This window comes from Syzygium oleosum, unplaced genomic scaffold (genome assembly GCF_021117445.2).
Source record: "Syzygium oleosum isolate NSW1041296 unplaced genomic scaffold, Sole_v2.1 Sole_v2.09, whole genome shotgun sequence".
Classification (NCBI taxonomy): domain Eukaryota; kingdom Viridiplantae; phylum Streptophyta; class Magnoliopsida; order Myrtales; family Myrtaceae; genus Syzygium; species Syzygium oleosum.
Window position 1 is genome coordinate 11,971,277 of NW_026607493.1, and position 141,585 is coordinate 12,112,861.

General features: G+C 41.0%; 11 protein-coding genes and 4 pseudogenes across 13 annotated transcripts; 6 read left to right on the forward strand and 9 right to left on the reverse strand.

The window, feature by feature from the left end:
* The first annotated feature begins 4,513 nt into the window (after window positions 1–4,513).
* Window positions 4,514–13,545, forward strand: LOC115693766 (splicing factor Cactin). The gene is made up of 13 exons (XM_030620826.2): window positions 4,514–4,894; window positions 4,993–5,084; window positions 7,198–7,297; window positions 8,959–9,030; window positions 9,147–9,209; window positions 9,332–9,472; window positions 11,362–11,457; window positions 11,759–12,043; window positions 12,119–12,248; window positions 12,349–12,491; window positions 12,579–12,755; window positions 12,853–13,119; window positions 13,207–13,545. Exons 1-13 carry the CDS (start codon window positions 4,574–4,576, stop codon window positions 13,324–13,326), a joined length of 2,007 nt encoding a protein of 668 aa, XP_030476686.1. The 5' UTR covers window positions 4,514–4,573; the 3' UTR covers window positions 13,327–13,545.
* A 2,393-nt stretch (window positions 13,546–15,938) lies between these two features.
* Window positions 15,939–18,387, reverse strand: LOC115690798 (wall-associated receptor kinase-like 20). Its single transcript, XM_030617269.2, has one exon. It carries the CDS (start codon window positions 18,361–18,363, stop codon window positions 16,414–16,416), a length of 1,950 nt encoding a protein of 649 aa, XP_030473129.1. The 5' UTR covers window positions 18,364–18,387; the 3' UTR covers window positions 15,939–16,413.
* A 4,014-nt stretch (window positions 18,388–22,401) lies between these two features.
* On the reverse strand, window positions 22,402–28,027 carry LOC115693433 (peptidyl-prolyl cis-trans isomerase FKBP16-4, chloroplastic). Of its 3 annotated transcripts, XM_030620427.2 has the most exons (10): window positions 27,820–28,023; window positions 27,578–27,724; window positions 26,930–26,985; window positions 26,792–26,847; window positions 26,293–26,350; window positions 25,463–25,537; window positions 24,351–24,440; window positions 23,831–23,908; window positions 22,783–22,823; window positions 22,402–22,691 (listed from the first exon to the last, which is right to left on the reverse strand). In XM_030620427.2, the coding sequence occupies exons 1-10, from the start codon at window positions 27,902–27,904 to the stop codon at window positions 22,664–22,666; spliced, it is 714 nt and encodes a 237-aa protein (XP_030476287.1). In that variant the 5' UTR covers window positions 27,905–28,023; the 3' UTR covers window positions 22,402–22,663. The 3 variants fall into 3 exon arrangements, with proteins under 3 accessions (XP_030476287.1, XP_056170901.1, XP_056170900.1); XM_056314926.1 differs by lacking the exon at window positions 22,783–22,823 and having other exon boundaries at window positions 27,820–28,026; XM_056314925.1 differs by lacking the exons at window positions 22,402–22,691; window positions 22,783–22,823 and adding an exon at window positions 22,947–23,094 and having other exon boundaries at window positions 27,820–28,027.
* A 3,347-nt stretch (window positions 28,028–31,374) lies between these two features.
* On the reverse strand, window positions 31,375–33,507 carry LOC115693424 (protein CHUP1, chloroplastic). Its single transcript, XM_030620415.2, has 2 exons — window positions 32,358–33,507; window positions 31,375–32,096 (listed from the first exon to the last, which is right to left on the reverse strand). The coding sequence occupies exons 1-2, from the start codon at window positions 33,231–33,233 to the stop codon at window positions 31,608–31,610; spliced, it is 1,365 nt and encodes a 454-aa protein (XP_030476275.2). The 5' UTR covers window positions 33,234–33,507; the 3' UTR covers window positions 31,375–31,607.
* An 11,134-nt stretch (window positions 33,508–44,641) lies between these two features.
* LOC115666094 (cytochrome P450 CYP736A12-like) lies at window positions 44,642–46,697 on the reverse strand (annotated as a pseudogene).
* Window positions 46,698–48,393: 1,696 nt separating this feature from the next.
* Window positions 48,394–51,595, reverse strand: LOC115693405 (cytochrome P450 CYP736A12-like). The gene is made up of 2 exons (XM_030620398.2): window positions 50,853–51,595; window positions 48,394–49,296 (listed from the first exon to the last, which is right to left on the reverse strand). The coding sequence occupies exons 1-2, from the start codon at window positions 51,531–51,533 to the stop codon at window positions 48,472–48,474; spliced, it is 1,506 nt and encodes a 501-aa protein (XP_030476258.1). The 5' UTR covers window positions 51,534–51,595; the 3' UTR covers window positions 48,394–48,471.
* A 4,829-nt stretch (window positions 51,596–56,424) lies between these two features.
* Window positions 56,425–58,363, forward strand: LOC115693442 (cell number regulator 10-like). The gene is made up of 5 exons (XM_030620436.2): window positions 56,425–56,553; window positions 56,605–56,647; window positions 56,821–56,892; window positions 56,997–57,209; window positions 58,281–58,363. Exons 1-5 carry the CDS (start codon window positions 56,425–56,427, stop codon window positions 58,361–58,363), a joined length of 540 nt encoding a protein of 179 aa, XP_030476296.1.
* A 908-nt stretch (window positions 58,364–59,271) lies between these two features.
* LOC115691807 (cytochrome P450 CYP736A12-like) lies at window positions 59,272–62,360 on the reverse strand (annotated as a pseudogene).
* Window positions 62,361–63,569: 1,209 nt separating this feature from the next.
* LOC115693413 (cytochrome P450 CYP736A12-like) lies at window positions 63,570–66,537 on the reverse strand. Its single transcript, XM_030620408.2, has 2 exons — window positions 65,745–66,537; window positions 63,570–64,587 (listed from the first exon to the last, which is right to left on the reverse strand). The coding sequence occupies exons 1-2, from the start codon at window positions 66,426–66,428 to the stop codon at window positions 63,832–63,834; spliced, it is 1,440 nt and encodes a 479-aa protein (XP_030476268.1). The 5' UTR covers window positions 66,429–66,537; the 3' UTR covers window positions 63,570–63,831.
* Window positions 66,538–69,383: 2,846 nt separating this feature from the next.
* On the forward strand, window positions 69,384–71,227 carry LOC115691797 (protein PLANT CADMIUM RESISTANCE 2-like). Its single transcript, XM_030618537.1, has 4 exons — window positions 69,384–69,606; window positions 69,774–69,845; window positions 69,947–70,159; window positions 71,145–71,227. Exons 1-4 carry the CDS (start codon window positions 69,384–69,386, stop codon window positions 71,225–71,227), a joined length of 591 nt encoding a protein of 196 aa, XP_030474397.1.
* Window positions 71,228–72,070: 843 nt separating this feature from the next.
* LOC115691789 (protein PLANT CADMIUM RESISTANCE 3-like) lies at window positions 72,071–74,138 on the forward strand (annotated as a pseudogene).
* An 18,183-nt stretch (window positions 74,139–92,321) lies between these two features.
* Window positions 92,322–94,817, forward strand: LOC115691779 (protein PLANT CADMIUM RESISTANCE 3-like; annotated as a pseudogene).
* Window positions 94,818–99,262: 4,445 nt separating this feature from the next.
* Window positions 99,263–120,636, forward strand: LOC115691772 (protein PLANT CADMIUM RESISTANCE 2-like). The gene is made up of 5 exons (XM_056314249.1): window positions 99,263–99,361; window positions 99,437–99,485; window positions 120,002–120,073; window positions 120,173–120,385; window positions 120,554–120,636. Exons 1-5 carry the CDS (start codon window positions 99,263–99,265, stop codon window positions 120,634–120,636), a joined length of 516 nt encoding a protein of 171 aa, XP_056170224.1.
* LOC115666656 (cytochrome P450 CYP736A12-like) lies at window positions 116,026–118,093 on the reverse strand. Its single transcript, XM_056314247.1, has 2 exons — window positions 117,342–118,093; window positions 116,026–117,044 (listed from the first exon to the last, which is right to left on the reverse strand). The coding sequence occupies exons 1-2, from the start codon at window positions 118,020–118,022 to the stop codon at window positions 116,220–116,222; spliced, it is 1,506 nt and encodes a 501-aa protein (XP_056170222.1). The 5' UTR covers window positions 118,023–118,093; the 3' UTR covers window positions 116,026–116,219.
* A 7,170-nt stretch (window positions 120,637–127,806) lies between the features above and the next one.
* On the reverse strand, window positions 127,807–129,925 carry LOC115661551 (protein ASPARTIC PROTEASE IN GUARD CELL 1-like). The gene is made up of 2 exons (XM_030583803.2): window positions 129,041–129,925; window positions 127,807–128,899 (listed from the first exon to the last, which is right to left on the reverse strand). Exons 1-2 carry the CDS (start codon window positions 129,740–129,742, stop codon window positions 128,114–128,116), a joined length of 1,488 nt encoding a protein of 495 aa, XP_030439663.2. The 5' UTR covers window positions 129,743–129,925; the 3' UTR covers window positions 127,807–128,113.
* Between the last annotated feature and the right edge of the window lie 11,660 nt (window positions 129,926–141,585).

Consider the following 141,585-nt stretch of genomic DNA (forward strand, 5'->3'; position numbering starts at 1 on the left):
TCGAAAAACCCTAAACTGGTACACTTGTGACACATTTATCCCAAACTATTTTTTGACCATAAAAACCCTAAGCTAGTACATCTGTGACAATTTTACCCAAACATACCACAAAAAACCTAAACTAGTACACATGTGATAATTTACCTACAGAACTAATTTTTAATATTATTTTTTTATTTTTTTGAATTTTTTTTTCCTTTCTTTTCTTTTCTTTTTTTTTCCTTCACCTTCAACCTCTGGCCGGTCGCCGGACCGGCGACAGGCCAGAGGCGGAAGCCGGTGAAAAGATGAAAAGAAAAGAAAAGAAAAGAATAAAAAATAAATAAAAATTCAAAAAAATTAAAAATAATATTAAAATTTTAATTCATGGCAAAATTATCACATATGTACCAGTTTTGGGTTTTTTGTGGTAAGTTCAGGGTAAAATTATCACAGGTGTACCAGTTTGGGGTTTTTGGTGGTCAAAAAAATAGTTCAGGGTAAAATTGTCACAGGTGTACCAGTTTTGGGTTTTTTATGGTCAAAAAAATAGTTTGGGGTAAATGTATCACAAGTGTACCAGTTTAGGGTTTTTCGTGGTATTAACCCTAAAATTAACACATGAACTATTTTCTTTTCAATATGGAAAAATTAAATTCGAACATATTCACCGACCTATAGTTCCCTCTCAAAATGAAGACAACCTTTTAGAGCTTTCTTCGTTCTAAAACAGAAGGGTTAATACCACAAAAAATCCAAAACTTGTACACTTATGAAAAATTTACTCCAAACTAATTTTTTTACCACGAAAAATGCCAAACTGGTACACATGTGACAAATTTACCCAAACTAATTTTTCGACTATAAAAAATTCCAAATCGGTACACCTGTGATAAATTTATCCAAAATTAATTTTCTGACCATCAAAAGCTCCAATTTGGTGCATCTATGACAAATTTATCATGCGTTAGCTTTCTTCAATTTTTACCGTTAAATTTGCAGACGTCGATAACACATGGTGGCGTGGCAAGTCCACATGAAAATCCATAGGGTAAATACCACGAAAAACCCAAATTGGTCCACTAACAGAGAGTAAATTTCTCATAGAATTACCAGTTTTTGGTTTTTTATGATAAAAAAATTAGTTTTCGTAAATTTGTGACATGTGTATCAATTTGGAATTTTTTATGGTCAAAAAATTAGTTTAGGATAAATTTGTCACAAGTGTACCATTTTTGGGTTTTTTGTGGCTAAAAAATTAGTTTTAGGTAAATTTATCACAGGTGTACCATTTTGGATTTTTTGTGGCTAAAAAATTAGTTTTAGGTAAATTTGTCACAGGTGTACTAGTTTGGGATTTTTTGTTATCAAAAAATTAGTTTTGGATAAATTTGTTATGAGTGTACTAATTTGGGGTTTTTTCGTGATATTAACCCAAAACAAAATTGTCAAACTCCTTGCCTTACACTCTTCCTTTTCTCATATCTCGATCTTTTCTTAACATGAAGTCAAAGTTGATCCATATTAAAGAAATGGTAATCGAAGGATAATGACGCGAACTCTCCAATGAGTTTAGTAGTTTTTACCAAAGAAAATAAATTTCTTAATCAATAAGTCCATTCCATTGATCACTTATTATTAGCTTTTTATGAATATGTGTCTTTTTGGAAGAAAATGGAAAAATCTTTCGGCAATTTATTTTATATATAATTGACTTGGATGCATGATGAATAACATTTTGCTCTCATTCGGATGGGAGTTACATGGCTTATATCCTTTACTTCACGATCTTTCATAGATTCACAAGCTCTATTAATTTTATTTATATAAAATGATTAATATCATCAAAAACGCCAAACTGGTACACATATGATAAATTTATCCCAAACTAATTTTTTACCACAAAAACCCTAAACTAGTACACCTTTGACAATTTTATCTTTCGTTAGTTTCTGTTAAATTTTACTGTCAAATTGTTTAGTTAAATGACACGTGTTAGTTGACGGATGTACCCGTTTGAGGTCTTATCCTCCGTTTGTTATATGTGTACTAGTTTGGATTTTTTTTTATTAATCTATTTTAACGGACGGTAAATTTGTTACAAATGTACTAGTTTATGATTTTTTATAGTAAAAAAATTAGTGTGTGGTAAATTTATCACATGTGTACTAATTTGAGGTTTTTAGTAGTTAAAAAATTAATTTTGGTGCGCATGGCCGAGCTGGTGGACGCTTTCCTTCCCTCCTTAGAGGTTATGGGTTCGAATCACCGCTCGGTTCCGTAATTTAAGTGAGGGGCCCTGGCGGTGGGTTGCTGGGCTAGTCTCCCCCGAGGTATAAGTGCCCCGATTACCTGTGCGGGCTCGTCCCCGGGGAATGGTGGCGGATCCTTGTTTACCAAAAAAAAAAAATTTGGGTAAATTTGTCACAAGTGTACCATTTTGGGGTTTTCCATGATATTAACTCTATATAAAATAATTTCAACATGTGTAAGTTAAGATAAATTATATTGGTGTTATTTCTATATCAAAGGAATTATGACAAATTATATTGGTTTTCCATGATGAACAACATTTTGCTCTCATTCGGATAGGAGTTAAATGGCTTATATCCTTTACTTCACGATCTTTCATAGATCCACAAGCTCTATTAATTTTATTTATATAAAATGGTTAATATCATAAAAAATCTCAAACTGATACACATGTGATAAATTTATCCCAAACTAATTTTTTGACCACAAAAAATCCTAAACTGGTACACTTTTGACAAATTTATCTTTCGTTAGTTTCTGTTAAAATTTTACCGTCAAATTGCTTAATTAAATAATACGTGTTAGTTAACGGATATACCCGTTTGAGGTCTTATCCTTCGTTTTGTCACATGTGTACTAGTTTGGATTTTTTTTATTAATATGTTTTAACGAATGGTAAATTTGTTACAAATTGACCAGTTTATGATTTTTGGTAGTAAAAAAATTAGTGTGTGGTAAATTTATTACATGTGTATTAATTTGGGGTTTTCAGTTGTTAAAAAATTAATTTGGGGTAAATTTGTTACAGGCGTACCATTTTGGGGTTTTCCATAATATTAACTCTATATAAAATAATTTTCTTACCAAAAAAAAAACTCTATATAAAATAATTTCAACTTGTGTAAGTTAAGATAAATTATATTGGTGTTATTTCTATATCAAAGTAATTATGATATTTTTTTTCTGCAATTCCCCGGTCCTTTCCACTTTTAGTGTAATAATTGAATTGATTTTATTTTTCACAAAACCATATAAAAATAATAATATACGGACGACAAAAGTGACAAGGCAACGAAAATGAAAAATTTGTTGACGCTTGTGACACTAATGAATCCTTTTCCCTTTTGCATTTTATAATTCAGGGTCAATCCCACAAAATATCCTAACTTATGTCACAAATACCATAAATTTCCTAAACGTGTACATAGTGACATAAATACCCAAAAAAAAAATTATATCATAAAAAATCCTGAATTTATATTAGTGTGACAAATGCTCTAGATGGAACTGTAATAGAATGTATATATGTCATACATGTATTAATTTGAATTTCTTCGCGACACCAAAAAATGTTAAGGGTATTTGCATCATAATCAACAACTTTAGGGTTTTTGATGACATAAAAAAAGGTTAGGATATTTGTGTCTCCTTGGATATAATTTAAAGTTTTTTGGTGATATTTGGGGACAATTCTAAATAAGAGCATGAAGTGTCCTCATTTTCTCAAATAAGTGTATGAAGTGGACCTTGTTTTCAAATAAAGGTCTAAAATGCTATTGTTTTCTTAAATAAGGGCTTGAAGTGAACTTTGAGTCTCAAAAAAGGGCTAATCTCACCGGGGTCAAGGGCATTTTTGTCATTTATTTTTAAATATTTTTTCTTTGTTTTTTCCTTTTATGTTTTTTTCTTTTCATAAAAAAAAACTCAAAAAAGATAAAAAGGCTATAGTTAAAAAAACGAAACACTCAAACTCGGCTTGTGGTCGCCGCCCTATCACCGATGGGGTCGCCGGCACCTTAGAGAGGGCTAACGACCACCGAGCTAACGATCCTCGCCCACTAGAGGCGAGAGCATTGTTAGAATTAGGAGAGGGCGACGACCCTTGCTCGCTGAGGCGGGCGACCCTACCTCACCATTGCCACCGCCACATTGGCAATGGGGTAGCGACCACAGTGAAGGCTGGAGGGCTGCTTGAATTTTCTATTTTTTTTTAAAATTTTTAATTTAATTTAACTAAAATTTATGTTAAAATTATTATTGGACGAAAATATCTTGACCGGCTGCAATATTTGGCCGACCAATGAGGCTAGGTCCTTATTTGAAATTATTATAGCTACTTCATATCTTTATTCGAAAAAAATGAGGGCACTTCAGATTTTTTATTTAAGAAAATGATGGCAATTCATACGTTATTCGGAATTTCCCCTAAAATGAAAGTAGCTAGAGATCCAAAATTACGTTTCTGTCGCCTTCCCATCTCCAACTTCCAATCTTATTCGCCTCTCTGCCGTACGCCTGAACCCCTAAAACTCTACTGCGGGTCTGTTCGCGGGAAGTAGCGATGGGGTCGGATAGAAGCAAGAAAGATGCATCTTCTTCTTCTGCGGAGAGGAACCGGAATCGAAATAGAAGAAGGGCAAGATCCGACGATTCGGAGCCCTCGGAGCCCGAAAGCGGTCACTCGTCGCCGTCGCGGAGCTCCGGCAAGCGCCGAGAGAGGAGCAGCAGCAGCAGGAGCAGTCGCCGGAGCCGCCGCAGGAGCTCTAGTCGTCGTGACGACTCAGATGGCAGCGGTGGCAGCGGAAGCGAGGGGAAGCGCAGCTCGAGGGTTATTACAGAGGAAGAAATTGAGGCGTACAAAGCGAAGAGGGCTCAGAACAAGGTACGTGCTTTGCGAGCAGTATTTGTCTTTGGTCGATTCGATTTTCGTTGTTTTGCTCTGTAATTGATCATCAGCCTTTTCTTGGTGTAATTATTCAGGCGATGCGTGTTGCGAAGAAGTTGAAGTCACAGTCAGTCGCTGGTTATTCCAATGCTTCAAATCCTTTCGGTGATTCAAACCTCAACGAGAAGTGAGTTTTCGATTCTGATTTGAAGATCGTTATTGTCGGTTCGAGCTTAGTAGCTCTGAGATAATGCTTTATTATAATCAAGATATAGGATTTTCTAGCGTACCTAAATTGTGTCCGAGAGAAAATCATGTCCCAATTCCATTTTCTTGATTTCAATCTTTATATCACACTGGAAAGGGCTGGGCAGGAATAATGTGGCTGCTGCTTCTGAAGGTGAATGCTGATTTGCCCTTTTCATGAACGGCATGATCCTTTATTTCTCGGCCATCTTAGATGGGGAAAAACATAATTTTGATCTTATTTAGTTTGAGGAATTACTTTCGCTCTGTGGACAAGAGGAATAGGTTGAGGCATGGTCAAGTTAATATGTCCCGAAAGCCCAGGCTGAGAATAGTGTCACGAAAAAGACTGCGATGCCTGACATGCTTAACTATGTCAACAGATGTGAGCTATCTACTGGTACATTGCGAGGTGGAGAAAAAAGTTCAAAGAGTTTTTTCGGATGTCAACTCGAAAGTACTGTCTTCCCTGGAAACAGAGTATTATGTGTATTCCTTGGTTGCTTGTGTTTTCTATGTTATTGCTCCTATGAGATAATGTGGAAAGAGGTCTTCTCAATTACTTCCAAATTGTGATTTTCCATTTGTATGTGAGTTTGAAACTAACCACAGTCTATACTGTTGATTGGTACTCTTCTGTGAGGATAGATTCAATTTTTTTAATGTGCCCCTGGTCACTTAATGAAGAGACTATCAGATATAAGCAATTGATGACATCACCAAGTGAACAAAAGGGTTCTTTTTCATTGATTTGGTTAATATTTGGAAGGAGGATTTTCAATCAAATGGGTGCTTTCTTCTTGTGGATGGACTGAAAACTAGCCTTCTGTATCTTTTCTTTCTTCAACTGTAACCTGAAATTGTGAAAACTTTAATTTTACCCTGACAGTTAGTACTGTCAGTACGCATCCTATTGGGGTGACATGATGACTTGGTGATGATGTGATGCTAACTATGCACATCTAATATAGTTCAACGTAGAATTAATCAAAGCACATTTAATTTTATTTTAGATCTAATGCTGCTGCTAGATCTGCTAGGATTGTTGGAAAATGGACAGTGGCAACTTAAACCTTATATGGTTGTTAAGCGGTGGATCCCACCTGACACTTTCATATCAATGGTAAATAGTCACAGAATTGAATTCTGTAAGATCTAGTTCCAGCTATCAAATCCGATGGATCCTGTTAGTCACTAGTTATGGTAGCAGTTAAGGACGCAGATCTTACCTTTCTCTCTCTCTCTTCTTCTAGCTTGTGTTTCAAGAGTCAGCTCCACAATAGTGCCATGTTAGTGCCCATCCAGCTGTCATATCGGTGCTTAATGGTCATGGTAATTAAGTACTAGAGGCAGGGTAGAACTCATACGTACCTAAGATGAAACTTTAAGTTTATGAAGTTCGTGGTAGAGTTGAAAAATTATTGAGGTATTTTTTTTCTTAGTCTTCTGCACTTTTTCTGTTATAAGCTTATCTCAAAGATCCTTCATCATGTGTAGTTTGGAGCTTGCAAGCTTTCACTTAAAGAAGCAAAACAAGCTGGAGTGCAAATCACATAGCAAGTACCAGGCCTACTACTGAATTAGAAAAAGGAAAAATCAGCTAGCCTACTGCTTGCTAAACTAGATTTTTATTTCTCCTTTTTCCACCGTCTAGCTGCCAGTTACCTAAAATATCTAGCTTACATACGTTTCCTTTGAGATTTATAACATGCATTTGACCCTTACTGGTATCACTTTTTGCATGCTGACATGTTGGCTAATGGTATCAAGACGAAATTGTCCTTTGCCAATGTCATTACTTTTCTATTTACCATTTATAATAATAAGCTGTTTGCTGGTATTTCTTGCCTTCCATATTTGGAGATGCAGGTTAAACAAGAGCATTTCAGAATTGTTGTGTCCATGCTCTATGTGGCAAGAAGATTATCTGCAATGTGGAACCTTTTTTTCTTTTGAAAATTGTTTGTGGATAATGCACTCTTGTGAAGAAGATGAACATTTAATTTTTTGTTCTTGATCATTATGATATCTGATATAGGGTAAGGAAATTGCAGGTTTGTATGGAAAAAGAAGATTGAGCGTGATGTCTCCCTGGGTGCAGATCTTGACACGTTCTCTATCAAAGCAGAGAAAAAGAGGCAGAAAGAAAGAATGGTATTAAAAAAATTTAAATTTTTTCACGTAATGGGGTTTCTTTTTTTCTTGTTGATACTTTCTTTTCTGCACAATCCGTGTGCTTGATGTTTGGCTTATAGATTTTTTATGTGGTGATTCTGGTGAATTTATTTAGCTAAGATGCTGAATCATTTGGGTGCAGAAACAGATGATCTTTCTGTTATTCAACTTTAGTATCATAATTTGACAAAGCATATAAAAATAGATGGTGGATTGTATATGGACTTGATGCTGGTGGTTAATGTAATGAATTAGTATTTGCAATGGAACTCAGAAATGCATTTGTAACTGGATAATAAATTGAGACGGAATCAAAATAGAGTGCATAAATATGCAAGGCAAAAAGTTCAGGGTGGACTATTTGAAGCATTTTTGGCTCCATCAAGTTCTTGAAAAAAGGTATTGTTCCTCATATGATGCTATGTATCACATAATTTTCTTGCCTACTCCTTTTTTCCATCTTTTGGGATCCTTTAGATCTTTCATAATGGCCATCTGCTACTTTTGTTTGTGCGCTACAGGTTCATCAGGGTTTTGTTATGGTTTCTTTGTTGAGCTAGTCTTCTTGTTTAGGAATCTGCTACTTCCTGTACCATGCGTCAAATGCATTGCCATTGCAGAGTTCAGTTGTTATTTTCTTAAAAAATTGGTGTTCAAATGCCTTTAGGAGATAGTTGGCTAACAGTCCTCTCAAAGTTTTTTGACCTTTTAGATGGAGCCCCTTTAACTTCTCTGCTTATGCTATTAAATTTACTACTCGGTGTAGCGATTTTTTTGTATGTCTTAGTTGCTATGAAGTAGAAACCCACTTTAGTGAGACTTATGGCTCTTAGTTATACCTTAGTTGGCATTTTCTTTCTTTTCATAGTTATGTTACTAAACCCATGTAATCCAATTTAATCATTTAGGTTTAACAGCATTCCTCTAAAATCTGATTTAGGGATGATTGCATCCCGATTTTTATCCATTCAATGTCTCCACAAAAAAAAAAAAAAAATGCACCGTGAAATTCCTTTTGCATTTACCTAGTTGGTTTATCCATAAACAAGTGGTACTAGGTTAGGGCTGAGGCTCTTGGATTTGTTATGTAAAGCACTTTTGACCAAAGACACAAATGACTGAACCATCATGTATGTCTTTTGGGCAACATTAATTTTGGAAATATCTTGGGTCCTTTCCTACATCGAGCATCCCCTTTTCTCTGAGGCAATCGAATTACATTTGGATCTTTAGGTCACGCATCTTTCATTATGTTGTTTGAGCCTTTAGCAATAGTGCATGGATAATTTATTCTTTCATACCTGCACTCGACATTCCTATGCATTCAGTGGTAGGTGGTTGTATTCAAGTTTACTTCTTCATACTTTCCCTTTAGTGAGATCAACTTATTTAGGCTGTTTGTTTCCACTTTCTATAAGCAAAAAATTACTTATTAACTTTCCTGCGAATAGGAAAAAATTAGATTAGATTTGATAAATTTGACAAAAACTTGCATGATTGCAAGTGACTTTATATATTGATTTATAAATAGGTTTTCAAGGATAGGTAGTGCTGTATTAAATAAATGTGAAATCTCAGATGCTAGAAAGCAATAAGTCTTTAAGTAAATGTGTCTAATTACACCCTTGCTTGTTATTCAGGCAGAGATTGAGAAAGTGAAGAAGAGAAGGGAAGAAAGAGCACTTGAAAAGGCTCAGCATGAGGAGGAAATGGTATGTTTGGTGAAGTCACCAAAGCAAGATTTCTCTTGTTGAATTGGTGATGGGCGTGAAACTCTAGAAGTTTTACTGGCACAGAGAAATGATTTCTGTATTTCTGCTGTCTGCAGGCAATGCTAGCCAGAGAGCGTGCTCGAGCAGAGTTTCAAGATTGGGAGAAGAAAGAAGAGGAGGTATGGCTACTGGTTATTCTGTATTTCAAGTTCTCCATCTCTCACTATCTAGTCTTCAGAGGCATCATTTTGACAATCGTTTTTCTCAAGATTGTGAGTCTTTCACACATTTTCTCTTGCAGTTTCATTTTGATCAAAGCAAAGTCAGGTCAGAGATCAGATTGCGTGAAGGGCGTGCAAAAGCAATTGATGTTCTATCAAAGCACCTCAATGGTTCAGATGATCTGGATATTGAATTGAATGAACCTTACATGGTCTTCAAGGTGAAAATTTAATTTATTCTAATATTAAACTGCGTATTCTGACAGACGTGCGCTTCTTTGCCTTTCCTACTTGTATTTTATTTTCTTTGAAAAGCTAAATGATTTGTTACATATATAAGGTATTGAAGAGGTACTCTTCTATGTAAATTTATGAAAGGAGAGTGTGCTAATAATCAAACGAAAAGTCTCTGTTTTGTTAATACAAACTCAACTTCTGTAAAGCTTTTAACCTATTCACCATACATCTAGTTGCTTGTCTCTTAAAGGATGGAACACTCCCCACCCTCGAAACCAGTCTAGAAATTCGAGGAGGTATAGGACATAAGAGGTTCCTCTCATTTTTGTCATTGATAAAGCAAATGCCTTTCAAAGCTCTGAGTTACTTGCTGACTTAAAAAGCTCATGCCTCCTGCATTCGAAAAAATTGCAGCCGCGGATTTAGTTGTCATCTCAACAAAGAGCAATAAATTGATCCATTGTTTACTAATTCACATGCTCTTTCATATAGAGTCATCTATATGCCAGCCTGTAACCTCTATTCTGCATACTGTCCCTGTTAAGATGCCCTCTTAAAGAGCCTCCAAACGGTGAAAGTCACTCAGATTATCTATTTGAGATAAAGTGTTTCAGATAAAAAATCTTTTAAAGAGGGAGTTCAGTAAGGGTTGGCTGAAAAATTTCATTCAGCATTAAACACCTCCTATGCTTCTTTTGTACCTTGCCCCACACAAGTAGCTTATACATCTAATTAAAAAGTTGTTTTATTGCCACTTTTGAACCATCCATGTACATGAATAGCTCCACTGAATTATGTTTGTACATGTTTTTGGAAAACAACAATATACTTTCATCTGTGGCTGACCTGAAAATGTCGGGATGGATTCTCCTTTAAGGATAATCCAGCATACTCTTTTTTATCCATGATGTTTTAACCTGTAGTGCCTGCAGTCCATGTTTTTCTGACAATTGACAGATGTACCTGTTCCTCTGATAGTAACTGAATATCTTTTACCATAATTTTTTTTCCTTTCATTGTCTAGAGTTTCTTCATTAGCATCTAATGGCCAGCGTCTCTTTTATATAGAAGATTGGATTGATAGATTCTTTCACTTTTCTTGAAGATCATGTTAGTTGTTACTTGGATTTGAGTAGAGAAGAGCTTGTTTGAGCTGCCTTTGACTGGGCTGCTGCTACTTTCTAAATTGAATTTTGGCCTTAAGTCCTCCTTCCTGTCCTCCTCTTTTCCCTCATTTTGACTTTTATTCGATTGAGTATTTAGGAGTTGAAACTTTTGAAATTGTTGCATTTCCAAAGACACAAGAAAAAGGAAGAAATAATAAAAAAGACGATCTTGCAATTTATGGGGTAATTTTACATTCACTTGGAAGTCAAATCTCTCATCTAAAGCTGGGGAATAGGGGACTGCTTCTGGGCCTAGCTTCTCTTTTTTTGGCTTTGGTGCCAGACAACTTGTTGGATTGAAAGTCCTAAGCCACGAAAAAGTGTGGATAAAAGCTCCTCAAACAAGCTCTAAATATTTTATTTTATTTCGATCAGACAATTAAGCTGCTAGGGAAGTGCAAGTGCATCTTTTTCACTTTGGGATTTGATTTAGCAGTTTGATACTCGGCTTCAGTGGTCAATAGGAGGTCGATCATAAATTGTTGACCATACAGACTGTGCTTTAATTGACCATGAAGTGAATTTATTGTTAAAACTATGGTGTATAAATATTCCTGTAGGTATCTCCCAAGAAATGTATAAAATGAGAACTCATCTGGTTGTTTGTTATCCTGATAAAGTATTCAAAATAAATTTTTGATAAGTTGAATTTGGAGAGGCTTATTATTATGGTAGCTTAGCTGTCCTTGCCACTGCATTTGAATCAGGGCTTAACAGCGAAAGAAATGGAAGAGCTTCGTGGTGACATCAAAATGCATCTCGATTTGGATACAGAGACACCGACACATGTTGAGTACTGGAAGGTAATATGCTTTTTCATTTTTTTTTATTTTCATGCGAATGGTTTAGAGATCTTTCATTTAGTGTCTAATAGTCATCATGTGACTCACTTCTCAGCATCCTTGATTTTGGTATCTATCCTAGGCATGGAAGTGCTATATGAGCTCTATGAGATCATTGACACTTAACATGGTTGTTTGACCTTTGAGCAGTGCAATGATGTTATCTGAAAGTAGTGTCTGAAAGGGTGGATTATTCATTATAGCATATGAAAAGTTGACCTTCTGGGTCTACAGATTCTTATTTCTTTATGTTACTGAGCAGGCACTTCTAGTGGTTTGCGATTGGGAGCTGGCAGAAGCTAGGAAAAAGGATGCACTTGATCGAGCTAGAGTGCGTGGGGAGGAGCCTCCTGCTGAGTTGCTTGCAGAAGAAAGGGGTATGCATTCTAGCATCGAAGCAGATGTGAGGGATTATCTGCATAAGAAGACCTACCGAGAATTGGAGGATATACATGCTGGTGTTGAGACTCAGTTGCGTTCTGGCACAGCTAAGGTCGTGGAGTTTTGGGAGGTTATCCTCAAACGTATCCACATATACAAGGCAAAGGTATTTTTATTTTGATATTCTTTCACCGCTGATAATGTATATTTGGTGCATCGATTTTGACTGAATGAAACATAGGCTTTTTTGAAAGAATTTCATGCGAAAATGTTGCGCAAGCATCTTCAACGTCTGGAGCAGCCTGTGGATGTCGATGATAATCCAGAAACTGCTAATGTCCTCAGTCCTATACAAGAAGATGTGCCTGATGGTATGTTTCTGTCTACTAGTAACTTTTCTATAGAATTCTTGTTTCACCTTTCAGTTCAGACTGGGTACTAAGTTACCATTACCATGGTTTTGATGTTTAGATGAAGGATCAATGTCCCCAGAACCCTTACCTCAAGAAGAGATGATGGAGTCAGAAGAGGAGGCTGGATCATTTTCTCCGCAACTGCTGCATGGTGAAGAAACTGAAGGGGCCATTGACCCTGAAGAGGACAGGGCTGCATTGGTAACTTCCTTTGCTCCCTGCAGAATACTTAGTGCAAAGTGAGTAAGGGTGTGTATCTAACCAGAGGTTTCCGGTATATATTCTTAGGAACGGAAAAGAATGGAGGTGCTAGAAGAACAACAAAGACGGATGCAAGAAGCAATGGCGTCAAAGCCAGCTCCATCAGAAGATAATTTTGAAATGAAGGCCATCAAAGCCATGGGAGCCATGGAGGAAGGTGATGCAGTTTTTGGCACTGGTGCGGAGGTGAATCTGGACTCACAGGTGCTTCATGTCTCCAATTTTCTTGACTGTTTTTGACTTATTCGTGTCATATTTTTCTCAGATAACCTGATCCTTGAATTTATCCATGTGGATGCAGGTTTATTGGTGGCATGATAAGTATCGACCGAGAAAACCAAAATACTTCAACCGTGTTCACACTGGATATGAGTGGAATAAGTACAATCAAACACATTACGATCACGATAATCCACCTCCGAAGATCGTTCAAGGGTATAAATTCAATATCTTCTACCCTGACCTTGTCGACAAAATTAAGGCCCCAACATACACGATTGAAAAGGATGGGAATAGCTCAGAGACGTGTATCATCCGGTTCCACGCCGGGCCCCCATATGAGGACATTGTGAGTCTACTTGATCAGAAAATCACCTTTATGCATTTGTAAACCTTTTGGCTGTCATATGATTCACATGCTGCTGGTGTGCTGCAGGCTTTTAGGATTGTGAATAAAGAGTGGGAATATTCTCACAAGAAGGGCTTCAAATGCACTTTTGAAAGAGGGATTTTGCATGTTTATTTCAACTTCAAACGTTACCGCTACCGTCGATAAACAGTTTTTTCTTTTTCTATGGAAACCATAGGCGAACAGCTACTACTTGTTTTGAATCTTCTTTGACACTGGGAATTGCCAGTCGGATGTGGATTGTAACTTCAATGCTCAAACTAATTGTATGATGACCATTTTGGAAGCAAGGAGACCAAATTTTGTATAATGGCATATTCACTTAGCAGTCTGGTAATACTCGCTGAACAGTTATTTTACTTGCTAGCTTGGAGTAGTTGTATTTTTTATTTGTTTTCTTGACCAAGGTATTTTATAATTACAGGTTGGAAATTGATGCAGGTTGTGTTTACTTGCATCAAATGGACAATGTTATTGATACTTGCTTCCTAGGGATATGCGAGGCAGCTGCCCGTTAGTTGTCCTTTATCTAACCGGCTATTTACGCGAAGCAACTACATGTTGACCTTGAAATCCTTCTTTCATCAAGAGCCTGTCCCAAGATCTTCTAATTACTCTTTCAAGATGATTAAAGTGAGAGCTTATTCTGGGTGATTTGCCTTTGCTGTGGCTTTGGCCGTGGCTCTAAAGTCTGGCCTTTTATGCTTTGGGTGTATTATGAATCTATCTTTATAGTCAAGGATATGAAATTATTACCAGAAGCTTAAAGTGAATAATAAAAAAAAAGAGAGCAACTCTTAAGCAAGGCTTGGACACTGGTTCACTCACGTTGGTCAGCTCTGGGTTCGACTAGATTGATTTTTAATCGAGGACACAGAAGCATGAGTTAGCTTGCCGAAGATAAAAGAACACGTTAATAGTTCATATTTGCTCCATGGTTAACACATTGTCACCGATGGATATTGAATTGATTGGTTTAGTATGAAGTCCAAAAAAAGTCAACATCACATAAAGCATTATGTGAAATCTCAAAATTCAAGGAACAATACTGAAAAACAATTCCAAGTCTGGTTTCGTATAAGCATTTAAATGGATGCTAGGATATAGCAACTTGTTTGCACACGCACGCACAATACTGTTCTTGAACTCTAAGCCAATACCAAGAAATTCATTTTATTCCAAGGCAACTATATTTCCGCAACCACAAATTCTTCTCACACAACTCTCTCGAACACTATATTTGTATTAGGATTGCCCCTAACAATCGACTTGTAATTGACATATATGTTCTTGAAAAGTAAAAAGATTAATATAACCTCTTTTCTCGACATGTATCGTGAAAATACTAGATTTTTCCCATAGGAGAGAAGATAAATTAATTAAGCCCACCCCCTAAATCATAAGAGCATGTTGATCTTGACCTAAGCTATCGATCTAGTAGTGGTCATGCTTGCCGTGGGATATTTTTGACTCAAACCAAAGTGATTTTATTGCAAGGGCACCCGATTCCATTGGACTAAATGCATCGTAGCCGTCCATTTTATGGGTCCTCTATATTAGGCCCACATGAGATTCACTGGGTTTATGATGGACCCGAATAGTGGACCCGAGATCAAGGAAGAAGTTTTCCACGACCAAAGAAATAGAATTTTTAGGCATTAGACTAAAGGGGTCAGATGTTGGACCCCCAAACCTAAAAAGGAAAAATCACTAGAGCCTGTTTAGCTTGCTAATTGGAGAATCCAATCAGTCTACAATTACATAAGTTTTTTGTGCCCCCTCATTTTTCAAGTGTTTGGTGGGCTACGTTTTCTTTTAATGATATTGTCACAAGAGGTTCTCACTGATTTGATGTGGTTGTCTTTATTGCAGTACTTGGAAAAGCTTCCCTCATAACTTGAACTTGTGGGGTGCGCATGATTGCTCATCTCCACCCGGGAAAGCTGTGGAGACAATGATTAGTCTTCCTAAAAGAATTCGTGGATCAATCTCCTTTGCTTTTGACTAATCCCATTTTGATATCTTTGTTTAGTTTACACATTGAGATTTGTTAAACTTTTCTTCCTTCCAACCAGTAGGAAGAAAGAAACATTTCGGCATGTGTCTGGTTCTAAGTGAAGCAACAATATCTGACAATCTGCTTTTTTCGCCAGTGTTGGATATGGCCCCCTTTGTGCTCCTGCAATAACCCAAAAGGAGCTTAGAAAAATGTTTGTTTCGATGTTGGAGCACCCCAAAATTGGGAGAGGAATGGCATGCGCGAGTACAATTGTGCGAATCATATTACTGTTTAACTTATTGTGCTGGTTCGAGTCACATTGCACTAACATCACATAAATGACTATTTTCGAAATGGTTATGACTGCGTGGCAGCGATGATGTGGTAATAAATGATCAATCATCACTATTCATGTACTTTGACTCTCGTCTTGTTTAGCATTACATGTGCAATGCACCCCACTTTTAATTGGCCGTTATGCCACTTGTTACTGTTAAGGGATATAGCCTTCACTTAAAATGCATCTGCCCAAACGAGGAATTTTATGTTTCCATGGATATTTTTCCCTTCAGGGCTTCTTCAATTGAGTTATATTAATTCCTTGACCACCATAGTGTATCTGCATTTAGCCATATTTACTTTCATTATTAAAAGTGCGTTTCCACATTCATTTTTCAGTTTATTCGTACCGCTGATCCGCGATCCTGCTTTGTTGCCTCTCCCTAGCACCTTTCCAGAACCATATCGCAAGAATCATGATATATTAAACACAACAAAGCATGCCTAGTTCTTGGCCTCCTTGTATTAGCTGGATCCAAAACAAATAACAGAACCAAGAAAGCTTTGGATCGTATGAACAGACAAGAAAATAAGAACAAAAAAAGAAAAGAACATAAAAGAAAGCAGAGTAAATACTTGAAAGTCCATCTCTCGCCTCATCTTTTATAATGCCAAAGTTACAAGACCCTCAAAAGATTCCACCAATCTCAAACAAGATCCACAGGTCCACATTTCATGGATCACACTTTCTGCTCAAAGCTTAGCATCTGATCCCTTAACTTTCCCTCTTTCCTCTCCTGACCCACCGAATCTATATTCCTCATACCGCTTTCTTATCGAAACCGCTTGGCATTGTCGTTTCCGCGACATCAGCAACGCTCCATCTCTTTTTCTGATGTGATTTTTCAAAGGTAACGTCATTCAATTGACATGGCAGACAAAAAAAGATCATGAAACTAAGTTCCATCCGATGATTGCGGTCCCATCGACTCCGGAACACTCTGCCAGTCGGCTTGACATACGGGTTGAATGATGCACTCGAGTTCTTTGACAACATCCTTCATGCTTGGTCTGTCCTCCTTTCTCTCCCCGAGACAGGCGAATGCCAGCTCCGAGAAGAGCTTCACACTGTTCAATATATCAGTAGAAGGTTCCGTCATAAGCAGCTTCCTGTCTACAACTCCCATCAGATCCCCGTTTTTAGCTCGTTGTCTGACAAAGATGGCCAAGTTGACATCGTCCTCATTTCGAGTGAAGTCAATTGCCTTCTGCGAGGTCAGAAGCTCGAGCAGCACGACACCGAAGCTGTACACATCGCTCTTGTCAGTCAGCTGGTAGTTGCGGTAGTATTCCGGGTCCAAATAGCCTAATGTTCCTTGAGCACATGTTGAAACGTGGCTAAGACCTGGCTGGGCAAGCCTCGAGAGCCCAAAATCTGCAACTTTCACATTGAAGTCGTCGTCCAATAAGATATTTGTGGATTTGACGTCTCTGTGGTAAATGGGCGTGTACGCTGCGGAATGGAGATAAGCTAGTGCCTCTGCAGTCTGCAGAGCAATTTTAAGCCTCGTCATCCAGTCTAAATATGTCGACCTCTTTTTGTGCAAATGGTCATGGAGCGTCCCATTTGCGATGTACTCATAAACCATCAACGGCACGTCGGCTTCCATACAACAACCGAGGGGCTTAACTAGGTTCTTGTGATTGACTTGAGATAGTATCCCAACTTCATTCAGTACCTGTTGTGTGCTCTTGATATTCCCCACTTTAGCTGACTTGATGGCCACGATAGTCCCATCCGGAAGCTCGCCTCTGTAGACCTCTCCAAATCCGCCACTTCCCAAGAGCCGGTCTTTGGAGAAATTGCTAGTTGCTTTCTTCACCTCCTTCAAGCTGAACATCCTAGCAGATTTCCCACAAGTGCTCGACTTCAACATATCTTCTCTCGCCTTGGCCAGTTTCGCCCTATTAGATAGCCTGTAGGACTTTCTTAGGGTGATAGTAGCTGCTACTGTGGTTAGGCAAAGAAAAGAAATTACACTGGTTGATATCTTTATACTGAGGGTCGAATAAGCATGTTTCTTCGTCCTCGAGCAAGTCCCTAGAGTGCGGTCACGAAAGTAACCTTTATTGCAGAGGCAGCGTAGGGGACCATCTGGTGCAACTCTTGAGCACTTGGAGTTTCGAGAGCAATCTAGCTGCGATCTACAGAGAGGTTCAGGTGGAGGGGCCCACTGTACTTCGAGACCCTCTTCCCATTGATTGGGCGGTTTATGCGGGTCCAAATAAAGGATGCTCCTGAACGCTTGACAACCCGAACTGTGGAGCCGGATCTTGTAAGCAGAAGGCATGCCGCCAGCAACGAAGGTGCAACATGGGTCCAGACTGCCGGCACACTGAGCCGCTCGAGCTTTGTCAATATGTCCCGAGCTCTCCAGGTAACGGTGGCAGAGGCTCGAGGAAGTGCAGTTGAGAGGAGAGACAAGGAGCCGAGGTGAGCAGTCGAACAAAAAGATCGTATTCGACGAAGTTATGTTGAAGGGGAGAGATTGATTCAACCAGAGGCCTTCGCTAACTAGCGCGTCACGAGTAACGCACGAGTTGCCAATCCAGGGCGATGGTTGCACGACCATCCGCTGAGAGGAAGCTATGATCCGGTTCACCAGATAGGAGCTGCCGTTGAGTGCGTTGAAGTACAGTTTTTGAGACCCAGGATCGCAACGGAGCGAGTAATCCGGATCACCACAGGTGGGATCGGTACTGAGAGGGTAGGGGATACTCATGGAGCCGCAGTCTGGGCATGTCTTTTGTGTGGAACACTGATGGATGCAGCAAAGATGAACAGTCAAAAATCCACAAAGGAGGCTTAGTTTATGACCAGGCCTTCTTGGCTTTGGCATGGTCATTGTTGCATGCAAAGGAGAAGTTACGAAAATTGCAATACTATGACATGACAAAGGAAGAGGCTTGGGTAGATAAAGAGTTTAGAATGTGAATAAAGTGGGGGTAAAAATTTAAAAATTCTAAAGTGGGTACAGGAATCTAGGGTCACTGAAAGTTTTATCTTTCTAGGGGAAATCTGATTCCTGTCACAATCTGGGGAAGTGATGTTCAAGAAGTGTACTCCTCTGGAAGGAAAAGATTTTCCCAGAAATGGTTTTGTTCCTGCTTAATGGGGATTCATGCTTTTTCTTCACTCGTTCTATCGAGGGACTAATTTATATTCACGGGGGATAAGTCAATGGCTTGGGCGTGAATGACAATCATTCTTTTCCCCGGTCCTATTTTTTTGGTTAGAATTAGATATTCCCTAAACGAGTTTTCGAACAAAAAATAGCGTTTGATTACAACACAAATTTCCTGTTACTATAATAAAAATTCGTTTAATAGGTTATTATTAAATTTCTATTCCTGGCGGGCGGCGGCAGACGGCTGACGGGAGGTAGCCGGCGGTTGGCACGGTGGGGGGTGGTGACGGGCGATGAGGGCGAGCAATAAGAGAGTTGTTAGGCTGCGCATGACAACGATTTTGTGCCCGGAAACAGATTCTGCTCAGAAATGATTCTTTTTGATTCTGTGCCCGGAATTGATTCTGAGCATTTTAAGGCGTTTGTTAACAGCCCAAAATTCCATCCCTGGAATAGAAAAAGAACAGAAATGCGTTTGGTAATGTCACAAAATTTCTTTTTATTAATAATATTTTTAAATATTTTAATATTTCTTTCTTTTTTTTCTTTTCCTCCTTCTTGGTCATAGCCTGCTCGCCGGCCATGACCGGTAAAATATTTTTTTTATTAATAATATTTTTATTAAAAGTATTTTTTCTTTTTTTTGGCCATGGCCTGGTCGCCGACCATGACCGGTAAAATATTTTTTTTATTAATAATATTTTTTATTAAAATATTTTTATTAAAAATATATATTTTTATTTTTTTGGCCATGGCCTGGTTGCCGACCATGGCCGGTAAAATATTTTTTTTATTAATAATATTTTTTATTAATAATATTTTTATTAAAAATATATATTTTAATTTTTTTTTGCCATGGCCGGCCGGCTGGTAAAATATTTTTATTAAAAATATATTTTTTTCTTTTTTTTTGGCCATGACCTGATCGCCGGCCATGGCCTGTAAAATATTTTTTTTATTAATAATTTTTTTTATTAAAAATATACATTATTATTTTTTTTGGGCATGGCCGGTAAAATATTTTTTTTTATTAATAATATTTTGTATTAAAATATTTTTATTAAAAATATATATATTTTTCTTTTTTTGCCATGGCCTGGTCACCGGCCATGGCAGGTAAAATATTTTTTTTATTAATAATATTTTTTATTAAAATATTTTTATTAAAAATATATATATTTTTTTATGGCCATGACCTGGTCACCGGCCATGGCCGGTAAAATATTTTTTTATTAATAATATATTTTTTAAAAATATTTTATTCTCGTCAGATCCGGCGAGGGCGGTCGGGCCGGACATTAGAAGCTAAATTAAAAACCAAAAAAAAGGAAGAAGAAAAAAAAATTGATTCTCAAAATTGTTCCCAAAATCAAGAAGCTACTTTTTTTTTTATTCTTGATTCTGCTCCAAAACTGATTCTGGGAACAATTTTTGACAAAATTGTGCCCAGAATCAAAAAATTAAACAAACGCATTTCTGTTCCCAAACTGATTCTGGGAACAAAAGAACAGAATCAAACACTGTTTGGCAAGTTGTCATGCGCAACCTTATTTCTGTTTCTATTCCAAAAATAGACAAGTAAAAAATTTCTACTTTTCATTTAAGTTCCAACCTATTTCTGCACTGAAAATATGTCCCGAAAGTAAAAAATGAAATTGCGTTGTCAAATGAATTTCCATACCAAACCTTTTCCCGAAAACAGAAAAATAGAACAACAAGCAAACAAAATGGTTATCATTCACGTTTTAAGTGGCACTACACTATCTATAATTGTGATGTTATGAACATTTTCTTCTCTATAGACATGCACAGAGAAATGTTTCTCAAACTTCATGGAGAGAATTGCCAGACCAGACCAGCCTACTCAGCAAACAATTAAGGTGACAAAAAAGTGCAGTAGACAAAACCTTGGGTTGATAAGACAATTTGTATATCTGTGTTGCTACTAATGTGATGAGAGAATTCAGTCTGTAATCACTTGAAAAAAAAGGGCTGAAGACCATCTTCTTCCATTCATTCTGCTACTTAACTCTATAATATCTGTGAAAAGACGGTGCCTCTATGTATATGCTTCCTACATCTAGGATCTGGAAGAAAAGTTATAGGAAAGGTGATTCCACATGCATAATGAAACACTAAAGCCTTCCTCACAAGTCCATCTTTCCCCCCTTGAGATGCTTATTGGATTTTGCCAAAAGTAATGTGCCGCCTTTTTTTTGCAGTCGCATCCCAAAAGAACCCACGAACTTGGGGGCAAAAATATCCTGACTTTTTAAACTATCCCAAAAAACTCGTGAACGTTTACTTGATAGACAAAAACACCCAACGTTAAGTTTTCCAGGCAAATGACGTAGCTAAAGGTGCTAATTTGTACAGCAAAACACGTCCGCTTGAGCCAAAAGATGCCGCAGATACGTCAACAAAAGCCAAATAACACTGTTCTCCGATGGGATAATGACACAAACAGTTCTTGAACTTTGATCCAATATGCAATTTGATCCTTAAACTTTTAATTTGTTCAATTTAATTCTTAAACCTTAGTATAATGTTCAATGTGGTCCCTGAATTTTTAATTTGTTCAACGTGATTTCTAAACTTTTGGTACATGTTCAATTTAGTCCCTAAACTATGTAAAAAATGTTCAATGTAGTCCATGAACTTGAATTAATGGAAGGACTACATTGAACATTTTCATATAGTTGAGGAACTAAATTGAACATGTATTAAAAGTTTAGGGACCACATTGAACAAATTAAAAGTTTAGGGATCAAATTGAATATTATGTTAAAGTTCAGGGACTACATTGAACAAATTAAAAGTTCAGAGACCAAATTGCACATTTGACCAAAGTTCAGGGATTGTTTGTGTCATTTTCCCTTCTCCGAAACACAGTCATTTTTTATTCCTCTTGGTTAGGCCTAATATGTTCCATGCATGTCTTAGGATATCACTGCAAATCTTTTCCCTGCTAATCTATTTCCCTAAAACATCACTGTTGATCACGTCATATGCCATATCAGTTTACTTAAATGGAAAATTTAATAGTAGGCATTTTTGCCTCTTGACAAAATATTTAAGGCTTTTTTCGGGCATTTAAAAAATCAGATATCTAACAAGCCAAAATTCAGGTTTTTTTTTTGGGGGTGGAGGGATTTGGCTATTTTTTAGGGTAAATGATACAAATAGTCTCTGAACTTTGATCAAATATACAACGTCATCATTGGACTTTTAATTTATTCAATGTGTTTCCTGAACTATTAGTAAATGTTCAATGCCGTCCTTATATTTGCTCAAATGACAAACCAGCCATTATTTTGATGACGTGATTATCATATGCCGAGTTTGATTTTTAAAAAAGATGAGTCAAACATGTCCATTTACTTTAGACAAGGGAAAAAAAATTAGGCCGTTAACTCGTCCATCATTATTTGATAACATGATTATTATATCCTGAATTGAAATGAATCTCCTAGGTAATCCAAGTGTAACTTTTTTTTTTGTCCTCAATTCAAACTTAACAAATCGGAAGCCATATTAGCATATAATCTGTGGATTAGATTGACCATTTACCGATAGTTCAAAGATTATATTAAACAAATTAATAATTTAAGAATCACATTGCATATTGAACCAAAATTCGAGGACCATTTGCGTCATTTTCCCCTTTTTTTTTACCAGCCCTTCGAAGCTTTTGGACAGAAATTGGCATCATTGTTCGTTGTCTTCAACATACCGTATGGGAGAGAATCATACAAATATCAGGTAAATAACAACAATAATTGATTAATGCACTCAGCAGACATCTACAAAAGACACTTTCTTACGCAATAAGTGTAGGGCTAATCAAAATAAATTGAGCAACTTGCAGGATAGCAGACTCGTGCATCTCTAGTCATACACACAATATCGTCTGCGGCACTCGGGCTCCATATAATTCAGTTTTTGCAAAAGCTTCGAGCTTCTTGTATTCATCTCGCTCAGAAACGCCGCATGATAAGCAATTGGGAAGATACAGGATCTAACCTTCGACGATTTTGACAGGAGATCTGCAGAACAAACAATCATTTTCACCCACTGTTTGAAAACATATGAAAGTCAATACGCTACTTTTATTTCTCCTCAATGTGTACGTCTTACCCGAAGGGACTTTGCTTGATGGCTAGGAGTTCAACATCCAACTGCCAATTCCACAACAGGGGATGCGAAAGTCAAGAAGACACCGAAGGAGGCAGTAGAGTAAATAAATATGTGAGGTTGGCTACAAAAAATCATGCGAAGGTAGCCATATGCGAAGGATGTCATAAGTTTGTTACGCACAAAAAGATGCTATTTTTGTTTGAGAATTGAGGCAGCAGAGTCAAAACACTTCACGTTTAGGAGGACTGACGATGCTCCTTCTTTAATTATGGAGTACTCATGTGGAGCATCAAGGCTGTGCCACCTAATGAACTTCAGGGATAAAATTGTCAACAGCAGTGAAGTTCATCAGATGGCCAATGTTCATGGTATATCAGCACTCCAAAGACCAGTGTTGAGACATTTTTTTTTTGTTTTTGTTAATGTGACAGACCCAACCTTAGATCTCTCCTAAAGCTTCTTCCAGTGAGAAATGTAACCTTCCAAGGATCCAACTTGTTCTATCTGCAGACAATAACTAGAAACAATAGCTAGAGCATGGGAACTTTTACAGCTTTCCATGTGAGCTACATCTCATGCGAATCAAGCGGGGAGAGCGCTATGCAAAGGGCTACAGAAGAGTCATAGTCATATAGATGACGAGATTGTTTTGTTGTCCTTCTTCCAGTGGTATGACTTCAGCAGGATAACAAGAATAGGAGAAGTCTCATATACAACGAACCCTTGGGAATTCTTCTAGTAATAAAGAAAATAGTGGTGGAACTGCAGGACGCCAATTTCTTCTTTCTAGCTATAGATTGGTTCTGTTAGATTGCATCAGATGGGTTAATATTTTGTGGTCCTCCCATCTAAAAATATTTTGAACAAATGCGCACATTACTTATCATTTTACTAGTTTACCAGAAGTTACTGTAACCTCCTTCTGAGTGTGGAAAGAACTTGTCAATAAGTACAATATGCTGCTTACGAACATAGAAGAACTTCACTGGATGAGACAATGACCATCATAAATCAAAGTGCAGAGAAGGCCAGAAAGGAAGTGCGTTACCTCTATTGTTGCATTTGGCGGGATCTCCTGAACCCCTTTGCTTCCATAGGCTAACTCAGGCGGAACTATTAGTAATCTCTGATTTCAAGAAGAACAGCCAGGATTCAAATTGGATGCACACAAAAGTAAAAGAGAATATATTAACAAGAGAGGCAAGTGGAGGAAAGTCTTGTTGACACTCCGTGGATCATCCACTTATGCACTACTGAAACCTATCTACCGCCATTTACTCCATAGGATCTGCATATCATATCATGTACTCTAATCCTCGCTATTGCACTTCACTAATATACTTATGCAGAAGTGATATAGCAGCTCTTCTGTCAGTTAATACATGAACCGCTTGCTTAGGCAATACCTCCTTAGTTGGTTCCTTATAGGAATTGTAGACAGAGCAGCTCAAGAATCGTTTCCCAAAGCAGACAAAAGAATATATGCATTTTGAAATAATAAAAAGGTAATGTTCTGAGTTGGTCAAAGTTGACGAAGTTATATCATGCTACAATATAAAATATAGTACCTGGCCGCCCACTCGCATGCCTTGAACCCCCAAGTCCAAACCCTTAAGGACTGTGCCCCTCTCTGATTGGCCAACATCAAATCCATATGGCTGCAGCAATTAAGAAATGTTAGTATCAACCAAGCTAAGGTCATAGGATGAAATGCCATAAGAACTATACAAACTGGAAACACAAAATTCACGTCACAAAGATGGAACTAAACATTCAGATCTAATTCAACAAATCAAGTCGTTGTGTATGAATCCTTAGAATAGAGGTTCATGGCAGCATCTTAAAACACAATGTTACTTGCTACGTTGATGTGAACTTGTTAACAGGAGCTTAGGATGAACTACCTTCTTGGTGATTCATTCTGATGCTATTTTCAATCAGTTAAATGAGCTTGTTCACCATGCTTTTGGAATAACTTGTAGCAAGCCACTTTGTCAACTCTCCAATTGCAAAGTAATGAATTGTCGATGTTGCATGATTTGTGGTATGCGGATAATGAACCCTTCCACATCAGTCCCCATCATGTGTTGAGTCAACTTCCTATAACTTATTCTACAGATATCCGTTGGACTAAACCAGATTGAAACCAATTTGAGAGTATAGTAAACTGATCAAAGGTTTTGAAAGTGTAGAAAAGAGTACCATTATATTGCACTTGCACCCCAATTAAAGGAAGACAAAGTTAAGTATTAAAGAGTATGCCTCCAATGTCGATAATTCTCAAACTTGAACTCTTAAAACGTGAAGCCATAAACTCTAAATGTATTAACGGAGTTGTACTAGTTGTGAAATGACCAGAGGATTGGCTATCACATGCTAAACTTGTTTACCAAAAAAGAAAAGGAGATAGTTCAATTTTTGCAGTTCCAAGAAGTAAAGATGATCCTCCCAATTTTTTTCTGCTGACAAACAATAAAATCAGATCTGGACGCCACATATTGGTTTGATCATAACATGGTAATGACTAAACAATCGTGATGAAGTAAGCTTAAAACACAGTGAATTAGCTCAATTAGGATCCAATCATGCATTAACCACAGATTCCTATATGATTTAGTCGAACGCAAATGAGCTGAACTTAGTAAATAGCTTCAAATTAGGAATGACTAAACACTCTTACCGTGCCTCCACCCACACCGAGCCCCTGTCTGCTAGTCATAAAAGTAATGCCCTTCCATTTAGCAACATAGTGGACCTGATGAAGGTTAAAAGTCATAAGTACTACAAAGTAATTCATTATTTGATTAATCAGAAACGTAATTGAAGAAAGCATATTTTTCTACATCAACATAAATGGATTAATGCAGCATCACACATTGCCTTCTTCATAGTTATTACAGACCACGAATAGGTTGATAGCTTTAATTATCAGAATGTCTAACTGTTTCATATACATAATGGGACCCCTGTACTTTTTTTTCCAGCTTAACAATTTTGCTATAACCTTCATACTGCACTATCATTCCCGGCAAAATGCCAAGTTTTTTGTGCAGAGAGTGAATATTTAAAGGCTTTCAAGAAGTTACTTCGATATTGTTTATCTGGTAACATTGTAAGCCATAATACACTGGAGCACATTACAGACTGCATCAGTTGTATCATTATGCATTAATGAGACATCACCACTCCATCCTAAGGGGAGTGAATGCTGAACTATCTCAGGATGGATTTCATGTCACTGGTCATTTATAAGTTTAAAAAATTCCAGATAACCACTTTCTCATATAATAAGAGCCTTTCTCCTCACCATACTTCCACATACATGACCTTTCATAAATTAATGACTGCACAATGTAAGTCTCGTAGAGCAAGATACAAAAAGATTATCTGATGCATAAATAGCACATAAGGTGCAATCAGATGCATGATATTGTGCTATCATTTAAGTAGAAGTAAAGAGGGCTGAAGTCTATCAGAAAACATGAAATTCAACATGAATTACAACCGTACTGCAACCCTTGATCCCTTCACAGCCTCAGTTCCACCTCCTACTTTTATATCATAATACCTGGAGCAGAACATTTTCAAAGTTACCATTCATGAGTCCTCTCGCATTAAAATTACACCTCCAAATAACTTTTTCAGACATAAAAGCCTAAATTGCGCTCAAAAATAGAATATCGTGACAATTTGAGAGCAATGATACTCTGTGACATTTGATGCTCTGAAGTTTCTGCAAATTTATTCCAAAATATTCTCTTTTAAATTCTGCATAAGTCTGGATCATTCACTTTCCTTACTAAGCCATCGTTTGAATGAACTATGCAATCTAGCGTCAATTGATTGACATCGGCCCTCAAATAGTTGAAAATAGATTGAATATAAACAGGAGAATGAGCTCTCAAAGTGTAGAAAACAAAGCACCACTAAAGAGTCTTGACTAGAAACTTGCTCCATGGAAAATATAAACGAAAAAAAATGTAGAAGAAAAGAGATTCAGGTGACTAACTTCAGACCATTGGGGAGGGATTTGAAATCACTCTCTGGTACTTTGGCTCCTCGGAGCTGCAGCACCACCAAAAGTGCATCATTGCTCATGTAAACAACAACTCTAAACAAGGCATGAAGTAAGGGCGATAAAACTTACTGCTCTTCTACTCGTGCTAACAGCATGAGCTGCATCAGATATGCACGCGCCAGCAGCTGATATACACAACTCATTAGGACAAAGACAAATCTTGAGAGAGCTGTCAGGGATGACAGGACCCTGATGAATAGATTTAGGTAGGTTCTAATAGAAAAAACTTGTCAGATAGATGAATCCACGAATTCCCACTCTTATATAGTTTACAGCGTGTAAAACTCGACCCTTAGGGGGAGTAAAAAGAATGGAAAAACAATGTTTACGACTCCAAATTACTCATCAGAGGACTTCAACTTAAAAACACAGAAGGAACAGTTTTGTGCTCTGGTCAAGTTTCTCTTTTTCTTCTTTTGAAGACATTACATACGGCAGTTAAACATCCTATTTCATTCATACGAGCAGTTTACTCCATGATAGCACAGCAAACATCGATCCTTTCCACAATCAGCAAAAGAAGTCCGCATTTTATGGGCATGCCACATAGATGTTTGCATTACGTTTCCAATCTCCGATGATTGAAACTGGCATTTAATGAACCCATTTGAAGAAAAAATCTAAAAAGAAAATCCTCAAATCAATGTCAATCCACATGAAGCTGAGCTGCATAAGAGCTTGAAATGCCACCCGTCTCTGATGACGACATAAACTAACCTGACACTAGGAGACAAGCCAGGAGTGCTCTTCTTCCGTCCGAGCGCAACGGCAACGGCGTGAGCTCTGCTTTCGCAGAATCACTGGAGGAAGATGATGAGCATCGGCAAAGAGTGACGGTCGATGCCTTCCTGATTTGTTTGCTGCCTGAGGATTTACAAGATCAAAGAAACAATCAGCTGAATTCATAGAGAGAGAGAGAGAGAGAGAGAGAGAGAGAGAGAGAGAGAGAGAGAGGGTACTTAGGGAGAATGCTGGGGAGAAGAGGCTGTGAAGGTGGATTTGGAAGGCGTGTGGTTGAGGGGGAGGGAGAACAGAGAGTCCCATGGAAGAGTTCGTGTTGCAGTGACAGTTAAAGCAGGAAACCAAAGGAGCAGCGGCTTTGATCTCCCTCCGACATTATGGATTTTAGAGAGAGAAGGCAAGAGAGAGAGGATAGTAAATGAATTTGGTCCACATTTTGGCAAAGCCCGAAATCGGAGAACGCCTTGGATAAGTTTCTCTTCCTGGGGCCCCCCCTCGTTCCTCAACTTGAAAGGGAGAAAAAAAAAAGTCTCATGTGTTTTGTTCCTAGGTAATGGTGAAAAACTCAAAATCATATTTGGTTTTCCACCGAGGATTTTGTTATTAAATATCTTGGAGGCACTCGTTATAAACCTAAATAAAAAAAATTTATCGTTTCAATGCATTGTCTCTATGATTTTATGTATACTGTGTGCGTTGGAAATGAAAATGGTACTTTATTCTGAATAAATTAGGACACTTGTCAAGAAGTTTTGGAAGGGCGCCCATGCTTTGTCATAAACTCCAATCATTATACAACACCAACTGAACTTTCTTTATAGTATGGTTGTTAATCCTCCATCGTTCTTTTTCATTAATTTCTGAAAAGATAAACTAACTTCATCGCACGGAGATATCTCCTCTAATTAAGAAGTCAGATCAATTTATTCACTCAAGAACTAAAATCAATGAATAATAGGACAACTAGGATATAATAATTGCCACATACCACATTCTCCAATGTGAGACTCTTTCACTTGGTATTCTCCTGGTGCACCTCAATAATAAACACGTGTAATGCACATGACTCTTTAGATTGAAAATGTGATTTTTATCACATTATAAGTAGGGAAGTAAGAAACTGCATAAATCCCTTCAATTTGCGAAATAGTACACGTTGGGCCCAAATTTTACAAACCTTTTTTGAACTTTAGATAATGAAGAAATGTTCTTCAAATTCTCATGGCTCTTGTTAAGGAGTGTCGTGGAGTATTCACTATTCACTGAGCATACCCGTATATTGATTCTTAATGTATTGCTTACAGTTAAACATAACACACAACAATATTGAAAAAAACAAACTTTCACATCTTATTGCTTTAAAGAACACGTTTATATTAAAGAAAAATCTAATGTAGCAATATGCAAGTAATTATTCAAGCCAATAGGCCCATTAAATCATCCAACAAACATCTGTGGCATCACTTACAAGCAAATTTGGTAGATGAGTCTTAGTTTGTCTAGCATTATTCAATTATTTTAATTTACCCACTCAATATAGGACGTTACATTGATTATATATTTTTAAGGGTGGAAAATTGTTTTAAAAATTTTAAAATTTTTGCCCAAAATACAATCAAATCTTAAACGTTCTTTTTTACGACCATCTAAACAATTTTGCAGATGTGATATACCAAACACCCGGCATAATATTTTTTAATATTTTCTAGCATGAGAGATGCTGACGTGATGTTGAGAGAGCGGGCCGGGGGTTTGTTTCTTCCCATTTTTTTTTTAATTTTTCTGTATTTTAATTTTAATTTTTTATATTAGCTATATTATTTCATGGAGCGCCCCATTCGTATCGCATTTGCTAAAAGATATAAACATCACATCAGATCTTCGGTATGTCATGTCAGAGCAGTCGTCAAAAGGCCTTAAATGCAAAATGATAAAAACTTGACTGCATTTTGGGATAGTTGTTCAGGATTTTTTTTGTGTAATTTTCCCTTTTCAGGATATTACACATATATTAGCTAATAAGACCAGATATATCAAAATTATTACTACGGTTCGAGATTAAAGAAAAACTGTATTTTAACCCATCTTGACCCAACCCGATTTCGGGTCAAGTTGACCTGGTTCTTTTGCTGGGTTGGAGAAGAACCCAACCATGTGCTATGGCCAATTTTTCATTCCGGGTTAATCTTTTCCTATGAGAGAGAGAGAGAGAAAGAGGCGCAACAAAGTAATGGTTGCGCAATGAGGATAGGGGCTAAGGAGTGGAGGAGTAATGACGGGTAGCGAGACTATTTTGAATAAGTAATTTATTTTAGAGTCATGTCTGCTCGAAATTCCTTAACCATCTTAGGATGGGTTTTTTTCGTGTAAAATGAATAATTTAGAAAATGCTTTCCTAAATTCGATAGTTAAAAAATGTATTCATCAGTCATGGAAATTTTTAGATATAAATTGTTGTTGATAATGAAAATAAATGATTATTTTTAGAAAATATCCTCCTAATCATTCATTTTCTATGAAACAAACTGAGCTTTAATAGAGATCATTTTTGCTTTCCAATGCAGTAATTACACGTAACACGAAGGAATCGATGAATTGAAAATCACAAAGTTCCTTTAAAAAGATCTATTTATAAATGAATAATATACATTTTATCTGGATAATTTGGTACATTGTGGATGAAATTATTTAGTAGTATAATTGATCCAGAATTTTAGAATATCAAATCACTCTCGTGACAAGAAACCTAAAATTCTCTAACATGGCAAGTTAGGAACCTGGTTAACCTCGACCAGGTGCAATCCCTATGCAGGAGATGGCGATGGATTCTCTCCCTCTCTCTGATTGGATTTCTTAATATATTTTTTCATTCAAATAATGGAAGAAAACATATTTTCCGAAAGTTCAAGAGGGTGCATATTATTTCAAAGATCATAAGGCAAACTTGTGCTTTTGAATATTACAAGGTTTCTATTGTATTTTTTCTTTCGTAATTAAATTTTTAAACAAGTTATTTTTTCGCTTGAAAAATTTACGCAAATTGGACTTGTTAACAAATAAGTGGATAAATAATTAACAGATATAACATCAAGAAAGTTCAAAAAAATATAGTGTAACTATTATGCGGTAATGGGAAAATGCGTACTATCTCTCTAGTGTAGTGACATGTGTAATTTTCCTTTTAATTTTCTGGGAAACCAAAAGGGTTTGGTCGTCCCATGACTAGAATACCGTCAGCAAAACTATAGGGCCTTTACGTAGTTTGCAAAAGTTTTAAAACTCGAATTAGCCAAAATTTACATTTAGTCAATTTGATTATATAATGACCAGGACCATCCATGAGTAGCCACCGTTATATATTTGTAGTAGATGGTAATATCATCACGTTCTTTCTATCAAAAGATTGTCTTAACACTTTTTTAGCACTTAACTAGTCTACATGGAGAGTGTTAGTTCCCATCTCATACTCATCGGATAATTACCAAAGACACACAAGATGTGCTCTTAGGAGTGGTCACAAGAAATTATGTAAGTGTGATGATTCAAACCTTTGAACTTCAATAAGGAGGACAAGCAGACCTAATCTAGAGCAACCCCATGGAATTTTCTTGAAAAAGTGGGGAATCATTGTTCTCATCCTTGCCATCAACTTCACACAGATTTTTGAACCATAAAATGGAAATGACTTATCTTATATAGACACGTGGACTTTGTGCAGCAATGATGTGGGAGGGATTATCATTACGACTAAAAAGTGGGTTATTGTGCATTAATGATGCAATTAATCAATTTAATTAATTAAATACTTTTTCATGAACAACACATGGATCAGAGCAGGTGCTGCGAGATCAGCGAGATAATACCGGACCGTTATTAGCTATTAAGTTCCAGACGATTCAAGCGAAACACCGGTGAACGAGCTTATACAATCAGTATCATGGTTTGGTGTTAGCAAATTGGGTTACCGACTAATGATCGGCACTGCTCGCTTCGGTCGCAGCCATATTTATGTGCCGGAACACGATCTTCTTGCCCCGGCCATGTGCTCCTCCTCTACATCATCCGAAACTGAATGCCTCACAAAGCATCCGACCTCTTGCTTCGCTTTCTCGGCTTGTTTCGCATTCGTCTTGTCATTCCCCTCCACCCATTTCTTGAGCTTGTGCAGTATCTTTGCCTTTTTTGAGTGGACATGATTGCCAGTTCCTGCGTAAGAGGAGTACCCGCCGTTTGCGGAATTCGACCTTTTCAGTCCATTCTCGTAGTTGCAGTCTTCAATATCAGTCGAAACTGTGAGGGCCAATTCAGAAGAATGGCCCTTCACCATGTTCTGCTCATGGACATGGTCGTTCTTCGTCAATTCATGCCTCAGGCAAGCGTTGCTCCATCTCAGGTGAATCAGTTCCTTCTCTTCCGCCGCCCGGTCCGTCCGGAGGTGCTCTATTTCCTTCAACAGGCAACTGCAATCTTCCGTCGATGTTGCTTCCGCTTTGCTCTGTCCAAAAAAGCCAATCCTGTTAGGCAAATTGACTCGTAGAACAAGAGGACACGAAGATGAGCAAGGTCGCAACAGTTAGATGACTAAATAATTGTTCTCCAGATCGTCTAGTCTCGCCAACCTCTCAACAGTTAGATGACTCCGCTTCGTTTGACGGGTTTCTAATTGTCGTTATCATCTTCTTAATTATGCACGTGAATTCTCAATGACTAAGACTGTGTCGAGAAACCTCAGAAACGAAAAACCAGGAGTTCAAACCTTGGAGAGCGGCGGAACTGAAGTTTTTGCTGAACTCAGTTCAATCAGAAGCTCATTTTTGTCCCGCTCCGATCGAGCCAACATGGCCCTTAGGCCATCAATCTCATCCTCCATTCTCTTGACATCGTTCGTCTTCGATTCGAGAGCTCTCTGGATCTTCAAAATTTCCCCCTCTCTCTCTTCGATCCTCAGATCATTCTGTCGCAAGACCCTATACTGCTGTTTCACTTTCCTAAGGAGCTTCTTCACCTTCCTATGAAGCCTCCCATTCTGAGACTTCCAATAGTGAAGCTCCTCCATGACCTTGAAATACTCGGCGGCCATATTGGCCATCCGGTCGTTCTCTTCTTCCATGTGCAAAACCTCCCTGTCCAAAAGCTCGAGCCGAGACATCCCCAATTGCAACGCGTGTCCCATATCCATCAAGACTGATTCTCGCTCCTTCAAATTGGAGTACCGGAGAAACTGCATCTCCAGCTTCAGCTCTCTCTCCTGAAGGTCCCTAACCGTGCTTCTCAGGGCTAAGATCTCTTCTCCTTCGCAATTGCGAGTCAATTGATCCCAAACTCGGGAGGAGCTTCCTATCAAAGATCGTGGATTCGCCACGAATTGCTCTTCGTCTTCTATCGAGTCTGTACACGTGAAATTCAAGCTGCGAGAGCTCTCATGCTCATCATGTCCACCATCTTCACTGTCGGAGTCTTTAACATTCACCTGGTCTTGCGACGAAGAAGCTTTAGATTGCGCGCTGCTGCTTCTTCTCCACATGATCCTAGCACAAATGAAACCCGCCATGGATAGAACTAGGGGCACTCCGGCCTTCAGAAACACAGGCTTCATGATCATGACCTGCAGTTTTGGTGACGTACTATCCATCCCGAAGCAAAACGGCTTGTTTCGATTGAACCTTTTTGGCAACCAAATCGAACACAGACCATGTAAGGAGGTACGAAACAGCAAGTTCAATTATGAATTGTTTGGACAATCTTTGAGGTAATGGAATTCATGAATGGCGTTGCTTGCTAAAAAGCTGCCTAAAAGATTCTCTGCATTTTCATGTTGCGTTTGCTTTTCTTTTGTCTAGAGGAGCAGCGCGCGTGTCCCTTGCTTTTTGACTAAGCTTTGTGATTTCCTCGATGCTCAGCATCTCTTTCCTTTTCGTCAAATTAACCACTTTCTGAGGTGATGATCAAACACGTTCCCCAAATGCAAAAAAGAAAAATAAAATGAAATAAAATAAAAATCACGGGGAAACATGGTCGGTAATCCTATATAAAAGACCAAAAAAAAAAAAATTCTAAATACTAGGTACATTTAAAAGCCGAAATTGAGAAAATATTTACTTCTCTACTCGCGGTGTGACTTCACGTGACATGCTTTCGCCATGGTTCACATTCGACCAGTAAGTATTAGTTTAATTATTTGACATATTAAACTCTCATTTGCTATTGAGTTTTAAGTTTAAAATAATGACTAAAGAAAAAATACTTCAAATATATTCTTAATGAAATAATATATTTTGTTCATTATGTTTTATCTTGAATTGCAATGTACAGACTTCTATTCATCAGAAGTTTAAACTTCAGAATTGGATAAAGAGATCGTATCTTCAAACCTAGTATTCTCGAAATATAAATATATTTTATCAGAGAAAAAGATACGCGTAATACAAAACTCATGAGTGCTAGTAAATTTTATTTATAAAATAAATATTTCCTTGAACCAAAAAATTCTAATTTGAAGTGTAATTTATATTATTCAAGTAGTTGAATTAGGTGATAATACAAGGAAATTACAATGCACATAAATCATGCCACTTCAAGATTTCTATTATATTCATATTGATCTTAAACTTGCCGTATACAAACTTTTGCCTCTTATTAACTTAAATTTAAAAACATGGATAAAGAGAAAGTATCTTCAAATATGTTAATTTTCAAAATATAAAAAAGCTGCATTAAATAAAGAAATTCATTTAATTTAAAGACCAACAAAATGGAACATACTCATAATGTATTTTACGTATTTAGTAAAGTACTTCTAATTTAAAGTACAATTTATTTTATTCAATTTGTCGAGTTCAATGAATAACAAGTATAAGAAAATCAAACAAATTACGTAAATCTTGCTACTTCAAGATTACAGTAAACTAAATGCTTATCTAAACCTTACGATATGTCATTAAAATTTGAAAACTATTAAAAGCCACAACCTATTCACAACATACCGTATTTACATGTTATTCAGAATCTAAAATAATAACTAAGATAATTTTAGAAATTCACTTAATTTGATGTTAAAATATTCTAAAAAACCAACGTAAGGACAAAGTTCATGAGCTTCACTTGTTTGGTTTGCAACTTTTTGCCTTTAATCTGACAATTTAAAAGATTTTAAAAATTGATGGATGGTTAACTTAAGCAAAGATACAAGATGGAAGTTTTAATCGCTTGATTTAGCTTTTAGTTTTTTAAACAAAAAAATAAAAGACATTTGTCTTTCTCCTTCTTTCTTTGATATAGTTTTCACATAGATTAGCTTTGTATCTAATTTCTTGTTTGTTTAGTGATCTATGGGAGCAATAGTTTGGAAGACAGAGGATTGCAGCAAAATTGAGGGGGAAGAGTCCTAAAAAGGCTATTGCATTGGTACTAATTTAATCATAAAATTTTCAATTGAATCAATTTAATTTTAAACATTTTCACATCGGTATCAATTGAGTCTCATTCTTGATTTTGCCAATAAAGACACAATTTTTTACCTCCCAAGAAGGCCAAATGCCCACATACAGAAGAAGACTTTTTATACCCTTGAAAAAAAAACAGAGATATTCCTTCACGGCCCAACAGACAAAAGAACATACCCAAGTCAGCAAAATCTCAAGAAACCCCGAAATGCAACACCGAGAGCTTGAAGGCCTCATCCATGGAATCGATGAAATGCAAGATTCCGTGGTTTTGAAGGAGAGGGAGGTTTTCTGGTGGGAGCTGACAGTAAGGGTGCGCATGACAATCATTCTGTGCCCGAGAACTATTTCTACTCAAAAATGATTCTTTTTGATTCTGTGCCCGGAAATAATTTCTGAGCATTTAAAGGCATTTGGTAACTGTCCAAAATTTCTATTACTGGGATAGAAAAGAACAGAAATACGTTTGGTAACTACACAAAAATTTTTTTTATTAATAATATTTTAAATTGTTTAATATTTTTTTTTCTTTTTTTTTTCTTTCTACCCTTCCCTTCTTTGGCCATGGCCGATCGCCGGCCGGCGGCACCGGACATAGGCCGGGCGTCGTGGCCCTCGCCGTCGCCACGGCCACTGCCTCACCGCCCGGCCTCGCCCGGATCCCGGCGAGGCCGAGCCTCTTTGTCGGTCACGACGGGCGAGGTCGGCCGCCAGGTGGGTCGCGGCGGCGAGGCTCGGCCTCGCCCGATCTAGGTGAGGCCGACCTCGCCGTGGGTCGCGACGGCGAGGTCGACCTCGCCGCCCGAGGCGAGCCACCGCGGGCGAAGCCGACTCGCCTCGCCGTAGGTTGCGGTGGCCGGGGCTCGGCCTCGCCCGGATCGGGCGAGGCCGACCTCGCCATGATCGACGGCGAGCCGCCTCACCCGGGCGGCGAGGTCCGGCCCCAGCCCTCGTCGGCGAGGGGACCCCTCGCCGACCTCCTCAGCCGGCGGCCGGCGAGGGCCATGACGCCCTCGTCGGCCCTAGGCTATGGCCGGTCGCGTCACGGAGACCTACGGCCACTCTAGGGAAGAACAACAGAAAGAAGAAAAGAAAAAAAAAGAAAAAGAAGAAAAAGAACTCATTCTCAAAATTGTGCTTAGAAACAAGAAGCAACTTTTTTTTACTTCTTGCTTCTTCTTCCAAAAGCTTTAAGGCACAAATTTTTGCAAAAATGTGCCCGGGAACAAAAAGTTTACTAAACGCATTTCTGTTCCCAAACTATTTCTGGGAACAAAAGAACAGAAATTTTCACTGTTTGGCACCTTACCAAACGGGCCCTAAAAGTATCCATGGTTTTGAAGGAGTCACACCCAGCTTTGGAAGCCAAAACCCACAAGAAAAAGAGTCACAATGTGCCCGAGGCGAATCTGAGCCGAAATGCCGGAGGCGGATATGAGCTTCAAACCCAGCAATGATGGGGCTCTTGGCGGAATCGGAGCCGCCAATAGGTCTCGTGGTGGCGACAGCGGAGGCGAAGTGCTAGAGCCGAAGGGAGAGTGTGTCTTTGGACGAAGAGAGAGGGAGTGAAATTTGAGAGAGAGGAGGACCTCCTCGTCTGGAAAAGAGTTCTTTTACAAAAGGGAAGAGAGAGAAGGCAATAAGCGCGAATGATAATCATTTTGTTTCCCTATTTTTCTACTTTTTTTTCCCGGGAACAAGTTAGGAACAGAAATCCTTTTGGTAAAATAATTTCATTTTTTTTTATTTCTAGAACAAATTTTGGCCCAAAAATAGATTTGGAATAGAAATGAGAAGTTAAAATTTCTATTTTTCTAATTCTGAAATAGAAACAGAAATAACAACTCACTTTTATTGCTCGCTTTCTGCTCTACTCGCTCCCCGCCGGGCAGTCCCCACCGTTGCCATCGATTGCGCCATGCTCCGGGCCATTGAACATAAATTTTGTGTCGTTATCAAATACTACTTTTTGCTCAAAAACTCGTCTGGGAAAGAGAAATAGGGTCGGAGAAGAGAAATGTTGTCATTCACGCCCTAAATGTTGTGTGTGTCAGTCTTATTCAGATGAGAGAGAGAAAAGAAAGAAAGGTTATGGATCCAATTTTTTAATACCACATTGTTGACACCTAAATTTTTTGCCCAAAAATCATGTTCGAAAAATTGGAACTTGTTTTCCACAAAAATATTTTCGAATTATTCTACTAAAAAAAAATGGAAGAGCAAGGGCCAAGGATTCGAGTGTAGCTAGCCGAGACTGAAGGATCAAATTGCAAATGAACCGGCAAGTTGGGGCCACTGATGCAATTTCCAAAAGTTGGGGGACCAAATCGCAAAATTTGTAAAATTCGCCCCCAAGCCCTTAAATCATCATCTTTACCCCTAATCAAGCTTGAAATTGAAAACGGCCAAGGTAAAATTGATCAAATCAAGCCAAAAGGACTAAATTAGCTCAAATCGAGCATTCTCGGGCAAGAAAATGGCTAATTTTGAGGGACTTTCCTGCAAAATTGGGCATGGAAAATTACAAATTCTGATTATCATCTTAAACTAATATACTTCAAATTTCAAACTGATCAAAATTCCGACCAGATTAATGGATTAAAGCACTTAAATCAGCTTCCAAAAACCGGTCCACGATTTGGTCTCAATTCGAGGCTGCTGAGTAGCCAACTTCGTGGCCCCACCATATCCTACTCAGCCAGCCGATCAGCGTGAACTCTGGCCGAGGTGTGAGACCATCATTAGGAGTGCAAATGGACAAAAATTTTCCGGGGATAAGCTGCTGAAGGCACGTGATAATCTCGGTCAAACCTGCCCACTCAACAGCTGCAAATTATGATGATTTTGGAGTCAGAAAGTTGGTGAAGAGACTCAGTTTGCAGGCTTGGTAAGTGGGCAATCACGGGCTAAAAATCTGGTTGGATTTGATGGATAGGATCTATGAAGCACGTTATTTTGGGGGATAAAAAAGAAAGGGATGAGACAAGAGGAAGAGAGTTCACGGTCGTTCCAAAAACTCACCCTCAGACGCAACTCAAACAGAACATGAACCCAGAAAATTTCCAGACTGGCTTTTGGAGAGGAAAGTGAGATTTTCGTGAACTTCGAGCCAAAATTAGCCAAAACCTTCAACTAGAGAGTGGAACTTCATTCAAAGAGATTTCCAACCATAGGTCGCAATCCCCAAATGGACATTGATTCATGGCTAGTCACTATGAACAATGCGTGTATGCTTCTTGGAGGGTTGTTTCGACGCGTTCACTTGATCATTCTCCATGATGTTTGTTTCATTTAAAAGTAGATGTTACGTATATTCTTTTGGATAAAGTAATGTTCCCCATAGACCTTGCACGTGATGAGTGTCAGGGCTTAAACCTGGGCATGCAACAGGTTTGCTTGACCTGGGTTTAAACCCAGATTTGCAAAAGCAGTCCGAACCCACATATTGGAGGCCGATTCCAACTTGGTTCTTGTGCGTTTTAGGATGTGATTTCCAGCTAATATTGTTCTTTGCATGTGATAATATAACCTTGATACTTTGGTTCCACTTGATATCACACACGGAGTGAGATTGAAGGCCACGAATATGGCTCGAGGAAGCCACTTGGGGCAGTTTAATGCACACCAAATGCTCGACGAAATGCCCAAACCAAGCTTCGAGCTTGAAACGGTTGATTTGAGCCCGGTTCTCGCAATATTCATATTCTGAGTTGTTTCATGTTCGCGTAAACCGAGCATAGACCGATTTAGGGAATTATTACTTTTTAAAATTAAAAAAAAACGAAAAAAATGAAAAAAATCAGAAAATTTCAAAAAAAATGAAAAATGTTGGATAGTATCAAATTATGCAAAAAATGACATTTATGAGATTTTCCTAATTTTATAAAGTCATTTGCCTAATTTAATGCTATTTTGGTATTTTATTACCATTTTTACGGCCAAAAAAATCCATTTTGCATAGACTAAAATTACATAGAATAGTTTTGTGTAGCTAGAGTAATTTCATGCATATTTAAATTCTCATTTTGCTCATGGGGGCCCTGTCCGGGGCATGATAACGAGGCCATGTAATATTATTTGCCCGACTTGTATCGGGTTTTCTCTTTCCGCGTTTACTTTCAAGTCATTTCAATTTCTTGGATGTTTACTTACTTGCTCTGCTTTTTTCAATAATTTGAGTGTTAATTTCTTTCCTAAATTAGGTTAGTATTAATCTAGACATTGAAGAAAACAATCCCAAAAACATTTGCAAGGACACTTAGGTAGCGAATGATAACCATTCTGTTGGAATGAGTTCGAACAGAAATAGATTTTCTATTTACGGTTCCTGGATGAGTTCGAGAAAAAAACCCGTTTGATAATGACAAAAAATTTATATTTCTAGAAGCAGAAACCCGTTTGATAATAATGCACAAAATTTCTATTTCGCGAAATAAAAACCCGTTTGATAAACAACAGAAAATTCTATTTCCATGAATAAAAATCCATTTTTTTAGAAATGGAATAAAAATAATAATAAAAAATCCGAAAAATTCATAAAAATCTTTAAAAAAATTCAGAAAATCCCAAAAAATTGAAAAATTCCAGAAAAAATCATCAAAATGTCAGAGAAAAAAAAAAAATTTAGATTTCGGGAAAATAGGAAATTTGTTGAATTTTTCAAAAAAATCAAAGAAATCAAAAATTTCAAAACTTCACAAATTAGCTTAGAATACGCAAGTGCCACCCACTTTTAGTGAAATTTAAATTTTTTAGGTGCCCAAAAAAATCAAAAAATCAAAAATTTCAAAACTTCATGAATAGTTTAGAATACATGTGGCCACCACTTTGAGTAAAATTTAAATTTTTAAGGTGCCCAAAAAAATTCAAAAACTCAAAAAATTTCAAAACTTTATAGAATGAACTTAGAATACCTGTGACCACCCACTTTGAGTGAAATTTTAATTTTGGAGGTGAAAAAAGCAAAATATCAAAAATTTCAAAACTTCCACAGAATGACTTAGAATACACATGTGGCCATCCACTTTGAGTGAAATTTAAATTTTTTAGGTGAAAAAAACATAAAATCAAAAATTTCAAAACTTCACATAATGACTTACAATACCTTTAGCCACCCACTTTGAGTAAAATTTAATTTTTTAGATGCCCAAATGGAATTTTTTATTTTTATTATTTTTTGGTTCCTAAAGAAAATTAAATTTCACTCAAAGTGGAGGCCACATGTATTCTAAGCGCACTTTCTGTGAAGTTTTGAAAATTTTTTTTTGCTTATTTTTTTTTCGACAACTAAAAAAATTAAATTTCACTCAAAGTGGTATACAGTATTCTAAGCAATTATGTGAAGTTTTTATTTTTTATTTTTTATTTTTTCGGCACCTAAAACAATTTAAATTTCGTTTAAAGTGAATATTAGGTATTTTAAGCCATTTTATCAGTTTTGAAATTTTTTTTCTTTTCTTTTTTTTATTTTTTTCGGCACCTAAAAAATAAAATTTCGCTCAAAGTGTGTGTAAGCACATGGTATTTTAAGCCCATTATGTAAAGTTTTGAAATTTTACTTTTTGCTTATTTTTATTTTTTTGGCATTTAAAAAATTTAAATTTCATTTCAAAGGGTGGCGCGGGTATTTTAAGCTATTACAGTGAAGTTTGAAGTTTTTTATTTTTTTATTTTTCCGCACCTAAAAAATTTAAATTTCACTCAAAGTGGATGGCCACAAGTATTCTAAGCCATTACGTGAAGTTTTGAAATTTTTGATTTTTTGCTTTTTATATTTTTGGCACCTAAAAAATAAAATTTCGCTCAAATTGGGTGGCGCGAGGTATTCTAAGATATTACGTGAAGTTTTTAAATTTTAGAATTTTTTTTTTTTTTTTGAAACTAAAAAAATTAAATTTTGCTCAAAGTGGGTGGCCATAGGTTTTCTAAGCCATTTTGTGAAATTTTGAAATTTTTATTTTTATTTATTTTTTCGATGTACCTAAAAAATTTAAATTTCACGAAAGTGGGTAGCCACGATTCTAAACCATTCTGTTAAGTTTTGAAATTTTGATTTTTGCTTTTTTTCTCACCTCAAATATCGTGACTTCCATATGAATATGTGTGTTGAAGAAAATGAATTCCTCGAAATGGTTCTCACTTTTGTTCAGAAATGAAAAACCAACTTTTTTGGTTCTCATTTACTGGTTTGAAATCGAGTTTTGGAAGCAAACTTGTCGGAAATAGAAAAATGAAATTGCGTTACCAAACGGGTTTTGGTCCAAAGCGATTCAGGAACAAAAAACCAGTTGACAGACAGAATGGTTTTCATGCGGCACCTTAGCGACTTTGATATCTTAGGATTATAATTGTGATCAAGATGCGTGACCACTTAGATAATGCACTCTCAGTCTAATAGAAATGTTAGTGTAAACAAGTCCCGCCAGAATGAGAGAGAGAAAAGAAAGAAAGGTTATGGATCGCGTCAATCGTCGCCTTTTTTTAACCGTTCCTTTTTCCATGAGGAAAAAGAAGGGCGCGACACACATCACAGCACACGTGTCGAATATTGAGTGGTTCACGCATGCCGCGTAGGACGGTGATGTGGTGGTTGGCAGCCACTTAATATTTTTTCATCACAGAGAGCTTAAAGGAAAAAAGAAGAGCACGTCCTTCACCCTTCTCTTCGCGAGCCGCGAGCTCCTTCTTCCTCGTGAAATCTCCAGAGCCGCAAGCCCTCTCGTTCCTCGATGCTTCATCCGCATCAGCGACGTTCCAGACGCTTTCCTGTGTGTTCTCAGTCTGGATCGCGCCTTGCTCACTCCACTACTCCACCAGCAAGCTGCCGAAGCTTCCTTTGCCACGCCCAGCAGCTTTTGCACCATCATCTGCAACATCCGACGCTCCCAGTCGCTGTTCAACATAGCAGTCTTCCTCGGCAATCCTACATTGACACACTTGTTGATCCTCTAGCTGAGATCTATAACCAAAAGTATTCGCGAGTTGTTTTTGTTGCAGGTTTCCGGTGTGTCCAGCCAATCCCGAGACTACCGGTTCCGGTCCCTGATATTTGTGTGACACTTAGACCTGTCAAAATAGATCATAAACCTATTTCTTAACCCATATATAAGTATATGACCAAAAAAACAAAATCCTATATATTAGTAAATGGGTCATAAATTGATCAATTATATTCGGTAAATAGGTATAAACATAATATGTGTGTTAAATGGGTTGTGAATGGATTTACAACTTATTTAAACTCAACTCATCTCTCTTGCCCTACCTCAATTTAGCGCTCACTCACTCCGCACTCTTATCTCAGTTTGAGTATGAGTTTAATATACAAGTGTTTTAGTAATATGGGTCGAGTCGGGCATGGATCGAGTCGGGTATAGGTCATTTGATTTGCATCACATGGAAAATAGGTCAAATGGGGTTAAATGGGTCAATTTGGATCGGATTATTTTCGACTCAATTCAAATCCGACCTGACCTGTCCGTTTGACAGGTCTAGTGACACTCGTAGCCCTACTCGCGCGTGTGCTTCACTGAGTGCTCATCTTGACCGGCGAGCCTGTTATTCTGGTTCCACGTTGTCCTCACAGGTTGGAGAAGTCTTTCGAGCGTCAGCCGAGTCAGGCAATACCCACTGAGAATCCTTGCCGAGAAGCCCTCGCCAACGAGAGCTTCACCGCTGCTGAGACCCCATGGCGAAACATCCACCGCAATAACCGCCGACGAGCACCACCACCGCGGCCCACTAGCACATCGCCATACTTGGCTGAGGACCACTACCCGTCGCCAATCACTGTCACCCTCGTCCGTGGTACCGAGCCCATTCCATTGAGTTCAAATTTGGAAATCGTATCCTGAGATATTTTGAATTAGGTAAGAATTTTATCTAATTTGATTTTTTGAAATTTTTAGTTTCCTTATTGGAGATATTGCGATGTCAATTGGATTCATGAATAATATACCGCATCCACAAATTTCTCCCCAAGAACATGCTTGGATGGCAAAAGGAGGAGGCTATTCATGGGAATCCAGTGTACTTTGCGGTGGCTGTCGGGCAAGGTTTGTCTATGATTCACTTTTCAAAACTTTATAGTTCTGCACAATTTTCCATTTTTTTTCCCTTATTCACACCCAGCTAAAGACGACATAAATGTGTGTCGGGAGAAAAATATTAACTTTGCGCTATATTTCAATGTGAATAATATATAAAATATGAGGAAAACACTTGTACCTTTTTAACTAACCATGTTATCCGATAGCAACAAAAAATTATCATTTTGTCTGTCACTTAGGAATATAACAGTATTGTTAATCTTATGACATGATTAGGATTTAATTTTCTTTTTTTTTTTCTGCAAAAGTTTGGATTAAAAAATATTTTTGAGTTTGCTTTATACTATGAGGTACGTGTCACTTTATAATGTTGTATCATGACAATTGTAGATGTCACATTCCACTGGGGGCAGCAGGTGGACCTCTAAAGATCTTAGGCTTATCCTAAATAGGTTAGTCAAATGGATGAGTTGAGTCGGATTTTGATTGAATCGAAAATGGTCTTATCCAAATTGACTTATATAACTCACATTGATCAATTTTTATGTAATACAATTTTAGCGACGCGCCTAAACCGGACCCAATCCATAATAGTAAAACACATCCATATTTAACCAGCCTATGAAAACCCCACCCATTTAATCAACTTTAAATCCTTCATGTGAAAATATTACCTGGATGAAGGTTTATATTAAATAAAAAAAGGAAAATAACAAAATAAAATGATGTTACGAAATAAAATAAAAATGTAGAAAAACCAAAAAGTTGAAAGATTTATAAAGAACTTAAAAAAGTATGCACGTGTTGTGTGACACCTACTCCGATTGCATACTTTATTGATTGAACTCAATTTATCTTATCCCCATCTTTTCTACTCTATCTAAATAAGAGAAAACGCTGTTCATCTTCCTTTTCCTCATTCAAATGTGAAAATCTTACAAACGCGGTAATGAGGAACGAAAGCTCCAATGATCTTTGAGATTTTTTATAATTTTTTTGATAAACAACTTATCGTAAAAATCTCTATTTCCATTTTTCTTTTTAATTTATTTTTCAAAAATGATTACACAGGTCACGACGACCGGATAATTTCGTAAAAAAAGTTAATGTGATTTGTTCCGGAACCACCCCACTTAAATATTTTAGTGCGAAGCCACACTCTCGACATCCATATTTGAGGTTTAATATATAATACGTGTCGAGTAACATGCCATGACATTTTTATTATTTTTGACCCATCACCATTCCAACAATTCAAATTTTTAGAAAATCGACTTTATTTAACAAAGTAGCAAAGCATAGATCTAGAGCTCGAATTCTAACATTGCCTATCATCTTTCCCCTTCCTATTATTTCGGTTTTTTTTTTAAACTAGGGGCAAGATCGTGCAGAGGAACTAGCATAAAAACCCAACGCTATAATCTCCCACTTAAATATGGATTCCCCATTACAGGAATTAAGCCTACGACCATCGATTTCAGAGCCGAAAGCACGGGAAGGCCCGTACCACTTGGTCAATTCCAGGGTTGGTCTTCTTCATGTTATTCAAGTTGTGTCTTTCTTTATTTAATCTCTTATTGTTCGTTTGACACCAATGCTAGAAAACATAATTTGATCATGAGAAAGAAAAAGAAAACCATGCGAAACTTCAAACAAGCAGGCGATAACTCGGCCTCAGGATCAAGTGCTTCGCTCTGGGCATTGACAACCCAAAGTCCTCGCTCATGTCCAGCTCGCTCGGCGATGTCCCCTCCGGCAACTCCCAGTTGAAACAATGCACTAACTGGGCCAAAACAAGGCGAACATTAACGTGGCCCAAGTTCATCCCTGGGCAGCCTCTCCGACCCGACCCGAATGGTATGAGCTGAAAGTCTCGCCCTTTGACGTCCACGCCGCTGTTTGTGAACCTCTCCGGGAAGAACTCCTCTGCATTCTCAGCCCAAGTGTTGGTGTCTCTCCCAAGGGCCCACGCGTTCACGATGACCCGAGTCCTCTTCGCGATGTAATACCCGGCGATCTCGACGTCCTCCGTGGACTCGTGCGGGACCAGGAGCGGGCCCGGCGGATATAGCCTGAAGCTCTCTTTCACCACCATGTCCAAATAATTAAGCTCTGGCAGATCCGACTCCTCGACGGTCCGGCTCAACCCGACAGTGGCTTCTAGCACTTGTTGGAGGTGCTTCATCACGCGCGGGTTGCGGATCAGCTCAGACAAGGCCCACTCGATCGTGGTGGACGAGGTCTCGTACGACCCGGCGATCATGTCGAGGGCTATGGCCTTGATGTTGGTCCGACCCATTATGTAGCCATCTTGCGAGCTGTTTATGGGATGGCCCACTATGGACAACAACGTGTCTATAAAGTCGCCCTTGTATTTTCCAGTCGTGTCTTCCTCGTGTTCTCTGATGATGTCTTCCAACACTTTGTCCAGGGCCCGGTTAACTGCTTTTGCGCGCCGAGTCATTCCCTGCCAAGGCAAAACCATAATTGTTAAACATGCTTCTTCTTTGAATTTTTGAAAAGCAGCGTAATAGAAGTTGCCAATTCCCCAGCTAGCTAGATTCATGCTCTTTGTTTTTATGCCTCTCTAGATCTCTTCTTCCTGTTGCTCATAGAAAGTAGAAACTCCCGACCAATTGCAAACTTATAAGCACTGCGTACGTACGTGACAAAAGCAATGAGTTAAGCGTAATTCATATAATTCCAATTCACTGTTCTATACGCGGCAAGCAAAAATTTACCATACTATATAAATATTTCACAAGTCTTGAAGTTACCATAAGTAAAAAAATAATAATAATGAAAGAATAAGAGAAACCCATAATAATAGAAACGCAAAATACCTGAAGATCGAGAGCTCCAAGAAAAGGCACATAATCCGCCAAATTGTAAGCCCCGACCAAATTCAGAACCTCGTGAATCACAGGCTTCAAGTTGAACTTACCTTTTGTGCTGCATCCGAAGATCATTCTACACGCCATGTCCCCGATCAGCTGCCCCACCTCCTCGCTCACGTCCACCGCCTCACATGCCGCCACTGCCGCCCTCATCCTCTCGACCACCCTCCCGAGCTCCTCCCTCCTCATTAGCGTGAAAAACTCCACCTTCGCCGGGCTCAGCAGCTCCAGCACGCACAGCCTCCTTACGCCCTGCCAGTACGCACCGCTCTCCGCGAACACAATCGATCCCCTTGTTGCCGTACGACATGTGGTGCAGGGTATCCACCCTCGGGCGGCTCGAGAAGATGCTATCGTGGGTCCTGAGGACCAGCTCGGCTGCCTCCGGTGACGAGACCACCACTGTCGGCTTGTTGCCAAGGCGGAGGGACATGATGGGGCCGTAGGACTTGGCGAGGCTATGGAGGCGGCGGTGGGGGAGGTTGCCGAGCTGGTGGAGGTTCCCGATGACGGGCAGCGGCGGTGGACCCGGCGGCAGCTTGGGGGCATTCCGGCGGCGGAGGTGGTGGAAGAAGAAGTAGAGAGTGACTAGAAGAGTGGTCGAAAGAATGGCGAGTGAGGAAGTGTCCATTTGCAGGTTTGAAGGTTGCGTCTTGCTTTGGTGCAGAGGGTTTTTGTAGTGGTAGAGGATGAAGCGGAGATATACGGAGAGTGATGAACCAATCGCTTTTTGTTTAAGTAGGCGACGAGAGAGACTCCCTTTCCATTTAATGACAGGTGTGAGTTAGGGCTCATGTGGCTGAATGCGCCTAGGAAGCTTTAGGAGCTTGATTTGACATGGAAGATGGGTCAAAGATGACGGTTGGCTAGCGAAACGTGTTATCAACATTTATATAAATATAGTGCAAAGAATTAATTACGCAACCACGAATTCGGCAAATAGCTGGAAATAACTCGTTAACCACGAATTTTATTTTATTTTTAAAAAATCACTAAAATTTTAATTTATTCTCAAATTTATCCCGTGATTTAGTCTCAATTTGATATGATATTTTTACATTGATAATAAATTCACATCAATAAGATGAAAGGAAAATTATCTTCAAAAGGAAATCATTACCGGATATGAAAATTAGCGATGATTAATGACGAGTTTTGGACAAAGGGCTAATAGAGGAAGAATTTTAGGGAATTAGGCCAATGATTTCGAGAGAAGCTTTTGTAATGAGAAATGAACACCTGTCTATTCGCCTGCTGTCATGGGCTCGAGCGAAAGGCAAAGAGAGATGGAGATAGAGAGAAGAGGCGGGACTGTTCGAGTGGGGCCACAATCGCGAATTCAGTCACATAAAGTAGGAGAAAAAAGTAGGGGTGGTTCCGGGACAATTCACATCGACTTTTCTTTACGAAACTATCTGGTCGACATGTGTGCTAATTTTTTTGAAAATAACTGAAAAGAAATATGGAAATAGAGATATTTACGATAAGTTGTTTATAAAAAAAATAATAAAAAATCTCGAACATCGCTGGAGCTTTCGTTCCTCGTACCGTGTTTGTAAGATTTTTCACATTGGAATGAGGAAATGGAAGATGAACGGCGTTTTCTCTTACTTAGAAAGAGTAGAGAAGATGGAGACTAAAGTATTAGTGCGAAGCCACGCTCCTGACATTCACATTCAAGGTTCAATATATAATACGTGTTAAGTAATATGCCATGGCATTTTCATTATTTTTGACCCATTACCATTTCAGCAATTCAAATTTTTAGAAAATTGAATTTATTTAACAAAGTAACAAAGCACATATCGAGAGCTCGAATTCTAACATTGCCCATCATCTTTCTCCTTTTCCAATATTCTTTTTTCCCTTTAACTAGGAGCACGATCGTGCAGAGGAACTAGCATAAAAACACACCACTGTGACCTCCCACTTACATATGAATTCCCCGTGACAGGAATTGAGCCTGCGACCATCGGTTTCAGAGCCGAAAGCACGGGAAGGCCCGTACCACTTGGTCAATTCCAGGGTTGGTCTTTCTTTATTTAGGCTCCGTTCGTTTGGCGGAAAATATTCTCCTTTTGAAAAATATTTTCCTGGAAAATACTTTCCCGGAACATAATTTTCCGATGTTCGGTGACCAATATGAAAAAAGTTTCGGAAAATATTTTTCGCCGGCGACCGACGGCCAACGTCCGGCAGCGGCGACCGGCGGCGGCGGCGGCGGTGCCGGCAACCGACGGCCAACGTTTGGTGGCGGCGGCGACCGGCCGGCGGCCGGCGATCGGCGGCCGACGACTGCGGCGACGCGCCGCAAAGGCGGCCGGCGACCTTAGTGAAGAAAAAGAAGAAGCAGCTCCGGAAAATGATTTTCGCTTTTTAAGAAGCGAAAGTCATTTTCCATAGACTTTAATCTCTTATTGTTTGTTTGACATCAACGCTAGAAAACATAATTTGATCATAAAAAAAAAGGACCTTGCAAAACTTCAAACAAGCAGGCGATAACTCGGCCTCAGGATCAAGTGCTTCGCTCTTGGCATTAATAGCCCAAAGTCCTCGCTCATGTCCAGCTCGCTCGGCGACGTCCCGTCCGGCAACTCCCACTCGAAACAATGCACTAACTGGGCCAAAACAAGGCGAGCATTAGCGAGGCCCAAGTTCATCCCCGGGCAGCCTCTCCGGCCTGACCCGAACGGTATGAGCTGGAAGTGTCGCCCTTTGACATCCACGCCGCTGTTCGCGAACCTCTCCGGGAAGAACTCCTCTGCATTCTCGGCCCAAGCATTGGTGTCTCTCCCAAGGGCCCACGCGTTCACGATAACCCGAGTCCTCTTTGCAATGTAATACCCGGCAATCTCAACGTCCTCCGTGGACTCGTGCGGGATCATGAGCGGGCCCGGCGGATGCAGCCTCAAGCTCTCTTTCACCACCATGTCCAAATAATTCAGCTTCGGTAGATCCGACTCCTCGACAGTCCGGCCCAACCCGACGACGGCTTCGAGCTCTTGCCGGAGGTGTTTCATCACGCATGGGTTGCGGATCAGCTCGGACAACGCCCACTCGATTATGATGGACGATGTGTCGTACGATGCGACGATCAGGTCAAGGGCTATGGCCTTGATGTTGGTCCGACCCATTATGTGAGCCGGCTCATCTTGCGAGCTATTTATGGGATAGCCCATGATGGAGAGGAATGCGTCTATAAAGTCGCCCTTGTATTTTCCAGTCGTGTCTTCCTCGTGTTCTCTGATGATGTCTTCCAACACTTTGTCTATGGCTCGATTAACTGCTTTTGCACTCCGAGTTATTCTCTGCTAAGGCAAAAAATAACTATTAAATTAATTCCTCGATTTTCGAAGTAGTATTAGCTGCTCAAAAAAAGCAATATATTAGAGCTGCAATTTTTTTATTTTTAAAAAATCAAGCTAGCTAGATTATGCTCTTTATTTTTAGGCCTCTATAGATCTCCTTTTCCTGTTGCTCGTAGAAAGTAGAAACTCTCAAATAGTTGCAAAGTCCATGACAAAAGCAATGACTCAAGCATACTTGTTATGGTTGAGAAAATATTTCATTGATTTGGGTAATAAAACATTTCATTTGTTGATCGACACGTGTCCGGTGAGCCCACATTTCAGATTTTCCAACAGTCCCTTTCTCACTCACCTTCTCAATTCCACAAACACCGCTTGTCTCTTTGCTGCGGTCTCTCTATCCCAACCGACAATGCAAGAAGACGAAATAAAAGATCTAGAAAATCTGAAGATCCGAGAGGGACCCCGAGGGAGAGTGGCGATGCAGAAAATATTAAAGAGTTTCTGGGAACGAACATGAGCCCCATGAATAGAGTCCCAAACTGAGAAAGAAGATGAGGTAGAGCAATAAAGAGAGCTGCTTCCGTTTAGATAAATCTGGAAAATGGCTCCATCAACAGGGTCAAAATCGAGAAGAGATAGAGAGGGAGAGGGCTTGGCTTGATAGTCAGCAAATCTGGAAAAGCTTTAGCTAATGGAGAGGGAGTGATGGTGGCCGCAAACGAAGAAGAAAATGCAGGTGTGAACAACTCGAAAAATGGAGGAAGAGAAGGAGAGGATGATGCTCGGTAGGGGTGATCGGTTCCCGATTCCCAATTTTGAGAATCGGGGACCGGATCGGTTGGTCCTAGGACCGGAAACCGATCATTTTTTTTTTATTTTTTTTCCAATCACAACGAGAGAGAGTGACAAATCTCAACATATTGACGAAAGCGATGATGAATGAAGAGTCATTGTGATGCGACGATAAGAGGAAATCATTGTATGTGGGTTTAGTTTACATTTTACTAATTTTTTGAAGAAATAAAAAATAAGTATAAGTAGTTGGTCCGGTTTCTCCTTGAAATTAGGAACCGGACCGCTTGGACACCAGTTCCACTTTTAGGAACCGGGAACGGAACTGACACTCCCGGGAACCGAACCACACCGGCCGGTCTAGTCTGGTTCGGGAGATTCCCGATCTGGACAATCCGTTTTGTACACCCCTGATGCTCAGCTCCAATAAAAAAATTCTGAAAAGCTTAGCTTTGGTGCCGGAGAAAGAGGGAGAGCATGGGCTTCGGTCACAGCAAAATCAAGAAGAGGGAAAGAGGGAGAATGACAAAGGGGAGGGGAGAAAATATTGCCATGTAACGAAGTAGAGAGAAAAGGTAAAAAGAGAAGGTGAGTGAGAAAGGGATTTCTGAAAAATCTGAAATGTGACCCCGATTAGAGGGATTTATGCTATATCCAGCAAGCAAACAATTCACCGTACTAGATGGACGTTCCACAAGTCTAGAAAGTTTACCACATTTAGAAAATAATGATGAAAGAATAAGAGAAACCTAAATTAAAACCTGAAGATCCAGAGCTCCAAGAAGTGGCACGTAATCCGCCAAATTGAAAGCCCCCGCCAGGTTCGTAAACTCGTGAATCACAGGCTTCAAGTTGAACTCATCCTTTGGGCCACACCCCAATATCATCCCGCACGCCAAGTCCCCGATCAGCTCCCCCACCTCGGCGCTCACGTCCACCGCCTCACGTGCTGCCGCCGCCCGCCTCACCCTCCCCACCACCCTCCCCAGCTCCTCCCTCCTCATGGGCGCGGACGACTCCACCTTTGCCGGGCTCAGCAGGTGCAGCATACACAGCCTCCTCACGCCCCGCCAGTATGCGCCGTTCTCCACGAATGCTATCCCCTTGTCGCCGTACGACATGTGGCGCAGGGCCTCCCAGCTTGGGCGGCTCGAGAAGATGCCGTCGTGGGTCCTGAGGACGAGCTCGGCCGCCTCCGGCGATGAGACCACCACCATCGGCTTGTTGCCGAGGCGGAGGAACATGATGGGGCCGTAGGACTTCGAGAGGCTGTGGAGGCGGCGGTGGGGGAGTTTTCCCAGCTGGTGGAGGTTCCCGATGATGGGCAGCGGCGGTGGACCCGGCGGCAACTTTGGGGCTTTCCGGCGGTGGAGATGGTGGAAGAAGAAGTAGAGAGTGATTAGAAGAGTGGCTGAGAGAATGGCGAGTGGGGAAGTCTCCATTTGCGGGTTGAAGGTTGTTTCCTGTTTTGGTTCAGGGGGTTTTTGTAGAGGTAGAGGATGAAGCGGAGAGTACAAAACCAGTCGCTCTTTGTGTAGCTCCGAGTGGACCACTCGACCGACGAAGGAGGACTCACGTGAAACACGTCCAGCCGCTCTTTGTATAGCTGCGAGTGGACCACTCGACCGATGAAGGAGGACTCGCGTGAAACACGTTTAGTTTTAACGCTAAGAACGATCTAATATTGCCACAGAAGACGGGCTAAAGATCAAGGTTGGCTAGGAAAACGTATGATGTACAAAAGTGCTTGTTCACAAAAATGTCATTGTCAATCCCCATTTTGAGTATAACAATTTTTCACTATGTATATAAAATGATAACACTCCCAAATTAAATAATACTTGCTTTTCCATAGAGCTTTTGTTTATATTTACACGTTTAAAAATTGACTTATGAACACAGCGGAAGATGAGGATAAACACGAGTAAATCTTGTAAAACACGCACGCATGCGCAAACACGCTCAAATGCATAGGTCCAAAGAAAATCCTCTCGTAATTATGTCATTGATCAAAAGGATGAGCTGCGTTACACGAAAATAAGACTCATTTACACGAATATAAATATATATTCACATGTACAAAACCCTAACCTACATAATTTGGTTAGTAAGCCTAATAATTATTTAAGTTTATTACAAAATAATATCATCTAAGATAATAAATAATGTCTAAATCCTACACATAAGGAAATAAAACAAATAAAATTATATCCAAATTTAAGGCATCAATATATCAAAATTAATTCAAAATCAAAATTTGATATTATCTTCATTGGGAAAATTACCAAAAAATTTATAAACCTATTGTATGGATGCTAATTTATTTGTAAAAGGTTTATGACTAAATTGATCGAATTGAAAAGTTTAGGACTGAATTGGCTGCCATATAATGAATTTATGACTTTTTGGATAATTCATTAATTATTATAAGAGAGAAGCTAAAGTGTCTCAGCTCCGAGAATGAGGGGAGATGAATGAGTTTAAGGTGCATTACAGTTTGTACGATATGATTTTGGGGAAAAAAATTGGTGTATTTTCACGAGAAATGGTCTCCTTTCATGATGTTTGAAGTTTAAATGGCCGATTTGAGCAAGCTAAGCCTTCGAAAGTGAATCTCACGTAATGCATGCTCCATGTGTCAAACGACTACGATAGCTTACGGTCCACTATATATGGACCGATGGTAAATTATAATGTGAGTATAGAATATGTACTAGACTAAATCTGGACTGTTAAAACGAGTCTTCTGTGAGTCATATATGGGTCTATTGAATCTAACAATTCATGTTCATATTAGTAACGGATTCAAAGTGCCTAAAAGAAATTCACCTCGAGAGGAACTTCGAAAAGCCGGACCGCATGCATGCATGCGCTCAAAATTCATTGAATAATAATTGGATTCAAATATAAAAAAGAAAATTTAAAACAACCCTGATTTTAAATGAACAAATTCAAACTTGAAACGAAACTTTTTAATTCACTCTGTCTCCTTGTTCTCTGTATATCTATTTCATGTTGAAGCTTCACGATTCCTTCTCCGTAACTCTCTAGTTCGCATCAAAAGTTTGCAAAAGCAGCAAAAGAGCCGAAACTCCTTTTTTCATAGCTTTGTGGTTAATGTTGAAGTTTTATGAAAGTGATTCAAAAGTCTACAAAAGTCGGCAACCTCCGCCGGCCGTCGACGAGGTCCAACGATGGCTAAGGGAGGGAAAAAGGGAAAACGAAAATATAAAAAAGAAAAGAAGAGAAAAGAAAAAAAGAAAAGGAAAGGGTAAACAACACAATGATCTATGAATTTTGGCCCAATATATAATGTGGTCCTCAAATTTTAATTTATTTAATATGGTCCCTGGACTTTTCGTATGTTTTCAATTTAGTCCCTTAACTTTGGCCTAATATGCAATGTGGTTCTGGAACTTTTAATTTGTTCAATGTGATCTCTGGACTTTTGGTACATTTTCAATTTAGTCCCTGAATTTTGAACAAAAAAGAATCTTGTTCAATGCGACATTAAACATTTTCATATAGTCCAGAGACTAAATTGAAAATATGCCAAAAGTCTAAGGACCACATTAAACAAATTAAAAGTTCGGGGATAATATTACACATTGAGCTAAAGTTTAGGGATCACATTATTCAATGACCACATTGTACATTAGGCCAAAGTTCATGGACCATTTGTGTCATTATAAAAAAAAAGGAAAAAGGAAAAGAGAAGAAAAGAAAAAAAAGGAAAAAGAAAAGAAAAATAAAACAATATCATTTAAATGTTATTAAAAGTGATCTATATCAACGACAACCGTGCCATGTAGGACGGTCGGCCTCCACGTTAGCGATTTCCAGTCAAAATTGGCCGAATGAACTCAATTGACAAAACGTAAAAATATTTATGGCTCAATTAGCACAATTATAAGGTTTATAAATGAATTGCTAAAAGTACAATAGATTTATGACTTTTTGGACAATTTTCCCATGCCTCTTTCTTGTCAACTTAGCCAACCGGTGAAGGTACTTTATAGAGTTGTTGAACTATATACATCAAGTGTTGATATATGACTTTGCAGATTTGATTAATTCAAGAGGCGTTTTCACCCAAAAGGCCACTTCACCTTTTGACATAAAAAAATTGTTATGTAATTGGCACGATAAACATAATCAATCACAACACAAGAATCATTCGAAAAAACAATACAACATCAATTGAAATCTAATGACTTGCGAAATTAGCCTCTAATTTCGAACCACGTATTTACTACTAATCGAAGGGGGATTGCGAATATCATGACCGTGAGAATTGATCACGTCTTGGACATTGATTCTTGGATAATTGACTGGTGATAAGAAGGAAAACCATCTTTGGTACTACGGATGGAAACATAAACAACACAGAAATGTGTAGTTGATGATTATTCGACGAAATAAAATGAGCAAATGGCTATTCAAATGCAATTTGAGTTTTTTTTTAAACGGGCAATGATATGTAATATCATAATCATTCATCATATTAAGGGTCCGTTTGGTTCAACTTTGCAAATGAGCCTTGGAGGAATGCAAATACCTTTAAATTAAAGCCCCTTGGAGAAATGCAAATGGCAGTTGATAAAAAATTCTTTGTGAAGCTACTTTGGGCCAATTAGTGTTTTGTTTTTTTTTTTTTTTGCAAAGAGCTTTGGGATTTTCTTTTTTATTAAAAAAAAGGGTTACCCTTCGCCGGAGCTGGCGAGCCAGATCTGGCACCGGTGGCCATCGCCTGAGATCGGGCGACCGTTGACAAGCCAGATCTGGCACCGGTGGCCGTCGCCTGAGGTCGGGTGACCCCCAGCGAGGGTCGCACTACCCAAGCAGCCCTCGCCAGGGGTCGCCCGACCTCAGGCGACGAGGTCCGAGGTTGCGCGACCCAGGCACCATCGCCTAGGGTTGCTTGACCTAGGCCGTTGTCGCCTAGGTCGAGCGACCCAGGCCGACGGCGCCTGGGCGGTTGTGCGACCTCAGGCTGTCGTCGCTAAGGATGCGCGACGTCGAGGATGCACGACGTGAGGTCGCACGACCGTGGTCGGCCAGATCTGGGTCGCCTTCGCGTCGGCCATATCTGGGTTGCTCGACCCTCAATCTTGACCTCGACCCACAGCAGCTCCAGTGAAGACAGCACCTCTGGTGAAGACAGCGGCTCGACGGCACGTGCGACAGCGAGCTTGAGGGAGAAGATGAACAGTATCTTTTGAGGGCAAAAGTGGAACACATAATTATCAGTGAGGACAATATTGAAAAGATAAAAAAAGTCATTAAACCGCTATTGTAGCATTCCCAATGTTAGCATTTGGCGAATGGGGTCACAAAAATGTTTGCCAAATCTCATATTTTTCTCAAGGGGTTTTAGGGGCTCAAAGCCCATTGGTAAAGCTGAACCAAACGGGGCCTAATTGCCGGTAAATAAGTATAAATAATCCGCTTAATATACTGTACTAATTTTTTCGGTGATAACATTTATGGCATAAGAAATGCGGGTTGAAAACTTCTTTAGTTTTTTTTTTTTTTTTTGTGAAGTGTCGCGATGCGTAGAATCGAAAAAGACGGTTTCTCGCCTTTTCAATCAAAAGCGTCGTACCGTCCACAGAAATGTTAAGGACAGAGCCGGACGAACTAAAATTTTTCACTATGAAATTCACTTATTTAATGTTTCACATGACATTATCGCAAAAAGGATGTCGTGGGCGACCGTAGGTGTAGAAGCAACCAAGTTGATATCGCAAGCTTGTATTACGTTTATTTCTTTGTTTTTAACATGTGCGATAGGGGGAGAGAGAGAGAGGCGGAAAGTTGACTTAGACCATTATAACATTCAGTAAACAAATGCAATCCATAGGTTACACTTTGTTAGCGAACTGCAGACCCGACCTCTTCATCCCGTGGAAGACCAAGACCTCGTTTATTATATTTCTTTTTTGAATTGACTGAAGTGAATATAAACTCAGTTAGATGGAAATTTTCCACATTGACATGGTCAAAATGATAAAAAAATAAAGATAGAAAAAATCTTGCAAATAATACTTCCCCCAGTAATCAGACCTTCATTAGTCACCAAGAAGTTGCTTAGTAAATATTCTATTCATGGTCAACATGTATTGTTGAGCATCCTCAAATTTTAAGACTCCCACTTGATTCAAGTACAAAGAGGAAAAAGATTAAGAAAAGAAAAAAGAAAAGTTGTCTGAATGTTTGTATATATATATATATATATATATTGCTGCATCCGGGTGTTTGTGGCAATGCTTGGCGTAGCTCCATAGTTCTTGCCTTCTCTCATCCTTTTGCCGAGGCGAATTTTAGCTCCAAATGGCTCCGCGAAACCCCGGAGGAGGCTCGAAAGCCCCTCCACCTCCAGTCGCCGCGACACCTCTCGTGGCATTCCCTCTGGGAGCGAGCGCTCCTTCGGCATACGTCGGCCATCCCGTTCCTCCACAGGTCTACGTAGGAACACTCGTTCAAAACGTTCCCGATGCCAACGTGGGAGAGTGGACCACCAGTCTTTGTGGTTGCTTCGATGATCTATCGAATTGTGAGTCTTTTTTGCCAAAGAAAAATCCTCCATAGGACTCAATCTTGCTTTTCTCAATCGTGTGATGAGTTATATCATGTTGATAATGTTTTTTTTTTGTTAGAGATATATAATAGATTCTCTATATTTCTAACATATCACGTCAATAATGTTCTTTCTTGTTTCCAACGAAGGCGTGATCACCTGTTTCTGCCCGTGTGTCACGTTCGGCCAGAACGCCGAGATCATAGACAGAGGAAATACCTGTAAGCGAAAAACCTCAACAAAACCTCATCTTAGCAAACAACTATGATTTAAGGTTCGATTTTTTCTCCCGCTAACAATTTGACTTTGGCTAATGGACTGGCAGCATGTGCATCTGCCGGGGCTCTGTGCTGCCTGGCATTACACTTCTTTTATTGTTCGTACTGGTACACATGCACTTACCGGACCAAGCTCCGCGGCATCTACTCGATCCCCGGCGGCCAGTGTGGAGATTTTTGCGTACACCATTGGTGTGGACCATGCGCTCTTTGTCAAGAGTATCGGGAGCTCAAGAATCGCGGGTTCGATCCCTCAATCGGTAAGTTCATTACCCAATATGTTCTTTGGCCCAGTAATTCATCGTTCCTAACTTCCTATATGCACTCAGAAAGAACAAAAAAGAACATTGAAACTAGACTGAACTCATCTGATTGGTATTGCTTAGAAGTAAGATTGGTTCAAATCCAATAGTAGGTTAAACTTATTAAACTCCATCACTATTGTTCATATTTGAATGGAAAATAGAGATATTGCAATTTCTAATTTTAAAAAAATAAGGAACAAACTCTATAGTTTTTATCATGATAAGCTATCATTATCGATAAGTCATCAGAATAATGAGTCTTAGTAATTATAGTTATAAAATAAGGCGGAACACTTGTTTATGAACAATGATAATATTGTCTATTGAACTGCCAAATATTCCATTATTCTTATCAAATCTATTCTAAAACTTAGAAATCAATTAAAAAAAAGAAAATGTAAATAGACCTAGTCCGATGAATCTTGACTATATCCACGATTTTGAACATCCATCCCATTTGTATTCTGGATAATCGTATAAGAAGATCATTGAAAGGACAAATTCCTAGAATTTATGGGGAGTGGAGGATAAAGAAATTGTTGAAAGTACCATTTTTTTTTAATCTAGCATCAATCTATTTGATGTTAAAAAGATCCGTTGAAGGAAGGTCGGCTAGAAATTTCTCGAAAAATGAAAATGTCCCACGCACAAAACCTCTTATGACAAGGTTATTTAAGATTGCCAATTAAGAAATAAAGCCCTATTTTTTAGGGAGATTTGAGCGGTTCATTTTGACTTTTGGTGCCAATAGATTCTACTCAATTGCGATTAGAGACCAAGTAAGCACAAATGCTTCGAGATTCTAACATGCATTTTGGAAGCTCAAATTATATAGAATATCATATTATTACTGAGTGTTAAATATGAGACACTTGTTTAAATGTACTGTTAAAATCTATCGCCTCATTTATTTCATGAATTTTGTAGACAAATCTTCATACACCTATCATTACTCAAACATACTTATGTACGTATATGACATGAATGTGACCGGTTAAATATTTTCATACTCGACAAGATGTGCAGGATGGGTCGCTAACGATGAACGAAGGACTCGGCAGGTCGGAATAGTGGTCCCTCCGTCAGTTCCCGGCGGCATGATTCGTTGATGTCTCTCTCAGGCCAACCTTCGCCAACAGTTCATCCATCTTCATTTCAAATTCTAATCTTGCCCTCCCTTTCAAAAGCCTTAGCAAACCTAGTTGAGCCAGCCAAGCGATTGGGAGTATTTTGTGTGCCTTTTATTTTAAGTTTCGGGGCTTTGTTTTAATTTCCAGAACTGGAATTGGGACTTTCATACTCCGTTGTAATATATACTCGATGCTATCTTAAGTTACATCACAATAACCTTGGAATTGAAGAGAATTTTCTTTACAGCGGATTACAAAGACAGATTTGAGAATGCTAATTAATATATTCATGTCGTGGGTCGCGGATCACGATGATAAATGCGTGGTCAGGTGGCATCTCGTATTTATGCAGACCATAAAGGTCATAGATTGACTGCCAAAAAGAACCATTATTTTCTAGCTTTTATTTTTCCTCGATTATCCCATAATGCAAACGACCAACAAGAGCAAACCGTTGAATGTCACAAAAAAGAAAAAAAGATTTGATAAGAATAACCCATCTTGGAAAGACTCATTTTTCCTTCGTGAGCGATATCTAAAACATAATTATCATTGTGAATAAGAAGTTGAGCTCCCAAAACAGAAACCTTCGCTTGCACATTCGAAAGAGAGAACATTTGGGGGCAAAAACTCGCTCTAGCAAATCTCTGGTCAGCGCTGCTTACCAGAGGAGGCGGCGAGTCGATCAATCCCGACCCCGGTGCTGCCATGACGACCAAGTCCTGCAAGTCTTGATGGTTGACCTTTCTTCTGCATTTGACCACTAAACTAAGATAAGACGAGCAAACCGTTGATTAGCTGGTGTTTTCAGTTAAATCACGCAAGGAAATGAATTTAAACACCCATTTCCAATCTATCTGTAATAAGAATAAAAATGAGGAAATGCGCTATTCAGGGTTCACACACATTTCCAATCTATCTGAAAAAAATCCGGACCGACCCGACCCTGTGGGTATATGTTGAACAAGTGTCGAGTCGGGTCACTATAGGATTTGGGTCGGGTATCATGAAGACCAAACCCATTGACACCCCTAGCGGAGGGACATGGTCACTATACGCTTTCTTCGTTTCTTTTTATTTATTTATTTTCGGCTAATTACTTTTTCTTTTTTGGGGTGGGGGGTGAGTCGAAACGGGTATGTTTTAAAGGCTTTGATATTGTCGATCTTTCTTAACATATGTTTAAATTTTCAAACATACCATATTTTGCCAATCCCATCTGATTTCGATAGAAAAGGAACTTGAAGATGATCCGCATAATCAAAACATGAGCCATACAACCAGTTGGATTTAATTGGTCAAAATTGAATCCCTCGGATCCCAACACATGGCCCAAGTCCGAATAGGTTTTTGGAGTCTCGCCCTTCGATATACACGCTGCCGTTCGCGAACCTCTCCAGGAGAAACTCCTCCACATTCTCGTGCCCACGCCTTGGCGTCTCTCCCATAGGGCGCACGGGGTCACGATGACCCGAGTCCTCTTCGTGATGTAAAACCCGGCGATCTCGACGTCCTCTGTGGACTCGTGGGTAGTCATGGCCACGGGCCGGTTTTGGCCCGGAACTAGCCCGGTCAAACCCGGGCCCGCGGTTTGGAACCGGAACTGGCCCGTGGCCTATGGGGCCCGGTTCTAGTTCCAACAATTTTGGAACCGGCGGTTCCGGGCCCGGTTCCAAATTATTTTTAAAAAAATAATAATAATGAATTTTTTTTAAAAAAAATCATTATTTTTTTTTTATAAAACAATTTGAACTCTAATTGCCATGCATTGTAAGTGCATTGATCTCTAATTACAATGCTTGACTTGGGTGTATTGAACTCTAATTACAAGGTTTGGCTTGGGTTTTATACACAATGATTCTAATTCCTCTTCGTTCCCATTCGATGTGGGATTCTCGGCTTGCCTTGAACACCTTCATTGTGAGACTCTTGGCTTGTCTTCATGCAAATGCCAAGAGTCTCACATCAAATGAGAATGAAGAGACCATCAAAGGGGTTGTGTATAAAATCCAAGCCAAATCATGAACATGTGAAGTTGTTTGCCTTTTGTGGCTACAATCCTTTGCTAGTTAAGAGCAAAGGGTTCCATTGGCGATTCGTGGCCATGTGTGAACCGGAACCGGCCGGTTCCGAACTGTGGCCATGACTAATCGTGGGGGACCAGGAGCGGGCCCGGCAGATACAACTTGAAGCTCTCTTTCACCACCATGTCCAAATAATTCAGCTTCGGCAAATCTAACTCCTCGACGGTCTGGCCCAACCTGACAATGAGTTCGAGCTCTTGCTGGAGGTGTTCCATCACGCATGGGTTGCGGATCAGCTCGGACAAGGCCCGCTTGATCACGATGGACGATGACTCGTACGATGTGGCAATCAGGTCGAGGGCAAAGGCCTTGATATTGGTGCGACCCAATATGTGAACCGGCTCATCTTACGAGCTATTTATAGGATGGCCACAATGGAGAGGAATGTGTTTATAAAACCACCATTATATTTCCAGTGGTGTCTTTCTCGTGTTCTTTTATAATATCTTTTAACACCTTGTTCGTGGCTTGATTAACTATTTTTGCACGAGAGTCATTTCCCGCTAAGGCAAAAAACATAACTATTAAATTAACTCCTCGATTGTCAAAGTATTATTTACGCAAAAAAAGCAATATATTAGAACTGCAAAGTTATTTATTTATAAAAGATCAAGCTAGCTAGATTATGCTCTTTGTTTTTAGGCCTCTATAGATCTTTTCTTCCTGTTGCTCATGGAAACTCTCAAATAGTTGCAAACTTATAAGCACTGCGCACGTACACGACAAAAAGCAATGACTCAAGCGTACTTGTTACAGTCCAATTCACTGTACTATATACTGCAATCAAACAATTCACCATACTACATATAGATGTTCCACAAGTCTAGAAAGTTTACCATATTTAGAAAATAATGATGAAAGAATTAGAGAAACCTAAATTAAAACCTGAAGATCCAGGAGGCACGTAATCCGCCAAATTGAAAGCCCCCGCCAGGTTCATAAACTCATGAATCACAGGCTTCAAGTTGAACTTATCCTTTGGGCCACACCCCAATATCATCCCGCACGTCAAGTCACCGATCAGCTCCCCCACCTCCGCGCTCACGTCCACGCCTCATGTGCCGCCGCCGCCTTCCTCACCCACCTCATTGGCGTGAACGACTCCCACCTTTGCTGGGCTCAACAGGTGCAGCATGCACAGCTTCCTCCCGCTGCGCTATTACGCACTATTCTTTGCGAAAGCCATCCCCCTGTTGCCGTACGACATGTGGTGCGGGGCCTCCATGCTCGGGCGGCTCGAGAAGATGCTATTGTGGGTCCTGAGGATCAGCTTGGCCACCTCCGGCGACAAGACCACCACCATCAGCTTGTTGCCGAGGCGGAGGAACATGATGGACCCATAGGCCTTGGCGAGGCTTTGGAGGCGGTGGTGGGGGAGGTGGTGGAGGTTCCCAATGATGGGCAGTGGCGGCTGACCCGGCGGCAACTTTGGGGCTTTCCGGTGGCGTAGATGGTGTAAAAAGAAGGCTGCTTCATGTTTTGGTTCAAAAGCTCTAATTTTCTAATTAGCCGGCTGAAAAGATTCGATGAGTATCGCTTCGTTCATTTCACGGAAAATGTGACATCTCTGGAAAATATTTTCCATGAAGTCTTTTTCCACGAAAATGACAATATTTTCTGGTGTTCGGTTTAAACATAAAAATGAGATAGAAAATATTTTCCGCCGTTTGCCATGGAAAATTTGATTTGCATGATTCTCTTGAGAAAAATATCCAAAAATTCAAAATTTTAAATTTTTTGATTTTTCTTTTATTTTTCCCTTCTATCTCTATGCAAGGTGGAGCCTTGGGTGAGGTCGAGCTTACCAGCCTTGGGACGAGCTCGACCTCGCTAGATCGGGCAAGTTTGAGCCTCGTCGGCCTTAAGCAAGCCTGAGACTTGCCTGTGGCCATTGACTAGCCGAGGAAGAAGCAAAACGAAAAAGAAAGAAAATAAAAAGTAATAAAAAATTCGATTTTTTTTAAAATAAAATAATTAAAAATTAAAACTTTTTAAAAAATAATAAATAATTTAAATTTTCGAATTTAAAAAAATATATTCTCATAAGAACGAACGTTTCATTAATCAATGACCCGAGCCTGAGTGTCGAGGACTCACACACGGCCTTTATAGACCCGGGCCTAAGTGCTAGGGACTAGAGCTTGAGCGTTAGGACCTGAACCGAGCCCTTTATTGATGCGGGCTTGGGTGCTGGGGCATAGGGCATGGGCACTAGTGGTTCGGGCTCAACCTCGGTCTCGATGGACCGGGGCATGGGCCTCGAAGGCTCAGGCCTGGGCACTAGGGTCCCGAGCCCGGCCTCAATGGACCCAAGTTCGGTCTCAATGGACTCGTGCTCGAGCGTTAGAGACCTGGTCCTGGCCTCGATGGACTCGGGGCCCGACCTTGATGGACTTGGCCTGGGCGTTGGAGACTTGGGAACCAACATTGGGATTCTCATGTTCAAACGTAGTGTTTTGGGTCCAAGTGTCAATACCTAATCATATTTTGAAAAACGTTTTTCGACTTTTTCAAAGAGAAAATCATTTTCCTGAATTTAAGAATAGGTTTTCCGTTAACCAGAAAAATATTTTCCATTGACTCATTTTCCTAAGTAAACCGAACGCCGAAAAATATTTTCTGTGAAACGAATGGAGCCTGCATCTAAACTAATCACGCCGACTACACCGCTGCGAAAGTGGAAACACATTTGTGGGTAGACAAATAATAATATGAAAAAGCAACTTCGTTTGTTTCAATGGAAAATAAATAATTTGGAAAATGTATTCCTAAAAATGATGATAAATTTTTTTTATTAACTAATTATTTCAAGCGATATAAACGATATTTTTAAGAAAATATTTTTTAAATAATTTATTTTTCGCGAAATAAACGGAATATTCCTACTTGTCAATAATTATTAGTTTATGAATATTTTTGAGCTGTGGCGATGCAAGGCCTTCCTCGGTCAATAGTGTTGCTTTATCTTTATTTCCATGGTTTTGATTGGTCAAAATTCATCATCATTCGACAAGCTTATTTCCAGCATTTGTACATACATAAAAAAAGTACCAAATAAAAATTAAATTAAATTGCATAGACAGTAGAGGGAAAGAACTCGATAGTAAATCCCGTCTTTATATAGAATGGGCTAATGTTAAGATGCACATAAGTTGACTCTTAAGAGAGGCAGATGCAGCCTAGAACGTTCGATCAGTCTAAAGTACTTTGTTGTTCAAATTAGCACAAAAAACTTGTCAAAGGAAATCTCAGACATCAATTTGACCGGTAACGTATAACAAATCTTGCCAAATTTCAAACAAGCAGGCGATAACTCGGCCTCAGGATCAAGTGCTTCGCTCTGGGCATTGACAACCCAAAGTCCTAGCTCATGTCCAGCTCGCTCGGCGACGTCCCCTCCGGTAACTCCCAGTCGAAACAATGCACTAACTGGGCCAAAACAAGGCGAACATTAACGAGGCCCAAGTTCATCCCCGGGCAGCCTCTCCGACCCGACCCAAACGGTATGAGCTGGAAGTCTCGCCCTTTGACGTCCATGCCGCTGTTCGCGAACCTCTCCGGGAAGAACTCCTCCGCATTCTCGGCCCAAGCGTTGGTGTCTCTCCCAAGGGCCCACGCGTTCACGATGACCTGAGTCCTCTTCGCGATGTAATACCCGGCAATCTCGACATCCTCCATGGACTCGCGTGGGACCAGGAGCGGGCCCGGCGGATACAGCCTGAAGCTCTCTTTCACCACCATGTCCAAATAATTAAGCTCTGGCAGATCCGACTCCTCGACGGTCCGGTCCAACCCGACGACAGTTTCGAGCTCTTGCTGGAGGTGCTTCATCACGCGTGGGTTGCGGATCAGCTCGGACAAGGCCCACTCGATCGCGGTCGACGAGGACTCGTACGACGCGGCGATCATGTCGAGGGCTATGGCCTTGACGTTGGTCCCACCCATGATGTGAACCTGCTCGTCTTGCGAGCTATTTATGGGATGGCCCATGCCGGCGAGCAATGTGTACATAAAGTCACCCTTATATTTTCCGGTCGCATCTTCCTCGTGTTCTCTGATGATGTCCTCGAAAACCTTATCCATGGCTCGATTAACAGCTTTTGCACGCCGAGTCATTCCCTATTAAGGCAAAAAAGTGATTGTTAAACAAGCTTTATTTTTTGATTTTCAAAATATTATTTACACAACAAACTAGAAAAGATGTAATAGAAGCTGCAAATTTTTGTATCTATAAAGTTGTTTGCATTTTCTCAAAATCCGAACTAAATGCACCGTTCGTCCTGATGCTCATAGAGAGTAGAAACTTTGCAAACTCATAAGCATTGCCTACGGATATGGGGAAAAGTGTCAGAAAAGCCCCAAACATTTTGTATTGATGCCAATTTAGTCCTAAATCCGTTTTTTATGCCAATGTAGTCTTAAACCTTTTAATATAATGTCAATTCAGTCCTTTCGATTAATTTTAGCTAGATTTTGCTAACATGGACGCTAGCCAACCTACGTGGCATGGTCGGCACTGACGTGAACAACCTTCAAGATTATTTTAATATTTTTTTTTGAATTTTTACTTATTTTTTTATTTTCTTTTCCTTCCCTCCCTCCTTCCTCTAGCCGGTCGCGACTGGCTATTGGCAAGGCTCGCCCTCACTAGCGATGGTAAAGGTGAGCCTCTCCAGATATGGCGAGGTCATGCCTCGGCCAACCACCGGCGAGGCTCGACCTCGCCAGATCCGGTGAGGTCGGGCCTCGCCCAGCCGCTGGCGAGGCTTGAGCCCTCGCCAGAGGCTTTCGACCTCGTAGCCTCTGGCGAGGGTGAGCCTCACCAGTGGCCGGCGTGGCTCGCCAAAGGCCGGCGAGCTCAAGCCTCTGGCCGGTCGCTGGTCTAGCAACCAGCTGAGGAAGGAGGGAGGGGAGGAAAAAAAAGAAAAAAAGAAATAAAAATCCAAAAAATATTAAAATATTATTAAAAATTATCCACGTCATCAATATCATGCCAAAATTAGCCGGAAGAACTGAATTGAAACAAAAATAAAATATGTAGGACTTAATTGACATCAAAAAAAGGTTTATGACTCAATTAGCACAAATTCAATAGGTTTATGACTTTTCTGACACTTTTCCCGACAGATATGACATGTGACAAAAGCACTGAGTCAAGCGTTACTTTGCATAATTCCAAATGACTGTACTATATATACCGTAAGCTAAAAATTTACCGTACTACATTAATATTGCACAAGTCTAATTGAATCACAAAATAAACTAACAACTAATACCTGAAGATTGAGAGCACCAAGAAGAGGCACATAGTCCGCCAAATTGAAAGCCCCGGCCAAGTTCCGAGCCTCGTTAATCACAGGCTTCAAGTTGAACTTAACCCTCGTGCTGCACCCCAATATCATCCTGCACGCCAAGTCCCCCATCAGCTGCCCCACCTCCGCGCTCACGTCCACCGCCTCGCGCGCCGCTGCTGCTGCCGTCACCCTCCCGACCATCCCCCACAGCTCCTCCCTCCTCATCGGCGCGAACGACTCCACCTTCACCGGGCTCAGCAGCTGCAGCATGCACAGCCTCCTCAGGCCCCGCCAGTACGCACCGCTCTCCGCGAACGCCATCCCCTTGTTGCCGTATGACATGTGGTACAGGGCATCCACGCTTGGGCGACTCGAGAAGATGCTGTCGTGGGTCTTGAGGACAAGCTCGGCTGCCTCCGGCGACGAGACCACCACCGTCGGCTTGTTGCCGAGGCGGAGGAACATGATGGTGCCGTAGGACTTGGCGAGGCTGTGGAGGCTACGGTGGGGGAGGTTGCCGAGCTGGTGGAGGTTCCCGATGACGGGCAGTGGGGGCGGACCTGGCGGCAGCTTGGGGGCATTCCGGCAGCGGAGGAGGTGGTGGAAGAAGAAGTAGAGAGATATTAGAAGAAGGGTCGAGGGAAGGGCGAGTGGGGAAGTCTCCATTTGCAAGTTGAAGATGGTGGTGTCTTGCTTTGGTTGTGAGCCTGGTTGAGGATGGAGCGGAGATATGGAGAGTGATAATGCAATTGCTGTCTGGATAGCTACGAGTGGCAACTACAACGGATGAAGTGGACCGACGTGAGGTGGGCTCTTGTGGCCGTGGGCTACCCATTATTCACTTGGGTCAAGAAAGGTTGGCGCTTGATTTGACATTCCCCTAATAGTTGCAAATAATTCTTTTAATTAAAGTGAGGGAAGATGGGATTTTTTTTAAGCACGAATCCAAGTCGATAGCTGGCGAAATCAATGGATCCTACCATCTCAATTATTAATTATATGAATTACAATTAGGGACCTGCGCGATTAACAGTGCGGATGATTTTGATCCGCGTGTTCTATGCATGCAATTTTTTTTTGTCACGCACGATTGATGATATTTGCGGTGTGATTACATTCGTCGTTTTCGTAGATAATCCACATGGAATCGTAGCTCAAAATGAGATAGATGGGAAGTGCAAGGGCGCACGGATGTTAACATGTCATTGACGATGCACAAGTGGATATGTGTTAGTACAATGGGGACATCAATTTCCAGCTTCTAAAGTAGTAAAGGAGCATATATCCAACAAGCAGAAGACGAAAAGTTTTTTTCTCTCTCATCTCTCTCCATTGGCTTCTTCAAGCTTTAGTCATAGAGAGGGTTTGAGCTAGTCTCACCCTTCTCTCCCGTTGATTTTGTTCTAGTCTTTTTGTTCTTTTCTTATTTTTCTATACTCTCTTGATCTAAATTTAGGAGTTCTCTTTTCTTGGTTTAATTCTAGATCTAAAAGTTTAAACTCTCCTGATTTAGTTCTAGATCTATGAGCTTTTCTCTCCCGATTTAAATTTAGAAGTTCAATAATATTTTTAAGGATTCGATACCCCGTGCTATGTCTCTATACAGGTCCTCTGCCTCCAATTGAGATCTGTGTTATTTCAACTCGTTTTGATTATCTTCATCTGGCAATGATGTAGAGGAGCGGAACATAGGCGTGCACTGTCAAAAGGCAACGGCGTAGTTATTGGAGAAGGACTTTCCGGCATGTGCTCATCACTGATGGATGATACGAGATTTAGTGATCGGCCGCCAATTACTTTACTTGAAAAATCCGTTTTTATGAAATGAGTACGTGCTTAACCCTGTCGATGTTCTGTTGATCTTCCTTATTTTTGAATTTGGCTTTGTTTTGTTGTATTCTGAGATTTGCTTTGGTTCGATTTTCTTTGTCATGAAAGTTATTGTACTTCTCATATATCTTTTGAATAATAAATACAATTTTCTTTCAACAAAAAAAATATTGTAAAATATCTCATCCAAAAGAATTTTTTGACCAAAAAAAAATCTCATCCAAAAGAATTGGCAAAAGCACTTCATAACTCTGTTTTCTATACAGAACTAGATGAAAGAGAAGATCTTGTGGCACATGAAAGTGTAAGAGTCGGACCATTAATCGATTAACATTAGACCAATATTGTTGCGTTCTTTCTATATTTAGAAATTATAATCGGGTTTGTGCTCACTTTTAGCGCCTTTTTTTCCAAATTGACCCTACATTATATAATAAAAAGATCAAAGATCATACAATTAACAATTCTAATAACTTCCCACTTTCTGCCACTTCCCTATATAGCCATCAATTTTCTTTCATTGAAGTACAATTACAAAGCTTCAATCGTGCCCAAACAATATTGAACAATAGTGCAAAGATATAACCAACGCAGTAATATGCTCAGTTGAAGGGTCAAGCCATCATGTGAGAATCGGCAATACACAAGTATCAGTCGGGAACAGATAACTTGTAGTGAAGTTGAATCATCAAAGACAGGATCCTCTCGGTTTGCTCACTTTGTATATGAGATTGTCCATGTACGTGCCTCTTTCTTGTCGACTTATTCAAACGGCGAAGGTACTTTATGTAGTTGTTTAAGTATACATCGAGTGTCGATATATGAAGATGCATATCCAATTCATTCAAGAGGCGTTTTCTCCCCGAAGCCCACTTCACCTTCCGACGTAAAAAATTTGGTATGCGATTGACGTGATTGACAGAGTCAATTACAGCATAGGAATCGTACGAGAAAACAATACAACATCAATTGAAATCGAAGGGGCCTTGCGAAAATCATGACCGTGAGAATTGATCACGTCTTTGACATTGACTCTTGTATTATTAATTGGTGACAAGAAGGAAAACCATCTTTGGTACTATGGGTGGAAACATAAACAACACAGAAATGTGTAGTTGATGATTATTTGACGAAATAAAATGAGCAAATGGCTATTCAAATGTAATCTGATCTTCTTTTCTTTTTTTTTAAAAACGGCAATGATATCTAATATCATAATCATTCATCATACTAACTTTAGCTGTAGAAGAAACCAAGCTGCTACGCAAGCTTGTATTGCTTTTATTTCTTTGTTTTGAATATGTGCGATAGAGAGAGAGATAGAGAGAGAGTGAGAGTTAACTTACACCATTATAGCATTCATCCAGTGGAAGAAGAGAAGACCTCGATTATTATATTTCTTTTTCAAATTGATTGAGCTATATTTGAACTCAGTTCGATGGAAAATTTCCACATTGACATAGTCAAAATGATAAAAAATAATAATAATAAAAAGAATCTTGCAAATAATACTTCACCGAGTAATCAGACCTTCATTAGTCACGAAGAAGTTGATTAGTAAATATTCTATTCATGGTCAACATGTATTGTTGAGCATTCTCAAGTTTTAAAATTCCCACTTGATTCAAGTACATAGCGGAAAAAGATTAAAAAAAGAAAAAAAAAACAAAAGAAAGGTTGTGTGAATATTTGTATATATTGCAGCTTCCGGGTGTTTGTGGCAATACTTGACGGAGCTCCATAGTTTTTGCCTTCTCTCATTCTTTCGCCGAGGCGAATTTTAGCTCCAAAATGGCTCCGCGAAACCCTGGAGGAGACTCGAAAGTGCCTCCACCTCCAGTAGCCGCACCACTTTCCGTGGCGTTACCTCCGGAAGCGAGCGCTCCCCCGGCATACGTTGGCCATCCCATTCCTCCACAGGTCTACATAGGAACACCCGTGGACAACGTTCCCGGCACCAACTTGGGAGTGTGGACCACCGGTCTTTTCGGTTGCTTCGACGATCTATCGAATTGTAAGTTTTTTTTCTCCAAAGAAAAATTCCATAGGACTCGATCTTGCTTTTGTCAATCGCGTGATGGGTTATATCACATCGATGATGTTCTTTGTTAGAGATATATATAATAGATTCTCCTTATCTCTAACGTATCGATCATCTTCCTTTTTTCGTTTCCAACAAAGGCTTGATCACCATTTTCTGCCCGTGTGTCACGTTCGGCCAGAACGCCGAGATCATAGACAGAGGAAGCACCTGTAAGCAAAAAACCTCAACAAAACCTCGTCTTAGCAAAAAAGTAAGATTAAGGTTCGATTTTCTCCTGCTAAAAATTTGACTTTGGCTAATGAATTGGCAGCTTGTGCGTGTGCCGGGGCTGTGTGCTGCCTGATATTCCACTTCTTTTATTGTTCATTCTGGTACACATGCACTTACCGGACCAAGCTCCGTGGCCTCTACTCGATCCCCGGTGACCAGTGCGGAGATTGTTTCGTGCATCTTTTGTGCGTGCCATGCGCTCTTTGTCAAGAGTATCGGGAACTCAAGAACCGCGGGTTCGATCCCTCGATCGGTAAGTTCATTACCCAATATGTTCTTTGGCCCAGTAATTCATCGTTCCTAACTTCCTATCAGCACTCAGAAAGAACAAAAAAGAACAATGAAACTAGACTGAACTCATCTGATTGGTATTTAAGATTGATTGGTTCAAATCCAATAATAGGTTAAACTTATTAAACTCCATTGCTATTGTTCATATTTGAATGGAAAATAGGGATATTGCTATTTTTAATCTAAAAAAAAGGAATTTTTTTTTTATCATGATAAGCTATCGTTATCGATAAGTTTATCGGAATAATGAGTCTTAGTAACTATAGTTATAAAATAATGCGGAACACTTGTTTATGAACAATGATAATATTGTCTCTTGAATCGCCAAATGCGCCATTGTTCCTGTCAAATCTATTCTAAAACTTAGAAATCAACAAACAAAAGAAAAATTAAATAGACCTAGTCCGATGAATCATTATCATACCTACTATTTCGACCATCCATCCCATTTGCATTCTGGATATCCGTATAAAAAGATCGTTGAAATGACAAATTCCTAGAGCTTATACGGCGTGGAGGACAAAGAAACTATTGAAGCTACCATTTTTTAATCTAGTATCAATCCATTTGATGTTAAAAAAATCCGTTGGAGGAAGGTCCTCTAGAAATTTCTTGTGACAAGGTTATTTAAGATTGCCAATTAAGAAATAAAGCCCTATGTTTTTAGGGAGATTCTACTCAGTTGCGATTAGAGACCCAAGTAAACACAAATGCTTCGAGATTCTAACATGCATTTTGGAAGCTCAAATCACATAGAATACCATATTAGTGCCGAGTGTTGAATACGAGACACTTGTTTAAATGTTCGGTTAAAATCTACCACCTTATGTATTTCATGAATTTTGTAGACAAATCTTAATACACCTACCATTACTCGAACATACTTATGTACGTATATCATATGAATGTGACTGGTTACACATTTTCATATGCGACATGATGCGCAGGATGGGTCGCTAACGAGGAACGAAGGACTCGGCAGGTCGGAATTGTGGTCCCTCCGTTAGTTCCCAGAGGCATGACTCGTTGATGTCTCTCTCGGGCCAACCTTTGCCAACAGTTCATCCATCTTCTTCTCAAATTCTAAGCTTGCCCTCCCTTTCTAAAGCGTTAGCAGACCTAGCCGAGCCAGCCAAGCGATTGGGAGGATTTCGTGTGCCTTTTATTTTTGTTTCGGGGCTTGGTTTTAATTTCCAGAACTGGAAATGGGACTTTTAAACTCCATTGTCATATAGATACGCGATGCTATCTTAAGTTACATCACAACAACCTTGAAATTGAAGAGAATTTTCCTTACAGCTGATTACATAGATTCGAGAATGCTAATATATTCATATCGTGGTTCCCCGGATGATGATAATTGTATGGTCGGTTGGCATCTCATAATGTACAGACCATAGAGGTCAAAGATTGACGATCAAAAAGATCCATTATTCTCTGGCTTTTTTGTTGCTCGACTATCCCATAATACATACAACCAACAAGAGCAAACCGTTGAATGTGACGAAAAAAAAGATATTTTTTTTATAGATAACAAGGGTAAGGAGGAGCGATCAGCGCAACTACATTCTCTATACATTATCTAATGTTGTCACACCCGTTATGGAATATACGATTTAAATTATGACCAATTTGTCTATTCGGAAATGTAGAAACCTATCATAGAGCCCACCGACATGCCAGAAGCCAAAGCAATCAGCAGAATAGGAAAATGAGAAAGGAAAAAGATACTCCCTCGAAGCGCACGGATATGTATGACAAATAAGGCAGCAGTTTCGATTTGAAGCTATATATTGGCAATGCTTGTCGCTTGTTGACGAAGCTCCATCTTTTTTGTTCTTTGCCTTTTGGTGAGGAAAACTTTAGCTCCAACATGAGTTCTCCAAACCCCGCGGATGGCTCGAGATTGCCTCTGGCAACAGTCGTCGTCCCACCTCCCTTGGCATACGCCCCGAAACCAATAGCTCAGCCGCTGTCCGTCAGCCAACCCGGTCCACAGCCATACGTAGGAGTGCCGGCACATAATGTTCCCAGTAATGAAAGCGTGTGGACCACCGGTCTTTGTGATTGTTTCGATGATATGACGAATTGTAAGTTTTCTCCAAAGAAAAATTCCATAGGACTTGATCTTGCTTTTGCCAATCGTGTAATGAGTTATATCACGTCGATGACGTCCTTTGTTAGATATATATAGTAGAATCTCCATATCTCTAACATATCGATCATTCACCTTTTTTGTTTCCAACGAAGGCATGATCACTTGTTTCTGTCCATGCGTCACGTTTGGCTAGATCGCCGAGATCATAGACAGAGGAAACACCTATAAGCGTAAAACCTCCACAAAACCTCATCTTGGCGAAAAACTATGACTGAGGTTCGATTTTCTCCTGCTAACAATTTGACTTTGACTAATGAACTGGCAGCTTGTGCGTGTGCCGGGGCTATATGCTGCCTGATAGCCACTTCTTTTATTGTTCGTTCTGGTATACATGCACGTACCGGACCAAGCTTCACGGACTCCACTCGATCCCCGGCAACCAGTGCGGAGATAGTTGCTTGCACCATTATTGCGGGCCATGTGCTCTTTGTCAAGAGTATCGGGAGCTCAAGAACCGCAGGTTCGATCCCTCGATCGGTAAGTTCATTACCCAATATGTTCTTTGTCCAAGTAATTCATCGTTCCTAACTCAAATCAATGGATTGGTTGTATAATCCCTCTATGATATAATGCGAAAGAACAAAAAAGAATATTGAAACTAGACCGAATTCATCTGATTGGTATTGCTTAGAAGTAAGATTGGATTCATAAGTTACGATGGGATGCGGATGGATAAGTTCTTTGTGTTTCTCTTTGTGATGACAAATAATCAAACTTAACTTATTGGTTAGACTGTTGATTATATGTGGCGGGGTGTCAATGGTTCAAGTCCAATAGTCGGCAGAACTTTTTTAACTTCATCGCTGTTGTACATATTTGAATGGAAAATAGATACATTGCTATTTTTAATTACTAAAAGCAACTAATTCAATAGTTTTTATTATGATAACCTATCATTATCGACAAGTTATCTGAATAATGAGTTTTATTAATTATAGTCATAAAGTAAGGCGGAACACTTGTTTATGAATAAGAATAGTTCGTCTCTTGAATAGCCAAATATTGCTATCTTCCATTATTCCTATCAAATCATTCAACAAACAAAAGAAGACGCAAATGGACCTAGTCCGATGAAGCATGACCATATCCGTCACATTTGTATTCTGGATACCCGTATAGTCATGGACGATTGTTGAAGTGACGTATTCCTAGAATTTAAAGGCCGTGGGGAACAAAAATAAACTGTTGAAGTTACTCTTCTTCTTCTTTTTTTTTTTTTTTTTTATCTAGAATCAATCCATTTAATGTCAAAAAGATCCTATGCAGGAAGGTCGGCTACAAACTTCTTGAAAAAATGAAATAAAATGTCCCATGTACAAAATCTCTTGTGACAAGGTTATATAATATTGTCAATTAAGAAACAAAGCCGTGTGTTTCAGGAAGATTCGAGCGGGTCCATTTTGATTTTTGGTACCAATTGATTCTACTCAGTTGCAATTAGAGATTTAAGTAAACACAAATGCTACGAGATTTTAACAGGATATTAGAAGCTTAAATTACATAACGCCGTACTATTGCCGATTGTTGAATTCGAGACACTTGTTTAAATGGTCGGTCAAAATCTGTCATGTTGTTTATTATATGAATTTCGTATACCAATCTTAATACGCCTAGCATTACCGGGTCATACTTGTGCACGTATATGATATGAATGGGACTTGTTACCCGTTTTCATACTCGACATGATGTGTGATGTGTAGAATGGGTCGCTAACCAGGAACGAAGGACTCAGCAAGTTGGAATCATGGTCCCTCCGTCAGTTCCCGGCGGCATGATTCATTGATGTTGCTCATGATTAGTTTCGGGGCTTCGTTGACTTTCCAAAACTCGAATCGGACTTTTGTACTTCATGGTAAAATAAATACACTATACTATCTCAAGTTTTATTACAGGAAAAGTATAAAAAAAAAATCATAAACCTATTGCATTGATACTAATTCAATTCTAAACATTTTAACTGAATCAATTTAGTCATGAACTTTTTCACATTGTGTCGCGACCTACCCTCGCGGTGCACCACCTAGGGGTTCGGCTAATGGATTATTAAGTCTAAACCTAATTCGGGCCCTCCCAAGTCCTATCAATTCGCGACTTAGGGTTTAAGTTTTTAACATACAAATGTTTTCATGCTGGAGTCGCCACTAATCTATTTTGTTGTGGGTTGATTAGAAACCAAAAAAAACATAGAAAGATATGTTTTATTCCTACGAATAAGAGATTTTTAATTCGGGGACTTGGTTACGCTAAAGCTGGTACCTTTTCTTTTAAAAAAAAATGTTTGAGCAGACAGTCTGGATCCATTTTATCACTTAGTTGCTAACAGTGACCATACGGGTGCGCAATCTATCAATTTAACACCCAATAAAGAAAGTAGTAAATAAATTACTAGCTTAAGAGAACAACGTACCTTTTAGCAACATAAGCATGTGCAATGTTAGCTAGAAAATCATACAGACAATCCTAATATGATTTCTAATTAACAAACAATTCACTCGACATTTTTTTTCTTTATTAAAAGGGAAAAAATCACCAAAAACCCCAAACTTTACCATTTGTGACACATTTACCCCGAACTTTTTTTTGTGTCATGAAAAACCCCAAACTATGCAACTTGTGATACATTTACCCCAATATACTATAACCTAGGGCATTTTAGTCTTTTTCCCTTTTTCTATTTTTTTCTGCTTTTTTTTTCTTTTTTCCGGCAGGGGCTGCCCTCGCCAACGAGGTGTCCGGCGACCTCGCCGGCGAGGGCGAGGGACCCTCGCCCCGCCCAAGCGAGGGTTGCCCTCGCCGGCGTTGGGCGAGCGACCACCACTTCATCGCCGGCGTCGGACGAGGACCCTCGCCACCGCCCGAGCGAGGGCGAGGCGCCTCGCTTGGGCGGGCGGGCGTGCACTGCCGGCGTCGGGCGAGGCTTCCTCGCCCGGCCGGGGCGAGGGTCCCTCGCCCTCGCCGGCGCCGGGCGAGGGCTGCCCGCCGGAGTCGGGCGAGGCGACAGCCGGCGAGGGCTGCCCTGCCCACTGGGAGCGAGGGAAGCCCTCGCCGGCCGCCGGCGGGCAGGCCAGCTCCCCGCCCGGGCGAGGGCGGCCATCGCCTCGCACGGGCGGGGCGAGGGTCCCTCACCCGACGCCGGCGAGGCGAGGGCCGCCTCGCCCGCCCGGGTGAGGCGGGCCTTGGCCTTGCTGGGCGGGGCGAGGGTCCTCGCCCGACTCACCGGCGGGCTTGAGGTCGCCTTCGCCTAACGCCGGCGAGGGCAGCCCTCGCCCTCGCCGGCGAGGTCGCCGGAGACCTCGTCGGCGACCTCAGCCCCCGCCGGAAAAAAGAAAAAAAATAGAAAAGGGGAAAAAGACTAAAATGCCCTAGGTTACAGTATATTGGGGTGAATGTGTCACAAGTTGCATAGTTTGGGGTTTTTCATGACACAAAAAAAAGTTCGGGGTAAATGTGTCACAAATGGTAAAGTTTGGGGTTTTTGGTGGTTTTTTCCCTTATTAAAATGAAAACTAATGACGTGCAAAATATGACATGCGATTAATTAAACCTAGCATGCGAACTATATGTCATGCGACGATATGACCTACTTCTAATGACAGGTAAATGATGTATTTTTTGGTATTTTCACTAAAATTCGGAATAATAAAAAACGCCTAAAATAACATGCAATCTATTCTAGAAAGACACTCTAACTTATCCTAAAATGACTTCTTTTTGGGTATTTTTATGAAAATTCGAAATTCTAAAATGTCCTAAATAATCTATTAGGAATAGTATAACCCTTATTCAAACTAGGAAATAAACTACCCTAAATCCCAATTTAAATTAAGCAATTATCCTTTCTTCTAAATATATTCAGGATTCCCTAACATGCGAAATTTCTAATTTAAAACCTAACTAGGGTTTTTAGATTTTCTTTTTAAAGGGGAAATAAATTAAACAAATATAGTGTCGCGACCGAACTCCCGAGCCCTTTTTTAAACGACATGCAAAGAGAAGGGGGGCTCGCCTGGTACGTGCTAAGTCTAGGTTCGGGACTTAACTCGGGCTCTCCCAAGCCCATACCATATCGCGACTTAGGGTTTAAGTGTTTAACATGCAAGTGGTTTATATCAAGGAGTCGCCACTAATCGATTTGGGGTGGGTCGATTAGAAACCCAAATAGGGTGATGGGAGAATCACCCTATTCCTACGAACCAGAGATTAAATGAGTTCGGGGACTTGGTTACACTAGTTGGATAACTTATGCCCTTTCGGTACCTTTTTACCCTGTTCATTTATGAAAACATTTGTCAGGCAATTTGGATTGATTTTAGGACATTTCTCCTAATATGTGAGGTGATCAAGCGAGTGCATAATCAGGAACGATCAGCAGTCAGGAACACAGCAATTCATGCAGCCTAAGGTTCTAACCCTAACTAAGTCAGATGACATTCAAAAACACAACATTCATGCAATTGTATTAAAAACATGCATAACAATACAACGGTAATAAAAACTAACATGCAAATACTACCGCGCAACCTCAGGCTTGTCTAATTTAAATAAGACAAAAACTTACAAAATAATATCACATTAGATTAAAACAACAACAATATATCACATAAAATAAAATTTTTTTTAAAAAAAAAAAAATAAAAAAAATAAAATAAAATACGAAATATTTTTTAAATAAAAAAAACAAATAAAAAAGAAGAAAGAAAAAGAAAGAAAAGAAAAAAAAAATTTGAAATTTTTTGAAATTTTTTTTTTAAAAAAGCAGTAAAATAAAATAAAATAAAAATAAATAAAAAAAGGGATCCGGACCGGGTCGGAACCGACCCGGTCAACGGATCCGACCTCGTTGACCTGGTCGGATCGGCCGACCGGGTCGGCCGGATCTGACCAGGTCAACGGATCCGACGCCGTTGACCGGTCTGGATCAGCTGAACCGGTCTACTGACCGACCCGGTCAACGGATCCGGCCTGTTGACCCGGGTCGGATCGGCTGAACCGGGTCGGCTGGACCGACCCGGGTCAACGGATCCGACCCGGGGCGTTGACCGGGTCGGGTCAACTGAACCGGGTCAGGCCGAACCGGTGGGAGCAGCCCCCCGTCGAAGCCAAAACGGCCTCTCACCGGCCGACACAGACCGGCGCCGCCCCCAAATCGGCCTCCTGGGAGTAAAACCAAGCCTCTCCACCCACCGGGGTCACCGTCCGACCGCCGTTCGCCGGCCGGCGACCAAAACAAAAACCGGTTTCATTGAGGACTTTTGTCGAACGGATGGTGTGCGCTTCCAAAAACAACAAATCCGACTGTTCCGCGAACCGGGAGGATTCAAAGGCGAATCAACCTACCTTCGGTGAGGACACACGGACGGCGGGGGATGACGGTATGGGCGGATTCGCGCGAAACGGCCGGCGCGAGTCCCGGCCATACCGAGCAGAAAACAGAGCAAAACAGAGGCGGTTCGGGCCGGACTGAGAGCTCACCGTCGACGGCGCGTCTGGGGCTTTCCGGTTGATCGGGGGGCGACGGCGACGCGGCTGGGAACCTGCAAAAACCGACTTTCCCTTCTTTCTCTCTCAATTTTCTCTCTTTCTCTCTCAATTTTTCTCTCTCTGTTTCTCTCTCAATTTTGCCGACCGGGGCTCTCTCTCTCCCTTTGGCTATTTATAGCCGGACGACGGTGCCCCTCTGCTCCGTTACGTCTGTAATGACGACGGTGCGCACCGGCCTGCTGCGGCGCGCGACTTTCGCGGCCATTTAGGCCGGTGCGGGCGGGAGATGTTGAGTGAGGCGCGGAAGCATTTAACGAGGAGGAGGCGAGAGGGAGGAGGAGATAAGGGAAGCCGGGACAACGGGGAGGACGGGACTGGCAATTAATGCCAGTCCCGTTGGCGTGCTCTCTCGGCCTTCCTCTGGCCAGATAGCGACGGCGAGGAGGCGGCCGCGCCGCCGTGCGTCGGCGTGACGTCGCGAACGGGGAGAACAGGGGGGCGAGAGAGACCGGCGAAGGAAGAAGAAGAAAGTGGTTCGGCCAGGGCCCACCGTGTGGGGGAAGAAAAAAGAAAGAAAAAAGAATGGGCCGGGGCCCAGCGGGGGGAAGAAAAGGAAAAAGAAAAGGGCGGGTCGGCCCAGCCCCGACCCGGCCCGAATTTTTTTTTTTTTTTTTTTTTTTAAAAAATTTAAGAAAATATGCTCTAATAGGCCCTATTAATGCACATATGCCTAATGTCTATATGCAATGCATTTAAATAGAAATATTTTTTTGTTTTAGGAATTAAAGAAAATTAATTCCTAAATTTTGTGTAATTAATTTTGGGCAAATTAAAAATAGGTGTCAACAGCTGCCCCTCTTTGAAGGTGAGCTCGCAGAGATTGAGCTCGCAGAGGTTACGTTCAAAGATAAAATGGCACCTAAATTTGGCCCATGCATGTTCAATGAATGTTATTTTTGGCGAGACCGGAGTCCCATTTTTTATGATGCGATAAGATGATGCGTGCTAAAGCAAATAAAAACATACCTGGGGCTACTTACCTTGCCGAAGGGTAGAGTAATTCCAGATGGTTGATATTGTGTGTCGAGGACCCGAACCTATCTTCGGTCGCCTTGACGGAAAAATGGTTTGTCTAGGACCCGAACCTTTCTTCGGTCGCCTTGACGGGGATTGTTTTTGTCTAGGACCCGAACCTTTCTTCGGTCGCCTTGACTGGGGAAATCGTCTGTCTAGGACCCGAACCTTTCTTCGGTCGCCTTGACTGACTGGATTTTGTTTGGTCTGTCTAGGACCCGAACCTTTCTTCGGTCGCCTTGACTGACTGGATTTTGTTTGTCAAAGTACCTAGGGGTCGTCGCCCGAGGGTTTGACGGTTTGCCTGGTGGGTCCTCGCCAGCAGGTCTTGAAAAGGCTCAAACGATGAGCACCTGGGGGTCCTCGCCCGAGGATTTGTTGGTTTGCCTGGTGGGTCCTCGCCAGCAGGTCTTGAAAAGGCTCAAACGATGAGCACCTGGGGGTCCTCGCCCGAGGATTTGTTGTGAACATGGGGGTCAGTCCCATGCTCAGAGGGTGAACAACGGGGTCAATCCGATGTTCAGAGGGTGAACAACGGGGTCAATCCGATGTTCAATTGATGAACAACGGGGTCACTCCGATGTTCAGAGGGTGAACAACGGGGTCAATCCGATGTTCAGAGGGTGAACAACGGGGTCAATCCGATGTTCAGAGGGTGAACAACGGGGTCAATCCGATGTTCAGAGGGTGAACAACGGGGTCAATCCGATGTTCAATTGGTGAACAACGGGGTCACTCCGATGTTCAGAGGGTGAACAACGGGGTCAATCCGATGTTCAGAGGGTACCGTAACAATCGTAGGTACATAGATTTTTGGAATCGGGCATGGGTAGAATATACTTACCTGGGCACGTTCCTGCCTCTTAAGGGCGTGTCTCCTGTCAGACAAGTTTTTTTGTGCAAAGACATACGTATTCATCGGAGAAATAGACAACTGAGGCTATTCTTGAATATCGTATGAAATATCTTGACCAGCTAGTCAAGATGCTTTTCTTTTTCAAAGGAGCACCCAATTTACCTCCTGGGTAGTTTGAAAAGAAATCTGATGAAATACCTGGGATTTCTTACCCGGAGGTTTGATGTATCATCTGCTGAATACCCGACCTTTTTCAGGGCATCTCTCTTGGGATGATAATGAGGGCTTCTCCAGCGCCAGAATTTTCGTGTTCTATCACTAGGGATTAGAACTCTGAGCTGCAAAAGCATGCTATGTCAATTCCGCTTGGGGAACAGAAGGAATTTTCTGTGACATCTTTGGAGACGCTCCAAAGGTCATATGTTCTTTGAGTCTTTGAGGATATTTTACCTGTCAAAGAGGGTTAGCGCAAACATGCATGCATTCATCGAGGATAGACAAGCTAGGCTATCCCAGAATGTGTATTTGAAAGTTCATACATGATGATTTTGCCATGTTTGCATCACCAAACATCCACTGAGGGTCAATCAAGACAATATTTACTCGGGAGGTGGACTTCTCAAGATACTGAACGAGGGATTCTCAGTCAGAAAGGACTTTCCACTCGCTCTCGTTGAAAAGGGCTATTTGTCCCGTCCATTAATGCGGGAACATCGAAAACTCTCAATCTGACCGTTATCACATCCGCAAGGGTCTGAGTTTTCTCGCAAGCAGTACGACGCTGCCAATCTGAGAGGTCTTCTTCAGGGTCGTAATGTAGGCTTGGTCAATGGCTTAATGAAGGTGACTGTTCAAGTCAAGGCCATGAAAGAAAATATCCTGCAATCATCTCCGGGTTTACAAGTCAAGAACCCTGCAAAACGAGATAGAAATAGTCTTGCTCGCACTTCCTCGAGCGTTGTTTATAAACATTTGAAATTTCACGTTAAATCAAGTGCCCTAGTCAGAAGAGACTTCCTGAGGGACGTAACGTGGGCTCGGTTCACAGGTTGAGAAACGAAAGGATCGTTAGGCTCAAAAATGTGTGTAAGGGTGAGAGTTGGTGATCATCTTGGCATTGTCACCAGCCTTTTTCTCCACCGTCGGGACTCTTTTGGAAAACTCCCTGGGTAATCCCTTGTTTTAGCTTCTTTGACAACTTTTTCTTGAGAAGCTTCTGCGTCCAGCATTTTCCTGGATACCATTCTATCTCTGTGACAGATCTTTGTCAAGACAGAGTTCCTAAAGTAGGAATTTGTATCGAAGAAGAACTCAAGTTTAACCCTTTGGGGTCGTCTTTTCATCGTTTTTCTTCTTCTCCTTTTTCTTTTTCTTTGTTTTTTATTCATGGGCATTGGCCTTGCTTTTACCAGGCACACTGCTTTTTCATGCCCCTAGTTTTCAGCATTTTTTTTGCTGCTCTTTTGGTATTGTCAGGACTAGCCTAAACAAGTTTGAGCAGAACAATGTTATTAGGCTCTTGGAGTCTTCATCTTGATTCGGTACTTTAGACCCTGATGCTCAAGCTGTGGTGACTTTTGCCTTGCCCCGGTGTAGGGGATGATCACCAACTGGGTTGGTACGAAATGAAATCGCCGGCTCAATTGGGCTAGCAAGGGATATAAGTGTATGGGATAGAAGAAGAACCGCTCTTCGTCATCCTAGGGCACTTAAATTTTTGTGAGAGTTCATCTGCAATAAAAACACTCAAAGATTAATGCAAATGAAAGCAAGAAAATTTCTATTCATCTTTTCACCTTGTGTGAGCTGATGCAGCTGATGATCATAGAAAATTTTAGATATTACAAACTCCTCATCCTTCTTGTCTTGCTCATCACTGTTATCAATAAGATGTTGGCATTTTGGACAAGCTTTAGTTTGCTGCTTCTCTCTTGACAAAGCCCTCTTAGCCTCGACTGTTCAGCCGTCGATGGTGTGCTTGTCTTGGAGGACTCTGTCGAGGACCGCCGGATCCGTAAGGACGACAAGGCCGAAACCACGGGAGTAGTGATCGAAAGGGAGGGACGCTCCTCTTGCTCCCTCTGAATTTGAATTCTCCCTGTGATGCTGATTTACCTCAAGCTGCCCCAATGTGGGGTGGTTCTTGACAGGGGTGATTTAAAAAGAACCTCCAAGTGTATGGGCTTAAATGGTCAAGCAAAGGATTAATTGAAGTGTATGGGGCAGAGAAATGAACTGCCTCTCGTCATTTTGGCTACCGTACCTTATGCGAGAAACCTCTTTACCCTGTAGAAGTGGAACCTTTTCGCTCATCTTACATGGGTTTGGTACTTGAGAATGTGTTTAGGCTAAGAATTGCCTCTCATCATCCTGAGACACCTCGTTCAATACATCGGAGCAGTTCGACACCATTCGTCGAATTGTCAAAATTTTCACAGGGAATTGGTGAATTAAACAGGTAAAATTACCATGCGAAATTCTTTCCAAAAGACATGCAATGCACTTGGGGGAAGGTTAAGCATTTATTTGCTTTAACATGTTTCCTCCTTCTTTTGATTCTTTCAACTCTTAAAGTTTTAAGGGAAAGAAATACTTACCTACGCTGTAGCAGCGACGAGGTAAACCTGTAAAGCAATAAGAAAGACCGTGTCAATGAACGGCTCTTTGAGGGAATAGGAATTGGGAACGATACCACATTACCCTTCGTGATTCCCTTCATTTGAAATTAAATTGGCAACTCCTTGAGTTTCTTCGGATATCGATAATTCCTTCCTAACAAAAACAGGAGCTTGTGTTAGAAATGAGATGATTGAGGGTAAATTGAGAACGATACAAATTACCCTTCTTCCATTTCGCCTTCAAAGCTAGCAGAGTCTTTTCTCCTCTTTACTTTGTTCAGCCTTCTCTGTCTCAATCTGCTCCTCCATATTCTAGGTCTCGAAGCTCGAATGAAATCCTCTATAATTAGGGGTGCTCCCGAATAGAGGGTTCTATTGTCAGCGGATGCTGTGTCAATGCGGCTCCGGTACGTCGGGGAGTTTCTTGTGAATGCTCCGATTCCTGATTGCACAGGCATGTGCAATTGCTTGCATGGGGATCTTCGCAGCAAAGCTAATCTCTACTTTAAAGGTCTTTGATGAACATGGGCATGACTACCATCGAGACTTCTGTGGTTGTCAGGATCTGCCTTGACGCCATTTTGTCATATGCAAAGTCCTTTCCAGCTGCTTGTACCATGAGTGTTCTTTACTCAATTTTGTCCTATATAAAAAGAAAGAATGTGTCATTTCTATGCTAAAGTGGATGAACTTTAAGAACGAAATACACCCTTTTTTATGGACTGGGGGATTGCATGCCCCATAGTCTACTCTTCCAATTAAGCACTTCTTCGTCATGCTTCATTCGAGAGGTCCCGACATTGGTGCTCTATCCGGCTCGCTAGCACGTCAGAGTCATGTTCCCCAGTTCATTATCGGTAGTAATGAAATTTGCCCCATGTTTCATTTGAAGGTTGGATGATCTTCGCTTGGACTGCTCCTATCAGATGAGTTGGTCCGCGATCATTACCAGGGGCTGATGTGCTCTTCAGTTTGTGTCATTTCCAAATGTCCCTTTCGTAATAATAAATCAAAAAGGAGTATGCTCTGAGACACGAAGTGAGCGAGTTAGAAAGACAAACGGGTCTATGAGCATGCATGCTTTTTCACCACCGTTCTTTTTCGCCCTTTTGAAAAATGATAAAACGTTTGTTTTATTTTCAAAAGTTTAGAAATGAGGGAGCATGAGGAAGCCCGGGCCTCAGAACACTTTCCTTTACATGGCTGGATATCATCAACGGGCCGATTTGGAATACTTCCTCAGGCCCTCAAAACAAAACATTTGTAATTCTTTTGAATAATTCAGGCGAATTACATTTGTTGGAATGGAAATCGCAATACTAAAATTCCAAGCATAATTACAAATTCAGAAAACTGGGAATCTTAGAAAACAACTGAGACTTTAGAAAGCAAGAAAAGCTCCTATATAGGAGGATTCAAACTATTAAATATGCCTCTATTCTAAAGGAGGAAAATTGAGTCTTCAGTTTACTCAATGATGACATCCGTGCCTCCTGCTTGATTAGGTGGTGCGTTGCGGAATGAAAACATCTTTGCATCCAGCAATTTCTGGACCTTATTTTTCAAGACAGCACAGTCATTGACGGAATGTCCCGTTTCACCCAAATGATAGTCACATGTCTCGGAGGGATCGTAGTTGGGGAAACGCTCAGGATTTTCACGCTTTGGCTCTTTAGCAAGCAACCTCTTTTCCAGGAGAATAGGCAGGATCTGAGACATAGGCAAAGGGAGTGGCGTGAACTGCTTTTTGTTATTTCGCCTTTGGGGCGGTTTGCGGCCTGAGGCCGGTTGCTGTTCACTGCTCATCTGAATCATTGGGGAAGGACGAACGGTTTGGGTGTATGCAACATCCGCATCTGTCAGGGGTTCTTTCTCCTTCTTCATGCCGAGTTTCTTGCTCGTGGAAGTGGGGTCTGTAAACCACCCCTCACGCAATCCCATTTCGATTCGTTCACCCACAGGAACAAGACGATTAAGGGATTCAGCAGTGGCACCTACCAGGCGGTGTCTGTATTCATATGGAAGAGACTTTATGAACAACTTCACTTGTTCATGATCAGTGAGTTGTGGGGTAACCTGGGCGGCCAAGTTTCTCCATCTGGTGGCATACTCTTTGAAGGACTCACTCTTCTTCTTCTCGGCGCGTTCCGCATCGTCACGAGTAAAGGTGACGTCCGGGTTGAATTGATAATGCTTGAGGAATGCATCGCGGCATCATCCCAAGACTTAAAAGTATCCACATCTTTCGACATATACCATGTCAGGGCTGGCCCCGTCAAACTCGCTTGGAAGGTCTGAATCATGAGGGGTTCATTATCAACGTACTGAGTCATCCGCACATGGTACATGTGCAGATGATGTCTGGGGCATGAGGTGCCATCATATTTCTCGAATTCCGGCATCTTGAACTTTTCTGGTACTTTGACCCGTTTGTATATAGACAGGTCAAGTGGGACAGCATTCTGCGGGCCTTGTAGCTGTTTCAGCATCTCCTCGACTTTTGCAAGGCGTTTGTCCTGTTCTGTCATTGGTACATTTTCAAGTTCAGGCTTCCTGACAGCAAGGGGAAGCGGATCGTCCTCCAGCAGAGGCATTTTACTGTCACTGGCGGAGGCTTCGTCTTTTCTAGTAGACGGTGGTGGTAACACCACTTCAACTGCTGCAAGCGTAGGTGTGAGCTTGCCATGAATGGATTCCACCTGCTTTGTGAGATTTTGGATCGCATTGATGACCATTTTCATCTCATCTTCCATGTTATTGAGACGGACGTTTTCTTCGGCCATTTTTAGTAGCTACCTGCGAAAACGCGTATATGAATGAGTATAATGCCCAATAAAGAATCATTCTATGACTTATTCATATTATTATTGCATATTTTCTTTATTTGCAAAGAAAAAATAAGCAAAAAAGGTTTTTATTAATATTAACATTACAAACGGCGTCCCCGGGGTTCGAACCCCGGTCGCCTCGGACCGCTTCGCTACATCCCCGGATACCACTGGGCCGAAGGCCGCGATGGTGTCATTAAGGGGCAAAAAATTTTATTTAAAGCATAAAAGATGGCCCGAGTTATATTAACATTAGTACAACCCAAAAACATTTTCACAGGAGATAACCAAAACCCCTGAACATAATTACTAGGAAATATAAAAGACAGAGGCTTTTAACAAAAGGGTGTCTTTCCCGGATACTCATTTTATAAACGATGGGGAAATCACGGTCTCTCGGAGGCGCTTATTTTTACGGACAAGCTCCGCAATAAGCGTATCCCTGGTATATAGACTGCAATCAACGGGTGGCCTAACGGTAACAAATCAATTGAATAAGTAGGCCGTATATATATAAAAAAATGAGAAGGGATAGAATATATACCTTTCCTTGAATCATGGCAATCACAACGACATACACATGAGGAGTGAGGTTCGATTTCTATCTAGACTGGCTTAGCAACATGAAGTTAAAAGAGTGCCTGACCGTCGCAGTCTCGCATTGGTGTCAAGTCCTTTTAACCTCGGCCAAATCGAAAGGAATATCTTATAGTCACGCGAATAGCGGCTAAAGATACTTCTTTACGATTTTTAGAAATAAATTTCGGGGAAAAGAAAGGCAACCTCTACATCGCGGGCTCGCGTTCGAGGTCGTATCTTTCTTAACACCATCCTAACATGCCCTATCGCGGCCCAGGTCCGGCAGCGTGGTTGTGTGTGCAATGGTGTAGTGCTAAATCATTAAAGCATGCACAACAAATTATAAACAATCAATTTGAACCTGCAAGACAAATAACACCTTAATGTCAGGATCATACCTGGAGTCCTTGCTGCCAAACAAAAATTATTTTGAACAAGACAAAAATTTTTGGCTTAAGTCCACTTTAAAAAATGCAAGTCCCCAGCGGAGTCGCCAGTCTGTCGCGACCGAACTCCCGAGCCCTTTTTTAAACGACATGCAAAGAGAAGGGGGGCTCGCCTGGTACGTGCTAAGTCTAGGTTCGGGACTTAACTCGGGCTCTCCCAAGCCCATACCATATCGCGACTTAGGGTTTAAGTGTTTAACATGCAAGTGGTTTATATCAAGGAGTCGCCACTAATCGATTTGGGGTGGGTCGATTAGAAACCCAAATAGGGTGATGGGAGAATCACCCTATTCCTACGAACCAGAGATTAAATGAGTTCGGGGACTTGGTTACACTAGTTGGATAACTAATGCCCTTTCGGTACCTTTTTACCCTGTTCATTTATGAAAATATTTGTCAGGCAATTTGGATTGATTTTAGGACCTTTCTCCTAATATGTGAGGTGATCAAGCGAGTGCATAATCAGGAACGATCAGCAGTCAGGAACACAGCAATTCATGCAGCCTAAGGTTCTAACCCTAACTAAGTCAGATGACATTCAAAAAACACAACATTCATGCAATTGTATTAAAAACATGCATAACAATACAACGGTAATAAAAACTAACATGCAAATACTACCGCGCAACCTCAGGCTTGTCTAATTTAAATAAGACAAAAACTTACAAAATAATATCACATTAGATTAAAACAACAACAATATATCACATAAAATAAAATAAAAAAAAATTTAAAAAAAAAAATAAAAAATAAAAATAAAATAAAATACGAAATATTTTTTAAATAAAAAAAACAAATAAAAAAGAAGAAAGAAAAAGAAAGAAAAGAAAAAAAAAATTTTGAAATTTTTTGAAATTTTTTTTTAAAAAAAGCAAGTAAAATAAAATAAAATAAAAATAAATAAAAAAGGGATCCGGATGGTCGGCCTATGACCGACCCGGTCAACGGATCCGACTAAGTGTTGACCCGGCCGGATCGGTGAACCGGCCTACTGGACCTGACCGGTCATCAGATCCGACCGGCGTTGACCTGGTCGGGTCAATCGAACCGGTCAGCCGAACGGTGGGAGCACTTCGTCGAAGCCAAAACGGCCTCTCACCGGCCGACCTGCACGGCGGCGCCGCCCAAATCGGCCTCCCGGGAGTAAAACCAAGCCTCTCCACCCACCGGTCACTGTCCGACCGCTGCCACGGCCGGCGACCAAAACAAAAACCGGTTTCATTGAGGACTTTTGTCGAACAGATGGTGTGCGCTTCCAAAAACAACAAATCCTGACCTGTTCCGGCGAACCGGAGGATTCAGGCGAATCAACCTACCTTCGGTGAGGACACACGGACGGCGGGGGATGACGGTATGGGCCGGGATTCGCGCGAAACGGCCGGCGCGAGTCCCGCCATACCGAGCAGAAAAAATGTGAGCAAAACAGAGGCGGTTCGAGCCTGACCGAGAGCTCACCGTCGACGGCGCGTCCGGGGCTTTCCGGTTGATCGGGGCGACGGCGACGCGGGCTGGAACTCCGCAAAACCGACTTTCCCTTCTTTCTCTCTCAATTTTCTCTCTTTCTCTCTCTGTTTTTCTCTCTCTGTTTCTCTCTGAAATTGGCCGACCGGGCTCTCTCTCTCCCTTTGGCTATTTATAGCCGGACGACGGTGCCCCTCTGCTCCGTTACGTCTGTAATGACGACGGTCTGCACCGGCCTACTCTGGCGCGCGACTTTCGCGGCCATTTAGGCCGGTGCAGAGAGAGTGTGGGATCGTTCGGTGAGGCGCAGAGTGCACGAACAGGAGCCGAGAGGGGAGGAGGAGATAAGGGAAGCCGGGACAACGGGGAGGACGGGACCGGCAATTAATGCTGGGCCCTGCGGCGTGCTCTCTCGCCTTCCTCTCGCCGATAGCGATGGCGAGAGCGGCGCCGCCGTGCGTCGGCGTGACGTCGCGAACAGGGAGAACAGGGCGAGAGAGCGACCGCGAGGGGGAAGAAGAAGAAGAAGGGTCGGGCCGGCTGTGCCCACCTGTGCGGGGGGAAGAAAAAGAAAGAAAAAAGAATGGGCCGGGGCCCAGGCGGGGGGAAGAAAAGGAAAAAGAAAAGGGCCGGGTCGGCACAGCTCCCACCCGGCCCGAAATTTTTTTTTTTTTTTTTTTAAAAATTTAAGAAAATATGCTCTAATAGGCCCTATTAATGCACATATGCCTAATGTCTATATGCAATGCATTTAAATAGAAATATTTTTTTGTTTTAGGAATTAAAGAAAATTAATTCCTAAATTTTGTGTAATTAATTTTGGGCAAATTAAAAATAGGTGTCAACATATAGCAATCACACGCCAACCATCCACGCGATCCACAAAATCCATTTATCATGTTCAAATTAGGAAAACGAATCAGGCTAGCGATCATATCCACATGGTCATGGGTATCGATGGAAAGCCGACCATTTAAATTTGGAAAGCAAATAAAATCTGTTATTGTATCCAAGTGGTTATGGATAAGATAACGATTCCGTACCATCGCGTATCGTACCTAGGTCATATAATCGTCCAGGTACGTTGCTAAATTAGGAAAAATTCCTAATTTTGGGTATTTTAAAATATTGCGGATATATTATGCATCAGTAAAAAATATCAACTAATCCACCAAAGATATCTAAACCAATCAAATTAGGCAATCAAATATTTGAAACAATATTGGATAATGTTCTTACCTAATTTGCGGATAACTTCCACCGGTCGGGGTTGCGGGTCACGGGATCGGCGGTCAGTGGTGCTTGACGGCGAGGACGGCGGCTCGATGACAGGTTCTCGGTGGGCTCACGGTGTGCTCGACGGTGAGAGCTACTCACCGTGGTGATGGTATTCGGTTCGATGTGTACTCCATGTAACCACGACGATGATCAGATCGGCGAGGTGAACTCCACGAACCTGCAAGAAGCAACAAAGGCTTGCTGGTGGCTCTGCCGGTGTACGTAAGGCGCTAGTCTTTGCTGAGGGATCTCACGGGATGCTGTCAACAACGGGACTTGGACTAGATTGACGATGGCGTGAAGACCAAATATTAAGCCGCCAAGTCACAGAGATGTGGAGTTGTCTTTTCTTGTACAAAACCTCTGCTTTTGTCTCTTTCTTTCCAATATGACGTCCTTACCTTTTGTGTGGGCGTTGGTCTCCTCCTACACTTCCCTTGGCAATTCAATGATAAAGAATGGAACTTTTTTTTAGAACTCTTTCCAACCTGAGTCGGGGAACGATGAATGTTGTGAGACGGTGGCGCTACGTAGAGAGAGTTTGCCAATGTTGTTTCTCGCGGACATGATGGCACTGGATGGGGAGAGCTAAACGGAGATTGGAAGCTCGAGAACGTGTGGCCGTGCTTTACTCAGGAAAGACGCCCTCCGTTTTTCAGTGTGGCCGAGTATTCAATTGTGTGGCCTCCTCCTTTTATGAACCCTTAATGAAAGTATTTATAGGTAAAGTGTAGGGTTTTTTGCTTGCAATTATTTCCTATTTCAATTCAAAGAAGATATTGCAATATCTCTTGTAATCTGTGATAATATCAAATCAATTTGTTCAATTTAAATCATAATAATATCTAGATTAATAAACCAATATTTTCCAACTCAACATTTTCCAATGAAAATCTCAGCTCTTATAATATTCATGGACTTGGCCAAGAATTTTCTTAAATGTGGGCTTAGCCCAATTTCATTAATTTCAAAGCCATTCACTCGAGTCCATCCGCCGCCGGTCCAATACAAATGCAATTATATGAGCCTATGCAAATGCTTCTAATATTTCTATGCATTTTAATTAATATTTTTTATAGAGACCAGGATCGATTCCTAATTTTTTTATGCGAAAAATAACTAACTGGGTCACCAAAATTTAGATGTCAACACATTAGTATCAATTTAGTTCATCCGGCCAATTTAGGCTAAAAATCGCTAATGTGGACTTTGGCGGTTTTACGTGACACGGCCGTGTCAACATGAACAAATTCTTTTATAATTTCTAAATATTTTTTTATTTTTTTTTCTTTCCTTTTTCCTTTTGCCGGTGGCCGGTGAGAGCTGGTCTCACTTGGGCAAGGGTCACCCTCACTAGCCACAGGCGAGGGTCGGCCTCATTGGGTCGCGCCTAGGTGAGAGCGAGCACTATCGAGACCGACTCTCGCCCAGGCCTGGGTGGCCTCGCCAAGCGTCGCCTGGGCAAGATTGGGCTATTTCCATGTCCTCATGAGATTGAGCAAAAGATACGGAGGGGACCGACCCCAAATTCAGTCAATAGGTGGCGAAATCAACAAAAGCGGCACGCGTTCATGCATATCGGACGATACCATCTCAATCATTACTCATTTATACCATAAGAAATGTATGTACGATGTTTTCCTTTTTTTCTGTAAAGTGTCATAACGCGTCGTAATGACAAAAACATTTTATCGTATTCTCAATCGGAGTGGGATAAACTAATTCTTTACTATGAGATTCACTTATTGATGTTTCACATGATATTGAATGTTCGATTTAACAAGAGTTGTGATGTTGCAGGGAAAAGTACCAAAAAAGTTATAAATCTATTGCATTGATATCAACTCAGTCCTAAACTTTTCAATTTGAACAATTGTCCTAAAATTTTTGCATTTGTGCTAATTCAGTTCATCCGGCCAAATTGGCCTGAAATCGCTAACATTGACGCCAGCTGTCCTACGTGGCACGATCGACGCTAGCGTGGACATATTTTACAAATTTAAAATATTTTTTCTGAATTTTTTTTATTTATTAATTTCTTTTTTCTTTTTTTTTTCATTGTGGCTAGCAAGGGCTCGAAGGTTCTTGCCTTGCTGACCACAATGAAAAAAAAAAAGAAAAAAAATATTTAATTCAGAAAAAATATTTTTAAATTGTAAAATTTGTTCATGTCAGCGACAGTTATGCTACATAGGATGACTAACGTTCATGTCAGCAATTTCCGGTTAAAATTAGCCGAATGAACTAAATTGGAACAAATGTAAAAGGTTTTGGACTAAATTGATTTAACTGGAAGATTTCTAACTGAATTAGTATCAATATAATAGGTTTATGACTTTTTTGGTACTTTAATCCGACGTCGCATGTTTATGTCAGGTTTATATCTTAGTTTTAAATACGTGCGACAGAGAGGCCGAGGGTTGACTCAGACGATGATAATATTCAGGAAATAAATGCAATCCGAAGGTTACACTTGTTCCACTTCGAAGTTCTCTTATGGCAAAGACATACAAATAAAGCTAAAAGGAAGACGAAATATCGCAAGTAAAATTGACAAGTTGGTAAAAACAAAAGAAAAAAAATGGGAACCCACTTATTTTCCGCAGAATTGAAATAAAAAACGAGATTAATAAAAAGAAAATAGTAGCTTCCCAGAAGCCGTGTGGGGTATGGCGAATAATAACAGACCTGTTATTTATTTATTTATTCTATTGATTTGATTGCTCGATGATTAATGTGATACAACCAATAAGAGCAAACTGCCGGCGAAACCTCTTCTTAGACATGGCCACGGTTCGGAACCAGCCGGTTTCGATTCGAAACCAGCGGTTCCGGTTTGTGGCCATGTATGAACCGGCGGTTCCGGTTCCGGCCCAGTTCGGAACCGGCCGAAAAAAAAAAAAAAGGGAGCAGGTTTTGCACGTCTGCAGACAGCAGGCTCAACTGCAGTTTTTTTTTTTCGTCTGCAGGCCCTGCTGCAATTTTTTTTTTGGAACCGGTTCCAAAATTGTTGGAACCGGAACCGGACTCGTAGGCCATGGGCCGGTTCCGGTTCCGAACCGCGGGTCCGGTCAACGGGCCGGTCCTGGGTTTGACCCAGGCTGAAACCGGCATGTAGCCATGTCTACCTCTTCTTCTTACATGACCAAGACCTCAATTATTATATTTTTTTCCCAAATTGATGGAATTATATTTAAACTCATTTATATAGTGTTTGGAAGGATGCGTGAGTCATATTAGAGAAATCTCACATAAAAGAATTAATATAGTGTTAAGCAGTTAGTGTATTAATTAGCCAATAACTCATTGATTTAACCTTTTGAATGAATAGGAATCTAACCGAATATGTTAACGGGCTCGGACTTTGGCTTTCTCTTGCTAACCTCCCCGCATGAAGGTATCGGGCTTTTACTGCGCACTGCTAACAAATTGGTATTAGAACCGATGGTTGATTGGTGGAGTTCTGATGTTTTGTGGATGAAGTTGGACATAATTTCCGGGCGGTGGACAATGCAGGCCCGGTGGCAGACTTCATATTTTAATGTAGAAGGATGCCTGGATTAAGGGGGAGCAAACTTTATACTGAACTCACAAGTGAATGGGACATTGTTAGGATGCAAGTATAAGTAGTGTCAGAGAAATCTTCCACATAGGAGAATTGATATACTGTAGAGTAGTTATTATATCATAGTTGGCCCAAAATTCATTAGTTTAAGATTTTCAGTGAAGATTGATCCAACTTAATATGTTAACATATTCGGATTTGAGCACCCTCTTAGCAATCTCTTCAAGCGAAAAGTATTGAGCTGCTGCAGCACTCCCAACAAATGAAAAATTTCGGCATTGACATAGTCTACCGTGATTAAAAAGAAAATGTTGCAAAGAATCCTTCCCCGGTAACCAAACCTTCCTTAATTACGAAGAAGTTGCTTCCCATATATATTACTGCATCCAGCGTGAGTGGCCATGCTGGTTTTTTTCTCAACATAGCTTTATAGTTTTTGCCTTCTCTCATCCTTTTGCCAAGGCCAATATTAGCACCGAAATGTGTTCGCGAAACCCCGGAGAAGACTCCAATGCGCCTCCACCTCCTGTTGCCGTGCCACCTCCTGTGGCATTCCCTCCGTAAGCGAGCGCTCCCCCGGTACACATCGGCCATCCCGGTCCTCCACAGATCTACATAGGAATGCCCGTGCACAACGTTCTTGGCACCAACGTGGGAGTGTGGACCACCGGTCTTTGTGGTTGCTTTGACGATCTATCGAATTGTAAGTCTTTTTTCCATAAGAAAAATCCATAAGACTTGATCTTGGTTTAGTCAACTGTGTGATGTATTATATCATGTTGATGACGTTGTTGGTAAGAGATTCTCCATATCTCTAACATATTGATCACCTTCCTTTTTTGTTTCCAACGAAGGCTAGCTTGATCACGTTTTTTGCCCATGCATCACGTTCGGTCAGAATGCCGAGATCATAGATAAAGGAAGCACCTGTAAGTGAAAAATAGCAGCAAAACCTTGTCTTATCAGAAAACTATGATTAGGGTTCGAATTTCTCCCGCTAACAATTTGACTTTGGCTAATGAATTGGCAGCTTGTGCCTGTGCCGGGATTTTGTGCTTCCTGATATTCAACATCTTCATTTGTTCGTTTTGTTACACATGCACTTACCGGACCAAGCTCCGTGGCCTCTACTCGATCCCCGGCAATCAGTGCGGAGATTGTTGCGTGCACCTTTGGTGCGAGCCATGCGCTCTTTGCCAAGAGTATCGGGAGCTCAAGAACCGCGGGTTCAATCCCTCTATCGGTAAGTTCATTACCCGATATGTTCTTTGTCCAAGTAATTCGTCGTTCCTAACTTCCTTATCTGTACTCAGAAAGAACAAAAGAACATTGCAAGACTGAATTCATCTGAGCGACTAAGCCTCCAAAGAACCCAGCATAAAAAGCATATGTACCCGTTAAGAAGATCTAGTGCGATTGGTTCTGCATGTTTCTGCGCTAACAAAGGACACAATTTCGTATCTCTCCGTTTGATTGGTATTGCTTAAAAGTAATATTGAATTTGTAATTCCCGATGGGATGAGTTCTTTGTATTTCTTTTTGTGATGACAGATAACCTACTTAACTTAGTGGTTTACATCCAACAGTAAGTAGAACTTATTAAATTCCATCAATTAAAAAAAAGGCACTAACTCTATAGTTTTTCTTACGATAATCTATCATTATTGATAAATTATTAGAATAATGAGCCTTAGTAATTATAGTTATAAAATAAGGCGGTACACTTGTTTATGAATGATGATAATTCGTCTCCTGAATTGCCAAATATTCCTGTCTTCCATTGTTCCTATCAAATCATTTCTAAGAATTAGAAATCGGCAAACAAGAGAAAAAGTAAATAGACCTAGTCCGACGAATCACGGCTATATCCACTATTTTGAACATCCATCCCATTTGTATTTTTAGTGCCCGTATAACCATGGAAGATCGTTGCTACCTATAGATTCTACCCAGTTGCAATTAGAGATCAAGTAAACACAAACACTACGAGATTCCAACATGCATTTTGGGAGCTCAAATTACATAGAATACCGTATTATCCCCGAGTTTGAATACGAGACACTTGTTTTATTATATGAATTACATAAGCCAATCTTGATACAAATGGCATTACTCGATCATATTTATGCTTGCATATGATATGAATGTGATCGGTTACACGTTTTCACATGCGACATGATGTGTGATGCGTAGGATGGGTTGCTAACGAGGAACAAAGGACTCGACCAATCGGAATCACGGTCCGTCCATCAGTTCCCGGAGGCATGATTCGTTGATATCTCTCCCGGGCCAACCTTCGCAACAATTCATCCATCTTATTCTCAAATTCTAATCTTGTCCTCCCTTCAAAAGTTTTAGCAAACCTGCTGAGGTAGCTGAATGATTGAGAGATTATTTTGTGTGCCTTTTATTTTAGTGTCGGGGCTTTGTTTGAATTTCTAGGACTTGAAATTGGACTTTCGTACTACATTGTAATATCAGATCTTGAAAAGTGTAATATACTCTGTCATGTTATATCACGACAACCTTGAAATTGAGGAGAATTTTCCTTACAGCGAATTACAAGATAGATTAGAGAAGGCTAATTTGTTCCAGTCGTGGTTCACGGGTCATGATGATAATTGCATGGTCAGTTGGCATCTCCTATTATCCAGACCAAAAGGTCATAGATTGACGACCAACGAATAAGATTATATAGGAAAAGACCCATTATTTTCTGGCTTTCATGTTGCTCGATGATCCCATAGTAGTACAACCAACAAGAGCAATTAAACCGTTCGATGTGAAAAAAAAATGATACTTTTATAGATAAAAAGGATAAGGAGAGGCAACCAACGCAACTACATTCTCTAGGCATTATCCAAGGGTGTCTTACTTGCCATGAAATATTTGGTTTGAATCATAACTAATTTATCTATTCATAAATGTTAAAACCTGTCATTAGAGCCCATCGACGTGCCAAAAGCCAAAGCAATCGGCAGAATAGGAAAATGAGAAAGGAAAAACATACTCCCTCGAAGCGCACGGATATGTATGACAAATAAGGCGGCAGTTTCGATTTGGAGCTACATACTGGCAATGCTTGCCTCTTGTTGACGAAGCTCCATCTATTTTGTTCTTTGCCTTTTGCGGAGGGAAACTTCAGGTCCAGAATGAGTCCCCCGAACCCCAATGACGGCTCAAGATTGCCTCCGGCACCATCTCTTAATTGTGTGATTACATTCGTCGTTTTCGTAGATGATCCACATGGAATCGTAGCTCAAAATGAGATAGATGGGAAGTGCAAGGGCGCATGGATGTTAACATGTCATTGACGATGCATAAGTGGATATGTGTTAGTACAATGGGGACATCAATTTCTAGCTTCTAAAGTAGTAAAGGATCATATATCCAACAAGCAGAAGACAAAAAGTTTTTCTCTCTCTTCTCTCTCCATTCTCTTCTTCAAGCTTTAGCCATAGAGAGGGTTTGAGCTAGTCTCACCCTTCTCTCCCGTTGATTTTGTTCCTGTCTTTTTGTTCTTTTCTTGTTTTTCTATACTCTCTCGATCTAAATCTAGGAGTTCTCTTCTCCCGATCTAATTGTAAATCTAAGAGTTTGAACTCTCATGATTTAGTTCTAGATCTACGAGCTTTTCTCTTCCGATTTAAATTTAGAAGTTCAATAATATTTTTAGGGATTCGATACCCCGTGTTATGTCTCTGTACAAGTCCTCTGCCTCCAATTTAGATTTGTGTTATTTCAACTAGTTTTGATTGTCTTCATCTAGTGATGATGTAGAGGAAGTTGAACATAGGCGTGCACCGTCAAAAGGCAACGGCGTAGTTATTGGAGAAGGACTTTCTGGCATATACTCATCACTGATGGATGATATGAGATCCAGTGATCGACCGCCGATTATTTTACTGGCAAAAGTACACCAGAAGTGCCACAACTTGTGTACGGAGATCACTTTGGTGCCATAACTTTTTTTCGGATCACTTTGGTGCCAATTTTTTTTGAAAAACGATCATTTTAGTGTCAATGCTGACGTGGCTCGTCGGAAATCCGATGTGGCACTGACACGGCTCGCCGGAGAGGTCCAGTCAGCATTATAAACCAAAAATGACGCCGTTTAGCCCGCTGACGTGTACTTTTTTTAAAAAAATTAAATTATATTTATTTAAAAAAAAAAAAAAAAAAGGTTGCAGCAGCGGCGAGGACTCCCTCGCCGCTGCTGCCGCCAACCCACCACCGCCTGGAAGGGCCGACGGTGGTGGGCACAGTGGTCGGCGAGGGCCGGATACGGCTAGGCCAGACCTCGCCGTCGCGACCCAGGCGACGGCGAGGTCTCGCCTCGACCAGCGAAGGCGAGGCCGACCTCGCCGTCGCCTGGGTCGCGACGGCGAGGTCTTGCCTCGCCCGGCCTAAGGCGAGGTCTCGCCGTCGCGATCCGGCGGGCAAGCCCCCTCGCCCGGGTCGAGACGAGGTCTCGCCGGATCCGGGCCTCGGTGTGAGACGAGGTTGCCGGGCCTGGGCCGACGACCCTCACCGACACTGTGCCCACCACCGCCGGCCCTTCCCGGCGGTGGTGGGTTGGCGGCAGCAGCGGCGAGGGCTCCCTCGCCACTGCTGCAACCTTTTTTTGTTTTTTTTTAAATTATCATTATTTTTCTAAAAATGAAAAAAATTCGAAAAAAATCCACATAATTTCCACGTGTACAAGTCAGACCATTTTTTTAAATATAAATGTCAGGTCGGCTTTTTGGCCGGAGTCACTAAAGTGATCTATTTTCCTCCGACTTGGCACCAAAGTGATCCGAAAAAAAGTTATGGCACCAAAGTAATCGCCGTACACAAGTTATGGCACTTATAGTGTACTTTTGCCTTATTTTGCTTGACAGATCCGTTTTTATGAAATGAGTACGTGCTTAACCCTGTCAGTGTTCTGTTGATCTTCCTTATTTTTGAATTTGACTTTGATTTGTTGTATTATGAGATTTGCTCAACTTCAATTTTCTTTGTCATGAAAGTCACTGTACTTCTCATGTATCCTTTTGAATAACGAATATAATTTTCTTTCGACAAAAAAAATGTAGTAAAATATCTCATCCAAAAGATTTTTTTGACCAAAAAGAAATCTCATTCAAAAGAATTGGCAAAAGCAATTCATAATTCTGTTTTTTATACAAAACTAGATGAAAGAGAAGATCTTGTGGCACATGAAAGTGTAAGAGTCGGACCATTAATCAATTAACATTAGACCAATATCGTTGCATTCTGTCTATATTTAGAAATTAAAATCGGGTTTGGGCTCACTTTTAGCGCCTTTTTCCAAATTGACCCTACACTATATAATAAAAAGATCAAAAATCATACAATTAACAATTCTAATAACTTCCCACTTTCAGCCACTTCCCTATATAGCCGTCAATTTTCTTTCATTGAAGTACAATTACCAAGCTTCAATCGTGCCCAAACAATATTGAACAATAGTGCAGAGATATAACCAACGCAGTAATATGCTCAGTTGAAGGGTCAAGCCATCATGTGAGAATCGGCAATACACAAGTGTCAGTCGGGAACAGACAATTTGTAGTGAAGTTGAATCATCAAAGACAGGATCCTCTTGGTTTGCTCACTTTGTATATGAGATTGTCTACGTACATGCCTCTTTCTTGTCGACTTAGCCAAAACGGCGAAGGTACGTTATGGAGTTGTTTAAGTATACATTGAGTGTCGATATATGAAGATGCATATTTTCTCCCATAAGCCCACTTCACCTTCCGACGTAAAAAATTTGGTATGCAATTAACGTGATTGACAGAATCAATTACAGCACAAGAATCGTACGAGAAAACAATGCAATATCAATTGAAATCTAACGACTTGCGAAATTAGCCTCTAATTTCGAACCGCAGATTTACTTCTAATCGAAGGGGCATTGCGAAAATCATGACCGTGAGGATTGATCACGTCTATGACATTGATTCTTGTGTATAATTGATTGGTGACAAGAAGGAAAACCATCTTTGGTACTATGGATGGAAACATAAACAGCACAGAAATGTGTAGTTGATGATTATCCGACGAAATAAAATGAGCAAATAGCTATTCAAATGTAATCTGACCTTCTTTTCTTTTCTTTTTTAAAATGGCAATGATATGTAATATCATAATCATTCGTCATACTAACCGTAGATGTAGAAGAAACCAAGTTGCTACGCAAGCTTGTATTGCGTTTATTTCTTCGTTTTGAATATGTGCGATAGAGAGAGAGAGAGAGAGAGAGAGAGAGAGTTGACTTACACCATTATAACATTCATCCAGTGGAAGACAAGACCTAGATTATTATATTTCTTTTTCAAATTGATTGAGGTTTATTTAAACTCAGTTAGATGGAAATTTTCCACATTGACATAGTCAAAATGATAAAAATAATAACAAAAAAAAAGAATCTTGCAAATAATACTTCACCGAGTAATCAGACCTTCATTAGTCACGAAGAAGTTGCTTAGTAAATATTCTATTCATGGTCAATATGTACAGTTGAGCATTCTTAAGTTTTAAAATTCCCACTTGATTCATGTACAAAGGGGAGAAAGATTAAGAAAAGAAAAAAGAAAGGTTGTGTGAATATTTGTATATATTGCTGCATCCGGGTGTTTGTGGCCATACTTGACGTAGCTCCATAGTTTTTGCCTTCTCTCATCCTTTCGCCGAGCCGAATTTTAGCTCTAAAATGGCTCCGCGAAACTCCGGAGGGAACTCGAAAGCGCCTCCACCCCCAGTTGCCGCGCCACCTCCTGTGGTGTTCCCTCCGGAAGCGAGCGCTCCCCCAGCATACGTCGGCCATCCCATTCCTCCACAGGTCTACAAAGGAACACCCACTCACAGCGTTCCCGATGCCAACAAGGGAGGGTGGACCACCGGTCTTTGCGGTTGTTTCGACAATCCATTGAATTGTGTTGACACCTATTTTTAATATCCCCAAAAATTAATTACACAAAATTTAGGAATTAATTTTCTTTAATTCCTAAAACAAAAAAATATTTCTATTTAAATGCATTGCATATAGAAATTAGGTACATTTGCACTAATAGAGTCTATTATAGAGTTTAATTTTAAAAAAAAAATGGAGTCGGGCCGGGTCGGAGCTGGGCCGACCCGGCCCATTTCGTTTTTCCTTTTTCCCCCCGGGCCCGGCCCCTTTTCCTTTTTCTTTTTTTTTTCCCTTCGCGCGGGCCCGACCCGCTTTCCTTTTCTTTTCTTTCCCCCCCCCCCCGCAGCTGGGCCTGGCCCGGCCCAGCCCTTCCTTTCTTCTTCCCCCTCGCCGGTCGCTCTCTCGCCCCTGTTCTCCCCTGCTCGAGACGTCACGCCGACGCACGGCGGCGCCACTCCTCGGCGTCGCTATCCGGCCAGAGCAGGGCCGGGTGAGCATGCCGACGGGACTGGCATTAATTGCCAGTCCCGTCCTCCCCGTTTCCCCGGCCTCCCTTATCCCCTCCACCCTCTCTTCCCCCTGTTCCTCTCTGCGCCTCACAGAGCTGCTCCCCCCTGCTCTGCACCGGCCTAGATGGCCGCGAAAGTCGCCAGCCAGAGTAGGCCGGGGCAGACCGTCGTCATGCAAGCGTATGGGGCAGAGAAGGCACGCCGGTCGTCGGCTATAAAGGCCAGAGAGAGAGAGAGAGAGTCCTGGTCGGCCAATTTTGAGAGAAAACAGAGAGTCCGAGAGAGACCCAGAGAGAATTAGAGTGAAACAGAGAAGAGAGAGGAGCCTGGGAGCGTCTCGCAGGTCCCAGCCGGTCTCGCCGTCTCCAGCAAGCCGACCGGCAACCCCCGGAAACACCCCCGGTCGGCGATTTAAAAAAAAAACAGAGAAAGACAGAACCGAGAGAGGAGAGAGAGAATAGAGAGGGAGAGAGAGCAAACCGAGGCCACGCCGGAGCAAGAAAGACAACCAGCAACGTCGCCGTCGCCCACGGAGTAGCCGGAAAGCCGCCCTGACGCGCCGTCGACCGTTGAGCTCCCCCCTGGCCGAGAAGCCCCTCTGTTTTGCCCTGTTTTTTGTGCTCGGTTTGACCGGGACCTGCGCCGGCCGTTTCGCGCGAGTCCCGGTCCATACCGTCGTCCCCCACCGTGCATACGTCGTCACCAAAGGCAAGCCAGACCGCCGGAGCCGACCGGGTCGCCGGAGCAGGTCAAAAACTCCCTTTTTAAGCAGTGCACGCCAGATTCTTGACGAAAGGCCCCAGTGAAACAGGTTTGATTTTGGGGCGCCGGCCGGCGAGCGCGTGGCCGGGCGGCGAGTTGGGTGACTGAAAGGGCTTCGTGGGTGTCCCGGGAGGCGAAAGCCCTGCCGGATTTGGTCTGGGTCGGCCGGCAAGACGCTGGATCTCGCCGGTCGACGGTCTCACGTGCCTTATGCACGTGAGAACCGGTTTGAACCGGTCTGCAGACCGGGTCAGACCGGTTTGCAGACCGGGTCAGGCCATTTGGGCCGGTTCGACCCGGTCAAACCGGCCCTTTTTCGTCTTTTTCCACCGGACCGGGACCCAACCGGGCCCGATCCGGTCCAGACCCGGGTTGACCCTTTGACCCGGGTCGGATCCGGAAATCCGACCCGGTCAACGTAATCGGTCGGGTCCGTTGACCCGGGTCGGATCCAACCGACCCGGATCCGCCGACCCGACCCGGGTTTTAATATTATATTAATATTTTTATTTTATTTTATTATTTTTTTAAAAAAAATTTAAACAATTTTTTTTTTCTCTTTTTTTTCTCGAAAAAAAAATTTAAAATTAAAATTAAAAAAAAAGAATTTTTTTTTTTAAAATTATGTGATATTTCTAAGTGTTTTGTTTTATTGTGATATTATTATGCATGTTTTTAATACAATTGTATGAGTTGTTGTGTTTTGAATGTCATCTGACTTAGTTAAGGTTAGAACCTTAATCTGCATGAATTGTTGCGTTCCCGACTGCTAATCGTTTCTGATTATGCACTCGCTTGATCACCTCACATATTAGGAGAAAGGTCCTAAAATCAATTCAAATTATCTGACAAATGTTTTCATGAAATGAACAGGATAAAAAGGTACCGAAAGGGCATTAGTTATCTAACTAGTGTAACCAAGTCCCCAAATTCAGTTAATCTCTGGTTCGTAGGAATAAGGTGATTCTCCCATCACCCTATTTGGGTTTCTAATCGATCCACCCCAAATCGATTAGTGGCGACTCCTTGGTATAAACCACGTGCATGTTAAATACTTAAACCCCAAGTCGCGATATGGTATGGGCTTGGGAGGGCCCGAGTTAAGTCATGAACCTAGACTTAGCACATACCAGGCGAGCCCCCTTTTTTGCATGTTCGATAAAAAAGGAGCTCGAGAGTTCGGTCGCGACAGACTGGCAACTCCGCTGGGGACATCATTTTTTTAAAAAAAGTGGACTTAGGCCAAAAAAATTTTATCCTGTTCAAAATGATTTTTGTTTGGTAGCAAGGACTCCAGGTACGATACTAACATTAAGGTGTTATTTGTACTTGCAGGTTCGAATTGATTGTTTATAATTTGTTATGCATGCTTTAATGATTTAGCACTACACCGTTGCATACACAACCACGCTGCCGGACCTGGGCCGCGATAGGGCATGTTAGGATGGTGTTAAGAAAGATACAACCTCGAACGCGAGCCCGCGATGTAGAGGTTGCCTTTCTTTTCCCCGAAATTTATTTCTAAAAATCGTAAAGAAGTATCTTTAGCCGCTATTCGCGTGACTATAAGATATTCCTTTCGATTTGGCCGAGGTTAAAAGGACTTGATACCAACGCGAGACTGCGACGGTCAGGCACCCTTTTAACTTCATGTTGCTGAGCCAGTCTAGATAGAAATCGAACCTCACTCCTCATATGCATGTTGTTGCGATTGCCATGGTTCAAGGAAAGGTATATATTCTATCCCTTCTCATTTTTTTATATATACGGCCTACTTATTCAATTGATTTGTTACTGTTAGGCCACCCGTTGATTGCAGTCTATATACCAGGGATACGCTTATTGCGGAGCTTGTCCGTAAAAATAAGCGCCTCCGAGAGACCGTGATTTCCCCATCGTTTATAAAATGAGTATCCGGGAAGGGCACCCTTTTGTTAAAAGCCTCTGTCTTTTATATTTCCTAGTAATTATGTTCAGGGATTTTGGTTATCTCCTGTAAAAATGTTTTTAGGTTGTACTAATGTTAAATATAGCTCGGACCGTTTTTTATTCTATAAATAAAATTTTTTGCCCCTTAATGACACCACCGCGGCCTTCGGCCTAGTGGTATCCGGGGATGAGCAGTAACGGTCCGAGGCGACCGGGGTTCGAACACCGGGGACGCCGCCTGTAATGTTAATATTAATAAAAATCCTTTTTGCTTATTTTTTTTCTTTGCAAATAAAGAAAATATGCAATAATAATATGACTAAGTCATAGAATGATTCTTTATTGGGCATTATACTCATTCATATCAGCGTTTTCGCAGGTAGCTACAAAAATGGCCGAAGAAAACGTCCGCCTCAATAACATGGAAGATGAGATGAAAATGGTCCTCAATGCGATCCAAAATCTCACAAAGCAGGTGGAATCCATTCAGGGCAAGCTCACACCCACGCCTGCATCAATTGAAGTGGTGTTACCACCACCGTCTACTGGAAAAGACGAAGCCTCCGCTAGTGACGAAAAATGCCCCTGCTTTGGAGGACGATCCGCTTCCCCTTCTTTGCCGGGAAGCCCGAACTTGAAGGCGTACCAATGACGGAAACGGGACAAACGCCTTGCAAAAGTTGAGGAGATGCTGAAACAGCTACAAGGCCCGCAGAATGCTGTCCCACTTGACCTGTCTATATACAAACGGGTTAAAGTACTAGAAAAATTCAAGATGCCAGAATTCGAGAAGTATGATGGTACCTCATGCCCCAGACATCATTTGCACATGTATCATGTGCGGATGACTCAGTATGTTAATAATGAACCCCTCATGATTCAGATCTTCCAAGCGAGTTTGACGGGGCCAGCCTTGACATGGTATATGTCGAAGGATGTGGATACTTTTAAGTCTTGGGATGATGCCGCTGAGGCATTCCTCAAGCATTATCAATTCAACCTCGACGTCACCTTTACTCGTGACGATCTGGAACGCGCTGAGAAGAAGAAGAGTGAGTCCTTCAAAGAGTATGCCACCAGATGGAGAAACTTGGCCGCCCAGGTTACCCCACAACTCACTGATCATGAACAAGTGAAATTATTCATAAAGTCTCTTCCATATGAATACAGACACCGCCTGGTTGGTGCCACTGCTGAATCCCTTAATCGTCTTGTTCCTGTGGGTGAACGAATCGAAATGGGATTGCATGAGGGGTGGTTTACAGACCCCACTTCCACAAGCAAGAAACTCGGCATGAAGAAGGAGAAAGAACCCCTGACAGATGCGGATGTTGCATACACCCAAACCGTTCGTCCTTCCCCAATGATTCAGATGAGCAGTGGACAGCAACCGGCCTCAGACCGCAAGCCGCCCCAAAGGCGAAATAACAAAAAGCAGTTCACGCCACTTCCTTTGCCTATGTCTCAGATCCTGCCTATTCTCCTGGAAAAGAGGTTGCTTGCTAAAGAGCCAAAGCGTGAAAATCCTGAGCGTCTCCCCAACTACGATCCCTCCGAGGCATATGACTATCATTTGGGTGAAACAGGACATTCCGTCAATGACTGTGTTGTTTTGAAAAATAAAGTCCAGAAATTATTGGATGCAAAGATCTTTTCATTCCGCAACGCACCATCCAATCAAGAAGGAGGCGCGGATGTCATCATTGAGTAAACTGAAGACTCAATTTTCCTCCCTTAGAATATAGGCATATTTAATAGTTTGAATCCTCCCCTATGTAGGAGCTTTTCTTGCTTTCTAAAGTCCCAGTTGTTTTCTAAGATTCCCAGTTTTCTGAATTTGTAATTATGCTTGGAATTTTAGTATTGCAATTTCCATTCCAACAAATGTAATTCGCCTGAATTATTCAAAAGAATTACAAATATTTTGTTTTGAGGGCCTGAGGAAGTATCCCAAACCGGCCCGTTGATGATATCCAGCCACGAAAAGGAAAGTGTTCTGAGGCCCGGGCTTCCCCATGTTTCCTCGTTTCTAAGCTTTTGAAAATAAAACAAACATTTTATCATTTTTCAAAAGGGCAAAAAAAGAATAGTGGTGGAAAAGCATGCATACTCATAGCCCTGTTTGTTTTTCTAACTCGCTCACTTCGTGTCTCAGAGCATACTCCTTTTTGATTTGTTATTACAAAGGGGATATTTGAAAATGACACAAACTGAAGAGCACGTCAGACCCTGATGATGCTAGCGGACCAACTCATCTGATAGGGGCAGTCCGCGTGAAGATCATCCAATCTTCAAATGAAACATGGGGCAAATCTCACTACTACCAGTGGGTGATATCAACCCGAGAAAGTCAAAGAGAATGCTGACCATTCCTTGACCCCATGATGAGCGAAACATCATTTCGTACAAAAGTCGGGGGCAGATCAAGAAAAGATTACCCCTTTTGAAAGAAAAAGGTATGTCTTATTCCTAAACAAATTTTGGAAATGACATTCCATCCATTTTCCTTTACAGATAATGAACTTGGGAACATGCTAGACTCTGACGTGCTAGCGAGCCGGATAGAGCACCAATGTTGGAATCTCTCGAATGAAACATGCAAAGAAATGCTTAATTGGGAGAGTAGGCTAGGGGGCACGCAATCTCCCAGTCCATCTAAAAGGGTGTATTTCGTTCCTAAAGTTCATTCACTTTAGCATAGAAATGACATATCTTTTCCTTTTACATAGGACAAAATTGAGTAAAGAACACTCATGGTACAAGCAGCTGGAAAGGACTTTGCATATGACAAAATGGCGTCAAGGCAGATCCTGACAACCACGGAAGTCTCGATGCTAGTCACGCTCATGTCCGTCAAAGACCTTTAAGGCAGAGATTAGCTTTGCTGCGAAGATCCCCATGCAAGCAATTGCACATGCCTGTGCAGTCAGGAATCGGAGCATTCACGAGAAACTCCTCAACATGCTGGAACCGCATTGACACAGCATGCGCTGACAATAGAACCCTCTATTTGGAAGCACCCCTAATTATAGAGGATTTCATTCGAGCTTCGAGACCAAGAGTATGGAGGAGCAGACTGAGGCAGAGAAGGCTGAACAAAGTAAAGAGGAGAAAAGACTCTGCTAGCTTTGAAGGCAAAATGGAAGAAGGGTAATTTGTATCGTTCTCAATTTACCCTCAATCATCTCATTTCTAACATAAGCTCCTGTTTTTGTCAGAAGGGAATTATCAACATCCAAGAAAATTCAAGGAGTTGTCAATTTAATCTCAAATGAGGGGAATCACGAAGGGTAATGTTGTATCGTTCCCAATTCCTGTCCCTCAAAGAGCCGTTCATTAACACGGTCTTTCTTATTACCTTGCAGGTTTGCCCTACTGTTACAGCATAGGTAAGTATTTCTTTCCCTTAAAATTTTAAGAGTTGAAAGAATCAAAAGAAAGAGGAAACATGTTAAAGCGAATAAATGCTTAACCCTCCCCAAAGTGCATCGCATATCTTTTAGAAAGGAATTTTGCATGGTAATTTTACTTGTTTAATTCACCAATTCCCTGTGAAAATCTTGACAATTCGACGAATGGTGTCGAACTGCTCCGATGTATTGAACGAGATGTCTCAGGATGATGAGAGGCAATCCTTAGTCTATACACATTCTCACGTACCAAACCCATGTAAGATGAGCGAAAAGGTTCCACTTCTACAAGGTAAAGGGGTTTCTCGCATAAGGTACGGTAGCCAAAATGACGAGAGGCAGTTCATTTCTCTGCCCCATACACTACCATTAATCCTTTGCTTAACCATTCGAGCCCATACACTTAGAGGTTCTTTTTAAATCACCCCTGTCAAGAACCAGCCCACATTGGGGCAGCTTGAGGTAAATCAGCATCACAGAGAGAATTCAAATTCAGAGGGAGCAAGAAGAGCGTCCCTCCCTTTCGATCACCGCCCTTGTGACTTCGGCCTCGTCGTTTTTACGGATCTGGCGGTCCTCGACAGAGTCCTCCAAGACAAGCACGCCATCGACGGCTGAACAGTCGAGGCTACGAGGGCTTTGTCAAGAGAGAAGCAGCAAACTAAAGCTTGTCCAAAATGCCAACATCTTATTGATAACAGTGATGAGCAAGACAAGAAGGATGAAGAGTTTGTAATATCTAAAATTTTCTATGATCATCAGCTGCAACAGCTCGCACAAGGTGAAAAGATGAATAGAAATTTTCTTGCTCTCATTTGCATTAATCTTTGAGTGTTTTTATTGCAGATGAACTCTCACAATAATTTAAGTGCCATAGAATGACGAAGAGCAGTTCTTCTTCTATCCCATACACTTACATCCCTTGCTAGCCCAATTGAGCCGGCGATTTCATTTCGTACCAACCCAGTTGGTGATCATCCCCCACACCGGGGCAAGGCAAAAGTCACAACAGCTTGAGCATTAGGGTCCAAAGTACCGAATCAAGATGAAGATTTCAAGAGCCTAATCATATTGTTCTGCTCAAGCTTGTTTAGGCTAGTCCTGACAACACCAAAAGAGCAGCAAAAAAAATGCTAAAAACTAGGGGCATGAAAAAGCAGTGTGCCTGGTAAAAGCAAGGCCAATGCCCATGAATAAAAAAACAAAGAAAAAGAAAAAGGAGAAGAAGAAAAACGATGAAAAAGACGACCCCAAAGGGTTAAATTTGAGTTCTTCTTCGATACAAATTCCTACTTTAGGAACTCTGTCTTGACAAAGATCTGTCACACTCTTGAGAAAGCAATTGAAACAAAGATAGAATGGTATCCAGGAAAATGCTTGACGCAGAAGCTCCTCAAGAAAAAGTTGTCAAAGAAGAAAAAGCACGGGATTACCCAGGGAGTTTTCCAAAAGAGTCCCGACGGTGGAGAAAAAGGCTGGTGACAACGCTAAGATGATCACCAATTTTCACCCTTACACACATCTTTGAGCCTAACGATCCTTTCGTTTCTCAACCTGTGAACTGAGCCCACGTTACATCCCTCATGAAGTCTCTTCTGATTAAGGCACTTGATTTAATGTGGAATTTCAAATGTTTATACAAACGCTCGAGGAAGTGCGAGCAAGACTATTTCTATCTCGTTTTGCAGGGTTCTTGACTTGTAAACCCGCAGATAATTGCAGAATATTTTCTTTCATGGCCTTGACTCGGACAATCCCCTTCGTTAAGCCATTGACCAAGCCTACATTACGACCCTGAAGAAGACCTCTCAGATTGGAAGCGTCGTACCGCTTGCGAGAAAACTCAGACCCTTGCGGATGTGATAACGGTCAGATTGAGTGTTTTCAATGTTCCCGCATTAATGGACGGGACCAAATAGCCCTTTTCAATGAGAGCGAGCGGAAAGTCCTTTCTGACTGAGGATCCCTCATTCAGCATCTCGAGAAGTCCACCTCCCAAGCGAAAATTGTCTTGATTGACCCTCGGTGGATGTTTGGTGATGCAAACATGACAAAATCATCATGCATGAACTTTCAAATACACATTCTGGGATAGCCTAGCTTGTCTATCCTTGATGAATGCATGCATGTTTGCGCTAACCCTCTTTGACAGGTAAAATATCCTCAAAAACTCAAAGAACATATGACCTTTGGAGCGTCTCCAAAGATGTCACAGAAAATTTCTTCCGCTCCCCAAGTGGAATTGACACAGCATGCTTTACAGCTCAGAGTTATAATCCCCAGTGATAGAACACGAAAATTCGGGCGCTGGAGAAGCCCTCATTATCATCACAAAAGAGATGCCCTGAAAAAGGTCGAGTATTCAGCAGATGATATATCAAACCTCCGGGTAAGAAATCCCAAGTATTTCATAAGATTTCTTTTCAAACTACCCAGAAGGTAAACATGGTGTTTCTTTGAAAAAGAAAAGCATCTTGACTAGCTGGTCAAGATATTTCATACGATATTCAAGAATAGCCTCAGTTGTCTATTTCTCCGATGAATACGTATGTCTTTGTACAAAGAAAAACTTGTCTGACAGGAGACACGCCCTTAAGAGGCAGGAACGTGCCCAGGTGCTCATCGTTTGAGCCTTTTCAAGACCTGCTGGCGAGGACCCACCAGGCAAACCATCAAATCCTCGGGCGAGGACCCCTAGGTGCTCATCGTTTGAGCCTTTTCAAGACCTGCTGGCGAGGACCCACCAGGCAAACCAACAAATCCTCGGGCGAGGACCCCCAGGTGCTCATCGTTTGAGCCTTTTCAAGACCTGCTGGCGAGGACCCACCAGCCAAACCATCAAATCCTCGGGCGAGGACCCCCAGGTGCTCATCGTTTGAGCCTTTTCAAGACCTGCTGGCGAGGACCCACCAGGCAAACAATCAAATCCTCGGGCGAGGACCCCCATGTGCTCATCGTTTGAGCTTTTTCAAGACCTGCTGGCGAGGACCCATCAGGCAAACGATCAAATCCTCGAGCGAGGACCCCCAGGTGCTCATCGTTTGAGCTTTTTCAAGACCTGCTAGCGAGGACCCACCAGGCAAACAATCAAATCCTCGGACGAGGACCCCCAGGTGCTCATCGTTTGAGCTTTTTCAAGACCTGCTGGCGAGGACCCACCAGACAAACCAACAAATCCTCAGGCGAGGACCCCCGGGTACTTTGACAAACAAAATCCAGTCAGTCAAGGCGACCGAAGAAAGGTTCGGGTCTTAGACAGACGAAATCCAGTCAGTCAAGGCGACCGAAGAAATGTTCGGGTCCTAAACAAGCGATTTCCCCAGTCAAGGCGACCGAAGAAAGGTTCGGGTCCTAGACAAAAGCAATTTCCGTCAAGGCAACCGAAGATAGGTTCGGGTCCTAGACAAACCATTTTTCCCGTCAAGGCGACCGAAGACAGGTTCGGGTCCTCGACAAACAATATCAACTATCTGGAATTACTCTACCCTTCGACAAGGTAAGTAGCCCCAGGTATGTTTTTATTTGCTTTAACATGCATTATCTTATATCGCATCATAAAAATGGGACTCCGGTCTCGCCAAAAATAACATTCATTGAACATGCATGGGCCAAATTTAGGTGTCATTTTATCTTTGAACGTAACATCTGCGAGCTCAATCTCTGCGAGCTCACCTTCAAAGAGGGGCAGCTATTGACACCTATTTTTAATATCCCCAAAAATTAATTACACAAAATTTAGGAATTAATTTTCTTTAATTCCTAAAACAAAAAAATATTTCTATTTAAATGCATTGCATATAGAAATTAGGTACATTTGCACTAATAAAGTCTATTATAGAGTTTAATTTAAAAAAAAAAATCGAGTCGGGCCGGGTCGGAGCTGGGCCGACCCGGGCCCGGCCCCTTTTCCTTTTTCTTTTTTTTTCCCTTCGCGCGGGCCCGGACCGCTTTCCTTTTCTTTTCTTCCCCCCACGCTGGGCCTGGCCCGGCCCAGCCCTTCCTTTCTTCTTCCCCCTCGCCGGTCGCTCTCTCGCCCCTGTTCTCCCCTGCTCGAGACGTCACGCCGACGCACGACGGCGCCGCTCCTCGGCGTCGCTATCCGGCCAGAGCAGGGCCGGGTGAGCACGCCGATGGGACTGGCATTAATTGCCAATCCCGTCCTCCCCGTTTCCCCGGCCTCCCTTATCCCCTCCGCCTTCTCTTCCCCCCGTTCCTCTATGCGCCTCACAGAGCTGCTCCCCCCTGCTCTGCACCGGCCTAGATGGCCGCGAAAGTCGCGAGCCAGAGTAGGCCGGGGCAGACCGTCGTCATGCAAGCGTATGGGGCAGAGAAGGCATGCCGGTCGTCGGCTATAAAGGCCAGAGAGAGAGAGAGAGAGTCCCGGTCGGCCAATTTTGAGAGAAAACAGAGAGTCCGAGAGAGACCCAGAGAGAATTAGAGTGAAACAGAGAAGAGAGAGGAGCCTGGGAGCGTCTCGCAAGTCCCAGCCGGTCTCGCCGTCTCCAGCAAGCCGACCGGCAACCCCCGGAAACACCCCCGGTCGGCGATTTAAAAAAAAAAAAAACAGAGAAAGACAGAACCGAGAGAGGAGAGAGAGAATAGAGAGGGAGAGAGAGCAAACCGAGGCCACGCCGGAGCAAGAAAGACAACCAGCAGCGTCGCCGTCGCCCACGGAGTAGCCGGAAAGCCGCCCTGACGCGCCGTCGACCGGTGAGCTCCCCCCTGGCCGAGAAGCCCCTCTGTTTTGCCCTGTTTTTGTGCTCGGTTTGGCCGGGACCTGCGCCGGCCGTTTCGCGCGAGTCCCGGTCCATACCGTCGTCCCCCACCGTGCATACGTCGTCACCAAAGGCAAGCCAGACCGCCGGAGCCGACCGGGTCGCCGGAGCAGGTCAAAAACTCCCTTTTTAAGCAGTGCACGCCAGATGCTCGACGAAAGGCCCCAGTGAAACAGGTTTGATTTTGGGGCGCCGGCCGGCGAGCGCGTGGCCGGGCGGCAAGTTAGGTGACTGAAAGGGCTTCGTGGGTGTCCCGGGAGGCGAAAGCCCCGCCGGATTTGGTCTGGGTCGGCCGGCAAGACGCCGGATCTCGCCGGCCGACGGTCTCATGTGCCTTATGCACGTGAGAACCGGTTTGAACCGGTCTGCAGACCGGGTCGACCGGGTTTGCGGCTCGGGTCGGAGCCATTTGGGCGGTTTGACCGGCCAAACCGGCCCTTTTTCGTCTTTTTCCACGGACCGGGACCCAACCGGCCCGATCCGTCCGGACCGGGTCAATGACCGGGTTGACCTTGACCCAGGTCGGATCCGGAATCCGACCGGTCAACATGTCGGTCGGGTCCGTTGACCCGGGTCGGATCCGACCGACCCGGATCCGCCGACCCGACCCGGGTTTTAATATTATATTAATATTTTTATTTTATTTTATTATTTTTTTAAAAAAAATTTAAACAATTTTTTTTCTCAAAAAAAAAATTTAAAATTAAAATTAAAAAAAAGAAATTTTTTTTTTTAAAATTATGTGATATTTCTAAGTGTTTTGTTTTATTGTGATATTATTATGCATGTTTTTAATACAATTGCATGAGTTGTTGTGTTTTGAATGTCATCTGACTTAGTTAAGGTTAGAACCTTAATCTGCATGAATTGTTGCATTCCTGACTGCTGATCGTTTCTGATTATGCACTCGCTTGATCACCTCACATGTTAGGAGAAAGGTCCTAAAATCAATTCAAATTGTCTGACAAATGTTTTCATGAAATGAACAGGATAAAAAGGTACCGAAAGGGCATTAGTTATCTAACTAGTGTAACCAAGTCCCCGAATTCAGTTAATCTCTGGTTCGTAGGAATAGGGTGATTCTCCCATCACCCTATTTGAGTTTCTAATCGACCCACCCCAAATCGATTAGTGGCGACTCCTTGGTATAAACCACTTGCATGTTAAATACTTAAACCCCAAGTCGCGATATGGTATGGGCTTGGGAGGGCCCGAGTTAAGTCCTGAACCTAGACTTAGCACATACCAGGTGAGCCCCCTTTTTTGCATGTTCGATAAAAAAGGAGCTCGGGAGTTCGGTCGCGACAAATTGTAAGTCTTTTTCTCCAAAGAAAAATTCCATAGGAGTCGATCTTGCTTTTGTCAATCGTGTGATGTGTTATATCACGTCGATGATTTTCTTTGTTAGAGATATTTCTAATATAGATTCTTCATATCTCTAACATATTGATCATCTTCCCTTTTTGTTTCCAACGAAGGCTTGATCACCTGTTTCTGCCTGTGCGTCGCATTCGGCCAGAATGCGGAGATTATAGACAAAGGAATTGAAGCACCTGTAAGTGAAAAACCTCAACAAAACCTCGTGAAAAACTATGATTAAGGTTCGATTTTCTCTTGCTAACAATTTGACTTTGGCTAATGAACTGGCAGCTTGTGCGTTTGCCGGGGCTCTGTGCTACCTGATGTTCCACTTCTTTCGTTGTTCATACTGCTACACATGCACTTACCGGACAGCTCTGCGAACTCTACTCAATCCCCGGCAGCCAGTGCAGAGACTGTTGCTAGCACCATTGGTGCGGGCCATGCGCTCTTTCTCAAGAGTATCAGGAGCTCCAGAACCGCAGGTTCGATCCCTCAATCGGTAAGTTCATTATCCGATATGTTCTTTGTCCTAGTAATTCATCGTTCCTAACTTCCTATCAGCACTCAGAAAGAACAAAAAAGAACATTGAAACTAGATTGAACTCATCTGATTGGTATTGCTTAGAAGTAAGATTGGATTTTTAAGTTATGATGGGATGCGGATGGGTAAGTTCTTTGTCTTTCTCTTTGTGATGACAGGTAATCTACTCAGTATTTAGAGTACGATTGGATTTATCAGTCACGATGGGATGCGGATGGGATGAGTTCTTTGTTTTTTTTCGTTGTGATGACAGATAATCTACTCAGTAGTTAGAGTATTGGCGAGGAGTCAATGGTTCGATTCCCATCATAGGTTAAACTCATTATACTCCATCGCTATTGTTCATATTTGAATAGAAAATAGTGATATTGCTATTTTTTAATTTATAAAAAATAAGGAACAAACTCTATAGTTTTTATCATGATAAGCTATCATTATTGATAAGTTATCAGAATAATGAGTCTTAGTAATTATAATTATAAAATAAGGCGGAACACTTGTTTATGAACAATGATAATATTGTCTCTTGAATTGCCAAATATTCCATATTCCTATCAAATCTATTTAAAAACTTAGAAGTCAACAAACAAAAGAAAAAGTAAATAGACCTAGTCCGATGAATCATGACTTTATCTAGGATCAATCCATTTGATGTTAAAAAGATCCGTCAGAGGAAGGTCGGCTAGAAATTTCTTTAAAAAATGAAATAAAATGTCCCATGTACAAAATCTCTTATAACAAGGTTATTTAAGATTGCCAGTTAAGAAATAAACCCCTATCTTTTAGGGAGATTCGAGCGGGTCCATTTTGACTTTTGGTACCAATAGATTCTACTCAATTGCGATTGGAGACCAAGTAAGCACAAATGCTTCGAGATTCTAACATGCATTTTGGAAGCCCAAATTACATAGAATACCATATTATTGCTAGTGTTAAATGCGAGACACTTGTTCAAATGTACTGTTAAAAATCTATCGCCTTTTTTATTTCATGAATTTTGTAGACCAATCCTAATACACCTTGCATTACTCGAACATACTCATGTATGTATATGATATGAATGTGACCGGTTACATATTTTCATATGCGACATGATGCGCAGGATGGGTCGCTAATGCTGAACGAAGGACTCCACAGGTTGGAGTCGTGGTCCCTCCGTCAGTTCCTGGCAGCATGAATCGTTGATGTCTCTCTCAAGCCAACCTTCGCCATTCATCCATCTTCTGTCCAAATTCTAATCTTGCCTTCCCTTTCGAAAGCCTTAGCAAACCTAGCCGAGCCAGCCAAGCAATTGGCTGTATTTTGTGTGCCTTTTATTTTAGTTTCGGGCCTTTGTTTTAATTTCTAGAACTGGAATTGGGACTTTCGTACTCCATTGTAATATAAATACGTGATGCTATCTTAAGTTACATCACAACAACCTTGAAATTGAAGAGAATTTTCCTTACAACGGATTACAATATATATATATATATATTCGAGAATGCTAATATATTGATGTCATGGGTCACGGATCACGTTGATAAATGCGTGGACGAGCGGCATCTCATATAATAGAGACCATAAAGACATATAGATTGACGACCAAAAAGACCCATTATTGTCTAGCTTTTATTTTGCTCGATTATCCCATGATACAAACGACCAGCAAGAGCAAACCGTTGAATGTCACCAAAAAAAAAAATAAAGATTTGATAAGAATAATAACCCATCTTGAAAAGACTCATTTTTCCTTCATGAGCGATATTTAAAACGTAATTATCATTGTGAATAAGAAGTTGAGCGCCCAAAACAGAACACCAGTCGCATGCACATTTGAAAGAGAGAACATTTGGGGGCAAAAACTCGTTCTAGCAAATCTCTGGTCAGCGCGGCTTACCGGAGGTGGCAAGTCGATAGATCCAACCCCGGTGCTGCCACGACGACCGCGTCCTACAAATCTTGATGGTTGACCTTTCTTCTACATCTGACCACTAAACTCAGATAAAACAAGAGTAAACCGTTGATTAGCTGGTGTTTTCAGTTAAATCACGCAATGAAATGAATTTAAGCACTCATTTCCAATCCATATGTAATAAGAATAAAAATGGGGAAATGTGCTATTCCGGGTTCACACACATTTCCAATCTATCTAGAAAAAAAATAAATAAACCGGACCAACCCGACTCCGTGGATATATGTCGAACAGGTGTCGGGTCGGGTATCATGAAGACCCGACCCATTGACACCCCCATTGACACTCCTAGCGGAGGGACATGGCCTGCAGCGGTTCTCATTACGCTTTCTTTGTTTCTTTTTATTTTTATATTTTCAGCTAATTACTTTTTTTTTGGGGGGGCGGGGGTGGGTTGAAACTGGTATGTTTTTAAAGGCTTTGATATGTTTAAATTTTCAAACAATCCGTATCTTACTAATCCCATCTGATTTCGATAGAAAAGGAGCTCGAGGATGATCCGCATAATTAAAACAAGAGCCATACAACCAGTTGAATTTAATTGGTCAAAAATTGAATCCCTCGGATCCGAACACATGACCCAAGTCCGAATAGGTTTTTGGAGTCTCGCCCTTCAATATTCACGCTGCTGTTCGCGAACCTCTCCGGGAGCAACTCCTCGACATTCTCGGCCCAAGCCTTGGTGTCTCTCCCAAGGGCGCATGGGTTCACGATGACCCGAGTCCTCTTCGCGATGTAATACCCGGTGACCTCGACGTCCTCCGTGGACTCGAGGGGGACCAGGAGCGAGCCCGGTGGCTACAGCCTGAAGCTCTCTTTCACCACCATGTCCAAATAATTCAGCTTCGGCAAATCCGGCTACTCGACCGTCCAACCCAACCCGACCATGGCTTTCTGCTCTTGCTGAAGGTGCTTCATCACGCGCGGGTTGCAGATCAACTCGGACAAGGCCCGCTCAATCACGATGGACAATGACTTGTATGACGTGGTGATCATGTCGAGGGCTATGGCCTTGATGTTGATGCGACCCATTATGTGAACCGGCTCATCTTACAAGCTATTAATGGTATGGCCCACGATGAAGAGAAATGTGCTTATAAAATCGCCCTTGTATTTCCAGTGGTGTCTTCCTCGTGTTCTTTTTAACAACCTCTAACACCTTGTTCATGGTGTTGCTTTATCTTTATCATTCCATGGTTTTGATCGGTCAAATTCATCATCATTGGACAGCTTATTTCCAGCACTGGTACATACATAAAAAAAAAAGTACCAGATAAAAATTGAATTAAGTTGCATAGACAGTAGAGGGAAAGAACTCAATTGTAAACTCCGTTTTTATATAGAAAGGGGTAATGTTATGATGCACCTAAGTTGACTCTCTGAAGAGAGACAGATGCAGCCTAGAACGTTTGATGGGTCTATAGTACTATGTTGTTCAGATTAGCACAACAACAATTGTCAAAATAAATGTCAAACATCAATGCCCGGTAACATGTAACAAATCTTGCGAAACTTCAAACAAGCAGGCGATAACTTGGCCTCAGGATCAAGTGCTTCGCTCTGGGCATCGACAACCCGAAGTCCTCGCTCATATCCAGCTCATTCGGCGACGTCCCCTCCGGTAACTCCCAGTCGAAACAATGCACTAATTGGGCCAAAACAAGACGAGTATTAACGAGGCCCAAGTTCATCCCTGGGCAGCCTCTCCGACCCGACCCGAACGGTATGAGCTGGAAGTCTCGCCCTTTGACGTCCACGCCACTGCTCGCGAACCTCTCAGGGAAGAACTCCTCTGCATTCTCAGCCCAAGCATTGGTGTCTCTCCCAAGGGCCCACGCATTCACGATGACCCTAGTCCTCTTTGCGATGTAATACCCACTGATCTCGATGTCCTCCGTGGACTCGTGCGGGATCAGGAGCGGGCCCGGCGGATATAGCCTGAAGCTCTCTTTCACCACCATGTCCAAATAATTCAGCTTTGGCAAATCTGACTCCTCAACGGTCCGGCCCAACCCGACAACAGCTTCGAGCTCTTTTTTTAGGTGTTTCATCATGCGTGGGTTGCGGATTAGCTCGGATAAGGCCCACTCAATCGCGGTGGACGAGGACTCGTACGATGCGGCGATCATGTCGAGGGCTATGGCCTTGACGTTGGTCCGACCCATTATGTGAACCTGCTCGTCTTGCGAGCTATTTATGGGATGGCCCATGCCGGCGAGCAATGTGTCTATAAAGTCACCCTTATATTTTCCGGTAGTATCTTCCTCGTGTTCTCTGATGATGTCCTCGAACACCTTATCCATGGCTCGATTAACAGCTTTTGCACGCCGAGTCATTCCCTAGTAAGGCAAAAAAATAAATCGATTCGAGAAAAGATGTAGTAGAAGCTCCAAATTTTTGTATCTATAAAGTTCTTTGCATTTTCTCAAAAACCGAGCCAAACACACCCTTCGTATCTATTGTTATAGAGAGTAGAAACTTTCCAAACTTATAAGCACGATGTGACAAGTGACAAATGACAAATGACAAAAGCAATGACTCAAGCATTGCTTCACATAATTCCAAATCACTGTACTATATGCAGCAAGCTAAAAATTCACTCTAATTGAATCACAAAATAAAGAAATAACTAATACCTGAAGATCGAGGGCTCCAAGAAGAGGCACATAGTCCGCCAAATTGAAAGCCCCGGCCAAGTTCAGAGCCTCGTGAATCACAGGCTTCAAGTTGAACTTATCCCTCGTGCTGCACCCCAATATCATCCTGCACGCCAAGTCCCCTATCAGCTGCCCCACCTCCGCGCTCACGTCCACCGCCTCACGCGCCGCTGCTGCCGCCCTCACCCTCACGACCATCCTCCCCAGCTCCTCCCTCCTCATCGGCGCAAACGACTCCACCTTCGCCGGGCTCAGCAGCTGCAGCATGCACAGCCTCCTCAGGCCCCGCCAGTACGCACCGCTCTCCGCGAAGGCCATCCCCTTGTTGCCGTATGACATATGGTGCAGGGCATTCACGCTCGGGCGGCTCGAGAAGATGCTGTCGTGGGTCTTGAGGACAAGCTTGGCCGCCTCCGGCGACGAGACCACCACCGTCGGCTTGTTGCCGAGGCGGAGGAACATGATGGGGCCGTAGGACTTGGCGAGGCTGTGGAGGCTACGGTGGGGGAGGTTGCCAAGCTGGTGGAGGTTCCCGATGACCGGCAGTGGGGGCGGACCTGGCGGCAGCTTGGGGGCATTCCGGCGGCGGAGGTGGTGGAAGAAGAAGTAGAGAGCTATTAAAAGAATGGTCGAGAGAAGGGCGAGTGGGGAAGTCTCCATTTGCAGGTTGAAGATGGTGGTGTCTTGCTTTGGTTGTGAGGCTGGCTGAGGATGGAGCGGAGATATGGAGAGTGATAAAATCGCCGTCTGGACAGCTACGACCTAGGAAGCACCGGTACGCTGGGAGGCGACACAAGCTCCGACACGCTCGGCCACTTGTTTATGAATGATGATAATTCGTCTCTTGAATTGCCAAATATTCCTGTCTTCCATTGTTCCTATCAAATCATTCCTAAGAATTAGAAATCAGCAAACAACAGAAAAATTAAATAGACCTAGTCCGATGAATCACGGCTATATTCACTATTTTGAACATCCAACCCATTTGTATTTTTAACGCCCGTATAACCATGGAAGATCGTTGCTACCTATAGATTCTACCCAGTTGCAATTAGAGATCAAGTAAACACAAACACTACGAGATTCCAACATGCATTTTGGGAGCTCAAATTACATAGAATACCGTATTATCCCTGAGTTTGAATACGAGACACTTGTTTTATTATATGAATTATATAAGCCAATCTTGATACAAATGGCATAACTCAATCATATTTTTGCTTGCATATGATATGAATGAGATCGGTTATACGTTTTCACATGCGACATGATGTGTGATGCGTAGGATGGGTTGCTAACGAGGAACAGAAGACTCGACCAATCGGAATCACGGTCCCTCCATCAGTTCCCGGAGGCATGATTCATTGATATCTCTCCCGGGCCAACCTTTGCAACAATTCATCCATCTTATTCTCAAATTCTAATCTTGTCCTCCCTTCAAAAGTTTTAGCAAACCTACTGAGGTAGCTGAATGATTGAGAGATTATTTTGTGTGCCTTTTATTTTAGTGTCGGGGCTTTGTTTGAATTTCTAGGACTTGAAATTGGACTTTCGTACTACATTGTAATATCAGATCTTGAAAAGTATAATATACTTTGTCATGTTATATCACGACAACCTTGAAATTGAGGAGAATTTTCCTTACAGCGAATTACAAGATAGATTAGAGAAGGCTAATTTGTTCTAGTCGTGATTCACGGGTCATGATGATAATTGCATGGTCAGTTGGCATCTCCTATTATACAGACCAAAAGGTCATAGATTGATGACCAACGAATACGATTATATAGGAAAAGACCCATTATTTTCTGGATTTCATGTTGCTCGATGATCCCATAGTAGTACAACCAACAAGAGCAAACGGTTCGATGTGAAAAAAAAATGATACTTCTATAGATAAAAAGGATAAGGAGAGGCAACCAACGCAACTACATTCTCTAGGCATTATCTAAGGGTGTCTTACTTGCCATGAAATATTTGGTTTGAATCATAACTAATTTGTCTATTCATAAATGTACTAACCTGTCATTAGAGCCCATCAACATGCCAAAAGCCAAAGCAATCGGCAGAATAGGAAAATGAGAAAGGAAAAACGTACTCCCTCGAAGCGCACGGATATGTATGACAAATAAGGCGGCAGTTTCGATTTGGAGCTACAAACTGGCAATGCTTGCCTCTTGTTGACGAAGCTCCATCTATTTTGTTCTTTGCCTTTTGCGGAGGGAAACTTCAGGTCCAGGTCTTACCAAAAAAAAAAAAAACTTCAGGTCCAGGATGAGTCCCCCGAACCCCAATGACGGCTCAAGATTGCCTCCGGCACCGGTCGTCGTCCCACCTCCCGTGGCATATGCCCCAGAAGCAAACGCTCAGCCGGTGTACGTCGGCCAACCCGGTCCACAGTCATACTTAGTAGTGCCAGTGCATTATGTTCCCAGCAATGCAGGCGTGTGGACCACCGGTCTTTTCGATTGTTTCGATGATATGACGAATTGTAGGTCTTTTTCATAAAAGTTCATAAGACTCCATCTTGCTGTCGCTGACATTGTGAAGATCTTTTATTAAGTTCGTGTTACACTTCAGAATACTTAATCTTTCTAAACATTGTTTGGATGAACATCTTCCTACCTTTTTACGGACAGGCTTGATCACCTGTTTCTGCCCGTGCATCACGTTCGGCCAGAACGCCGAGATCATAGACAGAGGAGGCACTTGTGAGTGAAAAACCTCGATAAAACGTCGTCTTTGCTAAGCTATATGATTAAGGGCTTAGTTTCTCGGGCTAATTTTAACTTTGGCTAACAAATATGCAGCTTGTGCCTGTGCCGGGCTTACGTGCTGCCTGATATTCCACTGTTTCGGCTGTACGTACTGGTACACATGCACTTACCGAACCAAGCTCCGAGGCCACCACTCGATCCCCGGCGGCGAGTGCGCAGACTGTTGTTTGCACTATTGGTGCGAGTTATGCGCAATTTGCCAAGAGTATCGGGAGCTAAAGAATCGTGGGTTTGATCCCTCTATCGGTAAGTTCTCACCGCAACAAAACTGCCTAAGGCCGCTAGAACAATTTAAGGAGAACCGCATTGTTCCTTAAAACTGTTTAAACTTAGTAAGTACTTGAATGCGTGCGTGCGTGCACGCGCATGTGTGAGCGATAGGTTACATGTTTACATATGTGATGCAATGCATAGGATGGGCCGCCAATGCCGAGCGAATGAGTCGGCCAGTCGGAGTCACAGTTCCTCCGTCAATTCCCGGTGGCATGGTGCGTTGACGTTTGTCTCGGCCAACCTTTGCAACAATTGATCCATTTTATTCCCACTTTTATCTCGTCTTCTCATTTCAATATGTTATGGGAAATTTGGATAGTAATGCAGTACTTGATCGATACTTGTGATGACGTTTCTCTCTTCTTATTCGCAATCGTTATCTTTGTACTCTTTCCAATGCGGTGTTGGGAAATTTGGACAGTTATCTGGTACTTGATCGACACTTGTGGTGATTTTCTCTCTTCTTTAATACATAGTAGACCATGTGATTGTAAGTAAAAAGTTATTGCATGTTTTATAAATCATGAATCGATATCATATGAATTGTTAATTTTGTGATTTCTATCGTGAGGCTCACATGACCAACGGTGCAAATGAATTTAATTTGCCTGGTTTATAAACCATCCGATATTTTGTTGTTGCATATACATATGTTATGCATGATGTGATTGGCTTTGGCGCACAAATATCAAATGGGTAGATCTAGTAATTCAAAACAGTATATGTGCTCGACTAGGCCTGCTTACATTCAAGTTTTCTAATGTAATTTTGGGGTATTCATTACTCAATCAGTGAACTTTTTTTGTAAGGTTAGTGTCCGGACATGCAACAGAAATCCAATCTTATCCAAAGATAATTTCTAAAGAGAGAATTCAAGTCCCTCACACCCCACAACAATTCTCCGGTGCTAGACTTCGCCTAACACTAGTCACATGTGCATCTCATTAGCTAAAAGGCCGGATTGAGCCATAGAGAGAACAGGCTAAATCATCGAGCTAGGTCTCAATTTTTGGCAAATCCAGTCGAGCTCGCTAATTTGTTAGAATGGGAGTGTCCAATATGCATTTTATTTTGGTTTTTGGGCTTTGTTTATTTGATGTTATACTTTTTTTTCTGTTTTTAGTGATAGGATTTTGTTAACAAGTGTCCCAAGCAACCAATTGAGGAAACTTTATAGTTTCCACGATAGAATTATTCCTAATAAAGTGCACTTAACGAGTGCCCTGTAGTGTGATATTAGCATCTCGGATATTAACAAACGCGATGTACTAATCCTTACACCTATCTCTTTTTCTTTCATTAATATTTGAATACCAGATTGAACATCCCACAACTCTTTAGTTTGATTGTGATTATTTTCCTAACAAAATACAGGCTTAGGTAATTTTCAGAACATCCCATAATTCTTTAAGATTGTAAAAAACGGAACAACTCCATCAAAATCAAGAGTTATTCCCTTTAACCCTACCCTTTCAATCAGTTTCTTATGCTTATAATTAAGATCTTTCCCAAACTCATTTAAGGGTCCATCTATTTCGCGGAAAATATACCCTCATTTAAGGGTCCATCTGTTTCGCGGAAAATATACCATTTCTGGATGGCTAAAACCTACAAAAGACCTAGAAAGTATTTACAATCATTTGGTAAGGAAAATCTGATTGGAAAAATTATCAAAAATTTCGTATTTTTTTATTACTTCTAATTTTTCTTTTTTTTCTTTTTCTTCTTCCGGCTACAGCAATGGGGCCGACGACCGGCCACAGGCAAGCTCCAGCCTTGCCTAATGTCGACGAGGCCGCAAGCTCGCTACTAGAGCTCGCTTGATCTGGCAAGGCTTGACCTCGCCGGCGACCGGTTGAGGAAGAAGTAAAAAAAAAGGAAGAAAAGAAAAAAAAATTGAAACAATTAAAAAAATTGATTAAAAAATTTGCTTTTTTAAAAATATAATTAAAAATTGAATTTTTAAAAATATTTTTTTTATAAGAACAAACATTTCATTAACCAAGGACCCAAGCCCAAGCACCAAGAATCCGTGTACGGCCTTTGTGGACCCAAGCCTGAGGGTCGAGACCAAAGCTCGATCGTCGGGGACCAAAGTACGGCCTTTATGAACCCGAGTTTGGGTGCCAAAGCATTGGATATGGGCACCAAGGGTTTGGGCCCGACCTCGATGGACCTGGGTGTAGGCGCCGGGGGCCTAGGCCTGGCTGCCGGAGACTTGGTCTCAGATGCTAGGACTTGAGAACCAACATTGGGGTTTTTATACCCAAGCGTAGAGTTTTGAGTCCAAACGCTGATAGCTAGTCATATTTCGAGAAACGTTTTCTATTCTTTCAAGGAGAAAATAATTTTCCTGAATTTAAGCTTTGGTAGAAAAATCTTTTCCGTTTACTAGGAAAATGTTTTCGGTTGACTCATTTTTCTAAGCAAACTAAATGACGGAAAATGAGAAAAATATTTCTTTGAAAATATTTTCTGCGAATCAAACGAACCCTAAGTTAAAAAGCAAAGCTATGCTGGGCCTAAGCCTAGTTAGGCTTCACAGATCACCCACTTCATCCCCTAACCTTTCTGTACGGATTTCGGCCCAAGATGGCGATTCCCACGAGCAATCAAACCATGCTTTGTTGACCCAAGATGTCTCTGTTGACAAAGAATTGCTTGGGAGGCATCAGGAATTTCGTCCCATTCATTCTTCATCTCTACTCCCAGGCACACCAATTAGTAATTAATACTCACAGTGATTTAAAGTTGGGATAACGATACAAATATTTCATGAACTTTTGTCCAATGTACAATATGATCCATGAACTTTTAATTTATTTAATGCGGTCTTTAAACTTTAACCTAATGTTCAATATGGTCTATAAACTTTTAATTTACTCAATATGGTCTCTTGACTCTTGGTACATATTCAATATAGTTCATATACTATATGAAAATGTTCAATATATAGTTTAGGAACTAAATTAAGCATGTATCAAAAGTTCAAGGGTTATATTGAACAAATTAAAAGTTTAGGGATCACATTGCACATTTAATTAAAGTTCATGGACCATATTGCACATTTAGCCAAAATTTCACGAACCATTTGTGCCATTTTCCCTTTTAAGTTAACCCTCTTTTTGCCGCAGAGATATTTTGCAGGAATGCTTAGAGAAATGCGAACTAAATTATGAAAAAATCAGAAAAAAAATTTTGACGGTTAAAAATATATTTTTTAAAATTTTTGGTAACTAAAAAAATCAAAGACTAGTTGGGACGTGGGAAAACCAATGGAGGAGCTGTTTCACGACTCAAACAAAACTTAGGAAGAAGAATGGCCTCAATTGAACTAGAAATGATTGGTAAAGTATCGACTCGGCCATGATCCCAATCCACTATCCATGCACTCGGGCATGACTCAAAGTGATTTGTCGTTAACCCTCCTTTTGCCTTTATTTCTTGGTCCCTCTAGGATGGACCGCCTTGATATGTTAAAGAAATTAGGCAAAATAATGACAAGAAATGCATTACGTTATCCTCGTGAATCGACAGTTCCTACGAGCAAATCCATGCTCTTTCTTTTCTGGTTTGACGAACCGCCGTTTAAATGTGAAGGACGGGAAAACGGCCACTGAATTTTTGCAAGAAACCATGGCGCGAATTATGGAGACTTGGTCCGAAGACTTCACATGGTCTATCCTTGCGTATGTAAGACCGTTGGACTTTACACCTCAAAAAAAACAGAAGAATCACAATTGAAGTTTGGATTCTACTCGGTGGTTAAGCGATCCTACTGGAGATTGATTGACAGCAACAGATTTTCGATCAATTTGTTAATAATGATCATAGATTATTTGTTCGATAATAAGTGTGATTGGTTCAATTCCCCGTTATCTAACTAGCATATTATCTGACCATTTAAAGAAGGATTAATTCTTCCACGCACTTGATGTTCATTGTGCCGCCAAGGCTATATATGCTACATGGAAGCTTTGGATTAAAAAATATATGTAAAAAATTATAGGGATAATAAAAAAGCAAGAGAAAGAAACAATCACATGGATTATGGACCCAACGACCCACCATTAGCAGTAATATGTGATTAAATAATGCCAGATTTGCTTCAAGATATTCGTCTTAATAATAAATTATCAGCACCTTGGGCTTTTTGATTTGATGTAAGAGGTACAACACATCAATGTTTTTACGCGTAAAGCTCTTTAAACTATAGTTGCACAGTCTGAACTCAATATATTTGTCCCCTTTCTATAAACCATAATTGGGTGCGAGAATCTCGTCTATTGAACCAATTAAATTAATCGGTGTTTCCTCTCAGGACATTTCCTTAAAACTATTGTCCCTATTGTCGGGTCAACTAGGGTGCGAATGGTAACTATTTCACTTCCAAATCAAATTCTTGCCGTAAATTGATTTCGAAATTCTTGCTGAAATTGATTTACGGAGAAGAAATCTGTTTGGTAAAACATGACTAATTGCTCAGTAAATTGATTTCGAAGTAAATCTTTTTGATTTGTTGATTTTTTTTCACCTAAAAAATTTAAATTTTACTCAAAGTGGGTGGCCAAGGTATTATAAGTCATTCAGTAAATTTTTGAATTTTTTGAATTTTTTAATTTTTTGGACACCTAAAAAATTTAAATTTCACTTAAAGTGGTGGCACGGTATTCTAAGCCATTTTGTGAAGTTTTGAATTTTTTTTTATTTTTTTTTTTAGGCACCTCAAAAAATTAAAATTTTACTCGAAGTGGGTGGTTCACAGTATTCTAAGCCATTTTGTAAAGTTTTGAAATTTTTAATTTTTTTTAATTTTTTTTTAATTTTTTTGGGCACCTCAAAAATTTAAATTTCACTCAAAGTGGGTGGCAAGGTATTTTAAGTTATTTTGTGAAGTTTTGAAAATTTTTATTTTATTTTTATTTTTATTTTTTTGGCACCTCAAAAATTTAAATTTCACTCAAAGTAGATGACCACATGTATTTTAAGTCATTCTGTGAAGTTTTGAAATTTTTGATTTTTTTTGGGCACCTCAAAAAAATTAAATTTCACTCAAAGTGGGTGGCCACATGTGTTTTAAGCTATTCCATGAAGTTTTGAAATTTTTGATTTTTTTTTTTTTTAAAAAAATTCACCAAATTTCATATTTTCCCGAAATCTGACTTTTTTTTATTTTCTGGAAATTTTTATGATTTTTCTAGAATTTTTCAATTTTTATGCATTTTAAAAAAAATTATGAGAAAATAGAGAGAATGCATTCGGAATCAAGAAGCTACAAAAGTAGCTTCTCTTTTTCTTGCAAAATGCATTCGGAATCAAAAATGCATTCGGAATCAAGAATGCATTCGGAATCAACTATTTTTAACAAACGCATTTTTATTCCGGAACGCAAAATCGCTCCGTAAGATTCGAAATTTTTTAACAAACGCATTTGCTTGAATGCATTCCGGAAGAATTTTTATTCCGGAATGCATTCCATGCGCACCCCTAGGCTCCAAGCACACTCGTAAAGACGAAATAGGATGCCGGATCCACTCCGTTCTGTTCTTTCTTGTTTCGATGTCGTCTTTCTAGCTACGAGACTGATCTTCCGCGCAAATCCTCATCTGCGAAAAATATAATAGAAGACATCTTTCTGTAGCGGTACACTATGGACGAAACAATTTCCTAGACAAATTCGAAACCTCCTATCACGAGAACGTAGAAAGGTCTGAAGAAGAAGGGCCACAGCTTTTGGAGTTACCCAATAGAGAGGGTGCCTTGTGTATGATATGACTGAAGTGATTAACGACAACTTAAAAGAGACGCTTTGCTGTTTAGAAACCAAACCAGACGCTCGTCCCACACACAAACTTCCAACATTCCAACATCATGACCGCCCCTTTTTACCTGCAGTCATTTGATTTGACGATGAGCAGCTGCGTTCACATTTTGGACGACGACCCACTAATCAACCATGCATGTCAACCTCCTTTTTTCTGTTTTTTTTTTTTAATTTATTTGTCATCAAGTTGAGAATCTGGAAAAACGAAATTTTTCTAAAGACAAACGATCTGCTTTCATGTAGAACCATCAAAAGTGCCAATGAACAATATCTACCGTTATTCAACATCCATTTATTCAATTACGCTCTATTCATTTCGCGAAAAATAATCGTTTATATCGCTTGACATAATTAGTCAACGAAAAATATTTTTACTATCGAAATAAATAATGAAAACAATTTTCGTTCATTCATTTTTGTAAGCGATGTGATCAATCATTTCTGAATAAAGTATTTTCAAAAAAATTCATTTTTCGCGAAACAAATACTCCGTTACTTTACAAGCGTTTCGAGGACTTTAAAACGAAAATTCTTGGTTTTCCATTCAACAGTCGATCTATTCACGTGACGGCATAAACTGGTCTTGTTAATTAGGGCGTGGGGAGCTGATTAACCCACTAGGCACGTGTCTACATGAGGAGAGTCCACGGGAAATTACGTTCTTTATCTGCATATTAGTTCCTTAACCAAAGCGCGATCTAACCACACCCGTTAACCAAGGATTAGAGATATAGATAATCAATCACGGAACAATCATTCGTCGTCTTCCGGATCCAGAACGCGCATGCAATGCCATTGATTGGGTCAGACCACCGCCAATCAAACGATGAAACCACCCTCCCTAAAAACGAATCATTGATGAGAGAGAGAGAGAGAGAGAGAGAGACCAGAGAAGCTGCCGACAATCACGGACCGGGTCCTCCTGACCTTTCGCCCACATCGCGGGACCCGACCAAAACCCAAAACAAAAGAAAAAAAAAAACAACAAAAGGAAAAGAAAAGATCGTCTCCCACTATGAACAAAAACTCAAGATCGACGCTTGTCCTTCCTTTAAGTGACGCACTTCACTGTCAAAGCAGGGGGGGGGGGGGCCCCCCCACGCTCTCATGTGATCTGTTTCCCACTACGCAGTTCTCTATAAAGTGTGCACCCACACCAACGAGACTCTCCCAGAAAAATAAAAACGTTGTCCGAAAAAAAAGAAGATTTAACTCGCGAATATATAAAACTCATCTTTGCCCTCCGAAAAAGGGCGAAAAAACGGAAGAAAAAAACAAAAACAACGGACACAAACTCAACCCCACGGCCACGATTAAAAGAAGGCGAGATTTGCAGCGGTATGGATTCTTCCTCCCTCCCTCCTTCCTGCCTTCCTCTCCTCCCCCACACAAAAAAAAAAAAAAATCGAAATCTACCGCCGTGGCGCTGCCACGTGTCGTGCATGCACGGCTTTGGATAACGTACGCCCTCTCCCCCCTCATATCGTCGCTGAATACCATAATTACCCTGCACAATCATCCAAATATATTGCCAACACGGCCCTCACCTACTAACCCTGCGCTCTAGTAATGCCACATTAAATTATCAGAGACTCGCACTCCCACCAAAATACAAATTACAAATTACAAAACCTCTTTTGCACTTATTTTGGTGGGGGCCCATATCTTTCATCCGCCCACCAACCAGGCAAAGTCGCATTTACTATCTTATCCCCTAACAACATTAATAATACCCCTATAGCGTCAAACTTAAAGCTTAAGAAAAAAAAAAAGAAAAAACGCTCCCCACCCCCCCTCTCTCTCTCTCTGAGAGATCTAAGAGGGGTAAAAGCGGTAAATTCGCTGGCCTATGGTTCACCCAAAATCTAGTGGGTTCCCTAACACTTGCTGGGAGCGAAACCCACGCGCGAGTTGGCCAGGTCGAAGGTGACGCGCGTCCCCTGCTGCTGCACGTTCCCGATGATGGACAGCGAGGACGTCGTCGGGGCGAAGGCGAAGCAGAAGGTGCCCGCGGAGTCCACCGGTATCAGGTAGTTCTTCGCCGGCAGGGACCACGACCGGCCGCCGCTGAATTGGAACGACACCGTCGGGACCCGCACGCTGGAGAGGGAGCTGAAGTCGTAGCACGTGTCGAAGAGGGCCACTCCGCCGGCGGACTTCAAGTGCGGGGTGAGCCTGACGAAGGCGTCGCGGAGCGAGTTGTACGCCTGGGTCTGCAACCGAGTTATGGCCGTCCCCGAGTCGACGATGATCCCGCCGTTGCCGGACTCGTCCATCTGGAACAGCGACGGCGGGATCGACAGCGTCTCCCCTCCCACGCTCATCCCCGTCAGCCCCACGTAGTAGAACGTGTCCACCTTGCCGTTCTTCACCAGCGGGGCGGACACCGACTCGGCGCCGGGCGGGGCCGAGTTGAACTCCAGGGTCGACGATTCGGACGAGTCGCGGTCCACCAGGCAGTACGAGAAGGAGCTCGCCTTTATCTGGTTCGTCAGGGACAGGGGGCCGCCGCCCAGCCCGAGCAGGCCCGCCGCCCCCACGAAGAGCCCCTCGTTGTCGTGCCCGCATCCCAGAGCGACGTTGTTCACAGCCCCGGAGCCGCCGAACGACACCGTCTCCGTCACGAAATCGCCGACGGTGAACGACCCGTCGCCGTACGAAACCTGTACGGAACCGATTTTTAAAATGAGTTTTTTTTTTCAAAATTGGGACTCGAAATTCATTGAGATTCGCACAAAAGCAGCAATTCAATCAATGCATAAAGTACTTTGCTCTTCTGACCAAAAAAAAAGTACTTTGCTCACCTGATAGAGGCACTTGCCAGTGCGGCAAGCGGAGACTTCTAGCGACCCGCATTGCGGCGACTCGCAGGTGAGAGCCATGTACGAGGACGACGACGAAGGGTTGAACACCGGGTCGGCCTGCTGGTAGCAGTCGGTGCACGGCTCGCACTGGACCCAGTTGACGTCGCTCCCGGTGTCGAGCACCATGTAGAACTGCTTCGCCGGAGTGCCGACGCCGATGCGCGAGAAGTACTCGCCGCTGCCCTGACTCGTGCCGGAGACCACCGGGGTCGACAGATCCTCCGGCTGGAGCTCCGTCCGGAGAGGGATCAGGTCGGTAAGGGTGACGTTGTTGAGGGCGAGGGTGAGCTTGGCGGCGAGCGCGTCGACGCGGGCCGAGTCGCGGGCGAACCGGGCCTGGACGAGGGCCTTGTAGTCCCCGTATGGGGTTCTCAGGAGGGACTCTCTGGGGTGGAGTCGGACGGAGAATGAGCTCGGCGTCGTCTGTTTCTGGCGCTGTTCTTGCTCTTGCTCGGAGGAGAAGGGTGTCTGGGACCGAGGATCGAAGGAGAGAACTCTCTGGGTGTTCTGGAGCGAGCCGGAGACGTCGAGGGTCGCAGCGTGAGAAGGCAAGGTCGTCCGAGAGAAGGCGGTGGGGAGGAAGAAGCTGAAGGAGACACACAAGAGAGAGAGGAGGACGAGATTTGTATCCATTCGCTTCATCTTTCTTTCTTTCCTATGTTGCCCACTCCTTCTGCTGTTCCAGCTAGAAGAGAGTGAAGCTCGGAGAACGAAGAGAACTGGATGAACACGGTTGTAGGTTGGCGTTTTATTTATTTGAAAATGGGGAGAGAAAGGCCGAAGGGTTTGAAAAGCATTGGATGTGGAAAGGGTGTTTGGGACCTAACTTTGTAATTTTTGTGGGGGTTTAAGGTGATAATTGGTGGGAAAAACAAAGCGAAAGCTAAAGAGTGTTTTCGAGTGCGTGTTTGCTTGATTAGGGGGGAAGCTGCTCTCTCTTTTGATGAGTTTTATTTTCCGGTTAGTGAAAGTTTATGAAATCTCTCATTTATTAGATGTCAAAGGAAAGAAGGTGGGGGGCAGTTCATAAGAGTTGACTGCTTTCACTTTTCCTTTGCCCTTTTTTTTTTCTTTCAATTTTTATTATTGTGTTAGGCTGCGACCCCGATAATTCCATCTTTAAGACTTCGTTTATACGTAACACACGAGAATTTTAATTGATAAAAAAAAAGCATGCACGTTTTGTGTGAAGAAAAATAAAAAATCGAAATAATCATAAAAAAATCAGATTAAAAAAAAATCAAGTCAGCTCCAACAGAATCACCTATCCGGCCCTTCACTTCGGTCCAATAACCTCAAAGCCCAAATCCGTGACATCGGGCTCACCATCCAAGTTCTTGAATTCACTCATTTCAATCCATAACATAGGCTTATCCCATTTGAGCCTCTATTTCAAACTACATAACCTAAAAAAAAGCGGCACAAAGAAATATAGCCAATACAATTAAATTGAAAGGTAACCTTAGCTTTCTTTTCGAAAAATATTGTGTGAAGTATTTGCAGGTGGTCATGAGGTTTTTCTCTTTGTTAATTTGAATGCAACTGAAATATTAAAAAATAGCCCTTACCGAAAAAAAATATTAAAAAATAGTAGAAAAACGAAAATAAAATTTAAAGAGTGCTATCCACGAGGTTGAAGGGCAGTCACCAAGACGGAATAACAAAAAACAAATGGAAGCAAGGAAAATTCAAGAGTCCCACAAACACAGAGAAGAAAGTGAAATGTCTACATCGCCAAAATTTCGAGTCCAAAATTAAAAAAAGATTGCATTTACAACATTTATATATCTTCGGACCATGATAGCAATTTGCTAGAAATTCTGGTCAAAACATTTTCAGCCTAATCAATTCTCCAAAAGAGCAATTTAAGAAGGCTAGAATTACAAATCAATATTCTTCTCAATACAAATCAAACTACAATATGAATGAAAAACAACTTTAAATTTAAGCAAGCTATTAAGTTTGATACAAATAACTTAACAATACAACATATCTTACTTGCTTAGTCAACAAAGATATTATCGTAGAACCATTCTTGTGGAAACATGCAAGAGGACAGTGGTCACCATTTGCGCTAACAGTAAATAGTTCTATATATTACGTCATTTGACTGCTTTCGGAATTAACATCATAGTCAATGTTAGACCTACATAATAATGAAACATTAAACCCTAAACTTAGGTTCATTTGACGCATTTTTGGAACAATCGAGTCATGGATTTTCCGTTGGTGTAAAAATCGAGTAAATGGGATGTCGGGTGGAAAAATTATGCGCAGTTTGTTAAGCCAAAACAGATTCCTCTTAGCGTTATCACTCATCTCAGTCGGCCCTCCGAAGAGCCAAACTCATAAGTATCTGGTGGCGCAAGCTTCGAGCACCTGCGATGAGTAACTCAAATGTTGTTGCTTCTAGATCTAATTCACCTTTTTATCTCTCTACCACTTCCTCTTTCACCTCATGGTCATCCATTTCTTTGCTTTATTTGTTCACTCATCACCGTTGGATTTGTGGTCAAAAGGTGCTCCAGAGGTCGTGGCCACTGCCTACCTCCGGCTTTGGCATATCTCCGATGGCCCTACGAAAAGTCAAATCATCTGTCTCAGACGTCTCAGGACTCCTTGCTTTCTGTTTGATTTGGCTTATGTATCCGTGGTAACTCAAATAGGCATGTTTGTTGTTTTGTCTGTCACTTCATAGTTTAAGTATTGTTCTGTTCTTATGGGAATCACCTTTTCAAAATATTATGGTGATGGATTTTTCATAGGTGCAAAAATGGAGTCGATGGAATAGCCCATCAAAGTTTGGTCGAATTAGGTAAAAAAATATGTAAAATACCACTTTTTAAAATTTTTCCTAATTAGATGATTTGAAATGATTGACCTTGTCGAATTTAGAGCTTTCTAATCATCTAAATTTTTTAGGTTCATTCATGGCAATCGGATTTTTAATGAAGAAAATATCATGTCCGTCCATTCGGTCCAATTCCTAGAAATTCGTGATCTAACACCTTCTTTTGGAAAATCGAATCACATTTTTAGAACAATCGAGTCACGAACTTTCCGTAGATACAAAAATCGAGTCAATGGCATGTTGGATGGAAAAATTATGCCCAATTTCTTACACTAAAGAGATGGATGCAATTGTAAAACAAGCTCGGCACCATTTCTAGAGATCGTGAGGTAGCAATTTTAAGCGTAGCCATACTCAAGTCACTTAGTTCCTCTAAGTGTCATCTTCTGTTCTCCAACAGTTCATTTTTTATAAATTCTGCAGCCGCTCTCAAGTCCTAGCAATCCAATGTACTCATTGTGAAAGAGTCCATTATAAACGTAACGAAATATCGACATAAGGATGGCTAACAGACCTGCAAAAAGTCAACAAAGCTTTGGTAATCCTGTTCTTTTCTCTTCCACTCATGGTATTGATTTGCAGAAAATTCATCGACTTCTGCAGCCTCCTCCCTCGAATCCTCTAGTAGACACTCAAGCGCCTCCACATTCTTTTTCCAATTTGATCTTATCAATCTGCATCACTAAATGAATGATTATAGCACTATACAGGAATTGAAAAATAGGAAGTATTATGTAACAAAAGTTCAAAAAGATGCTAAAAATAACTTAATGAGCCTGCACATTTTCTTAATAAGTCTTCTGCATCACCATGCAAAGTTGGAATAATTAAGACTCAAATCACTTTAATGACACTCTTGGTTTTCATAGGTGCAAAATGGAGTGGATGGAATAGCCCGTCAAAGTTTGGTCAAATTAGGTAAAAAAAATACGTAAAATACCACTTTTTAAAAAAAAATTCCATTAGATGATTTGAATTGATTGATCTTGTCGGATTTAGAGCTTTCTAATCATCTAAATTATTTAGGTTCATTTATGGCAATTGGATTTTTAATGAAGAAAATATCATGTCCATCAATTCGGTCCAATTCCTAAAAATTCGTGATCGACGCCTTCTTTTTGAAAATCGAACCACATCTTTGGAACAATCGAGTCACGGATTTTCCGTAGCTACAAAAATCGAGTCAATGGGATGTTGGATGGAAAAATTATGCCCGATTATGGATACAATTGTAAAACAGGCTTCGCGCCATTGCTAGAGATCATGAGGTAGCAGTTATAAGCGTAGCCGTACCCAAGTCATTTAGTTCATCTAAGTGTCATCTTATGTTCTCCAATAGTTCATTTTTCATAAATTCTACGGCCACTCTCAAGTCCTAGCAATCCAATGTGCTCATTGCAAAAGAATCCATTATAAACGTAACGAAATATCAACAGAAGGATGGCTAATAGATCTTATCAATCTGCATCATTAAATGAATGATTATAGCACTATTCAGGAATTGAAAATAGGAAGGATTATGTAACAAAAGCTCAAAAGGATGCTAAAAATAACTTAGTGAGCCTACACACTTTCCTAATAAGTCTAATGCATCACCATGCAAAGTTGCAACAATTAAGACTTAAATCATTTTAATGACACTCTCGGTTTTCATAGGTGCAAAAATGGAGTCGATGGAATAGCCCGTCAAAGTTTGGTCAAATAAGGTAAAAAAATACATAAAATACCACTTTCTAAAATTTTTCCCGATTAGATGATTTGAAATGATTGATCTTGTTGGATTTAGAGTTTTCTAATCATCTAAATTATTTAAGTTCATTCATGGCAATCGGAATTTTAACAAAGAAAATATCATGTCCGTCCATTCGGTCCAATTCCTACAAATTCATTTTTTTGAAAATCGAACCACATTTTTGGAACAATCGAGTCATGGATTTTCCGTAGCTACAAAAATCGAGTCAATAGGATATTGGATGGAAAAATTATACTTGATTATGGATGCAATTGTAAAGCAAGATCCACGCCACTGCTAAAGATCATGAGGTAGCAGTTATAAGCGCAGCCATACCCAAGTCACTTAGGGCACGTTTGGTAACGCTTCTATTTCTTTATTTTTCTGTTCCCTGAAACAAAAAAAGAACAGAAATCCGTTTGGTAACGCATTTTATTTTTCTATTTCCTGAAATAAAAAAGTGGCCAAGAAATAGATTTGGAGCGAAATAAGAAGTAGAAAAATTTACTTCTTTATTTCTAGAAATAGAAATAGAAATAGAATCAAAGAAACAAAAACAAAAACAGAAAGGTAAAAGGAAGAGAAACAGAGGACCGTCGTCTGCAGCACCGTCTTCTTCCCTTTCAAGCCGCGGCTTGCCTCCTCCTCGTCCTCCGTCGTCCCCGGACCGTCTCGAGCACCCGGCCACCACCCCATCACTCGCGGCGAAGCCTCGCCGCCGAAAGCCGCCGCACGTCTTTCTGTTCTCGTCTTTGTTTGATAGTGTGGCGATTCTATAGGGACGCCGTCGAGCGAGGGCGGCCCTCGCACCCTGATCCGGGCGCGAGCGCCCCTCGACGGCGGCCCTCGCCCGGATCGGTGAGGGTGACCCTCGCTCGACGGCGGCGACGGCGGCCTCGTGCCCGGATCCGCAAGGTACTCGTCGTGGTTCTACCTTCCGCTTCACCGATTGGATGCTCTTCTTTCCCTTCCGAGCCTCTCGTGTGTGCTTGTTTAGATAGTGCTTGGCCTTTTGAGCTAGGGTTCTTGTTGGTGTGGATTGGGTTGGAGTCGGATTCTCTTGCTCGTGGGGTTTTTTTGTGTCGTGAAGTTGGTTTGGCGAACCCTTTTAGATGGAATAGTCTTGTTTTTCTGGTTGTGTGGGTTGTCCGGCTATTCGGTAATTGATCAATGTTGATGTTTTAGTTTATATGTGGAGTGTGTGTCCGGATTCGGATGGATGGATGGATGGATGTCATTGCAGCTCTTCTTCGTGTGAGAATAGATAAAATTTTCAGAGTTTGGTTTCGCTTGAGTGTTCGCGAAACCCATTTCCTCGGGGCATGAAACGAAGCCCACGAGAAGCAATGCTTCAAAGAATCAGGAAATATTAGGTCGACCTAACCAGCCAAAGCATTTTCTAGTTTGGGTACATAGTCAATTTTATCCGCAACTTTCGTGAGAATGATAGTTCATCCGATAAAAACTTAGGTAGTGTAACGTAGGGAAGATTTTCTATGAGCTCGTGTACAAGCATATACGCCAATTCAATATGAAGTGATAGAGGACAAAGCGAGGGAATTTCTTTGGAAACGCAAGGGGTTGAGTTTGTATGACCTGGTGCTATCTCTTTGGTTTGCTTCTTGCAGTATCCTATGATTTAAATCGCGTTATGCCTAGGTGGCGATGCAAAACAAGTCTCAAGGAAACTTGGGCAAGCTGTTGCTAAACCCCACTGAAGTTCCTAGTTCTAGATATAATTGCTTGATATTATGTTATTTGATCATTGCTATAGTGGTCCTCTCACTAGTTCTGTCATGTTCTAAATTTTCTAATACTCTGCACGTCTTCACCGTTGTTGGTATATCATATTCTAGGATTGAGTAATCTAGAACTTGAAACTTGTGTTACCTTGTCATTCACTTTTATTTGCCTGTAAATGGTTTTTGTGGGTTCATGAATTCACTCATGACCCTATATTAAAGGAAAGTTGTCCCTCATGTACTTAGTGGGTTGAACATTCAATGAGGTCCCGACCTCCAGAGATGAAAGTCCAGGTGCTCTTTTAGGTTTAGGAATGGAGCTTCTTGTTCTTATTGAAAAAACAACACGCCTAGCGGCTACGTGAAATCTTTTTGAAGCCATCGGTATTCCGTAGGATTTATAGTTAATATGTATGTTGCTGGATGAAGAATACGAAGTGACAAGCAGGATCTTATCACAATGCTGAAAATATGGCAAGTATGTGAAGTCATGGCTTTAAGCCATCGGTATTCGTAGGATTTATAGTTGATATCTTATCTCTTGTGTTCTTGCATTACTCAATTTGCGAAGCTACCCCATAAGGAATCTATTGTTTAATTGGTTTCAATTTTATGAAGGCGTGATCCTCATATGTATCTTCCGTTAACTTGGCGGTACCCTTGTATCGACGATAGGGAGGGTTTCGAATTGCATTGTCTTAAGGTTAGTATTTTATTTTCGAGTAATGCCTAAATACATGTATCAACTTTTGTGAGAGACGGCATCATCTGAATGATTATAGGGGTAGGGAGAGACGGCCTGTAATGAAGAGAATTGTTCAACCATAGGCATTCTTCATTAAGGAATGTCATTGAGAGGTCATTTGGGGCATTAAAAATCGCTTTTTCATTTTAAGACACATGCCTCCATTTACAATTTGAAAGCAAGCATGTATTGTAATTGCATGTTGTGCTATCCATAATTATATTCGTGATCAAGACAGATGGACAAAAACTTTTCCCTATATGGAGATCCCGGAGTACCCATTTGGACCTACACAAGTGGAGGATGCAGATGAGTGGCATGAGGAGGCGTTGAGATGAACATGCTTAAGAAAAATATTGCAAATAAAATGGCAAGGGATCACAATATGCCCGAGATTCCATGACTTTGTGTTTATGACTTATGTAATGTTGTTTATAAATATTTGGGAACATTTTGTTAATTAGTGGGTATTATTATTGTTGTATTTTTCAAATCCAAAGCCTATGCACTAAACCGCACCAAGGAACTCGAGTGTGCCGAAGATCATCGGAATGTTCTTTTATTATCGCACATCCGAAAACCAACAGATTAGTCGAGTGAGGAGAAAATCGAACACAGACATTGGTTGGGTTCCAAATGGTGCCGACCGAGTTTTTCGCGAGAAAATCACATTAATGACCTCATTCTTCCTTTTCGAATTAGATACAAGAGATGGCATGCCTCATTGATCGCCCACGCCTTCAAAGAACAATCATCAGCCGCTCGCAAACTTCGTAGGGTCTCGCTCGGAGAAGTCAAGACCAAGCCCTCTTCTCGGTGCTCCATATGTTGTGAAAATCCTTGAGCAAGTGCCCACATCCCATATCTAGGTTCAAGCAATGTTAAAGTAATCATATGAATTAGGATGGCGTATAACCAGGACCAAACATTTTGATTGCTGTTCACATCACTTCTTTTTGAACCTGACACTAAATTTTGCAAGTCTAACAACTAGAATCAAGAAAGTAATACCAAGTAAGTCTTCACATTCGTAGAATGAGTTATCGTTTTGTTTATTTATTGGTAATAAAAACAACTAACACATGATTAAGATGTAAGCATTCTTTTTATGTTTTGGTAATTTAATATGAGAATAAATAGTTTTTATAATAGCGGGTGTGAAGAAACTTTTGAAATAGATAAATATGGTATTCAAAATAATAAAAAGATTAAGAAAATTAATTTTATCCATGAAGAGCATGCTAAAGATATATATATATATATATATATATATATATATATATATGTGTGTGTGAGTTAAAAGGATTAGACAAATCAATAAACAATGCTTATTGATTTTTTTCACTTATAACTTGTACTTATAGTTAAATAAAATATATAGACTTCAATGAAAAAATTAGGAATAGAAATTTTTTTGGTTGTACCAAACGCATTTCTGTTCTTTTTCTATTCCAGAATAGAAATTTCGTGCGATAAACTAAACGCATTGCTTTTTCTATTCTAGAAATAGAAATTTTGTGCGCTTACCAAACGCGTTATTTTGCTCAAAAACTCATCCAAGAAATAGAAATAGAAAAATTATTTCGAAAAGAAATTGCTCCTGTAAGTAGAAACGTTACCAAACGCGCCCTTAGTTCCTCTAAGGCTGCGCATGACAACTTGCCAAATAGTATTTGATTCGTTCTTTTGTTCCCTTAATCGGTTTGAACAAATGCGTTTGTTTAATTTTTTGATTCTGGCACAATTTTATCAAAAATTGTTCCCAAAATCAGTTTTGGAGCGGAATCAGAATAAAAAAAAGTAGCTTCTTAATTCTAGGAACAATTTTGAGAATTAATTTTTTTTCTTCTTCCTTTTCTTGGTTTTTAATTTAGCTTCTAATGTCCGGCCCGAGGACCGCCCTCGCGGATTCGACGAGAATAAAATATTTTAATAAAAATATTTTACCGGCCATGGCCATGGCCATAAAAAAGAGAAAAAATATATTTTTAATAAAAATATTATTAATAAAAAAAATATTTTACCTGCCATGGCCGGTAACCAGGCCGTGACAAAAAAACAAAAAAAATATATTTTTAATAAAAATATTATTAATAAAAAAAATATTTTACCGACCATGGCAAAAAAAAAAATAATGTATATTTTTAATAAAAAAATTATTAATAAAAAAATATTCTACAGGCCATGGCCGGCGATCAGGCCATGGCCAAAAAAAAGAAAAAAATATATTTTTAATAACAATATTTTAATAAAAATATATTGTACCATCCATGGCGCGACGTGCCATGGCCAAAAAATAAAATATATATTTTTAATAAAAATATTTTAATAAAAATATTATTAATAAAAAAATATTTTACCGGCCATGGCCTGCGACGTGCCATGGCCCAAAAAATAAAAATGTATATTTTTAATAAAAATATTATTAATAATAAAAATATTTTACCCGCCATGGCGCGACAAGGCCATGGCCCAAAAAAATAAAAATGTATATTTTAAATAAAAATATTTTAATAAAAAAAATATTTTATCGGCCATGGCCGGCAACCAAGCCATGGCAAAAAAAGAAAAATACTTTTAATAAAAATATTATTAATAAAAAATATTTTACCTGGCCATGGCCGGCGAGCGTTATGGCCAAGAAGGAGGAAAAAAAAAGAAAAGAAAAAAAGAAAGAAATATTAAAATATTTAAAAATATTATTAATAAAAAGAAATTTTGTGACGTTACCAAACGCATTTCTTTTTTCTATTCCAGGATGGAATTTTAGGTCGTTAACAAACGCCTTAAAATGCTCAATCAATTCGCCAGTAATAAAAAGAATCATTTCAGTAGAACTGCTCCGACACAGAATCGTTGTCATGCATAAGTGTCATCTTATGTTTTCATTTTTCATAAATTCTGCGGCTGCTCTCAAGTCCTAGCAATCTAATGTACTCATTGTGAAAGAGTCCATTATAAACGTAACAAAATATCAACAGAAGGATGGCTGACATACCTGCAAAGCATTGACATGAAAGTCAACAAAGCGTTCGTACACCTATTCTTTTTTCTTCCATTCATGGTATTGATTTGCAGAAAATTCATCGACTTCTGCAGCATCCTCCCTCGAATCCTCTAGTAGACACTCAAGTGCCTCCACCTTCTTTTCCAATTTGATCTTATCAATCTCCATCATTAAATGAATGATTATAGCACGAATTGAAAAATATAAAGGATTTTGTAACAAAAGTTCAAAAGGATGCTAAAAATAACTTAGTGAGCCTGCACATTTTCCTAATAAATCTTCTGCATCACCATGCAAAGTTGCAACAATTAAGACTTAAATCACTTTAATGACACTCTTGGTTTTCATAGGTGCAAAAATGGAGTCGATGGAATAGCCCGTCAAAGTTTGGTTAAATTAGGTAAAAAAAATGCAAAATACCACTTTTTAAAATTTTTCCCAATTAGATGATTTGAAATGATTGATCTTGTCGGATTTAGAGTTTTCTAATCATCTAAATTATTTAAGTTCATTCATGGCAATCGAATTTTTAACGAAGACAATATCATGTCCGTCCATTCGGACCAATTCCTAGAAATTCTTTCTTTTTGAAAATCGAACCACATTTTTGGAACAATCGAGTCACGGATTTTCCGTAACTACAATTCTTACACTAAAGAGATGGATGCAATTGTAAAACAGGCTCCGCACCACTACTAGATATGTTGAAAATGGGTTTCAAGCCAAAATAGCATAGCAAATCCATCAACATTTTCACCACCATGTAGCGGGTTTTTGTATGGTATTTTTTTCGGAAATAATAACTATATTTTTCAAATTATGTCTTTTCTAAAAGGTAGGTCGAGTGTCCGGGTTGACCCATAACCTATTGTTACAGTTCCAGGTTGGTTCCCTAGTTCGGCTCCCCGTTCCAATGAGGTAAAATGGATATATATATGGTTAATTGATGAAAAAAATGATTGACCAATAAAAAAAATAAAAATATCACCTTAAATTCGATTCATCATTTCTTTTCAAAAGTTGAAGACCTCATTTCCTTTTATAATTTTTTTTTCAAAATATTTTATTAAAAAGCTACTTTTTACACAAATTGATCTTTAAAATATACATGATGATGAGTGACCAATTTTTATGCTTTAGCATTTTCGAGGCCATTTCCATTTGTATTCAATTTTTTATTTATACTTTTTCTTGAAATATCTTATATAGTTTTACTAAAGTGGTTATATTTATCAAATTTCAAAGATTTTTGCTGTTTAACTTTACTCGTATTTATTTGTTCTATTAGAATGTTAGCTAATTTATATTTTCTCCCATTTTATATGTTTTTTCATTTTTGCAGTGATTAAGGATAAAGAAAAGTCGCCTAAAAAATCACGTGCATTGCACATACTAATAAAAAAAATTGATCGAGAATTAATGACTGTAGCACAATAAAAATTCAAGGTATGTTGTAGTTGAAAACACAAAAACCCTAGTCTCTCTCTGCACTCTCTGCATTTCATAAAATTCATCATCGTCGCTGCCAAGCTCATCCTCGATTCGTCCATATTCGTTGTACCCTTGGCGACGAAAGCTTCTGTTCCTCACAGACCCTCGCTCGCTGTAACACCCGCATTCATACGAAATGAGCTTCGAAGCGTATAAGACGATGCATTGCTCCACGGGGCATCGACAACTGTGCTTCGGGGGTTCATCACTCATAGCCCTTCGGACTTCACTCCTCGGATTCCTCTGTTGCGGAACGATGATCTTGAACCGGACTACCCACTGCGGCGAGAGATCGGACCTGTCCCAAATCTCATTGTCACCACCACGAATGTTTTTGAAGTGAACCTAGTTAGAGTGCGAGAAGGTGGCGATAAAGATTCTGGTGAGGCCTAGCACGGTGGAGCCATGGATGGCGTTTCTGGTGCTTCGCTTGAACTCGTTTGCCATTACAGGTTCTTGTCTTTCTTCTTTTTCTCTTTTGCAATGTAGACACGTAGTGGGGGACATGCCGTATCCCTGTGATACAATACAGAAATTCTTAGGAAAGAGATGAACAACGGCAGAGGGAAGCCATAGAGAGAGAATATGAAACTTTTACTCATCAAATCCTCTTGAGTGCACGAGTTTAGCTGAATCGTATACTAATGCATCCCATCCAGTTCAATACCATCAGCAACTCTCACGAGAATAGCGAGCAACTGTCAAACTCCCTTTTCCGCAAATCTGACTACTAACTAAGATGACTAACATCTGTCAAACCTCTAGCCCAGCTGAGGCTTAGATTCTAAATTTCTGTGCATGCACAACCACAACCACATTGATGCGTAGCTGCTCATTTTATGGCTTTCCCTCATGCCTTGGATAACTTTGTCAGTGAAATTTGCAACCAAAGGTTACTCCATTAGTCCAGATAAGCC

Bases quoted from the DNA above. Each gene is read 5' to 3' on its own strand.
- LOC115693766 (XM_030620826.2), top strand. From the start codon at position 4,574: ATGGGGTCGGATAGAAGCAAGAAAGATGCATCTTCTTCTTCTGCGGAG. The intron at 9,473-11,361 runs GTGAAAATTTAA...CATTTGAATCAG, and splicing joins AACCTTACATGGTCTTCAAG to GGCTTAACAGCGAAAGAAAT. The intron at 13,120-13,206 runs GTGAGTCTACTT...GGTGTGCTGCAG, and splicing joins GGCCCCCATATGAGGACATT to GCTTTTAGGATTGTGAATAA.
- LOC115690798 (XM_030617269.2), bottom strand. From the start codon at position 18,363: ATGACCATGCCAAAGCCAAGAAGGCCTGGTCATAAACTAAGCCTCCTT.
- LOC115693433 (XM_056314925.1), bottom strand. From the start codon at position 27,904: ATGGGACTCTCTGTTCTCCCTCCCCCTCAACCACACGCCTTCCAAATC. The intron at 27,725-27,819 runs GTACCCTCTCTC...GTAAATCCTCAG, and splicing joins CTCCCCAGCATTCTCCCTAA to GCAGCAAACAAATCAGGAAG. The intron at 24,441-25,462 runs GTAAGAGTGTTT...TAATTGCTGCAG, and splicing joins TCGGTGTGGGTGGAGGCACG to CCATATGGATTTGATGTTGG.
- LOC115693424 (XM_030620415.2), bottom strand. From the start codon at position 33,233: ATGGATAGTACGTCACCAAAACTGCAGGTCATGATCATGAAGCCTGTG. The intron at 32,097-32,357 runs GTTTGAACTCCT...TTTTTTGGACAG, and splicing joins CAGTTCCGCCGCTCTCCAAG to AGCAAAGCGGAAGCAACATC.
- LOC115693405 (XM_030620398.2), bottom strand. From the start codon at position 51,533: ATGGAGACTTCCCCACTCGCCATTCTCTCAGCCACTCTTCTAATCACT. The intron at 49,297-50,852 runs GTTTTAATTTAG...TTGCCTTAGCAG, and splicing joins TTGGAGCTCTGGATCTTCAG to AGAATAACTCGGAGTGCAAA.
- LOC115693442 (XM_030620436.2), top strand. From the start codon at position 56,425: ATGGCTCCGCGAAACCCCGGAGGAGGCTCGAAAGCCCCTCCACCTCCA. The intron at 56,648-56,820 runs GTGAGTCTTTTT...TTTCCAACGAAG, and splicing joins CTTCGATGATCTATCGAATT to GCGTGATCACCTGTTTCTGC. The intron at 57,210-58,280 runs GTAAGTTCATTA...CAAGATGTGCAG, and splicing joins CGGGTTCGATCCCTCAATCG to GATGGGTCGCTAACGATGAA.
- LOC115693413 (XM_030620408.2), bottom strand. From the start codon at position 66,428: ATGGAGACTTCCCCACTCGCCCTTCCCTCGACCCTTCTTCTAATATCT. The intron at 64,588-65,744 runs GTATTAGTTGTT...TTGCCTTAATAG, and splicing joins TTGGTGCTCTCAATCTTCAG to GGAATGACTCGGCGTGCAAA.
- LOC115691797 (XM_030618537.1), top strand. From the start codon at position 69,384: ATGGCTCCGCGAAACCCTGGAGGAGACTCGAAAGTGCCTCCACCTCCA. The intron at 69,607-69,773 runs GTAAGTTTTTTT...TTTCCAACAAAG, and splicing joins CTTCGACGATCTATCGAATT to GCTTGATCACCATTTTCTGC. The intron at 69,846-69,946 runs GTAAGCAAAAAA...ATGAATTGGCAG, and splicing joins CATAGACAGAGGAAGCACCT to CTTGTGCGTGTGCCGGGGCT.
- LOC115691772 (XM_056314249.1), top strand. From the start codon at position 99,263: ATGGCTCCGCGAAACTCCGGAGGGAACTCGAAAGCGCCTCCACCCCCA. The intron at 99,486-120,001 runs GTGTTGACACCT...TTTTACGGACAG, and splicing joins TTTCGACAATCCATTGAATT to GCTTGATCACCTGTTTCTGC. The intron at 120,074-120,172 runs GTGAGTGAAAAA...ACAAATATGCAG, and splicing joins CATAGACAGAGGAGGCACTT to CTTGTGCCTGTGCCGGGCTT.
- LOC115666656 (XM_056314247.1), bottom strand. From the start codon at position 118,022: ATGGAGACTTCCCCACTCGCCCTTCTCTCGACCATTCTTTTAATAGCT. The intron at 117,045-117,341 runs GTATTAGTTATT...TTGCCTTACTAG, and splicing joins TTGGAGCCCTCGATCTTCAG to GGAATGACTCGGCGTGCAAA.
- LOC115661551 (XM_030583803.2), bottom strand. From the start codon at position 129,742: ATGAAGCGAATGGATACAAATCTCGTCCTCCTCTCTCTCTTGTGTGTC. The intron at 128,900-129,040 runs GTGAGCAAAGTA...GGTTCCGTACAG, and splicing joins CTGGCAAGTGCCTCTATCAG to GTTTCGTACGGCGACGGGTC.